The sequence below is a fragment of the Physella acuta genome, unplaced genomic scaffold (genome assembly GCF_028476545.2).
Source record: "Physella acuta isolate Inbredline_101_S28 unplaced genomic scaffold, ASM2847654v3 ptg001195l, whole genome shotgun sequence".
In the NCBI taxonomy this organism is placed as follows: domain Eukaryota; kingdom Metazoa; phylum Mollusca; class Gastropoda; family Physidae; genus Physella; species Physella acuta.
This window is the reverse complement of record NW_026732712.1, coordinates 1-137500: the sequence shown is the minus strand read 5'-3', so window position 1 is coordinate 137500 and position 137500 is coordinate 1. Positions and strand designations below refer to the sequence as shown.

The following is a 137500-nucleotide window of genomic DNA, read 5'->3' as shown; positions in this document are numbered from 1 at the left end:
TGTGACTTCAACAAAAAAGTTTTTTTTTTCGAAACAATCAACTTTTTCAAGCAAGTTTTACATTTAGCTCTTTTAGTTTCTTTGTAATATCCACCATGAAGTTGAATATTTCGATGTGGGATGGACAATTTAATAGGACGTACATTGAAATAGGAAGTAACTAAATATTCTAACAGAATGGCGAGTGTTTATTGTTTATATTTATTATTATATCGTTCATCGCCGAATGTTGCAGAACAATATTTTTAAGAGTATTTGTGCATGGAGCAGAAGAGCCGCATCCTGACATCAAAAGAGCCGCATGCGGCTCGCGAGCCGCAGGTTGCCGACCCCTGGTTTAGGTTATTAGTATTTGTTCAAGGAGCTGGAGAGCCGCATCTTGATATCAAAAGAGCCGCATGCGGCTCGCGAGCCGCAGGTTGCCGACCCCTGGTCTGTGTGTTTGTGAGAGAGAGAAAAATAAAATTAACGTAATTTTTGGAACCTATCAAACAATCTAAACTTTAGATCATTATTTTTATGACATAAACGTTGTTACTTTTTAATATGGAAATAAACAGAATATAATACCCTCATTATTTAAAAAAAAACTTAAATACAATTTTGATTTCATGTAAATATTTGTATTACTTTTCTTCAGTATTCTACAATGTAATTAGATACATTTTGTTTTGTCTATAGCCTCCTCCTTGGGTAATATTAAATTTTAATTAATTAACCCTAGATTATTTCCCTTGTTAAAAAAAAATGTAGCTGATATCTAAGCCGGAATGAGAAACGAATACTATAAACAATAGCATACCACTCACAACCTACATATGGAGTACCTCATGGTGAATAGATCGATGTTCAAGTTGTTTTTTTTACTACTCTTTCCATCGCAAATATCGAAGAAATGCCACCACCATCACCCCTACCCACACACCCTCACACTTCCAACATTTATTATTTACCAACACCCCACACCCCAAACTCTCACGTTATTTATTATTTACCCCCCCCCCCTCATTGCTACACCATAGAACACCACTGATTTAATGAAACAGAAAACGATTACTGTAAGTCCTGCTCTACTCTCTACATTGTGTAGCCCAAAGCGTGAAACTTCACCGAATGATTCCACTTTAGTGTTAGTGTAGAACTTGGAGTGAGCAGTGTCCAATACATTCCCAAGCCGAGCCTAAAATTAATGTATTGGAGACAGAGGCGTAGCGAGGAGGGGAGCGGGGGTGCGGACCGCACCGGGTGACACCATTCAGGGGGGGGGAGGGGTGACACCAAGGCAAAAAATAGCAAAATATATAGAGAAAAATTTGAGGGGGGTGCAAATTGGAAGTTTGAGGGGGGGGGGTGCAAATCGAAAATTTGAAAGTTTGTCCCCGGGAAGGGTCGCTACGCCTCTGGGGGGTGGGGTGACACCATTAAGTGCCGCACCGGGTGCCACCCGACCTCGCTACGCCACTGATTGGAGATTAACCCAGGTCCCATGTTGCTAGAACGGCGTTTGGCTTCCATTTAATTGATATTTATTACGTCAAGACGGAAGGTTTTTTTAATGATGTAAAAACGTCAACATATTTTTTTTGACATTTTAATATTACCAATATCTCAGTTTGGAACGGCGTGGCCAAGCGATAGAGTGCTAGACTGTTAAACCGAAAGTCTTGAGTTCGAATCCGAGCTCAAGTCAATCCCTGAGTCCACCCAGTTCTGATGGTTACTTAACTCACGTTAGGGAAAGTAAAGACTGCCTGGACATAGTGCTGACCACACTATCCGTTCAAATGCCGAGGTCACATAAACAGCTGACCTCTACTTCACTTGCAACGTGGACCTTCAGGTCCGAAAAGATAACTTTACTTTTTTTTTATCTCTCAGTTCTTGTTAAAGACGTTTCTCTAATTGAAATGATATTACATGGTTCAGTGGAATAGCATAACATTGTTAAACGAAAAATCTGAAGATCGATTCCCAGGTTCAAGTCTAATTTGGGTCCCTGAGCACACCTAGCCTAAGTGGGTACCTGGCTTGTATCTGGCATGGCTAATTGCTGTCCAGACAATCGTTTCATTTAATATGCTAAGAAAAAAGACACCGATAAACAAAACTTGAGTTTTCTCTTTACTGTAGCCTTATAGAGTATCTAACCACATTAAACAAAAAAAATGTATTGTTGAATATAAGTTACAGTGAAACAGACGACTCTATTATAGATCTAGCTTTTATCGAACCACTGAGTTAAAAACTAAGAACGACAACACCACCCCAAACACCACAGCACGTCTAGACTGAAAAGGGGACAGTACTCTGACCACATAAGTCAGAGTTATTTTTAGACAGCTCTATCCGCGTTGTTTGTCAAGCAATTCAATGCTACACTACACAACAGACAACACACTAACTCGTTACAACCAGCGATCATCGATCTAGTTCAATATTGACACCTTTTCTGTACTTACTTTATGCTCTTACAGCGTAAGTAAACAAAACATACATTGCTTTGAAATTCAAAGTATTTACCATTAACTTTGTTAGATGTTATTAATATCATTACCTCTTGGGGGAAAAAAGGTGTTTTTTTTTCGACCAAAGTTCTTAAATAGTTCTAAAAGCAAAACAACAACAGCTAAAACTGGAAAACAATAGCTTTAAGTCTAAAAAGATGTTTTATTTGCTCTTTCATTCCAGGGATTCACAGAAATTTCTCTTGCAGCGATTCTCAACTTTTAATTTCTGAAGTTGAGTCAGTTAGTAGCAGATAACAATCTTTTCGATTCAATGTTTAATTCACCTTTTTTGAAATAGGATTTTTTTTTATCATCCACAAAGCTGCAACTTAATTAAGATAATATTTCTGAAATAGGTTTATCTTGTTAACTTATGCCCAATTTGTTATTTAGTTTTATCATCAAAACAAAGTTGCAACTTAATTAGAATATAATTTCTGAAATAGGTTTAGGTTGTTAACTTTGTTCCTAATTTGTTAATTAGTTTTATAAGTCTTCATGTGCGTTAATTGGATAAGTTTATGATAAGGGTTAACCTTAGGTTAGCAACGTTGGGTAAGGAATATGGTTGGTATAGGTTGTTAGACTGGTTGGGTTAAATAATTAGAAATGAATAATTTAAGGTTATGTGTTCATAAAGTGATCAAAATAAATAACAGCAAGGCAAATCAACTACTTTAAATAGTCTATCTTAATCCAAAACACCGATATTTAATAAACCCAATTATGTGGTTAAAAGTCAAGTTACCTTTTCGGCTCTAACGGTCCACGGTGTAAGTGAAGTAGAGTTCACCTGTTTATGTGACCCTGGCATATGAAAAAATAGTGTGATCAGCACCATGCCCAACCGCCTTTACTTCCCTAACTTGAGTTAGGTACCCTTTAGAGCTGGGTGGACTCAGGGTTAAACCTAAGAAAAAAAAAAAAAAAAAAAGTTAAAAATAAAATCGACAAAGAAAAGCATTGCTCCATCTCTACAAAACTAAGGGGTCGCGAACCCACACCAGTAGCAGAACCCTCGCTGTAAGCCATCTGTTGTCGCCACTGAGCCGCCGACGACTACAAAGGACTCAGCAAATCCCCGTCCCTTTACCTTTTGTCTCCTGACAAAGCTCGCGAGACAACAATCACCTGGATGACCTTGACCCCGAGTGACGCTGCACTCGCGTTTAACTAGCAGAAAGTGCGGAGGTAGATCAATAATGCGTCAGCTTTTTCAGCATCAAAGTCTATCAGATGATGTTCAATTTCTAGATGTGAGCGTAATACGTATGTGCAAAAAAAGTACACTAAACAAAAACCATAAGGGGTCATCCTTAAATGACGTCACGATTTTTTGGGAAGATTTTTACCTCCCCCCTCCACTCCGTCACACATCGCCACAACCCCCCAAACCCTCGCCCCCATCCAAAAATGACGCCACACGTCAGCCTACAAAGCCCCTCAAAACTGCAGTTGAATTTTTCTTAAATTACGATAATTTTTTTCCAAAATCTTGTCTGAACTCTGTCAACATAGAGTACTTTAATCAATTCCTATTACAATTTATTAAAACAGTTTTCTAAAATGCGAAAAAATTCGTTTTCTAACATTTTATAATGCAAAAGTGTGACGTCACAACATCTGAACACCTCCTCCACCCACCCCCCTTTCATCACACTCCGTCACAAACTTACGGATCCCCCACTCCCCCCCCCCCTACGAGTGTGACGTCACTTATGGACGCTTACAAAATTTAAGAAAATTATGTATACATACTGTTGTGGCCCACGCTTTTTTTTTGTTATTAAAATAGTAGTTAATTATAATAAAAAATGTTTTTTTTTAATTCTAAAACGTTTTATATTTATTTTTTCGTCAATAGCTTTTAATTTTACTAGATAGTGGATTATATCCGGGTTCTTTTTCCAAGGTGAACGAAAAAAATAATATAAAAATAGTATGAAAAAACACAACACTGCTACTGGATGTTTTTATTTTTACTCAACGTTTCAACACATAATGTACAGACTAAAATACAACGATCACTGGATTCCAAAACCATGAAGATTCTTTCGTTATTAACTTTGTGACTTTTAATAACAAGAAGGAAATATCAATTTGTATGTGTTACATTATTTAAATAGACACTGTTCTTTGCATTATCCTTATTACTTTATTCTTATATAAACGAGCTCAGACAACACCTTTCTCTACCTTTTGTTAAATGACTAACATGTACACATCAACTCAGTGGCGTAGGCGGGGGGGGGGGGGGGGTTATGGGGGGTCATAGACCCCTTGGTATATATAAAGTATGAGGGGGGGTTGCAAATTGAAAGTTTGAGGGGGGGGGTGCAAATCGAAAGTTTGAGGGGGGGGGTGCAAATCGAAAGTTTGAGGGGGGAGGGTGCAAATCGCGGATGACACAGTGAACACTCAAGGGACGCAACCATAATATAAATAATACAAGGGACGTAGCAATCATTAACAAGACATAATGTATCACTGTGGATCAGTTTCATATCGATAAGCGAACTTTTAATTTGATTTTGCGCTTCCATTTCGTGTTTGCATTTTTTTTTTGCCTCAGACACGTAATTTATAGCGTCAGTTGTGTGTTCGCTTTAGTATTACAGTTTTCATCATCGGCTTGTGAGGACTGATACAGATTTACAATAGTAATATTTCTTTCTTACTTGTAGCCTGCTTTCATTCATTTAACATGGTTTCTTATACATAGATCTAATACAAAACGTCTAAATATAAAGAAAAAATTTTTTTTAAATTAAAAAAAAAAAACAACCTGAAACTGAAAATGCAAATGTGTAATTAAATGATGATTCAAGGGATTCTTTTTTCTCGGCGTGGTGGGCTGAGAGGACGAAGGGGGGGGGGGGGGGGGGAATTTCAGTTGAGCTGAAAAAAATTGGGATTACCGAGATTTAAAATGATACAAATTTTAGGCAATCGGAAAAGTTATGTTATTACAATGAGACACATCAAAGCAAACACCTATATCTATACAGTCCTTAGTTTTTTTTTTGTTTTTTTTTTAATTAATACAATTGTATTAAACATTTAAATCAGTAATAATAATATATTTGATAGATTTAACACAGCATCAAAGACATTCTCAAACAACGCTAATTTTCAAGGCTTTCAACTGTTTTATAAATAAAATATTTTATAACGCTATTGCTTCGAGAATCATAATAGACTATAATGACAATATTTGAATTTCAAAAATATGACAATAAGACAAAGATTTTACAATACTTTATACTATTGTTTTATAAACTAATAATTGTTGGAAAGTATTCTTATTAATTTTATTACTAATTGATTTTTACTGTGTTTTAATAGTGTTTTGGAAAAAGGCTTTAAGTTGTTTCCCTTACTAAATAAAACATAACGAGAAGTCGCTCGGAGAAATTAATTTGGTGTAAAATAATATTTTTCAGCACGAAATTTCTGATTGTTAACTAAACTCATTTTATTAATTGTTATTCGGTAACTGGTTTTTTTTTTGGGGGGGGGGGGGTCTTGTAGCATGTGTGCTAAAGTCCATTCGAGTATTGTCCTATTATAAAAAAAGTCCATTTTGGAATTTGTCCTTTTATGACAAACGTCCGTTTGGGCGATTGTCCCATATTGACAAATGTCCATTCGGGAATTTGTCCAGTTCGCGCACATATCAATTCTGTATAACTGTCATCGGACAAACGGCTTTGTGTCTTTCCGGCTACCTGCCGACAACCGCCCGGCTACCTGCCGACAACCACTTGACAACCTCCCGACAACCACCCGGCTACCTCCCTACAACCGCCCGGCTACCTGCCGACAAACACCCGACAACTTACCGGCAACCACCCGGCTACCTGCCGACAACCGCCCGGCTACCTGCCGACAACCTCCCGACAACCACCCGGCTACCTCCCTACAACCGCCCGGCTACCTGCCGACAACCACCCGACAACTTACCGGCAACCACCCGGCTACCTCCCTACAACCGCCCGGCTACCTGCCGACAACCTCCCGACAACCACCCGGCTACCTCCCTACAACCGCCCGGCTACCTGCCGACAACCTCCCGACAACCACCCGGCTACCTCCCTACAACCGCCCGGCTACCTGCCGACAACCTCCCGACAACCACCCGGCTACCTCCCTACAACTGCCCGGCTACCTGCCGACAACCACCCGACAACTTACCGGCAACCACCCGGCAGCCGGCAACCACCCAGGCATTGCTGTCAGTGTTTTAACGAAAAGCCATGTGAAACCATAACAACAATAACAAGTCAATGAAATAATAAGCAAGCTATCGAAATTAAAGGCATAATTATGAAATACATTTATGTTAATTAAAGCTGCATGCCTGAAATATAGATGCTCGTGGCACAATGCATATTTAAAATATCAAATAGTAATTAGCTGTGATTACCATGACAATGTTGGAGAATATGTGTTTTTTTTTCACATTAAATATTAATTTCACCAGGTTACATACCATTATAGGATTTTATGAAAAAGGGAAGCAACTAATACATATTTTACTACAACAATTATTAAATTGAGATAAAACAAAATAAAAATAAACTAATATAAAACTTACTAAATATTAAATTATAACTATTTTATTAATTTATAATTCTTTGTCTTATTATTATGTTTTATAGATTTTAGAATTACCAATGTAGTTAAATCTACACAGCGAACCATCAACAATAAAAAAAAAAATACTTTATTTCTATAAATAAAATTTTTTTACCTTAGTTTCGTTAATAAGAAGGCGTGTTTAGCTTAGGAATGATAAATCCCTTGAATCATCATTTAATAACACATTTGCATTTTCAGTTTCAGGTTGGTTTTTAATTTTAATTTTTATTTGTATTTAGACGTTTTGTATTAGATCTATGTATAAGTAAACCATCTTAAATGAATGCAAGTAGGCTACAAGTAAGAAAGAAATATTACTTTTGTAAATCTGTATCAGTCCTTACAAGCCGATGATGAAAACTGTAATACTAAAGCGAACACACAACTGACGCTATAAATTACGTGTCTAATGCGAAAAAAAAAAGATACAAAAAAAAATTTAAATGTAAAAAGAAATATATTTATAAACAGATAGATACGCATATGTACATATACTTGTCATATACACATAAGAGGTAGTACCCATATATATATATATATATATATATATATATATATATATATATATATATATATATATATATATATATATATATATATGTATATATATATATACATATATGAGTTATTCTTTTAATTTTTGAGTGATTATGAATATTCTACTTTTATAGTGATTCTGGGATATTTTTTAAAAATTAATATAGTCCCTACTTAGTCAAATAATATTAATGTTTAAGAAACAATGATTTTTTTCTGATTTCAACAGTTTTAATGAAGTCGATATCAGCTGACAACAATATATCTGGGTGATCAAATGGTCGCTAGTATTTATCTTGTTTTCTCTCGTTCTGTTATTCATTATATAAATTTCTTACTTAATTTGTAATGTATAATTTGATATCTAGTATAATTAAAATCAGATATTTTTGCAATGTCATCGGATAAGAACTAATCTGAAAATTTAAATCGGTACCACTGCACTAAAAGTTGATAAAAAAAATTATGTTTTAATGTATGCCACAAACAGACATTCACTGTGGCCTAACAGCGTTTAATAAAACAGCAATTATGTTCAACATGATGCTTTCTAACATGACCTTTTTAAGCTGTCGTGCGCATACATGGGAAACTCTCCAAGCTAATACATCATGTGCGTGTCATCATTTCAGCGTCATTGTTTTGTCCACCGGCATGAATTATGTGCGTCAGGTTGGTGAAACTTAAACGCAGGACAAACGCATGTCGCACGACAAACGCATGTCGCACGACAAACGCATGTCGGACGACAAACATATATCGCTGTCTCGATACTAGGTCAGTGAACTGAGATGTGCTTTTGGTACAGGACTAGACAGCAGGGGGTGGGGTGGGGATGGGAGGAGGGGGATATTTGAGAATGAGGGTCGGGGTAAAGTGGGATTATGAATCGTGTGTCTAGAGTAGTTGATGTGTCAACTGTCCACGACTTAATTTTAGAAATGTGAAGGGTTCGTGTGTAAATGATGTGCGCACGCCAGGAGTCTGTGTGTGTGTGTGTGGGGGGGGGGTGGGTAATGTTGACCGTCACGATGAACCTACGTGGGGGGGGGGGGGCTTAAAATAAGCCACTCTGTGGCTAACATCACCACTATGTTTCTAACATAACCACTGTGGCTAACATCAACTATGTGGATTACATCACCAATGTGGCTAACATCATCACTTATTGGCTAACATCCCCACTATGTGGTTAACATCCCCACTATGTGGTTAACATCCCCACTGTGGCTAACATCACCACTCTGTGGCTAACATCCCCACTCTTTGGCTAACATTACTCTGTGGCTATCATCCCCTTTCTGTGGCTAACATCACCAATGTGGCTAACATCACCACTGGCTAACATCACCACTGTGCGGCTAACATTACCACTGGCTAACATCACCACTATGTGGCTAACATCACCAACCTGTGGCTAACCTAACCACGTTGGAAGATCTAGCTATATGCAACTACCTAGATACCCAAACGTATATTTTAATTTTAATATGCCGAATTCACATACGCTAATTTCTTAAATTTGTGTGAATTTCATTCCATGTGCAAAAAATAAACACTGCATCTTTAAAAAAAAAAATAATCATTTGGTAACTTAAGAACGTGTCTTGTCTGTACTGATACCATACGTAAAGTGTTCTCTGGAACTCGCCTGGAACTCTGGCACTTGACACCCAGCTCGGCAAGTGCCGCAGATAAGCGACGCTGAGAACAAAGACGAGCTCGCTGCACGCCCGTGATGATTCACTCACGCCTCACGTACATCAGAGGGGAGAGTATCTGAGACTATTTCACAGGTCTGGCCGTCTATAGAGTGATTCGCACCATGTGGCCGTCCATGACGATACTTACATTACATGGCCGTCCATTGCGAGATTTGCATCAAGTGGCCGTCCTTAGCTAGACTTTCATCATATGGCCGTGATATATCATTTCGTTTAAGTACTCGCATGAAACATGATTAATGGAATATAACAATTCACAGCAACAATGTGACAGAAAAAAAACACAAAGAAAATAAGTCACACTATAAAAATAAAGAAGTCGCTAAAATAAAACTTATAGCTAACTTTTAATCTAATTAAACATTAAATTAGTCATTAAAAATTCATTTAAAAGCTAATGTAGTCAGTTTAAAAAAAAAGTAAAATGCTAAGATTAATTAGTAGCGACATTCGATAAGTCGGGTGAGCGATACTCACGGAATGTTTACAGTCATTTAGTCCAATCAATATTCAACTAACGGGTAGGAGAAATGTGATCGCGTCATTTACACCTAGACCGTCTGACCATTTACACCTATAGGGTCTTACCATTCATACCTAGAGGGTCTCACCATTCATACCTAGAGGGTCTCACCATTCACACCTGGGCGGTCTCACAATTCACACATGTGCCGTGAGTACTTCACACCTGAGGTGAGCCATTAACACCATCGGTCGGTCAATAACGGACACGAACACTTTGTCCATCAAGGAACTTAGTCTGCCTATCGTGCTTTTCGTTGTAGGATTGAGTTGGTGATTAGGTTTGTATTGATAGATCAGTGTAGTTCCTGAATTTAGTTTATTTCTCAATTTTTTAAATTTTATTTACGTTGTCTATTGATTGTAGACTACTTAGTAGTAAGTTAAGTTTTGTAAGTTAAGTTTTATTAATTCGGTTACTAAAATAAAATATATGAGATATTCTGTTTTTTTTTAATATTTGATTTTTTTTTTAATTTTTAAGCTTTTCATCAAACTATGTAGAATCTACTAATTCTAATTTATGAACACCATGCTCATATCATGATTTTCAGTTAAATAGAGCATGCCTTAACTTAAATTGCCGTTCTTTATTATTTATTTTGTGTTGCTTTTTTCTATTATTCAACATAAAATGTTAGTTATTTTTAAGTATCCCCCCCCACCCATACACACTCACGTACACAATAAATGAAATTATATTTTGTATAGTTTTGCCTTTTCTTCTTCATTAAAAATCCCTTGAAAGACTGAGTATTAAAACTACATCTAGATCTAGTATCATTTCAAAATTATGTTACAAATTGAAATTTCCCTTTCAGTTGAATGTCTGTGCGTGAGAACGTGTCGCCGACATGATGGATGATATATCCACTGGAAAAGATGTCGTATCCAGTAGTAGGGATGTCGTATCCACTGGAAAAGATGTCGTATCCATCAGTAGGGATGTCGTATCCAGACTAAGGGAAGAGAGTCGTAGGAACCCTTTGATCGAGGCCATAGTGTCGTACGACGAGGACATGGTCAGGACGGCCATTACACTAGAGGAGCTCTGCACTATGAGTGCAAGGTCAGGGTTGTAGGACAGTAGGGCAGTAGGACATGATAGGACATACGTTTATTTGGATATACAGTAGGACATGATAGGACATATGTTTATTTGGTTATACAGCAGGAGATGATAGGACATATGTTTATTTAGATATACAGTAGGACATGATATGACATTTGTTTATTTGGATATACCGTAGGACATAATAGGACACATGTTTCGGATATACAGTAGGACAGAATAGGAGATTTATTTTTTCAATACATATTAGAGCACAATAGGACCCATGTTTTAGGGGTCAAAATATCAGAATAGGACATATGTTTTTTTTGGTTATACAGTAGGGCAGAATAGGACAAATCTTTTGGAAAAACATGGGTCACAATTTTTGTGGAAGTGGGAGGGGGGGGGGGGGGGGTAAAAACAGTTACTTTTTCCGAATCCAACGAACCATTAAGAATATGCAATAAAGTTCACGTGTTTTTGTGACTTCTGCTTTTACTTTACCTTGAATCAGGTACCCATAAGAACTGAATCGACTCTGGCACGTCCTAGGGACGCGACACTTTAGAGAAGTCCTGTGTTCTAACGTTAGATTATGCCGTCCCTCTATAAGTTGGGGTTAAGAGATTTCATTTTGTACGATATATAAGATATCATTTCCAATACAACATGCGGATTCCTACATTACTTCATCTTTTCCCTTTTGTGCCCAAGACACATAGGGCCGTACGTTACTTGCTACTCATCAATGTTACCCAAACGTTTTCAAACAATCGGATCGAAAGCTCTAGACGAACAATGGCACTAAAGAAAAAAAACACGCACCCCGCCTACCAACCACACTCCCTAGAATCTCATTCAACAACAGCCCACCGCCCACCACTCATCCTCCCCCTCCTCTCCTGTATCCGCCATTGTGGGCAACATTATTTCCCCCCAGCTGATCATCGACTGCCCGCGTGTGGTCCTTCGCTGGTCAAGCAACTGCATAGCTATAGGGCAGTAAACAAACCACTTCAAGACTTTACACTTTCAGACTAGGCGGCCTTGACACAGGGTTTTAGCGATAGGCAGAGGCGTAGCGACCCTTCCCGGCGCCCGGGAACAAACTTTTCGATTTGCACCCCCCCCCTCAAACTATCGATTTGCACCCCCTCTCTCAAATTTCGATTTGCACCCCCCCCCCCCGTCAAGATTTCTATTTGCACCCCCCTCAACCTTTCAATTTACTTTTCCAACCCATTTTGGCGCCCCCTAAGTTCGGCGCCCGGGACCATATGTCTCCCCCACCCACCCCCCTCGCTACGCTACCGCCGTTAGGGGGGCGAGAGGAAAATGGTGGGTGGTAGGACACCTCTATAGCCCCCCCCCCCCCCCGCCTTACCCCCAAATTAATGTTGGCTCTAGTTAAGTCATAGATATATGGGAGTCATTATGACGTTTTGAAATGCTATCATTTACTAAATAATGTGTCATGAACCATTTTTTTTTACTTAAATGGTTGCATTGTTATGAAATACATGTAGGGGCCTATATTTGAATTGTTTTACACACACCCAAATAACAAAAAATGCGGTATTAGCCAGCACACACACACACACACACACGCACGCACGCACACACACACACACGCACGCACGCACGCACACACACACATACACACAAACACACACAAACACGTGTATATATATATATATATATATATATATATATATATATATATATATATATATATATATATATATATATATTAAAGATATGTGTAATATTTATTGAAAACATTGCTATAACATAAATTTGCCCAGGCAGCCATTTTGTTTTTACTAACTCTTGCCCGAGGTACTGTAAAAGCTACGGCTGCCTCTAGTCGATAGCCACTGGTCAGTAAACAAACCACTTCAAGTCTTTTCAATTTTAGACTGCTGGCGCTACCCAGTAGCTCATTGTTTATAATAGCTCTAGCTTAACGTTATACTGCCATTGTAAGTGTAAATGGAGGGGGGGGGGGTGGTCAAACCTTTGACTCTCCACTCCCCCCTTGGCTACGCCACTGTAGTCGTGTGATGACCTAAAGACGTAGACTCCCTGTTGCAGGTTTGCCTACGTGTTGAAACAGGAGGGCGTCCTACCCGGCGACTACGTGGCGTCCACCCTGCCCGTATCACCGGAGGCGGCCGTCGTCACCTTCGGCATCATGTTCGCTGGCGCCGCCCCCGTCAACCTTGACCTTTCTTTTAAAAACGGAAGTGGCTTCACTCACGTCATGGCCAGGTATGTGTATTTGTTGAACATTAACACTCAACATTAAAGGTAAACCCTAACACAAAACATTAATCCTATATTACTTTTTTGCCGAAGTTAACTTAAAAAAAATTATTAACGTACTTTCATATCTGCCTTCAGAGGTGAACACTGTACACTGAAAGTGAACTCACTTAAATAAAATTTCCCTATCTGTTATTAATTGTCGAAGGATCAAATTGTGACAATGTGTCCTAGTCTTTGAACCTCTTTAACTATCCATTTTAACACGGCAGATAAAAAAGTCCTATAACATACAATTAAATAATATTATGGTCCAGAACGAACAACCACACTGACCCCCATCCACTTTATTAGTGTTGTTAATTATAAGCTACACTGTTTTATAAATACTTGCTTTACTTTAATTTACAAATTAATAAAGGAAATAATAACTTTCTTCAATAGTTATTTCCCTTGACAGAACCAAAGCTCGCCTGGTGGTTGTCAGGGACGCCGCGTGGGACAATGTCCTCAACTTCCTGTCTCCCTATACCACAATCCCCAGCGACGAAACAACTCCGTGGGCTGACCTTGATCTGAAAGTGCTGCCCCATTTAAAGCGGATGTTGTTGGTTCGTCGGTCAGGTATATTAGCGTCCCTCGGTTGTTGCTTCTTCCTCATCACCTTTTCAACTCCCAATTGAGAATAGGCTATTTACATTTTTCCATGCGTTTCTGTCCTTTAATTTTTCCCATTTCTTTCAACTCTTTACTCTAATATTTACGCTTCGTTCTATATCTCTGCGCCATATGTTTTCGAGTCTCGCTCTTTTTCTCAATTCATTGTCTCTGGTAATATTATTTTCTGATTTTCTTAACCCATATTATCCCAAGGTCTCAAATTTTTTAAATTTTTTGATATGGTTAAGCTTTTGGGCACTGAATGAAGGAATGACTATGGATTTTTTTTAAAAATCAATACTTTTTTAAATATCGATTTTTAAAAAAACGTCCCATAAATGGGACGCTAGCAACGAACGGCCCCATGTACATTTATTGAAACATAAAATCATTTATCACGAAATATGGCTAATCACGCGAAAATTAAGCTGTATACTGATTTTGTATTGTTAGACCAATGATTACATTGTTTAGGACAGCAAATAATACTGATAATGATCAATTGGGTTAGCCATACCATGGTCTAAAATGGAGAAATTATGTTCAAAAGTCTAGTTTTCTTTCAATCTAGCATCCATCAAAGTGAACAACACTTGGAAATAAGTAAAGCTGTGACTAGTACATCTAATTATACACACATGATCAAAAATATTGTTATTATTCATCGAAACTGTAATATAATTAAATATAAATAATTGATTTTTTTGGGGGGAGTACTTGATATTTTCAGGGGTGGGGAATTAAATTTCAGGGGAAGGGTGGACATTGGTAAAAGTATGTTTTGTATATAAATTCTATTTTGTTCTGGGGGCAGAGCCCCCCCCCCCTCCTCCGAAATGATGCCTGAAAGAAACTCTGCCCTCAGTGAATTTGCAAAAGATGATCCGGTCGTTCCAGATGTCATCCAGCCATCTTCTCTTTTGTTACCCTCGCTATTCCCCCCCCCCTCACAGGCGTACATTAGGAAGTCTGAGGGGTGGGGGTGTGCAAATCGAAAGTCTAAGGGGGGGATGCAAATCGAAAGTCTGGGGGAGGGGGTGTGCAAATCGAAAGTTTGTCCCCGGTCGCCGGGAAGGGTCGCTACGCCTCTGAGGGGCCCACTAACACTTTTTGCATAGGGGCCCAAAAATCCTAGCTACGCCACTGCATCAGACATCTTATTTCTAGGGCACAGATCCGTCTCTGGGGGCTTGTATTGAGTGTTCATGGCTCTCATCCATGTATGCACCTCACTATGCGAACAGCTCCCAATCTAACACCAGGAATCTCCTTAAAAAGTTAACAAAGTAAAACTGGTATCGGGAACCTTTGGAGGGAAATATTATTGGGGCATGACAACCGTACACAGCTAATTCACATTTCTGCTATATGTAGCTTAAGCTCTCTTATATGAAGAGAGTTAACCAACCCCCATGACTGAATCATTTCACCTAAATCGTGGCCATTGTTATTATTCTGTTTTGTTATAATTTTAATATCACGCGCTAGTAAATTTACAGCAATACTAAATTAGTTTGTATTCAATGGTATTAAATACTTCAATAAGTGTTATTCTGAAAACTTAAAAATAAAATGTAAGTTTTTCAATATTTGCAATTTTTTAAATACAATAATATATAAGAAAATATAGCTCAAGGTCATAATTAAATATCTATAAATACTACTTAACACCCCAAAGTCAGCAGTTAACAAAGTCAACAATTGTTTCACCATAAATAACCATTTAACATGAATATTTGCATCTGTGTTTCTCGCTAGTGTCCAATAAATGTGACGTTTGTGTAACAATCTACATGGGGCCTTTCGTTGCTAGCGTCCCACTTATGGGACGCTTGTTGTACACTTGATATAACCAAGTAGTAAAAAAAAATTGTTATTCTTAAATTTTTATCAGATAGAAATATGGTACTGCTACAAGTTTCAAATGTATTTTGCACTTAAAATGTTAATATTTTAGAAGATATGCATTTTCCTGTGCGCATGTTTTCTTTTTTCCGCCATTTTGACAAGTCCTGCAAATCCGGCTCTATAACATTTTTCTAAATTATTTTTTTTCACAAAACACACACAAATTCAATAGTCTAGCCATTTTTAAATACAATGAAACATAATTTGTGTTTTAACTAGTTTTTAATAAATTTTAGCAATTTTTTTTGCAAGCGTCCCATAAGTGGGACGCTAGCAGAATATGGGTTAATGTATGCATTTATTCTGTCCTTTATTATACTGTTATGTTATGTACTTTATCAAATCATTTATTATGAATTGTTATAAATTATATAAATTGTATTTCCCCTAGGCAGATATTTAAAGATATAAAAGATTGTAGTTTGATCATGTCCCATGTCTCTATCGCCTGCTTACAGTAGAAAATATTAAATCGTAATTTCAAAAAATACCTTCAAAAATAATATACCCTTATATTTGAAACCTACATGTATACTCCATGTTGTACCCATCTCTGTTTCCTTAACGTTGTAGTCAGGTAAATTCGTTAAATACATGTTTACATTCATCCATAACTTTTAACTTATTACTTATACCCAACATCTAACACAACCTTTCTGGTAGACCTAAGGCAGCTGTCGTTTGTTGAGTTGCTGAGGGCGTCGCCTGATGAATATGTGTACGACGGCATCAACTCGGAGATGGTAGCGTTCGTTCACATGACCACTGGGTCGCCCAGCGAGTTTCTCAAACTAACGGAGATAACTCATGGAAATGCGCTCAGTCAGATGGAGATATGTGAGTTATCTACCTTTAAGTATTGTATCTTGGCCCAGCGAGTTTCTCAAAGTAATGGAGATAACTCATGGAAATGCGCTCAATCGGATAGAGATTTATGAGCTATCTACCTTTAATTATTGTATCATTTCCAAATCATAGTATTAAAAGGACATATTTCGCTCCATGCTCTAATACTAAAAATAACATCTAGCAAAAATATAGGCCCTATATATATATATATATATATATATATATATATATATATATATATATATATATATATATATATATGTATGAATATGTTGTACCTATTTCTTGCAGTGAACAGTATTACCCAGGTCCCACACACAAAGTTTATGTACATCAACCCGTGGTTCTGGTTGACTAGTCTACCACGTGACTTCCTGTACGGAGTGACGAGGGTAATACCGGACCTGTGGCGTACCGTTCACGGTAAGTGGTTACTATAGGGCAAAGTACCATACGGGTAGAGCAACCTGCAGGTTGAGTTTCCCCGTGTTATGAAAATCTCTATGGAAAATCTTACCCTAAAATAAGTTTACTTAATATTAAAATTAACTAAGGTTTAGTTAATCTTAAATTAGAATCCATTCTATATTAATATGCCACATTAAACTATATTTAAAACTACTTGTAACGGTATTCAAGTTATCGTGTTCACAGACACACATACACACACAGACTCATGGACAAAATTGCAAAACTATGTTTTTTCCGAATCAGGGAGGTGTAAAACTTCGAGATTTTTTTAAATCTCGATTTTTTTGCACGATTACCATACTTGCTCTATATTTCGTATACGAGAAAAAATTTAAATTTACAATCACAGTTTTAAACTTCGAATCTTGTGAATATTTTTTTTCATTGAGTTACTTCCCCTACATGTAGATTATCCGCGAATGCTGTGCAGTATCATAGCAACAGAGGACGTAAAACACGCGGACATACAGCCCGTCTACGTGGTGGAGATGCTGAGGTATATGGACCCGGGGGTACAGGAGCCACCCCTCGATCACCTGTTCATAGGTCAGAGGATTCTTCTGGAATTATTTCCTCTTTTAGGTGAAATACATCAAGTTAACGTTAAAACCTACTAAACCCTAAGTTCGACTATTGGCATTCTTACAGAAATTAGCTTTAAAATTTAGAATACCTGACGCAGAATCCACAGTTACATCCATAAATACACTAAATCAAGCCACAGACTTTACCCCCGCTCATCCCTGTGTCATCTTTTATGACATTATAAAAAAAAAATAAATCCGAAAACTAGATAAACTCTGATTATAAATCTAATTAAAAATCAAACGATTGAAATGGATTATACCATGTGCGAGCAAAGAAGACTAAACTCAAATCTAACCAAACAGTTATCAATCATCCTTAGCAATATTTATAGTGTAGCCTACGACTAACAGAAAGGTGACCTGTGTCTCATCTCTCCATGACCAGCCGGTATGCCAGTGACTAGGGCAATGTTGAACTCTGTCAGGAAATTCGCCAGGTCCTTCAGTGTCGGCTACGGGAGTCACGAGACCGGCATGATCAGTGCCTTGAACTTATCGGCTGATCAGATCGATCAGTACCAGGACTTCGATAATGGCTTGGTTCTACCAGGTGGGTGTGGTATGTGGGTGTGTTCTACCAGGTGGGTGTGGTCTGTGTGTGGGTCTTAACACTGGGGCCAGATCTATGTGTAGGTTTTACCAGGTGGGTGTGGTCTGTGTGTAGGTTCTATCAGGTAGGTGTGGTCTGTGTGTGTGTTCTACCAGGTGGGTGTGGTCTATGGGGCGGTTCTATCAGGTGGGTGTGGTCTGTGTGTGGATTCTACCAGGTGGGTGTGGTATGTGGGTGGGTTCTACCAGGTGGGTGTGGCCTGTGGGGCGGTTCTACAAGGTGTTCGTGGTCTGTATGGTGGTTCAACCGGGTGGGTGTGGCCTGTGTGTAGGTTCTACCAGGTGGGTGTAGCCTGTGTGTGGGTTCTACCAGGTGGGTGTGGTCTGTGTGTGGGTTCTACCAGGTGGGTGTGGTCTATGGGGCGGTTCTATCAGGTGGGTGTGGTCTGTGTGTGGATTCTACCAGGTGGGTGTGGTATGTGGGTGGGTTCTACCAGGTGGGTGTGGCCTGTGGGGCGGTTCTACAAGGTGTTCGTGGTCTGTATGGTGGTTCAACCGGGTGGGTGTGGCCTGTGTGTAGGTTCTACCAGGTGGGTGTAGCCTGTGTGTGGGTTCTACCAGGTGGGTGTGGTCTGTGTGTGGGTTCTACCAGGTGGGTGTGGTCTGTGTGTGGGTCTTAACACTGGGGCCAGATCTATGTGTAGGTTTTACCAGGTGGGTGTGGTCTGTGTGTAGGTTCTATCAGGTAGGTGTGGTCTGTGTGTGTGTTCTACCAGGTGGGTGTGATCTGTGTGTGGGTTATACCAGGTGGGCGTGGCCTGTGGGTGGGTTCTACCAGGTGGGTGTGGTCTGTGTGTAGGTTCTACCAGGTGGGTGTGGTCTGTGTGTAGTTATACCATGTGAGTTTTGTGGATGGCGTGACCTATCGGTTGAGAACTACACTGCTAAACTTTAAAGTCTCAAGTTCAAATCCGGGCTCAAATCAGTAAATGTGCTTGTGTCCACTTAACTCTGATGGGTACCTAACTTTCGTTAGGAAAACAAAGGCGGCTTGGCAAAGTGCTGCCCAATTTATCTTCTTGTATGCCGAGGTCATTGAAATAGATTAACTCTACTTCATCTGCCTCACTTGTCTTAACATTGTTCACAATGCGTCTTATTTTCCAATAACTCGGAAGTGAGAGTAATTCATAATAAGGATTGCGTCCCTTTATTAACAATCGTAGGTGTGCAGATGAGACTTGTGGACGAGAACTGGCGAGACGTCAAGATGGGGGAGAAGGGGAGAGTACTGGTGAAAAGCCGCGGTATGTTCCGGGGTTATCCTTGTGATCCGGAAAGGACGGCGGAAAAATTTGATAAAGATTTGTGGTATATGACGAATGATGTTGGTTATGTTGATAAAAGGTGAGTGGGGTGGGGGACCGTAGGGTTGGGGTGGCGGACGGGGTGTGGAAGGTCGGTTGCGGGGGACGGTAGGTGTTTGAGGTTGGGGACGGTAGTTGAGAGGGGTGGGGATGGTAGGGGGTGGTGGAAGGTTCGATGAATTGGGTGGGGAACGTTAAGAGGGGGGGGGGTGATGGAAACGGTAGGTGATCAGGGTAAAAAAAAGGTAGGGTGCGGGACGTTAGGTGTGTGGGGTGGGGAATAGCATAGGATGGGGGACGGTAGGTATGTGGGGTGGGAAATAGCATAGGATGGGGGACGGTAGGTATGTGGGGTGGGGAATAGCATAGGGTGGGGGACGATAGGTGTGTGGGGTGGGGAATAGGATAGGGTGGGGGACGGTAGGTGTGTGGAATAGTATAGGGTGGGGGACGGTAGGTGTGTGGGGTGGGGAATAGGATAGGGTGGGGGACGGTAGGTATGTGGGGTGGGGAATAGGATAGGGTGGGGGACGGTAGGTATGTGGGGTGGGGAATAGGATAGGGTGGGGGACGATAGGTGTGGGGGGTGGGGAATAGAATAGGGTGGGGGACGATAGGTGTGTGGAATAGTATAGGGTGGGGGACGGTAGGTAATTGGTGTCAGTTATGGTAGGTCAGGGGTGGGGGGCGGTAGGTGAGTGGGGTGGGGGCGGTAGGGGTATGGTGGGGACGGTATGGGTGGGCCACGGTAAGGGGGTGGCGGATGGTAGATGAGTGGGGTTTCAGGACGGTTAGTGAAAGGGGTGGGGATGCGAGGTAGTTGGGGTAGGGGCTGTTGGTAACTGGTGGTGAGGGCGGTAGGTGAGTGTGGTGGTGGTGGTAGGTAAGTGGGGTGGGGGCCTTGATATGATATCATTGAACAAGCCTTGGGCCGAAGCAAAATATCTTTAACAGTAGTCCTGTTCTTCCTATTGTATGTCCCAGCACTGGTCACCTGTTTGTTGGAGGTAGAATCGATTCCATCATCCTACACGGCGAGTACATGCTGTATCCGGCATGGCTGGAAGAGATGATCGCAGCCCATCCGGCAGTCCAGCAAGTCGTGGTGGTGCCCGTGTTGGATGACGTCTTGTTTCATGCTGTGGGGGCGTGTGTCGTACGGTAAACACGTTGTTACACTACATCGTCTTTGTGCGGTGTACTGTAAACACTTTGTTACACTACATCGTCTTTGTGTGCTGTTAATATTTGTCACCCCATATCATCTTTGTGTAATGTAAACATTTCGTTACACTGCATCGTCTTTGTGTGATGTAATGTAAACCACTGGCGTTGCGAGGCCGGTATCACCCGGTGCAGCACTTAATGGTGTCACCCCCCAGAGGCGTAGCGACCCTTCGCGGGGACAAACTTTCAATTTTCGATTTGCACCCCCCCCCCCTCAAACTTTCGATTTGCACCTCTTAAAAGACTATTTAACACTCGAATTAATCACTTAATTTAGTTGAATTATCATTTTTCTCTATAATATATTTTGCAACTTTTTGCCTTGGTGTCACCTCCCTAAATGGTGTCACCCGGTGCGGTCCGCACACCCCGCCCCCCCCCCCCCCCCCCTCGATACGCCTTGGCTGTAAACACTTTGTTACATCTCATAGTCTTTGTCTGGTGTACTGTAAACACTTTGTTACACCACATTGTCTTTGTGTGGTATACTGCACATCTATATATTTACTTATTGTACAAAGTCCACCATCGTTACATACCGCTGAATTGAACATACATGTAACTCAAGTTGAAGTAAAGTCCATACAATTGCATACTAGATTTTAAAATTTCATCTCCACTTTATTGCATGTTTTGTTAATGAGAATTTATAACATATATACCACGTATAACTCCCTGATCTTTACTTATTTATTTATACAAGTTTATTTAGTTATTATATAAACAAGTATAAGCTCTATGATCATGAGATTTACTTCGCTTATTTTTAGCTTGAATAAAAATAATGAAGCTCGGTACCCCTCTCGAACCAGAAGCTGATTTGTTTATCAATTCTCGTCATATAAAGGGATTTTGTGATATGCAATATGTTTAGCCACTTTTACATTACCCAATACAAATCAGGTATACCCATCAGAGCTGGGTGGTCTCATGGAATTTATAAGAAGTTTAGTCCCTGAACCGAACTCGAGACTTTCGGATTAGTAACTGTTTTGTTCTACCGTTTGACCACTCGGTCCTCCTTTTACTCACCCAAATCTCTCACGTTTTCTCTGTGATACAAATGTTCAAAGAACGTTAACTCACCAACAGGAAAGACAACTCCCACGTCACTAAAGACCAGATCAACCAAACGATCGCACAGTTTGTTTTTGCTGACCGTGAGTCGGTGTTCCACGTCACGCACGTGTGGTTCGCAGACGACATCCCCAGACTAGCAGACGGCACAGTGGACAGGATGCGTGTGGCTGATTTACTGCAGGATATCGCGAACCGCGAAATGTGCTAAATAAAAGTTAGGCGTCATCACACATGACTTGTATCCCCTTCCGACACGTTGTACACATGACATTGATTATTGATTTTTTTCTAAATAAAAACACAAACACATTTTAATATTGCTACATTTTCTTTGTCGTCTTTTTACGGAACATTTTATATCATCTACCTATCATAGCGACAGTGAGATATTTAATTCTTTTCTGTTTTTGGAACTTACAGTGTCGGAATGCCTTGGCTTATTAATGGCTTTAATACCACCCATGGTAGTGAACGTGACGTTGGTGCAGGTGTTTATTATTTAAACCAGACAAAAGTAATATTAGAAGAACGAGAATTTCTTGGCCTATTCTATTACTACCAATCGTTATAGATTAAACTTTCAATTATTTATAAATTTTGTGTTTACCATAGTTTAAAGTTTTCTATTTTAACATTTAAAAACAAATCTACTAAACTAAAAGTTATAAAACACACATCTATACATATTATTATATAATTATACATATCTATTAAGCTTTTAAAAAAATTAACGGCCAGTATTTTATTTATGTGACAATTAAATACCATTATATTTGAGAGCCTTTTCAAAGAAATTAATTTTAGGTTATTTCCCTTAACAATATTTGACTTTATAAATGGGAAGTAGGCATTTGTAATTTCTTTTTTCTGGTATAGGAGGAGGTATTGTAATCGTAGAAAAAAATTGAAATCGACTTCTTGGCGCTTTACATCCTACTAATTTGGAAAAACTCATTTTTGCAAACGTGTCTGTATGTATGTCTGCATGTGCGTTTTTATGTGTATATGTGAACACAAGAACTGAAATACCGCTTTATTTAGGTTGACGAAATTTCACACATCATTATATGCAATGAAGTTTTAAGAGATTTCTGTTAACTGGAAGTGGTACTTACTCCACTTCTCAAAAACCGACAACTTAACTACCGTTTTAGTTAGGTCGACAAAATTTCATACATACGTATACAATTGTATAATTATGTTGCTTTTAATTTTTTAGAAAACCTCCGATATTCGGAAAGTGTACTTTACCTTAGTTCCAGTTTCTAAATTCAGGTATAATTATTAAGTGTACTTTATCCTAGTTCCGGTTTCTAAATTAATTTATAAGTATTAAGATCCTGTAAGTAGATTTCTTTCAACTTTTGATCGATTGCAGGTAACTGGACGGGATACTTTTATTCTTTAATTTTTTACTAGTATATTATATTCTCATAAAGCAACATAATCTAAGAACTTTCTCGACAAAAAAATATTTTCTCGAAAAACGAGTGGTTTCCTCGCAAATGTGTATATTTCTATAGCCCGATTCCACAGCAGGTACCACCTCCAACACTTACTCTTATGTAAGGATATGCTTGAAAGTTAAGGGGAGCTCACTCTTGCTTTAATATTGCAATTCGTTTACATGTATTAAACAATCACACAAATGGCGTTACATTTATTCAAGTAGATTACCATCAAATGCTTGTATTTTACTACTTATATATTTTTATACAGCACCATTCTCTGAAGCTTTTCAGCGGCTTCCCAGAAGGTAAGTAATTAGCAGTCCATAAATGTTTAATGACATTATACCAGGGGTCGGCAACCTTTTGAGACGAAAGAGCAAAAAGTTACAATTTACAACATTACCCGGTTTTTAAAGAGCCACTAACATTTTTATGTCAATAGTATATTTGTTTAGTATATATATATATATATATATATATATATATATATATATATATATATATATATATATATATATATATATATATATATATATATACAGGGGCGTAGCGAGGGGGGGGGGGGGGGCGGGGTGTGCGGACCGCACCGGGTGAAACCATTTAGGGGGGTGACACCAAGGCAAAAAATAGCAAAATATATAGAGAAAAACTTGAGGGGGAAGGGGGGTGCAAATCGAAATTTTGAGGGGGGGGGGTGCAAATCGAAAACTTGAAAGTTTGTCCCCGGGAAGGGTCGCACCGTTTCTGGGGGGGGTGACACCATTAAGTGCCGCACCGGGTGACACCCGACCTCGCTACGCCACTGTATATATATATATATATATATATATATATAATCCAAAACAAATATCATACTATATATAAAATTTAAAATAAATAGCTTTGAATACATGAAATGATCTCATTTGAATTTGTGTTGAGAGGATCTACTATGTAAGTCAGAGTAGGGCCTACTTGCATTTGTTTTGAATAGCTCAAATCTCTCAGTGAAAACATCCTTCATTTTGTTTATATTAATGCTGAAGTGATTGAATAGTAGCATTGGTTTCATAACGATATTTTTTTCAGATTTTTCGTAATTAAATAATTTACCGCTCCCCATGTATTTAACAAAAAAAATTTTTTTTTCGAAACAAACCACTTCTTCAAGCAAGAAATATGCTGGGTTTCTTTCAGTTTTTCACTTAGCTGGTTTAGTTTTTTTGTGATGTTGAATGTTTTAATTAGGAATGGACAATGTAATAAGAAGTACACTGAGATGGGGAGTAACTAAATATTCTAATAAAATAGTGAATGTTTATTGTTTACATCTATTGTTATATCGTTTATTACCGAGTGCTGCAGACTAATATTTAAATGAGTTTTGGAAAAAAAAAATATTATTAACATTTGTGCATGGAGCTGAAGAGCCGCAACTGGACAGCAAAAGAGCCGCATGCGGCTCGCGAGCCGCAGGTTGTCGACCCCTGCATTATACTATATTGTAACACGTTTGTACACATGTCATAATTTGTATAATACTTGAACGATGCAGATGAAATTAGTTATACCATGTCAGGACACCCACTACATCATTTTCTATACATGGAATATTTTTTTTTACAAAAAACCTGAGATTGTGTTAGGAAGGGGTATTAAGGTTTTGGTGTTAATGCTTCTGATTTTTTTTAAAAACTTCTCTAATTTGTATGTATCTTTAATAAATGAGTTTGTCGATCTGAAAAACATTGTTGGACTGGTGTGTGTGTGTGTTACTATTGCAGCTTTATCAACGAAAGTTTGAGTTGCCTTAGTGTTATTTGCTGAGGTTGTTTTTTATTGTAATGTTCAGTATTGTCTAATTTTCTTTGTCGTCTTTTGTCGACTCGCTGGTATAACTTATAGGTTGTCCCATAAATTCTGGGTTTGTTATTATGATGTGTTGTAATTATATTTTCCCTGCCATTTACATATCCCCATAATTTTTAAAATTTTTATCTCTACTTCATTTCCCGAAGTTGTTGAATTTTGCCGTCAAAGTCTTGTTTGGAATATACATACCTTCAATCGATATGTCATCTCATATATTTTTAAGTAGGGGTTTTATTAGGGGTACAATTGAAATTCTTGTCTTACTGATTTCTGTATGTGAAAAGCGTTGGCTATGCTGTTGATTATTAGTAAAGGACGATTGTATTGTTGTATATTTTATCCACGCTGCTTTTTATTGTTGTTTTTTTTTCAGGAACTCCTGCAGAACGTTTTATGTCAGAATATCTGGCACCGTGGTCTGCCATTAATAGCAGAAGAGTGTTGTTCAGATTTCCGCCGGTTTCTAAATTTTTCTAGAAAGTTAGGCGTCATCACACATGACTTATATTCCCTTCCTACACTTTGCACAAAGATGTACACATGACTTTTGATTTTTTTTTTTTCTAAATAAAACACGAATGAATTTTAATATTGTTTTGTATTATTATTTGTATTCCTGCACACTTTTTCAACAATTTAAGAATGAAGTTTCGTTTTTTTAATTGCTTTACATTTTCAACATTCAAATTTAAGTTTAAGCTACCAAAATTTAAAACCAAATAATTGATTATAGTGTAAATGGCTAATACTAAGTAATTAGCAGTCCAGAAATGCATGCTTTATACAAGGTTTTACTGACATTATACTCTATTGTGACACGTTGTCCATTTGTGTACACATGTCATAATTTGAATAATACATGAACGATGGAGATGAAACTGGGTATACAATGTCCCGACACCCACTACATCATTTCCTAGACATGGAATAATTTTTTTGAGGTTGTGTTGGGAGGGGGTATTAGGGTTTTGTGGCAAATGATCTTATTTTTTAAATGATTTCTCTAATTAGGTAGTTTATATCTTAAATAAATGAGTGTGTCGATCTGAAAATTATTTTTGGAATGATGTGTCTGTTTTACTATTGCAGCTTTATCATGGAAGGTTTGAGTTGCCGTAGTGTTATTTGTTGAGGTTGTGTTTTATTGTAATGTTCAGTATTGTCTAATTTTCTTTGTCGTCTTTTGTCGACTCGCTGGTATAACTTATAGGTTGTCCCATAAACTCTGGGTTTGTTATTGTGATGTTTATGTTGTAATTATATTTTCCATGCCATTTACATATCCCCATAATTTAAAAAAAAATTCTGCGTTTATATTACCTCTACTTCATTTACCGGAGTTGTTGAATTTTTCTATTACCGTCTCTATTACTTTTTCTGTTTGTACTAAGAAAGTTGTCTCGTCCTCGTATGCAAGTATTTTCTTGCCTCTAGCGTTTGGAATATACATCCCTTTAATCGATTTGTCATCACATTTATTTTTAAATAGGGGTTTTATTAGGGGTACTATTGAAATTTGTGTCTTACTGATTTCTGTATGTGAAAAGTGTTGGCTATGCTGTTGGTTATTAGTAAATGACGATTGTTTGTATTGTTGTATATTTTATCCACGCTGTGTTTTATTGTTGTTTTTTTTCTGGAATTCCTGCAGAACGTTTTATATCATCCACCTATCATAGCGACATTGCGTTTGAGATATTTAATTCTCTTCTGTTTTTGTACTCGAACATGAAACTTACAGCGTCGGTTTGTCCTTGCTCTTTGGTGGCTTTGATGCCACACACATTAGTGAAAGGGAAGTTACTGCGGTTGTTTCTTTTTAAACAGGGCAGAAACAGTATTGGAAAAAACGAAAACTGCCAACTTAAATGGAGTTGGTATCCATGATCGCGTAATAATGAAATTCCACTTATTTATAAACTTATTATTTTACAAATTTTAATGTTTTCTATTTAAACGTTTACAAATAAATGTATTATAATAAAGCTTATAAAATACAAATTCATACCTATTATTACACAAACATACATATCTATTTAATTTAAAAGAAAGTTTATGATAAGCATTTGATTTATTTGACAATTAATTACCATTGTATTTGATAGCTTTTCTAAATAGATTAATTTTAGGTTATGTCCCTTAATTATATTGACTTTATAAATGGGAAGTAGCTACCACAATATATTCCCTAGGTAAATTTTATAATTTCTTCTTTCTCGTATACGAAGTATAGAAGAGGTATTGTAATTGTGGAGAAAAATTGAAATGACTTCTTGACGCTTTAAATCCTACTTATTGGAGAAAACTCATTTCTGCAATCTTGTCTATATGTGTGTCTGTATGTGCGTATTTATGTATTGTAAATTATAAAATACATTTATAAATACTGTTTTAGTTAGGTTGACAACACTTCAATTATCATTACATGCAATGTAGTTTTGAGAGAATTCTGTTAACCGAAAGTGGTACTTACTTTACTTCTCAAAAACCGACAACTTAAGTACCGTTTCAGTTAGGTGGACAAAATTCCATACATAAGCAGTGGCGGAACTAGAAAAAAAAGGGCCACCCCGCAAAATGTTTTTAGGCCCCCTATATATATATATATATATATATATATATATATATATATATATATATATATATATATAATACTCATTTCGGGCCTAATCTAGTTTTTAAAAAACATATTGTTTTAAAAATTACATAATACTTTTATTTTCAATTCTAACAAATTACAACATGTCATGTGTTTAAGTGCAATAGTCTGTTTTGCAAATCTGTGTGTCACTTTTGATGTGGCCGTATAGCTTCCCATGCGCAAGTCGGTCAAAAGTATATGAAACATGAAAGCTTTGTATGTGTAATGGTTTCTCGTGTTATGTTTATTTTTATGTTTTTTTTTTTTAATTTATATTAATTTTTTTTAATTCCTTTTTATGCTATGTCATTCTTTTAGTATGTATTTTATAAAAAATAATAATTAAGAGAAATAATTGCTTTTCAATTTGCGTAGTACAAAACTATTAAAAGGAGTTTATGGGCACTTAAAATTTGACTATTTAAAAAAAGGGAAATAAGTCATGGAAGTTGTTTGAATGTTTGTTTATCTTGCACACTAAAGCTTATGTAGATTAATTTTTTCTTTTACGCAACAGCGTGTGTTAGCTACTGTAGAACATCACTACAGTAGTAGTTTTTTTTTTACAAAACCATAATTAAGGTGCGCGAAAACGTAATTTTGGAATACAAAGTCATTGCTTTTTGATCGGATTTTGGGCCCCTGAACGGCCTGGGCCCCCCGCATTGCGGGTCTGGCGGTATAGTTGTTCCGCCCCTGTACATAAGTATACAATTGTACGTTTCTTTTCATTTTTGAATGACTTCCGATATTAGGAAAGTGTACTGTATCCTAGTTCCGGTTTCTAAATTCATTTATAAGTATTAAGATCCTGTAAGTAAATTTCTTTCAACGTTTGAACGATTGCTAGTAACTGACCTTCATACTTTTATTCTATTTTCAATTTCTTATTAATATATTGTATTCTCATAAAACAACATAATCTAAGAACGATTCGACGCTAAATATTTTCTATAAAAAAAAAGAGTGGTTTCCTCTCAAATTTTTATATTTCTCTAGCCCGATTCCACAGCAGGTACCACCTCCAACACTTACTCTTTTGTAAGGATATGCTTGAAAGTTTAGGGGAGCTCACTCCTGCTTTATATTGCAATTCGTTTACATGTATTAAACAATCACACAAAATGGCGTTCCATTTATTCAAGTAGATTACCATCAAATGCATGTATTTTGTACTTATATATTTTTATACAGCACCATTCTCTGAAGCTTTTCAGCGGCTTCCCAGAAAGTAAGTAATTAGCAGTCCATAAATATTTAATGACATTATACTATATTGTGACACGTTGTACACGTTTGTACACATGTCATAATTTGTATAATACTTGAACGATGCAGATGAAAATAGTTATACCATATCAGGACACCCACTACATCATTTTGTATACATGGAATAATTTTTTTGACAAAAAAACTGAGATTGTGTTAGGAAGGGGTATTAAGGTTTTGTTGTTAATGCTTCTGATTTTTTTTTAAAAACTTCTCTAATTTGTATGCATCTTTAATAAATGAGTGTGTCGATCTGAAATTTTTTTTAATGATGTGTCTGTTTTACTATTGCAGCTTTATCATGGAAAGTTTGAGTTGCCGTAGTGTTATTTGTCGAAGTTGTGTTTTATTGTAATGTTCAATATTGTCTAATTTTCTTTGTCGTCTTTTGTCGACTCGCTGGTATAGGTTATAGGTTGTCCCATAAACTCTGGGTTCGTTATTGTGATGTGTTGTAATTATATTTTCCCTGCCATTTACATATCCCCATAATTTTTTTAAAATTTCATCTCTACTTCATTTCCTGAAGTTGTTGAATTTTGCCGTCAAAGTCTTGTTTGGAATATACATACCTTCAATCGATATGTCATCTCATATATTTTTAAGTAGGGATTTTATTAGGGGTACAATTGAAATTATTGTCTAACTGATTTCTGTATGTGAAAAGCGTTGTGTATGCTGTTGATTATTAGTAAAGGACGATTGTATTGTTGTGTATTTTATCCACGCTGCTTTTTATTGTTTTATTTTTCTTCTGGAATTCCTGCAGAACGTTTTATGTCATCCACCTATCATAGCGACATTGCGTTTGAGATATTTAATTCTCTTCTGTTTTTGTACTCGAACATGAAACTTACAGTGTCGGTTTGCCTTGAGTCCTTGGTGGCTTTGATACCACACACGTTAGTGAACCGGAAGTTACTGCGGTTGTTTCTCTTTTAAATAGGGCACAAATAGTATTGGAATAAACAAAAATTGCTATACTGCCACCAAATCATTAATTCAATTTGTAATTTTACTTTTTTCAAAAATTTATTATTTAACAAAGTTTAAAGTTTTTTATTTAAAAATTTAAAAATAATAAATTATATTAAAAGATAAAAAATACAATTTAAAACAAATTATATATATATATATATACAAAATTATTTTATTAAACAGAAAATTATTGATCAGTTTTTGTATTTTATGACAAGTAAATACCATTGTATTTTTAGCATTTTAAAAGAGATTAAGTTTAGGTTATTTCCCTTAAAACTATTGACCTTTTAAAGGGAAGTAGCCACCAAAATATATTCTCTAGGTAAATTTAATTTCTTCTTTCTTGTATACGAAATATAGAGGAGGTATAGGGCTGATTAGTAGGTCATCAACCATTAGTAGTATATTAGGTCCCTTTTGGGTCGCATTGCTTTTTCTGTTTGTTCTAAGAAAGTTCTCTCGTCTTCGTACGCAAGTATTTTCTTGCCTCTCGCGTTTGGAATATACATCCATTTAATTGATTTGTCATAACATCTGTTTTTAAATAGGGGTTTTAGTAGGGTACAATTGAAATTCTTGTCTTACTGATTTCTGTATGTCAACGTTGGCTAAGCTGTTGATCATTAGTAAATGACAAGTGCATTGTTTTATATTTTATCCACGCTGCTTTTTATTGGGTTTGTTTCTGGAATTCCTACAGAACGCTTTATATCATCCACCTATCATAGCGACATTGCGTTTAAGATATTTAATTATTTTCTGTTTTTGTAATCGAACTTGAAACTTACAGTTTCGATTTGCCTTGGCTCCTTGGTGGCTTTAATACTATCAATGTTAGTAAACCGGACGTTATTGCTGTTGTTTCTTTTTAAACAGGGCAAAAATAGTATTGGAATAATTTTTTTTTTCAAGTTATAAACAATTTATTTTGACAAATAAATGTGACTTTAAATCTAGCTAATATCTTGAACTTTATTCCTTTCACATAGTCCATTAACAACATACTGGAGTCTACTAGGGTTTGTGTGAAATAAGATGAATAGCTCCCTTTCTTTGCTGAGCAAAACATTATTTTTCAGGGCCTGAAATAAAATATTTTCAAATTTTCAAAACCTTCATTTGAAAAGTGCTTGTGCTTAGGAGCTGAATAACAAAAAAAAATAAACAATCATATTTAGAAAAAAAAAGTCTTACTGCTTTTTTGGTATTGACATCAGCAATGACGCCTGTGATATCAGTTTCAAGTGAGCTAAGTTTAGACATGAGGGTGGCCATAGCTGACTGGACGTCAACGGGGGAGAGGCAGGGCAAGCCACTGGATGTGCTGGAGCCATCATACAAAGCTGACTCACAGTCTTTAACACATTTCTCTAGCTGACTGACTTTTGAAATATACTTCTCAAAATCTGTCTGGTCTATGGACTGAGCATTCTTGTATTTGCTGTACAAGTTTTGAGCCCTTTCAACTATTTTTTGCTTAGGGAGGTAGAGCATTTTACTGTCGTCAGTTGAATCTCCCAGCAAGTGGTAGAGACGTGATGATGAGGTGTCCCTGGAGTCCACAACACTGCGCTCAAACTTCTTTACACCCAAGTCTGGGTCGTCCATGTCTTTCATCCTTTGCTGCCACTCTGTGAGATGTTTTTCCAACATTTGTCGAATTGATGACAAAAGCGCATGGGTCTCCCTGTGGATTTTGGTCTCTAGGTCATACAGCATTGTTAGAAATTCTTTCCGTGCTCTCTGACTTAAGAGATACTCGATGCTCTTCTCTTGATTTTTGGTAAAATATTCTTGACGTTTCAATTTCAGATCATAGTCTCATGTGAGTATTTCAGTTCCCTGTAAACTTCCCAACTCATGTAACAAATCAGGCAGTGATGCTACCAAGGCAGAGGCCTCTGCTTTTGCTGCTTCTATGCTCTGTTATGTGCTATGGTGGAGGCGGCTGATTTCTGATGGTGATGTGGGAAACTGGCCAGATTTCAGTTGGTGGAGTATGGACCTTGCCTTGTGAACAGCATTCAATGCTTTCTTAGCCCTAACTAATGCATTTATGCGGTCACATTCACTTTTTGGAAATATTTGTTGCAGACGACTAAATTCCTCGCAGTCTTCAAGGAAACTTGCATTTTCTTCACCATCAACTGCAAGTTTTTCTGGTGAACTAACATCCAGAAGACCATACTGTGTACCATCTTTTTCCCCTGCCAGATCTGCAATCCCCTCAAAAAACTGTTTTTTAGTAAATGCTGTTAGCTCTCGTGAATATTTTTCTTCTGCTTCACTATATGCCTTTAAATCCAAATGTGATAAAAATGGAGAAGACTCTGCATTCTCTCCCTTTGGAAGCTGGTAGAGGGTAATCAGAGCCTGGACACTCTGCATCAATTTTTGAAGTGATTCATTAATTTTAATATTTTCTAATCCACATTGGTCAATAACTTGATGGCATGCTTTGATGCTTTGTTCCTCAACTTCCCCCATCTTTGTTACTTTGTTGATCAATGCCATGTGATGAACATTTAACTTGTTACAGCGACTTTTCAAAGTCTCCTTTTGCAGTTTGGTTCTTGCTAAAGTTTCTTTCAAGTGGTCAATATCTTCATCTATATTTTTTTATTTTCTGGCTATCGTCTGTGCCCAATGCTTTTAAAGCCTCCTCCAAGTAAGAGCCACTCAGTACCATGCCTGATTCTTCAATTTCTTTATACTCTTCCAACTCTTCTTTTGTCAAAACATTGTCTTCACTGATATTATTACAAAACCACTCTAAAAAAAGGTAAAGTCGATGGGTTTTCAAAAGCCCATTCAAGTGCAAGGGGATCAAACGCATCGGAGCCTGGATAACCAATTCGTTTCAGAGTTTCAATAAATTGATGTGAGGACATATTGTGATTTAACAAGGATCCGGTACTTTAAGTTTCAAACTCTCTTGTAGAATCTTAATAAAATTTCATCTTTAAATTAACACAGACTAAGACTATGAATGTATGAAGAAATTCGTGTTTTGTATATGCCAGTATATGGATTTGTAGATGGCTTTATTTTTATTTTGATTCTTGGAATAAAAGAAAAATGACAAACAACAAATACTGCCCTTGCCAAAATAAATCAAATTGAAATTTCACTTATTTATAAATTTATTATTTAACAAATTTTAAAGTGTTCTCTTAATAAAATATAAAACTAAATGTACTATACAAAAAGTTATAAAAAACAAATTCATACACATTATTATATAAACATATATAGATATTTTATATAAAAGAAAATTATTGATTAATATTTGATTTATTTTGCAATTAAATACCTTTGTATTTGATAGCTTTTTCAAAGAGAGTAATTTTTGGTTATGTCCCTTAATTATATTGACTTTTTAAATGGGAAGTAGCTACCACAATATATTCCCTAGGTACATTTTATAATATCTTCTTTCTCGTATACGAAGTATAGAAGAGGCATTGTAAATGTAATTGTGGAGAAAAATTGAAATGACTTCTTGACGCTTTAAATCCTACTTATTCCATTTCTGCAATCTTGTCTATATGTATGTCTGTATGTGCGTATTTATGTATTGTAAATTATAAAATGCATTTATAAATACCGTTTTAGTTAGGTTGACAACATTTCAATTAACATTACATGCAGTGTAGTTTTGAGAGAATTCTGTTAACCGAAAGTGGTACTTACTTTACTTCTCAAAAACCGACAACTTAAGTACCGTTTCAGTTAGGTGGACAAAATTCCATACATAAGTTGTATGATTCTTTTCATTTTTGAATGACTTCCGATATTCGGAAAGTCTACTGTATCCTAGTTCCGGTTTCTAAATTCATTTATAAGTATTAAGATCCTGTAAGTAGATTTCTTTCAACTTTTGATCGATTGCTGGTAACTGTCCTTCATACTTTTATTCTATTTTCAATTTCTAACTAGTATATTATATTTTCTCATAAAGCAACATAATCTAAGAACGTTTCGACGCTAAATATTTTCTCGAAAAACGAGTGGTTTCCTCACAAATTTTTTAATTTCTATAGCCCGATTCCACAGCAGGTACAACACTTACTCTTATGGAAGGATATGGTTGAAAGCTTAGGGGTGCCCACTCCTGCTTTCATATTACAATTCGTTTACATGTATTAAAAAATCACACAAAATGGAGTTACATTTATTCAAGTAGATTACCATCAAATGCTTGTATTTTGTACTTATATATTTTTATACAGCACCATTCTCTGATGCTTTTCAGCGGCTTCAGAGAAAGTGCACCCCCCCCCCTCATTAAAAGTTTGCTGAACTTCAATTTTTAAAAATATTTTAATCCTACGTAACTTCACTTCTAGTACGAAAGTTGATAACGATATCGTTGTTGTCAGTACACTCTCTCCAATTCCAGCCTATCTCGCTGTTTCTTCAGTCGTCTATCATGGACTCGGATCAGTCACTGACCTTTACTATAGTAAATCAGAATTGTTATTGAACTTTCTGATCATCATCTTTTCCCTCCAGCCTATAGACCACCACATAGAACACCATACACTTTATACCACACATACACCATCACACATGCACACCACCAAGCATAGACAACCGCTCTTAGATCACCACACAGACCACTACACAGACAACCACACAGACCACCACAACACACAGACTACCACAACACACAGACCACCACACAGACCACCACACAGACCACCACAACACACAGACCACCACACAGACCACCACACAGACCACCACAACACACAGACCACCACAACACACAGACCACCACAACACAGACCACCACACAGACCACCACACAGATCACCACATAGACCACCACACAGATCACCACACAGACCACTACAACACACAGACTACCACACAGACCACCACAACATACAGACCACCACAACATACAGACCACCACACAGACCACCACAACACACAGACCACCACACAGACCACCACAACATACAGACCACCACAACATACAGACCACCACACAGACCACCACAACACACAGACCACCACACAGACCACCCTACAGACCACCACACAGACAAATACACAGACCACCACACAGACCACCACACAGACCACCACAACATACAGACCACCACAACACACAGACAACCCTACAGACCACCACACAGACCACCACACAGACCACACAGACCACCACAACATACAGACCACCACAACACACAGACCACCCTACAGACCACCACAACACACAGACCACCCTACAGACCACCACAACACACAGACCACCACAACATACAGACCACCACACAGACCACCACAACACACAGACCACCACACAGGCCACCCTAGTGACCACCACACAGACCACCACACATACCACCACACAAACCACCACACAGACCACCACACAGACCACCACACAGACCACCACAACATACAGACCACCACAACACACAGACCACCACACAGGCCACCCTACAGACCACCACACAGACCACCACACATACCACCACACAAACCACCACACAGACCACCACACAGACCACCACACAGACCACCACAACATACAAACCACCACACAGACCACCACACAGAACACCACACAGACGACCACAACACACATATCATCACACAGACCACCACAACATACAGACCACCACAACACACAGACCACCACACAGACCCCCACAACACACCACCACACAGACCACACAGACCACCACAACACACAGACCACCACACAGGCCACCCTACAGACCACCACACAGACCACCACACATACCACCACACAAACCACCACACAGACCACCACACAGACCACCACACAGACCACCACAACATACAGACCACCACAACACACAGACCACCACACAGACCACCACACAGAACACCACACAGACGACCACAACACACATATCATCACACAGACCACCACAACATACAGGCCACCACAACACACAGACCACCACACAGACCCCCACAACACACCACCACACAGACCACCACACAGACCACCACACACACGCAACCAAAAACCACCACGACACGCATGACTACACATGCCACAAATTACATATTGCTTGAATGATGGAGATGAAATTAGGTATACCACGTCATTTTCTATACATAGAATTGTTTTTGTGCATAAACCCAGAAGTCGTGTAAGAAGAGGGTATTAAGGTTTTGTGGTTAATGATTTGATTTTTTTTTTTAAATAAGTTCTATAATTAGCTAGTTTGTAGTTTGTATTTTTAATAACTGAGTGTGTCGATCTGAAAATTATTAATGGTATGATGTGTCTGTTTTACTATTGCAGCTTTATCAACGAAAGTTTGAGTTGCAGTAGTGTTATTTGTTGAGGTTGTGTTTTATTGTATTGTTCAGTATTGTCTAATTTTCTTTGTCGTCTTTTGTCGACTCGCTGGTATAGGTTATAGGTTATCCCATAAACTCTGGGTTCGTTATTGTGATGTGTTGTAATTATATTTTTCATGCCATTTACATGTCCCCATAATTTTTTTTATCCCTTCTTCATTTCCCGAAGTTGTTGAATTTTGTTGTCAAAGTCTGTATTGCTTTTTCTGTTTGTACTAACAAAGTTGTGTTGTCCGCGTACTCAAGTATTTTCTTATCTCTCGTGTTTGGAATCTCATATATTTTTTAAGTAGGGGTTTAGTAAGGGTACAATTGAAATTCTTGTCTTACTGATTTCTGAATGTCAGCGTTGGCTATGGGTCTACGACAAATTCCCGAAAGACACTTGCCCGAATGCCGTTTGCCCGAAGGCAGATTTCCCGAATGGACACTTGCCCGAATGCGACAGATGCCCGAATGGACACTTGCCCGAATGCGACAAACGCCCGAATGGACACTTGCCCGAATGCGACAAATGCCCGAATGGACACTTGCCTGAATGCGACAAACGCCCGAATGGACACTTGCCCGAATTCGACAAATGCCCGAATGGACACTTGCCCGAATGCGACAAATGCCCGAATGGACACTTGCCCGAATGCGACAAATGCCCGAATGCCACTTGCCCGGAAAACGTCCGGCTCCCGTTGGCTATGCTGCTGATTATTAGTAAAGGACGATTGTATTGTTGTATATTTTATCCACGCTGCTTTTTATTGTTTTATTTTTTTCTTCCTGCAGAACGTTTTATAGCATCCACTTATCATAGCGACATTGCGTTTAACATATTTAATTATGTTCAGTTTTTGTACTCAAACATGAAACAGTTTCGGTTTGCCTTGGCTCCTTGGTGGCTTTAATACCAACCATGTTGGTTACTGGAGTTTGTTTTTTTTTAAGCAGGGCAAAAACAGTATTGGACAAACGAAAATTACCATCTGACTGGTGAACATTAGGTATAACTTAAATTTCACTAATATATATAAATTTATTTTTTAACAAATTTTAAAGTTTCTTAATTAAAAATTTAAAAATAAATGTACTACAATAAAAGATATAAAATACAAATTCATACAAATTATTATATATACAGATGTAAATATTTTATTTAACAGAAAACAATTGATCAGTATTTGATTTATATGACAATTAAATACCTTTTTATTTGATAGCAGTTTAAAGGAGATTAATTTTAGGTTATTTCCCTTAACACTATTGACTTTTTATAAGGGAAGTAGCCATCACAATATATTCTCTAGGTAAATTTTATTTCTGTTTCTTGTATACGAAATATAGAGGAGGTATAGGGCTGGTAAGAAGGTCACCAACTAGTTCTATGGCTTATGCAGGTTATATTGAGCCGTAGAACTGGTTGATGACCTACTTTCCAGCCCTATTGTAATCGTGGAAAAAAAATGGAAAGGACTCCTTGGCGCTTTATATCCTACTGACTCGGAAAAACGCACTTCTGCAACCTTGTCTGTATTTATGTCTGTGTGTGCGTATTTATGTGTATAAGTGAACACAAGAACTTAAATGCCGTCTTAGTTAGATTGATGACATTTCACATATCATTATATGCAATGTAGTTTTAAGAGATTTCTGTTAACTGGAAGTGGTGCTTACTCCATTTCCAACTTAACTACCGTTTCAGTTAGGTAAACAAAATTACATACATACGTATACAATTGTATAATTATGTTGCTTTTAATTTTTTAGAAAAAATCCGATATTCGGAAAGTGTACTTTACCTTTTATAAGTATTAGATCCTGTAAGTGGATTTTTAGCAACTTTTGATCGATTGCAGGTAACTGGACGAAATACTTTTATTCTATTTTGAATTGCTAACTAGTATATTAAATTCTCATAAAGCAACATAATCTAAGAAATTTTTTCTCGAAAAACGCGTGGTTTCCTCACATATTTTTATTTTTCTATAGCCCGATTCCACAGCAGGTGTCACCTCCAACACTTACTTTTATGTAAGGATATGCTTGAAAGTCTAGGAGAGCTCACTTTTGCTTTAATTGCAATTCGTTTACATGTATAAAACAATCACACAAAAGACGTTACAATTATTCAAATAGATTACCATATAATGCTTGTATTGGTACTTATATATTTTTAATACAGCACCATTCTCTGAAACTTTTCGCGCCCACCTTATCAGCGGCTTCCCAGAAGGTACGTCCCCCAGTTTAGAACTCACCCCAACCCCCCCCCCCTCCCCACCCCCACCATCATTAAAAGTTTGCTTAACTGCAATAGAAAAGAATGATTTATTCCATCGTAAATTCACTTCTAGTACAAAAGTTGATAACGATATCGTTGTTTTCAAAACACTCTAACTCCAGCCTATAGACCACTACATAGACCACCATACACTTTCTACAACACATACACCATCACACAAATACACCACCAAGCATAGACAACCACTCATAGATCACCACACAGACCACCACACACACGCAACCAAAAACCACCACGACACGCATGACTACACACTCCATAAATTACATATTGCTTGAACGATGGAGATGAAATGAGGTATACCATGTCAGAACACCTACTACGTCATTTTCTATACATAGAATAGTTTATGTGCATAAACCCAGAAGTCGTGTAAGAAGAGGGTATTAAGGTTTTGTGATTAATGATTTGATTTTTTTTTTAAAAAAGTTCTCTAATTACCTTGTTTGTATCTTAAATAAATGAGTTTGTCGATGTGAAAATTACTTTTGGAATGATGTGTCTGTTTTACTATTGCAGCTTTATCATGAAAGTTGAGGTTGTGTTTTATTGGATTGTTCAGTGTTGTCTAATTTTCTTTGTCGTCTTTTGTCGACTCGCTGGTATAGGTTATAGGTTATTCCATAAACTCTGGGTTTGTTATTGTGATGTGCTGTAATTATATTTTCCATGCCATTCATATATTCCCATAATTTTTTTCATTTTTCAGCGTTTTTTCTGCGTTACCTCTACTTCATTTCCAGAAGTTGTTAAATTTTCCTATTACCGTCTCCATTACTTTTTCTGTTTGTACTGAGAAAGTTGTCTCGTCCTCGTAATCAAGTATTTTCTTGCCTCTAGCGTTTGGAATATACATCCCTTTAATCGATTTGTCATCACATTTATTTTTAAATAGGGGTTTTATTAGGGGTACAATTGAAATTCATGTCTTACTGATTTCTGTATGTGAAACGCGTTGGCATTGCTGTTGATTATTAGTATTGTTGTATATTTTATCCACGCTGCTTGTTATTGGGGTTTTTTCTGGATTTACTGCAGAACGTTTTATATCATCCACTTATCATAGCGACATTGCGTTTAACATATTTAATTATGTTCAGTTTTATGAAACAGTTTCGGTTTGCATTGGCTCCTTGATTTGTTACTGCAGTTTTTTTTTTTAAACAGGGCAAAAACAGTATTGGACAAACGAAAATTACCATCTGACGGGTGGACATTAATTATAACTGTAATTTCACAAATATATATAAATTTATTATTTTACAAATTTTAAAGTTTCTTATTTAAAAATTTAAAAATAAATTTACTATAATAAAAGATATAAAATACAAACTCATACTAATTATTATATTTACAGATATAAATATTTTATATAACAGAAAACAATTGATCAGTATTTGATTTATATGTCAATTAAATACCTTTTTATTTGATAGCATTTTAAAAGAGATTAATTTTAGGTTATTTCCCTTAACACTATTGACTTTTTATAAGGGAAGTAGCCACCACAATATATTCTCTAAGTAAATTTTATTTCTGTTTCTTGTATACGAAATATAGAGGAGGTATAGGGCTGGTAAGAAGGTCACCAACCAGTTCTATGGCTTATGCAGGTTTTATTGAGCCGTAGAACTGGTTGATGGCCTACTTACCAGCCCTATTGTAATCGTGGAAAAAAAAATGGAAAGGACTTCTTGGCGCTTTACATCCTACTGACTCGGAAAAACGCATTTCTGCAACCTTGTCTGTATTTATGTCTGTGTGTGCGTAGTTATGTGTATATGAGAACACAAGAACTTAAATACCGTCTTAGTTAGATTGATGACATTTCACATATCATTATATGCAATGTAGTTTTAAGAGATTTCAGTTAACTGGAAGTGGTACTTACTCCATTTCTCAAAAACCGTCTGAGTTAGGTGGACAAATTTTATACTTACGTATACAATTGTATAATTAGGTTTCTTTTCATTTTGAGAAAACCTCCGATATTCCGAAAGTGTACTTTACCTTAGTTCCAGTTTCTAAATTCATTGATAAGTAGTAAGTGTACTTTATCCTAGTTCCGGTTTCTAAATTCATTTATGAGTATTAATGTCCTGTAAGTGGATTTTTAGCAACTTTTGATCGATTGCAGGATGGGATACTTTTATTTTATTTTCATTTTTTTACTAGTAAATTTTTATATTTCTATAGCCCGATTCCACAGCAGGTACCACCTCCAACACTTACTCTTATGTAAGGATATGCTTGAAAGTTTAGGGGAGCTCACTCCTGCTTTAATATTACAATCACACAAAATGGCGTTACATTTATTTAAGTAGATTACCATCAAATGCTTGTATTTTGTACTTATTTTTATACAGCACCATTCTCTGAAGCTTTTCAGCGACTTCCCAGAAGGTGCACCCCCAGTTTAAAAAACCGCCACGCCACCCCCCCCCCCCTTCCCCCTCATTTAAAGTTTGCTTAACTGCAATTTTTTAAAATGTTTTAATCCTACGTAGCTTCACTTCTAGTATGAAAGTTGATAACGATATCATTGTTTTCAATACACTCTCTCTAACTCCAGCCTATAGACCACCACATAGACCACCATACACTTTCTAACACACATATACCTCACACACACACACCGCCAAGCATAGACAACCACTCATAGACCACCCAACAGACCACCACACAGAACACCACAACACTCAGACCACCACACAGACCACCACACAGACCACCACACACACGCAACCAAAAACCAGCACTACACGCATGACTACACATGCCATAAATTACATATTGCTTGAACGATGGAGATGACATTAGGTATACAATGTCATTACACCTACCACGTCATTTTCTATACATAAAATAGTTTTTATCATAAACCCAGAAGTCCTGTAAGAAGAGGGTTTTAAGGTTTTGTGATTAACGAGCCGATCCGCGTCGTATCATACGCCGCTATTTAGTTGTTGTTTTTTCTTCTTTTCAGTAATTCATAATTTGTTAATTCGACAGTACTAATGCTGCCACTGAAAATATATTTGCTTTAAAACACTAAAACCCTCCTCCCCCCCCCCACCCAACCCCACCCACGTGAAAGCAGCCTCCACTTAGTTACCTCCCCTAAGTATAAAATAGTTTTAAACTAAATTATCTGCCCCTAATAGCCGTCACTAAACCCGGTTCTACGATGTAAACATTTAGCGTGAACTACAGCTCACCAGACCATGTGGGAGTGGGGGAAGTTGCGATATGCCTATAGAGGAAGGGAGTGGACTGCTAGGCGCGCTTAGAGCTTGTTTTCTAGCGTCTCCCAGAAGAGAATTATATATACGAGCTGACCCGCGGCGTATCATACGCCGCTATTTAGTTGTTTTATTTTCTACTTTTCAGTAATTCATAATTTGTGAATTCGACAGTACCACTACTGTCACTGAAAATATATTTGCTTTAAAACACTATCAGTAAGTCGTTAAGGACGATAACCGCCCCCCCCCCTTTCCCCCAACTCCAACACCCCTTCCCCCCCCCCCCCCCCCGTTAAAGCAGCCTCCTCTTAGCTACCTCCCCTAAGTTTAAAATCGTTTCAAAACTAAATTATCTGCCCTTAATAGCCGTCACTAAACCCGGCTCTACGATTGTAAACACTTAGCGTGAACCACAGCTCACCTGACTTTCTAGAGAGGAAGAGAGGGGACTGCAGGGCGCGCTTACAGCTTGTTTTCTAACGTGTCCAAGAAGAGAATTATATATATAGATAGAAGATTTGATTTTTTTTTTAAAGTTCTCTAATTAGCTAGTTTGTATCTTTAATAAATGAGTGTGTCGATCTGAAAATTATATTTTGGAATGATGTGTCTGTGTTACTATTGCAGCTTTATCATGAAAGGTTTGATTTGCAGTAGTGTTATTTGTCGAGGTTGTGTTTTATTGTAATGTTCAGTATTGTCTAATTTTATTTGTCGTCTTTTGTCGACTCGCTGGTATAGGTTATAGGTTGTCCCATAATTTCTGGTTTCGTTATTGTTTCTTTTTATTGTTTTATTTTTTTCTTCCTGCAGAACGTTTTATATCATCCACTTTTCATAGCGACATTGCGTTTGACATATTTAATTATGTTCTGTTTTTGTACTCGAACATGAAACTTACGGTCTCGGTTTGCCTTGGCTCCTTGGTGGCTTTAATACCAACCATTTAGTGAACCGGACGTTATTGTAGTTGTTTTTTTTAGACAGGGTAAAATTATTATTGGAATAAACAAAAATTGCCGAATTTCTAATCAACCATTGAATTATTTTGAAATTTCACATATATATAAGATTGTTATTTAATAACAAATTTTAAAGTTTCTATTTTTAAAATAATACATTGTATTAAAAAATAAAAAATACAAATTAATACAAATTATTATATATTCTTATAGAATTATTTTATGTAACAAAAAATTGTTGATCGGTTTTTGTATTTTATCACAAGTAAATATCATTGTATTTTATAGCATTTTAAAAGAGATTAGCTTTAAGTTATTTCCCTTAATACAGGGGTCGGCAACCTGCGGCTCGCGAGCCGCATGCGGCTCTTTTGATATCAAGATGCGGCTCTCCAGCTCCTTGCACAAATACTAATAATGTTAATAAAAAAATAAAATATTTAAAATAAAAAAATGTTAGTGGCTCTTTAAAACCAGGGAAATTTTGAAAATTGTAACTTTTGGCTCTTCCGCTTCAAAAGGTTGCCGACCCCTGCCTTAATACTATTGACTTTTTAAAAGGGAAGTAGCCACCAAAATATATTCTCTAGGTAAATTTTATTTCTGCTTCTAGTATAAGAAATATAAAGGAGGTATAGGGCTGGTAAGTAGGTCACCAACTAGTTCTATGGCTTATGCAGGTTATATTGAGCCGTAGAACTGGTTGATGACCTACTTACCAGCCCTATTGTAATCGTGGAAAAAATTGAAATGACTTCTTGGCGCTTTACTGATTCGGAAAAACCCATTTCTGCAATCTTGTCTGTATGTATGTCTGTTTGTGCGTAATTATGTGTATATGTGAACGCAAGAACTTAAATACCGTTTTAGTTAGATTGATGACATTTCACATATCATTATATGCAATGTAGTTTTAAGAGATTTCTGTTAACCGAAAGTGGTACTTACTTTACTTCTCAAAAAGCGACAACTTAAGAACCGTTTCAGTCAGGTGAACAAAATTTCATACATAAGTGTACAATTGTATGATTATGTTTCTTTTAATTTTTTAATGATTCCCGATATTCGGAAAGTGTACTTTACCCTAGTTCCGGTTCCTAATTTCATTTATAAGTGTTAAGATCCTGTAAGTGGATTTCTTGCAACTTTTGATCGATTGCAGGTAACTGGACGGTATACTTTTATTCTATTTTCAATTTCTTATTAGTATACTATATTCTCATAAAGCAACATAATCTAAGAACGTCTCGACGCTAAATATTTTCACGAAAATATGGCCCGATTCCACAGCAGGTACCACCTCCAACACTTACTCTTATGTACGGATATGCTTGAAAGTTTAGGGGAGCTCATTCCTGCTTTAATATTGCAATTCGTTTACATGTAAACTCTAAAAACTTTTCGCGCCCCCCTTATCCTTTCCAGAAGGCGCGTCCCCCAGTTTAGAACCCCCCCCCCCCTTTCCACCTCATTAAAAGTTTGCTTAACTGCAATAGAAATTTTTTTTTTAATCCAACATAACTTAACTTCTAGTACGAAAGTTGTTAACGATATCGATCTTTTCAATACACTCTCTCCATCTCCAGCCTATCTCGCTGTTTCTTCAGTCGTCTATCATGGATTCGGATCACTCATTGACCTTTACTACAGTAAAGCAGAAATGTTATCGACCATTCCGATCATCATCTTTTCCTTTCTGTGCCCAAGACACATGGGGCCGCTACAGAAAGCTCTATCCACTTTGGCGGGTTTCTAGCATTTTTCTTGGTAGTCCTCAAGATAATCCTGCTTTTGTCAGTTGCTTTTCTGATGTGCACTGGTAAATTATATCGCATTTCCAATGATAAATCACAACTTCTATTGCAGTTAATGTTATCTCTTGTAGATAACACAATGAAATACATTGTGGAAACTTTGACGCTAGTTAAGATTACTTGTACAATAGCAGAATTGACGTATTTCTTTGTTCTTGTCTAGTATACAACCGGCATCATTACCGTACTTGTTAATCATGCTAATCGCCTTAGGATTAACGACCATGTCGTCCGCATACAGCAGGTGCTCCAGTGTGAGTTCGAATCCCACGTGGCCGGGCTCGGTGTGAAACGTCAACTGATAGAGCTTCCTCTCGTGTTTCATCACGTGATTAGACATAACAGGGTCAAGGTCAAGGTTAGCCCGGTTGACCTTCAGGACGTCCTCGCTGACCACAAGTTTGCTGACCATCGTGACGTTGCTGATGGTCAAGCTGGCGCAGAGTGTCCTGTAACCCCGGGTTAGATTGTTGATAGCGTCAATCGCCGTTGTTAGAGCACGCCGTGCGTCCGGCTCTGACGCGCTGACTCTCTGCCACGCCAAACATGCGCACCAATGCGGCGCAATGCCTGCATGCTCGCAAGTCCTAGTCCTCGGAATCTCCTTAAATAAACTAATCCCCCTGTTTATGACGTCACCCAAACCTGCGCCGTCGTACCTAAGCACGTCTTTAAACGTCTCGTGAAGGTCAAAGGGCGAGGTCAGCCTGTGGACGTTGGTTCTCAAATTCTTGACGGCACTCGGATATTTTTTCTCAAACCAAGGCGGCAATCTGAGACTGACGTAAGGTAGACGTTCTTCCAGTTTGCCAGGAAGGGTTTTTCTCGCTGGAGAATATCTGGCACCGTGGTCTGCCATTACAAATAGAAGAGTGTTGTTCAGGAACCCACCGTTTTCTAAATTTTCTAGAAAATTCTTCAAATCGTCATCAGCCTAAGGTGAAAACAAAAACAAAAATATTTGTTGATATTAATCTGCGATGTAATAATTATCATTAAATGTCTATTAAAAATTATGTACCCAATTTAAAAAAAAATATCAATTTATTGTACAAGTTATCTGAAATTTTTCAACAACTGAAATAAGTATGCTGATTTATGTAATCCATACTCTTTTGTCTTTCTGAAATCGTGCAAGAGAGAGTATTTGTGGGACTAAAGGCAAATTAAAAAGTATGTATGTTGAAACATTCAAAAGCGAAAATGTAGATGATGTTTTTATAACACATGGGACGGCGTTGACGGACTGTCTAGCGCACAATTTCTAATCTCGAGTGGGTTTTTTTTATTCAAGTATTTAGGACGCACTCAGCTATTGTGAGTACCTGACTTGTGATGGGAAAGGTAACGGCGGCTAGACATAGAAATTATTACCACACTATGCCCTTATATGTCGTTGTCAAATTAACACACGAATTCTACTTATCTGTCCTATTGAAATGATAACTACTTTTTTTTTTACACTTCTTGTATCAAATATTACTGGCAAAGCGAGATATCTTCTAAAATATGAAGTAAAAAAAAACTTTAATAAGAGCATCAGAATAGGATATTTTAAATTATGAAATCAGGAATCAGATTGACAAAAAAAATTACGATACCATTGTTAACATGTTGTTGTCGTCGTGACTCAGTGGTGAGTAGAAGTGGACCAGAAATTTCGGGTGGTGCTGGTGCATGTGGAAGATGTCCCTCAACCATTTCAACCAGATCACGTGACGTGGTTCCGAACCGTGGCAGAAACGGTTGTAGTTTTTGTACGTTGGCGTGGCGGCGAGGTAGAACGGTCTCATGAAGTAGTCAGTCGGCTGGTGTTCGAACCCCAGCAGGCGCAAGTTAAAAGGTGCAATGTCAACATCGGCATCCGCCCAGGAAGTGACGTAACCACGGTTTTGGAATTCTTTCCAAATCCAAGGGAAATCATCTACTGGTTTGGATCCTGGGAAGTGTCTTCTGGCTTCGGGGAGTTCTGCTTCATGTTTCCCTGTTAGTATGGGAATCAGGGCGGCAGTGGTTGCGTCCCCTACTATGTTGTAACCTTTCAACTCTACTGCGCGTAGTTTGTTGACCATGAAGCTTCTAGTTCGAGGCATGCGCCGCAGCCAAGACATTCTCGACATGGAATCAAACACCAAGACTGCCACAGACATTCCGAGACCATCCAACGGAGGTTTGAGAACCTTCAGCCTGTCGAAAATTGTCTTGTTCTCGAAAATTCCAGCGTGTATATTCTCGTATTTGGAATTCTGAGATCTTGATTGGCATTTAATTTTAAAGAAATTTGAGATCAAGGGGAAAGAACTCCGGTCTATTCTTACAGGATCGCCGTATGATATGTTATAGTCTCCTGGTCCACGGAGCAAAGGGAAATAATCGCATGTGAACGCGCCGTGTTTGTTAATAGCAGAGTTGTCGAACCTTAAAGTACCGTTGTTTACGAAAACCCAATTGGGCTGAAAGTCGTCACAAGAAACTCGTTCATGCTTGTGGACGAACTTCATCATAACCGGGTCACCTTTATCCATCTTCAGATGGATATAAGCTTGGGAACCATCCACGATTGGGATCATTTTATGGATATTATGTTTAGGGGCTGACTGCATATGTCGATCAACCATCTGGTGTCGGTCTTGATAGAAGTAGATGAAGTCATCAGAACGAGGTTCTATGTTGTTTTGGTTTGGTCCAGGCATGACATCAAAAAGAAAGTAAACGACCAATATCAACAGCAACACGCATACAGTCTCAGTCAGGAAGTATTTCCGGTAGCATCGATACCGGTGTATTCGTAACAGCATTTTAGCAGGATCGAATCCACGAACACAAAGCTTAATACAGAGAAATCGTTATTGTATCCGATAAGATATATCTATCTATATATATAATTCTCCTCTTCGAGCCGTTAGAAAACAAGCTGCAAACGCTCTCCCTACCTCCCCACCCCTACATGGTTTTAGTGAGCTGTGTTCACTCTAAATGTTTACAAGCAGAGCCAACGATTTTAAACGTAAGGGGGGGGGGAGGAAGGGGGGGGGGGTTATGGTCCTTAACGAGCTACTTATAGTGTTTTAAAGAAATATTTTCAGTGTCAGCGTTGGTACTGTCGAATTCACAAATTATGAATTATTGAAAATTAGAAACAACTAAATAGCGGCGTATGTTATGCCGCGGGCCGGCTCGTATATATATAATTCTCTTCTGGGAGACATTAGAAAACAAGCTGCAAGTGCCCCTTACAGTCCCCTCTCTTTCTCTCTATCACTATCACTACCAACCTCACCCCACCCACACATTGTCTGGTGAGCAGTGTTCACTCTAAATGTTTACAAATCGTAGAGCTGGGTTTAGTTACGGCTATTAGGGGGAGATAATTTAGTTTGATACGATTTTAAAGTTAGAGGAGGTAACTAAGAGGAGGCTGCTTTCACGGGGGGGGGGGGGGTGTAGGGTCGGGGTTAGGGGAAAGGGGGGGGGGGTAGTGTTTTAAAGCAAATATTTTCAGTGGCAACATTGGTACTGTCGAATTCACAAATTAGGAATTACTGAAAAGCAGAAAATAAAACAACTAAATAGCGGCGTATGATACGCCGCGGGTCGGCTCGTGAAATATAATCGCATATGTTTTCATTGCTTGATCAAAGTGTGTATGAATTGGTGTTTAGTAAATGTAAAACCACATAAACTTGGATACTCATTATGCTGAATCACATATAAAAAGCGGTAATAGGGTTACTACACGTAGTGCTAAATCACAGAAGAAGAATCCAAAGCTAACATGAAACACAGATAAACTCTAGCAGTCGCTTGCTACTGTGATCGTCCTTTCCTACACATGGTGCTGGGTTTTAACGAAATGCTTCGAGGTCACCACGCATCACTGGGTTCAAACAGGTGAGGAGAGGGTGGGGGCGGTGGGGGAGGGACCTGAAACTGTGAGACATATCTCTCAGAGCGTAACGGTGTTTTTTTCTGTTTTTAAAGCAGGTCGCCGTAGCTTTACCAGGTCATGTGTATGTGTTGTTGTTGTGATATCTATTTTAGGACCAAAAGATATAAAAGTAGGCTCTAAGGTGGTCTCTATATTATAGGACATACATGTGGTCTCTTCAACTAGCACTCAAACACTCACGCAAAGACATATATCTGAATATATATATATATATATATATATATATATATATATATATATATATATATATATATATATATATATATATATATATATATAGGCCCTATATATACATATTATGGTGGATCAAAAGTGCGTCTCTATTATGTAGGTGCGGAAATTTATTGAATCATATTCATAATTTATCAAACGAACGCCGTCAGTCCGTGTTGACCAATCTTTCTACAGGTGTGTAAGCATACCTTTAAATCGCTCTTGGTACCTATCGATTTCAGACAGGTGCCAAAAAATAGAGACGTCATACTGTTTCTGTTCGAAAAGAAAAGTGTCACTAATTTCTTTAAACTCTTTAAATTTTTATTATTTAAATATTTTTCTTTGAAACGTTGAGGTTAATTAAAAATTTCTCGAAAATTAGTTCGACACTTGCAAGGCTATGCTGCCTTTTAAAAAAAAAACCAGTTAAATTAACCAAAGATATAGCTAATGTGTTCAATAGTTTCTGTTTTTTTTCTACATAAGCTGACGCCAACAATCAACTTAGGAACACAAAGGTTGAATGAAATCGACACAGTATCCGTGGTGTATGTTCATTATCATCAATTCGTTTATTTCAGAGTGTCGGCACTTCGGTACGTCTAATTATAGTAGCTATTTAATACAATCTGATATTTATACTGATCTACACTACCAGTTAAAATACGTAAAGACTTTCACTTTTGTATTCACTGTCCTTTTCTTTCAATTTCAATTTATTTATTTATTTCAATTTATTCAATAACGGTAACAATAGTAGAAAACAATCTTTCTATATAAGATACCGATATAAAGTTAAATGAATACTTGTACATAAGCATAATTATGTAACTACAGATGTTTATATATGTAAAACTATTTACTTATAAATGTACTAGCTGCATCCCGTGCTCCGCCACGGTAAATCTTTTTTAAATGTACCAACTTGGGAACAGAACAAAACTAAACACAACACAAACGAACGCAAAAAAAAAAAAAACAAAAAAAAAAACGAAAAAACAAACACAACACTCATAACATAAACACAATTTAAATGCAATCATAAAGGCATATTGCTCACAGTCTAGCCCGTAGCGCCAAATCGCGCCCTTTCCGGTGATTTGCACCCCCCTCAAACTTTCGATTTACACCCCTGTCCCCCCCCCCCCCGCCCTAAAACTTTCGATTTCCACCCCCCCCCCCCCTCGCAAATTTTTTCCAACCCAATTTGGCGCCCCCTAAGGTCGTCACCCGGGGACATATGCCCTCCCCTCGCTACGCCTCTCCTATAAAACCCCTAGCTTGTCCTCAAACCGAAAGATAGAATAATAATTAGTAAACAGTATAAATAATAAGCAGTATTTAAAATATCCGTGTTTTACCTACAAATTTCACTTTATCCATTCACGCATTTTTTTTCCAGTACTTTAAATTTTAAAAATTTACAATAGAGTTTCATAACTAAAACCATTGCGCACCTAATGAACGTGATGACGCGTCTATAATAGTGCTGAATAGTTGATTAAAAATTATAAGTAATAAACAGAAGGGCCTACATTCAGTGAATAAAATAAATAAAAGATTGCCTTTTATCAATCCATGCTAATTATAATTTTCTAACAATAATTTCCTCTTACACATCCACATAATTTGCATTCACATTTTGCTAATTATATTATTGCAACACTATTTCCTTCTATGACGAACGTATATTTGCTTTCACATTTTTTATTAGCGTGAGTTTAATGTATTTTTAAATTACCTCCTTTGTCAAAATTAGAAAAGAGTTAAATTCATTTGATTTTTCTAACCTACAGTTATTATGTTATTAAAATGTATCCACTTTTTCTAGGAATATTAACGAAATCTATATTTGACATTGATCCTTTTAATATGTTTTAGCAATGTGCGTGTATTTAATATTCTCTTTACGTTATGCAAAATTGTACAAACAGTGGAAATTATAAAATAGCTCTATGCCGCTATATAAACAAACCCTACTCTAATACTTATAATAAGACACTGCGGTGCACTGAAAAGCACAGCATGGTGCGTAGTTTACTTTTATAGTCCCAAAATCTATAGCGATGACGGAAGGAAGGAAGGAAGGAAGGAAGGAAGGAAGGAAGGACTGACACACTACCAGCAGCGTTATATTATAGATTTGTATATACATGTGAGACATACACTTATATACAGGCCTACTTGACCTATACAACTATGCATGTATACTTTTTTTTTTTGCCCTTTATAGCTTTTGTTTAAAAGGGCTTACGATTGATCTATACAACTATGCATGTATACATTTTTTGACCTTTATAATTATATCTTTTGTTTTGAAGTGCTAATGAAAGAACGCGTAACAGAAACGGGTTATATTTACTTGATAGCAAATACTATACTGCTTTTGACTGATTTCAACACTTTATCCTATACCAGCTACTTCCGCGTATCACACCAGTCCTGCAGTGAATAAAACGAATTTTGCCTGGACCTTTAAGGACGGTGATCCACTACAGCAGGGGCGTCTTGTGATAGGTCCTGCCACCATGACCTACACAGGTTCAGGTCATCATTGCTATCAAGGTCGATTCTCCTGCGAAGGTAAGATTTGTCTGGTAACTACAGCTAGTACAATACAGGCGGCTGTAGTATCAAGGGTATGGTCGGATTAAGTATGGCTTATGGGCGTTTATTGGGCTTTTTCCTTTATGGGCGTTTCTTGGGCTTGATTGCTTATGGGCGTTTATTGGGCTTCTTTACTTATGGACGTTTGTTGGGCTTCTTTACCTATTATACTGTGTGTATTATTTAGTGTCGGTATAGGTTACCAATTTTAGGTTCTTAATTATCTAAGAACCCCTGGTACCAATGCAAGCATTCTCAAAGATTGGTTACGTATTCGTTTTGTCCTGTCCCTTAGGTCTATCAGCTATGTGGAGAGAGGTTAGGCTTTACACATGGACAACATCTGGCTGTTCTCGACTTAGGGCCCTGGTTTTGTGCTGAGTTTCTCCCCCCCCCCCCCCACCCCCGAAAATTTCAAGTCCTCTCCACCCCCCCCCCCCCCCCCCCCCCGGGAAAAAAACAAGTCTGGAAGAAACACTGATTTCCATTGCGCAATCATCCAATGGTTTATCAGACTATGGAGCCATATAAATAGTAGTGAAAGCAATAAGCCTAGACTTGTACACTGGAGAATCATTTAACTTTTTAAAGCAAGCCAACAAATATCAGAAAAGCCTCCCTTAGTGGTCATTCATGCCACGACTTGACTGGAATCATATTATTCTTGTCATCAAGGTTGAGACGCTTTGACGCTTGATGGTGGGTAACCACACAATCTATGAGAGAAAGGATACAGATGAGTCACCCTTGTATACTGGTATATACCACTGCTCATCTCTGCATCCACCAGTCACAAATGGATCTCTTGCAGGTAACACAAATCACAGGCATCCACCCGGTGGCGCCACTAGGTCGGGTGTCACCCGCTGTGGTAGCTGATGGTGTTACTCCAACAACACTTGCATTTTTCGTTCTATTGTTCTCTCTCGCCTAATATTTTAAACTTTTCAAATTTAAACATTGTTTTAAGAGTAAATTATACGATTCGAATAGAGTCAACACATGAACGGTGTCATCCCCCTAAATGGTGTCACACCTTAAATGGTGTCACCCCCATTAATGGTGTCACGCCCTAAATGGTGTCACCCCCCTAAATGTGTCACTCCCCTAAATGATGTCACCACCTGAACTGTTTCATCCTTTAAAGGTGTCCCCCCAAAAAAAGTGTTACCCCTTAAAAGGTGTCTACCCCTAAATGGTTTCACGCCCTAAATAGTGTCACCCCTTAAAGAGTGTCACCCCTAAATAGTGTCACCCCCTAAATAGTGTCACCCCCTAAATAGTGTCACCCCCTAAATAGTGTCAACCCCTAAATAGTGTCACCCCCCCCTAAAAGGTGTCTCCCCAAGTATAGATCGCAACCACGTCTCCCGCCTTGTGACGCTACTGGCTCCACCTTTGGAATGTACCGGCTATATTTGTGCTAGAATTTTGAATTTGTTTAGTTTTATTGGTTTGTGCTTAAGCAATGTGAGGGTAAAGAAAATAATGAGATAACGACAGGTTAAGTCATATTAGTTGATTTAAAACTCTAAGACTTTAAGGATTTAAAAAGGTGATTTTGTAGATTACCCGCAACAAAAACAACTTACCTAATGATATATATATATATATATATATATATATATATATATATATATATATATATATATATATATATATATATATATATATATATATATATATATATATATAACGATCCTAAACTTTAATCTTTTGTTAAGTTGAATTTATTGTATGTGGTGATTGCTTTATTTATCATTGTTTTCAAACATGTTTCTGTATCATCCTATAGATCACGGGTTCCCAACCTGGGGGTCGCGACCCCCCTGGGGGTCGCCAAGGTCTTTCTGGGGGGTCGCCAACTGGTATACTAAACCTTAGTAGTTTGAAACGAAACATAAATATTTAGAAGAATTTTTGAAATTCGGCTTCATTAACATCACTGGAAATGTAATAGGAGAAGAAACAAAGCGCACTGTACAAAGTTTTTCTCAGTCACGAATCTATGAAATCTTCAAAACTAAAACGTCATTTGAGACGAGTCATTCGGAACACACCAAAACATATATGGAGTTCTTTCTTCGATAAGAAGCTAGTTGCAAACGCCAGAGACTTGATCGAACAGGAAGTTTTCACCAGCATTAGTGCAAGCGTCAAATGAAGTCGCGAAAGAAATGCCAAGCAAAAAAAAAAACAATAGGAGAAAATCTCATCAAACGCTGCATGTACGTAAATGTTAAATAACACATTTTTTATTGAAATTAAGCTTTCACCATTGTCTGCTTTTCAAGTTGATATATCAACAGACGTGAGTTCGTGTTCGCAGTTGCTGGTCTGTGTCTATATTCATGCGGATGATAGCAAAGATAAAAGAGTTGCTCTTTCGTGAAGATAGCATGTAGAAAATAAATATCTTTTTTGAAACTGGATGATTAAAATGGGTTAGAACGGCTGTGGGGGTTTGTACGGATGGTGCGCCATCTATGCTTTGATTAAAATCGGGCTTTCAGAAAACAGAAAAGATTTCGCTCCCTAACCACTGCCCTAATCAATCGACATCAAGAGTCCATTGCTAGTATAAGTCGTAAATTATATAAAATCTGGAGCCTTCAAAGAACTGAGCAAAAACATGAATATAGATCACGAGGTTTTGCTCTTCTACACTACAGTACGCTGGCTGTCAAATGAAATGTTGTAAATTGTGTTTTTGAATTGAAATCTGAAATCAAATTGTTCTTGTGAGTGCAAAGGAAACAAGACTTTTTGGTATACTTAAAACGACATAGAGTGGTTGGAGAGAGTATCATACCTAGCAGATATGTTCGAACATCAAGATAAGCTTAACCTGAAGCTTCAGGGAAAATGAACGAATATTATAACTTTCCATGATAATCTCGGGGCATTTTTATCAAAGCTGCAAAATCGGTAAAGAAAACAAATCTTTGGAATATTGTAAATTTGAGAAACTCTGTGGTGTGGTAGATGAATCTGATTGTGAGATAATTAAAATTTTAAAAGAAGCGATTTCTGGGCATCTTGAATCTCTTGAAAACGAACTGCGTCGCTATTTCTCTGAGCTGAAAAAAGAAGAATCTGCATTTACTCATTACCCATTCTCTTCTTCCCTTGATGTTACCAGCATTCCCGATGATTTACAAGATAAATTCTATGATTTGCAGAATGATTCCGTGTAAGATGAAAAACTGCAGACACAATTTTGGTGTAGTATTCACCATTCATACCCAAATGTAAAATTGATTGACTTTTCGATAATATATTTTCAACACTATTCTTCGACTAAAAACAAAATTAAGATAATTATAATCACATAGGTTGGCGTTAACAAATTTTTTTTTAAAAATTAAAAAATTAACCACGAAGGTTTAGTAATAGTATGCAATTTTACTCATGCTATTAAAACAGTTATCAAGAGTAGTTCATATTGAAAGTCTACTAGAAAATCTTATTTTAGTGCTTAATAATTTCCATACTAATTTCAGCTTTTTAATTCTATGGGGGTCGCGGGTCACTTACTTTTTATAAAAGGGGGTCGCCACTCGAAAAAGGTTGGGAACCACTGCTATAGATGATTATGAGGTGATCGTATTGTTTACCATCTGGTTCATCGTGATTCTCATACTGAGCTAAAGGTGAAGGCTATTTTTTTTTAATTCACCTTTAGTATTTGTTTTTATTCTAGTTGATTTTTTTTCATAAGTTCTAATAAATCAAAGAAGTGTAACTCAGTTACACTACCCACATGCATATTTAAGAGTTATTCCCCTTGGATGGTTTTTTTTTTAATGTTTTAAAGTTAAACTCACAGGCTTTTCACCACACAAAACAGGTGCACGTCTAACAAATTTGGTACGGCGTGGCGTAGAGGTAGAGTGCTAGATTGTTGACCAAAAAGTCTCGAGTTCGAATCCGGGTTCAAGTCAGTAGAACGTTCCTGCTCTGATGGGTAACTAACCCAAGGAAAGTAAACGAAGCTGGGCATAGTGCTAACCACACTATCCCTTCACATGCCAAGGTCACAGAAACAGTTGAGCTCTACTTCACTTGCTCCATGGACCGTCAGGTTTGAAAAAGGAACATTTTCACAAATTTTCTTCGATGGTGCTTGCGGATTGCATCCTTGAACGTATCACTTTTCATTTCAATATTCATTTTTTTCTAGATAGCGATCGACCTTGATCAAGTCACTCATCAAAACATAACAAATATATTTGACCCTATCCATTAACCAAATGTCCGAGGCCCTATACGACAGTTTTATAAAAACATGAACCAGAACCACTTACTGGACCGGCTGGACGTCATGATGGGCGTGTCTATCGAGACCGGCACTTAACGAATGGCATGAGAATGATCGCATACCGGAAGTCGTTGGACCCAAGTGCTGTGGTGATTCTACTTCAGATGCGGTCGTCTTGTGAAGTGTTTGGTCTGGAGTCTTACAACTGTACCAAAACATTGAGTGAGTAATGTTCACACAGAGTAAAATACACGTAGATAACTTTGAAGAAAAGATCAATGGATCTGATATTTGAAATGTTTATTTTTCTCCTAACAACCATGAGATCTATGATATGTACAAAATCATACAATACGGACATATACCTTCATACATAGACTACCGACACATAGACCACCATAAGTAGACCATTACACATAAACTACCACATATACCACAACACATAGATCACTAAGTATAGACAACCACATATTGAATACCAAACATAAACTACTACACATAAACCCCCGCACATAGACCATCACACATACACCACCACATGCATCACCACATATACACCACCACACATAGATCTCATACCTAGACCACCACATAAAACATAGACCCCCACACATCAGCCACGACACATCTACCACCACACATAGACCACCACACACTTTCTACCACACATACACCACCACACACACTTCCAAGCATTGACAACCACACGTAGACCACCAAACATAAACCACCATACACACACAACCCAAAAACTACCACGACACGCATGACTACATATGACAATCACACTTCTTTCAGCCCCACCCCTTACAACCCAATCCCACCCCCACCTTTTACAACCCAATCCCCCACCCCCACCCTTTACAGCCCAATCCCCCACCCCCACTTCCTTATCTCACCTACAGTGAAACTCTTCAAAGGTTAAACAACCTCATGACGTCAAACCCCACAGTTGGTAAAGTCAATATTGAACTTGACATCCAAAACTGCTTGAACTATCCGACCTTTCACCCCCTCCCCCCTTACCTTAAGCTATTAACTATAGTTATCTTATTCTGAAATGCATTACGAAATCAGCACGGAAATTACATGCTTGGTACTATTTCAGCACAAAAATCTGTGTCGTTTTCTATAGAGCTTTTAAGACGTGAAGCAACACATCAGAAAGATATCGGCAAAGTCTTTATACGGGTTATTAGTGTAGAGTATCACACAATGTGTGTTTAGTAGACGTGATATATACACTGCTTCGAATGTAATTTTGATAAGTGGTATTGATTGATGGTACTTCATTTGCTCTTTGGGTAAAAAGGAATTGGGAAAATTCATGTGAAAAGGGGTTCTTTTATTGAAGGGTTGAATGCCTTCAGGATTGATTCGTTAAACGCCTTTAGTAGGAGAGATACGGACATGTGGCGTCGCAAACAGCAGTGTAGTTAGGGCGTTGTAGATGAAAGTGGGGGAGGGGGGGAGTAATCTCAACTGAGTTCAAGTGTGGATATTACAAAGCTAGTTCAAGGTCAATCAGTATTCGCCTTCAAGAAGGATTTACCCAGCTCTTGATCCTAACACCGGAATGTAGATGGAGAAGAGTTTTTCTGCTTTTCATACCTTAGCCGGTCAATGAAGTGTGTGTGTGTGTGTGTTTGTGTGTGTGTGTTTGTTTGAATGCGTGTGTCTGTGTGGGTTCGGTGTCAAACATGCCATCTTTACTTAGGCAAGGTACCCATTACAGCTGAGTAAACGCGCAAGTGAATAACAGACTCGAGTATGGAATACTTCTGGGCTTGTAAACTCTTTACTCCTCCTTATAAGACTACTGAAATTGCTAACAAACGTCCATTAAGTAAAACAATTTATTATTTATGATTGTCGAAAAGGCTTTATGATTAAATCTACGCAAGCCCTAGAATTTCACTGACATTGGCCCACTGATTAGTTAAATTTAAGCCTTATGCTTACGTCAGTATAAGCCCCATCATGAATTTAATATAAGCTCCATGATTTATTTTTGATTAAGTCAATGTATGCCCATGATTGCGTCGGCACAGGCTCCGTGATTTAGTCGATACAGGCATCAAGATTACCTCTATATAAGCTGAATGATTGAGTCCACTTAAGTCCATGATTAAATCCATAAAGACCCTATGATTTAATCGATATGGGCACCAATAATGCTTCTGTGTAGGCTGAATGAATACATCGACATGTCCATGATTAAGTCCATATGATTTAGTTGCTAAAGGTCCGTAGATCAAGTCAATATATTCCCCAGTATTATGGCGACATACGCTCAATGATTAAGTGGACATATGCCCCAAGTAAAAGTCTATGCATCCCCTATGATTATGCCACCACGTGCAGCTAAAAATAGAACGGATGTATTTGTATTTGTTCTTCGTAGATACGTACAACTAACCGATGACGCACTGAATCACATTATCAGTTCATTGTTGTTGACATTCATCTCCTGGCGATCACGTGACGCTGTATCTAAAAATAAACTGCTGCTGTCATCCCATGATTTACACAACCCCGCGTGAATTTCGCTGCCAGAAACATGGCGCCGGTGCCGAATGATTCTATTTTTAGCTCAGACAATAACACTAGCCATGATAACATTATTTCTAAGTAGATTTTTTTTTAGCGATTTCACAATGTGAACGCTACAAATGTATAAGACAGTGACGTCATGCTTGTCATTCTTTGGCCTTAATTTACAGGTGTTTTTTTTTTTTTTTTTTTTTTTTGTCCACGCAAAACGCTGAAAATCTGCGTTGTTATGGGCAATAAAACTATTTTTAAAAAAAGAATAAAAAATACGTGTTTGTTATATACATAAGGTATGAATCACAAACTCCAATATCATATGAGGCTGTAAAAAAACAGGAAAAATCTGCGCAATTGACCGCTAGGTTTACGGGGCTTACTCAAACTATTCTTTTACATATATGAAAAATAAATAAACTGTAGTATATTTGTTGCGTTTTAAATTAAATTAGAGTTTTTAAAACTACGTCTACACAAATTCTACTTATAACTAGTAGTGAGTTGATTCAAAATCACTCATACCTCTACTAAAATATTTTTCTATGAGAAAAATGTTAGGCCTTGTTTTGCTTTATTATGTATTGTGAACTAAGCTGCACTTCTTGATTTTTTTTAAATGTGGTTATACAGTAAACAACAGGGAAAAGGAATGCTAATTTGGGTTTAACTGAATATCTTTAACTAAATTATTGCTGCATTATTTGTGTTATTTAGCAGTAGAACAATAAAAGCCCATACAATAAGCCGCTGTACAGAAGACACACTATAGACCATTGAATTCAGGGATTTCGGTACGTGATTCCTGATTACACCTTCCATAGTCTGATGGGACAGTCGTTTGTTTCAAAAGCTTGGTGGGTTTCCTTAAGATCGGGGCACCTGACTAGCTGCCTGGTCAACCCTGCAATTAGTCCGCCCCTCAATGGAGTGTTTGGTTCATACCACCATGTGTTTGGCGCGCTCAAGGGGACAGACTAAAATACAAGTACTCTACATGAGATTGTATTTTAATTGATTGATTTTCAGGAGAGATAGAAATACGAGTATTTTACATGAGATCGTATTTTACTTAATTGATTTACCAGGAAGATGGAAATACAAGTATCCTAATATATAAAAGCCCATGTGCGCACTTTCTACGTAAGATGGTATTTCACCCCCATTAACATACAGGGAGGATGGGTGATGAAATACTAGTATTCTACATAAGATGGCATTTGATTTCATCGATTTACAGGGGAGATAGAAATACTAGTATTCTATATAAGATGCCATTTGACTTCATTGGTTTACATGAAAGATAGAAATACGAGTATTCTACATAAGATGGCATTTTATTTGGTCGATTTACCGTTGGGTTGGGTCAGAGCGACCTGACCTTCAGCGTGATTACGTCACGGCACTCACGATCAATAAAAGAGAAAAAAAAGACGTATACAATTGTCTGGCTGCCTCAGGTTAAACGTAAGTTTTGTTTTATCCCCCCCTCCCCCCCCCCCCCCACACACACAACGTCCACTTCAGGAATGAAAGGTGAATGCTTTAAAAAAATGCCGCATACTCACAATGTTGCTAGCAAAACTATGCAGAGTTGGATTCCTCTGATATTTTAGTAGAGGTGAAGATGGCGTGGAACTATCCCACTCCTTCAAAATGTGTCATTCGGTTAAAATCTAATAATTTTTAAAAAAAGCGTGTTTCTAAAATAAACAAACGTAAAGGAATTTGAATAATACAACACAGTTAAGTATTATTTTGATGAAAAAGCAGCGAGATTCACGTAAATCATGGGACCCTTAGAGAACTATCCACCTCCGCCCCTAACGACCTTTCTAGATCTAAACGAACGAGGTAGGTACCCTGTGGCATGTATTGACTTACCAACGACCTCCGTATTAATGATGTAAACAGTTCGAACGGGATCGGCTTGATGATGTTATTTGCTATACTAGAGACAACCTTAGGCGAGTTACTGCCCCTGAGCGTGACATACCAAATTTATTGTCAACCGCATTTATCAGAATCACATGGTGCATGGATGTTGCTGATTTCTGTTTTGAGAGCAATCGTACATCCATCATTGCATTGCGTCAGTTAGTATGCCGGGAGCATAATAATTTAAAACGGTATCGTATTCGGGTTTTTTCTCTACCCGTATTGCTGTTAAAGCTAGGATTAAAGATACGGTCAGGTATGGGTTACGGCAGGCTATATGTTATCATGGTAAAGGAATAGTAAGGTGTAAGACTACGGCTACGGCTATCGTTTAAATATGATTGCAACTATTTGCGCACCTTGTTTATGATCGTGATTATAGCAAAACAATCACAACAAATCAAAACAACCAATCGTTTAGAACCAAACGTACACGTGATCAGTGTTTGTTTTTTTGGTGCGGCTTCGGGGATGGCCGCTGTGCTTGTAGTATAAGCTCGTGTGGGTGGACGAACCAGAAAGAAAAGAAACAGAAACTAATTAATGCAAGGACATCGGAAATTCCCAGCCGCCTCTCCCAATCTTGTTCGGGCATTTCCGTTTAGATTGGAATCAGTGGCGTTCAATAAACTGGTGCAGCGCAGAATACGACGATAACAACAAACACAGTCGGCTACGGAGCAATTTGTGGGTGGGTGGGAAGGTTTTCCCACACGCGGGGCGAGTATGATTTATGTCTAAATTTATATAGGGTATTTCCGTTTTAACTAAAAACCAATGGCGTTCTGCAAATTGGCCCAACTAGGAATACCATAAAAACAACAATACGTTACGGAACGATTTGTGTGTGTGTGGGTGGGTGGGGAAGTTTTCCCATACGCGCGGCAAGTATGGTTTATGTTTAAACGTGTACAGGGCACGCATATACCTACACACCATAGCACTAAACAACCCCATCTATGTATGTGCTGTCAGTGTACTAGAGGTATAGGCTAGTCCCTTAATAAAACATAATACTAAATTGTAACCAATAGGTATGTGACGTCTTTGTCGAGTGAAGAATGAAATATATCCCGTTTGTTGCGGGTTCGGAACCGTATGTCGACATTATAAATGTTCTTTTTTTTTAATGAAAGCTGGTTCAGACCCCCCCCCCCCCCCAGCTGGTACCAGGGGGAATCCCACGCCACTGTCCAATCCATTTAAATATATATTCAGCAATGTCATAAAATCGATCCTCTACTACTAATACAGATCCATAAAGTTTAAATGTAATAAATTCGAGTCAGAAAGACTATATCTATATCTATTACAAAATATACCCTAGAAATATACAAATAACTAGTTCTGGTAAAGAAGTCTTTAAAAACTTTATTGAACATCACCCATCTCTCTTAATTAATATAAAGATTCCGGAATGTACCCCTCCCCCCTCCCTCGCATTAACCATGGGCAGGAATCCATCGGGACAAGTAAGGGCGGCAGGGCATAATTTTGACCTCACTATCCCATTTTATATGATAAGGTCAGAGAAACAGATGAGCTCTACTTCATCTGCCCCATTGCTCATCTTGTCAACTCGCGTACTTTGCATATTTTTAACTCCTCCACGGAAATTCTAACTCCTATATTTACACACCGTTAAATATTCAGACACGCTGTCTTTGATTTTAATCGGCAGGTTTCGCTCGTCAAATATGTGGAGTTTACATATGGATTAGCTAAGTCATACGTCGTGACGTATTACCTGTCGCGTCATCTTGGTTAGGGGTGGGCTGGGTGGACGATTTGTTTTTATCTCGAGGGAATCCCCGCTGATAAGCAAATTCAAAACTCGGAACAACACGCTAAATAAACATTAATACTAATAGTTTCGCTGTCTGTCTATCTATCTATCTATCTATCTATCTATCTATCTATCTATCTATCTATCTATCTATCTGTCTGACAAGAACGCTCTAGAGAAAAGACAAGCAATTTAAAAACATGCATAGTAATTCGAAAAACGAAGTATGACGTCGACACATTTAGCGCACAGAGTAGAAAATAATCTCAAACCCAGAGAGTGCACACAGTTATATGACGTCATTGATTATCGAGTAAACATTCAATACAAAGGCAATTTGGTCTAATCTAAGTGGTTTGCGTGAAGAGTTTCTTGCATACAATTCTTCGGGTAGGGGCGAAGCCCCACCCCCCGCGTAAGAACGTCTGAGCCCCTCCCCCTCCCCAACTCAAAAGAAATTTCCTCATCGATACTCTATAATAAAATTAATGTGTCTAATCTAAAAAGTGGTTTTCTTGCAATGGGACGGTAGACATGTTGTTTTTTTTTTGGGGGGGGGGGGGGGGGGGGGGTGGAGGGGTGGGGGGGGGGGGGGGGGGTGGTGTGTGTGGGGGGGGGGGGGGTGTGGGGGGTGGTGTGTGGGGGGTGGGGGTGGTGTGTGGGGGGTGGGTTGGTTTCAGTGTTTCTTTCAGACTTTTTCCTCCCCGGAGAGGGGTGGGGGTACTTGAAATTTTCGGGGGCGGGGGTAGAATTTTCTGGGAGGGGGCGGACACTGGAAAAAGTATATAATTATATTTCGTTGAATGGGACGGAAGACATGGTTTTTTTTTTGGGGGGGGGGGCGGTGGAGGGGGGGGGTTGGAGGGGTGGGGGGGGGTGGGGGTGGGGGTGGGGGGGCGGTGTGTGGAGGGGGTGGTGTGTGTGGGGGGTGGGGGGTGGGGGGTGGGGATGGTGTGTGGGGGTGGGGGTGGTGTGTGGGGGGTGGGTTGGTTTCAGTGTTTCTTTCAGACTTTTTCCTCCCCGGAGAGGGGTGGGGGGTACTTGAAATTTTCGGGGGGCGGGGGTAGAATTTTCTGGGAGGGGGCGGACACTGGAAAAAGTATATAATTATATTTCGTTGAATGGGACGGTAGACATGGTTTTTTTTTTGGGGGGGGGGCGGTGGAGGGGTGGGGGGTTGGAGGGGTGGGGGGGGTGGGGGTGGGGGGGCGGTGTGTGGAGGGGGTGGTGTGTGTGGGGGGTGGGGGTGGGGGGTGGGGATGGTGTGTGGGGGTGGGGGTGGTGTGTGGTGGGGGGGTGGGGGTGGTGTCTGGGGGTCGGGGGGGGGGGGTGGGGGTGGTGTGGTGTGTGGGGGGGTGGGTTGGTTTTAGTTTAGAGAAAAGAGACAGCACTATCAGCCTAGCGCCCGTTGTACCCTTCCTCAACGGGCCATTTATCTAGTTAATACTAATAGTTTCGCTGTCTGTCTATCTATCTATCTGACAAGAACGCTCTAGAGAAAACACAAAGAAAATAAAAACATGCATAGTATTTCGAAAAACGAAGTATGACGTCGACACATTTAGCGCACAGAGTAGAAAATAATCTCAAACCCAGAGAGTGCTCAAAGTTATATGACGTCATTGATTTTCGCGTTAACATTGAATAAAAAGGAAATGTTGTCTAATCTTAATGGTTTGCGTGAAGAGTTTCTTGCATACAATTCTTCGGGTAGGGGCGAAGCCCCACCCCCCGCGTAAGAACGTCTGAGCCCCCCCCCCCTCGGGGAGGGGGCGGACACTGGAAAAAGTATATAATTATATTTCGTTGAATGGGACGGTAGACATGTTTTTTTTTGGGGGGGGGGGGGGGTGGGGGGGGTGGGGGGGTGGTGTGTGTGGGGGGTGGGGTGGTTTTAGTTTAGACTTTTTCCTCCCCAGAGAGGGGTGGGGGGTACTTGAAATTTTCGGGGGCGGGGGTAGAATTTTCGGGGAAGGGGCGGACACTGGAAAAAGTATATAATTATATTTCGTTGAATGGGACGGTAGGCATGTTTTTTTTTGGGGGGGGGGGGGGGTGGAGGGGTGGGGGGGGGGGGTGGTGTGTGTGGGGGGGGCGGTGTGTGGAGGGGGTGGTGTGTGTGGGGGGTGGGGGGTGGGGGTGGGGGGTGGTGTGTGGGGGTGGGGTGGGGTGGGGGTGGTGTGTGGGGGGGGGGGTGGGTTGGTTTTAGTTTAGAGAAAAGAGACAGCACTATCAAGCTAGCGCCCGGTGTATCCTTCCTCAACGGGCCATTTTTCTCGTCTATAATAATAGTTTCGCTGTCTGTCAAGAACGCTCTGTCTGACAAGAACGCTCTAGAGAAAACACAAGCAAAATAAAAACATGCACAGTAATTCGAAAAACGAAATATGACGTCGACACATTTAGCGTAGAGTAGAACATAATCTCAAACCAGAGAGTGCACACAGTAATATGACGTCATTGATTATCGCGTAAACATTGAAAAAAAGGAAATGTTGTCTAATCTAAATGGTTTGCGTGAAGAGTTTCTTGCATACAATTCTTCGGGTAGGGGCGAAGCCCCACCCCCCGCGTAAGAACGTCTGAGCCCCCCCCCCCCCCTCCCCAACTCAAAAGAAATTTCCTCATCGATACTCTATAATAAAATTACAGCCTAATTAATGTGTCTAATCTAAAAAGTGGTTTTCTTGCAATGGGAAGGTAGACATGTTTTTTTTGGGGGGGGGGGGGTTGGGGGGGGAGGGGTGGAGGGGTGGGGGGGGGGGGTGGTGTGTAGGGGTGGGGGGTGGTGTGTGGGGGGGTGGGTTGGTTTCAGTGTTTCTTTCAGACTTTTTCCTCCCCGGAGAGGGGTGGGGGTACTTGAAATTTTCGGGGGCGGGGGTAGAATATTCTGGGAGGGGGCGGACACTGGAAAAAGTATATAATTATATTTCGTTGAATGGGACGGTAGACATGTTTTTTTTGGGGGGGGTGGGGGGTGGGGGGGCGGTGTGTGGAGGGGGTGGTGTGTGGGGGTGAGGGGTTGGGGTGGGGGTGGTGTGTGGTGGGGGGTGGGGGTGGTGTGTGGGGGTGGGGGGTGGGGTGGGGGTGGTGTGTGGGGGGTGGGTTGGTTTTAGTTTAGAGAAAAGAGACAGCACTATCAGCCTAGCGCCCGTTGTACCCTTCCTCAACGGGCCATTTATCTAGTGTTTGTTTATTTATAGTCTTGAAGTTCGTCATCTATCAGATGACTCAAGCAATCACACGTCTATGGTTTAATGGTCCTCAAATACAGATTTAAAGATTACTTAGAAATAATCACTTGACGTCATGATTATAAGTGGATTTATGATTTGGTTTTACCCTACACTTTTGTTTTCACCCACACAGAGCTAAGTGTTTAATAAATGAGAGGTTTATTTAAAATAAATAATAGTAATTTATGTGAGATAATGTATGAGGACCGACGGGTACTGTTAAACATTTACTAGGCTTTAGATGTAAACACTTGTAGAATATATTAAAACATTAACTTTATATATATATATATATATATATATATATATATATATATATATATATATATATATATATATATATATATATATATATATATATATATATAATAAACAAGATTTCTATCTAAAAACATGGCCATCATTCTTACTTTTTTTTTAGTTCCGCTAGTTTTAATCTCTAAATACATAAAACTAATCCTAAAAGATGAAAAAGATTCAAGTTATTTTTGAAGATCAAAGAGAAAACGGACACGGAAATGTGTAGCAAAAGTGCAACATGCAAGTACTCTAACGTGTGTCCCCGGGGGAAGAAACCTTGAAAACATTCGACACGGATTAACGTTGTTTGCGGCTGGTGAAGGTCGTGTTTGATGTGATATGATGGTGTGGTGTTGGTCGTGGTTGATGTGATGTTGTGGTGTTGGTCGTGGTTGATGTGATGTTGTGGTGTTGGTCGTGTTTGATGTAATTTGATGTTTTGGTGTTGGTCGTGTTTGATGTAATTTGATGTTGTGGTGTTGGTCGTGTTTGATGTGATATAATGGTTTGGTGTTGGTCGTGTTTGATGTGATTTGATGTTGTTGTGATGGTCGTGGTTGATGTAATCTGATGGTGTGGTGTTGGTGGGGTTTGAAGTGATCTGATGTTTTGTTTGATACCATCTGATGTTTTTAGTTTGATGTCATCTGATGTTGTGGTGGTGGACGGGGTAATCTGATGGTGTGTAATTGGTCGTTGTTTATGTAATCTGATGTTGTGGTGTTGGTCGTGTTTGATGTAATCTGATGGTGTGGTGTTGGTCGTGTTTGATGTAATCTGATGTTGTGGTGTTGGTTGTGTTTGATGTAATCTGATGTTGTGGTGTTGGTTGTGTTTGATGTAATCTGTTGTTGTGGTGTTGGTTGTGTTTGATGTCATCTGATGTTGTGGTATTGGTCGTGTTTAATGTAATCTGATGTTGTGGTGTTGGTTGTGTTTGATGTCATCTGATGTTGTGGTATTGGTCGTGTTTAATGTAATCTGATGTTGTGGTGTTGGTTGTGTTTGATGTAATCTGATGTTGTGGTATTGGTCGTGTTTAATGTAATCTGATGTTTTGGTGTTGGTCGTGTTTGATGTCATCTGATGTTGTGGTATTGGTCGTGTTTAATGTAATCTGATGTTGTGGAGTTGGTCGTGTTTGATGTCATCTGATGTTGTGGTATTGGTCGTGTTTAATGTAATCTGATGTTGTGGTGTTGGTTGTGTTTGATGTCATCTGATGTTGTGGTATTGGTCGTGTTTAATGTAATCTGATGTTGTGGTGTTGGTTGTGTTTGATGTCATCTGATGTTGTGGTATTGGTCGTGTTTAATGTAATCTGATGTTGTGGTGTTGGTTGTGTTTGATGTCATCTGATGTTGTGGTATTGGTCGTGTTTAATGTAATCTGATGTTGTGGTGTTGGTTGTGTTTGATGTCATCTGATGTTGTGGTATTGGTCGTGTTTAATGTAATCTGATGTTGTGGTGTTGGTTGTGTTTGATGTCATCTGATGTTGTGGTATTGGTCGTGTTTAATGTAATCTGATGTTGTGGTGTTGGTTGTGTTTGATGTCATCTGATGTTGTGGTATTGGTCGTGTTTAATGTAATCTGATGTTGTGGTGTTGGTTGTGTTTGATGTCATCTGATGTTGTGGTATTGGTCGTGTTTAATGTAATCTGATGTTGTGGTGTTGGTTGTGTTTGATGTCATCTGATGTTGTGGTATTGGTCGTGTTTAATGTAATCTGATGTTGTGGTGTTGGTCGTGGTTGATGTCATCTGATGTTGTGGTATTGGTCGTGTTTGATGTAACCTGATGTTTTGTTTGATACCATCTGATGTTTTGGCGAGGGTCGTTTTTATGTAATCTGATGGTGAGTTTGATGCCATCTGATGTTGTGGTGGTGAACGTGGTAACCTGATTTAGTGGAATTGGTCGTTTTTTATGTAGTTTGATGGAGTGGTGATGGTCGTTTTTATGTAATCTGATGTGATGGTGTTGCTAGTGTTTGGTGTAATGTGATGTTGTTGTGATGGTCGTTGTTGATGTAATCTGATGTTGTGGTGTGGCTCGTGTTTGATGTCATCTGATGTTGTGGCAATGATCGTAGTTGTTTTAATCTGATGTTGTGATAATAATGTGATTGATGTCATTTGATGTTGTTGTACAGGGACTACACTCGCTCACTTAAAAGTACATCAATAATGTGATCTGGTTAAGAAGGTCACCTGGATTAAGAAGGTCATCTGGATTAAAACACAAAACAACATTTTTTCGAAAAAGGGAATTAGCGTGAAATACTAAACAAGGAAGTTGAGATCCCTTTCCCCTTCTTGATTTCGTGGCATTTTCAACACATAGATATACTCAAGGCGTAAGACTTTCTGAAAAATCCATTGAAGACCAATATCATAGAAATGGTACCCGTTTTCTTCAAAACGATCAAAGACACTGCACTGTAATATCGCCACATCCTGTATAGGTGGGGCATGTCTCTAGCAGGCGATGTTTTCCAGCGAACACGATGGAAAGTGTCACCCTCTTTACATGCGCATACATGTACAGAAGTATGTACACACGCAGTCTTGAGTATTCAAGGAAGTCTTCCTTTGTTTGGACAGTTGGGGAATTTTGGGTTGATAGTACGATTAGTTTTCGGTTAACGAGGAACTAAAATAACTTTTTTTTTAATATAGGACACATACACACATACACATTTATAAATTATATATATATATATATATATATATATATATATATATATATATATATATATATGTCTTGGTGTCGGTCCTTATCAGCACTCGTGTTCGTGTGCGGTCACAAGCGTGTGTGTGTGTGTGTGTGTGTGTGTGTGTGTGTTTACGATTGTGTGCAAGTGTGTGACTATCGTGTGTCTGTGAGAATGTGTGTCTGACTGTGTGTATTAATATGTGTTTGTATGTGTGTGTATGTGTGTGTGTGTGTGCGATAAAATAACGCTTGTGTTAGTGCACGTTCGGTCGGTGTGTGTGTGAGAGAGAGAGAGAGAGAGTGTGTGTGTCTATGTGTGTGTGTTTTTGTGTGTGATTAGACGATGTGTTTGTGTATGTGTGTCGTTGTGTAGGGTCTGCGTGTGTGTGATTATTTACAGCATTTAAAGTTTACCATAAAAAACATTACATTATTACGTTATAAAATACCTAAACCTACAACAAAACGACCTCCAAGTTTTTGTTCTGTCCTGGTGTTGTTAAAATAATGAATCTCGCTAGCCACTTCTACTCCTGCAGTAGACCCTCTCCTAGCAGATTAATGCTAATGTGTTCTTTTCTAAATGGATTGAGGCGGCCATAATTTAAAGCCTACGTCAACACTCCTATAAAATAAATGTAAATTATGTGAAGGCTTTACAAAAAAAAAACCTAGAGCTGTACTGCGACAATTTGAGCCATAGATTTTATGTTATATTTTTTTTTATTCTATTATAGGTTATTGGTGTTCGCGATTGGTTAAAATAAATCAATTCAAGGACCAGAAGTTGTTCTATCTTCCAGAATTAATTTTTCTCAAATTTATTTTCATTCAAACATTCAAAACTATCAGTGTATATGTGTAATACTAATGCTTAAAAATACGACAGACACACGCAAAAATTGAATATATGTATTTTTTTACAAAAATACTTCGTTTTAAATTTAAGAAAGAAACTCCAAAAGTACTAATTTAATCAAGCAGTGTTTCTACCAGACTTTTTTCTCCGGGGGGGGGGGCATTTGAAATTTGGGGGGGGGGGGGTGCGGACACTGTTAAAAGTATATATTTGCTATATAAATTCCATTAGACCTTCTTCGGGGATGGGGGGGGGGGCGGAAGAGATGGCTGAAAGAAGGTCTGTAATCAAGGCAAGAAATTTTTAATGCTTTTTAAATACAATTAATATTCCAACAACTTGAGTTTATTGAATTAATATATTGGCAAGCAACTTTGGACACAGATCTTAATTGAACTGAAAAAAGAAGCTAAAAATCAGAAGCTCAAAATTATAATTCACTTTTTAAAGTTGTCTCCGTTTTTGTTTGATTGACTTGTGAATATTCCCGTCGAGATTTTTAAACTTTATAGCCCATTTATTATCATCATTTAATGGCGTCTTCCGTCGTTAAGCAGACGTGCCTTCATGTCTGATCACGTTTAACAATGTTAAACAGGGATGTTAACCTGACGTGACGGAAAGTTTAACAGCGAACGACAAGCGGAGTTAACCCATCTAATTAGCCTGAGTTAAGTCGTAAATGTGTCTAATAAATTCTCTTGTTGTAAAAACTTTTTTTTTAATCTGTAACCCAGTTTTCAACTGCTTACCTTAATTGACGTCATGTTTATTTGTTCTATTTTTAGGTTGTATATTTTTATCACTGTCATCCGGGTCTTATTTTGTAATGTCATTGTCTGAACAGATTAAGAGACTGATGTACATTTTCAGACCTAAAAGTAAATAGACCAGATGAAGTAGAGTCCATCTGTTAGTTACATTTCTGAATGTAACTGTACTGTTTTACTTTTTCTAAGTTAGTGCAGATGGAGTAGATCTCACCTGTTTAATTGTTTGGGAATATAGAGATTTTAATGTAGCTTCCATGATATCAGGCAGCCTTAATATCTCATTGACGTACAAAAGGTACCGAATCAGGTTGGTAGACCTAGAGACGTTCTACAGACTCATGTGGGTACTAGCCTTTACATCTCTACCCAGTGGTTCTATTACAATGGTTCTTATCCTCTTTGGAGGTACCGAACCCCACCAGTTCCATATGTGCATTCGCCGAACCCTTCATATTGGTCCTATCGTACTCACTGTGTCTCGAGATCCGCCTAACCCAAGAGGCAGTGTCACCACTATTCTAAAGACTGTGTCACCACTATTCTAAAGACTGTGTCACCACTATTCTATAGAATGTGTCCCCACTATTCTAGAGGTGTCACCACTATTCTATAGACTGTGTCCCCACTATTCTAGAGGTGTCACCACTATTCTATAGACAGTGTCACCACTGTTCAAAGGACCCGTGTATTGTGTCTGTCGAATTTTTAAACTCTAATAGTTTAGTTCACATAATGAAATACCAAGAATGAAACCGTCACAAGACGTGCAATGTGTCTGATGTTTAATTTATTTGTCCTCAATATCTTTAAATAAGTTTTAAAGGAAACTAAAACTTGTAGATTCTTATCAGATGCATGTCAGCCATATTTGTTTGTTTTTTGTTTGTTTTTATTTACTTGATTATCTGCCCGTTTTATTTCAGCTACTCTGCATTTTGCAATGTTTTATTATTTAGGCGTTATTTGAAGAGTATCAAAACCTGTGTCTCATACTACACATATAATACTGATGTGCTTAGTATATACGGAAAATTGTAAGTTTTACTGTATCAAGTACAACGGGGACATCATAAATTTGCCAAACCTGGGACCGGCAATCAACACGGAGCCAGGACTAAACTACATCTACATCGATTGTTATAATGCTGTCAACGTTGATTTATATAATTTAGGCTGGATCACTTTCGCGGAATAAAGAAAATAAAAGGCTGATTATATAACACGACGGCATGGGTTTGGATAAATGATGCTAAACAAGTAGTAATGTCTGCAGGTTATTGTTGTTTTGTTTTTTTTTTTAATTCAGGCCGCATAAAGACAATACATGGCAATACAGATATAAACAGCTGCGGATATTGGACTTAAGTCAGGTTTCCAAAGTAAAAGGAAAAAATAATATTTGTTTAGAGACTTATATACTGGCGAGATAAAATGTGCAGCTATTTCAATGTTGGGACTTCCCTATACAGTAAAGTTTCTATTTAGTAGTAGCTATCCATTAGGCAGATGAAGTGGAGTTCATTATGTTTCTTGACCTCGGCATATGAAGGGATAATGTGGTCAGCACTATGACCAGCCGCCTTTACTTTCATTCACGAAATCCAAGAACCGATCAAAGCTGGGTGGATTCGGGGACGTTCTATATTCACAAGTCCGAACTGAGATCCGAACTCGAGACCTTTACGCTAGCAGTCGAACGCTCAACAATTCCACCACACCGTCCCGTCTACCCTATATGCCGATTGTAAAAAAAAAAGTCCTCTTAATTAACCTCACGAGATTTTTTAAAAAAAGAATACTCTAAAGATTATGTGGTACTGTTGCTGTCTATGGATACGTTTTCATTAAAAGACTTTTTAAACCAACAACTTGTGAGACAAAGCTTTCGGTCCTTGCACTCCTTCAGTGTCAGCTCACACAGCTACAGTTGGGGTTGGGTCAAACAACAGCAACATTCCTCGTACCACGACACGTGACCACACCAAATAAACCACACCATCACACACGGTCCTGTTAACGTTGTGCTCAGGTATGCTAGAGCCTGCATGGTTTGTGCAAGTCATGCAGGTCACGTGGTATTGTGCTACGTGCCCGGTTGTTTAATGGCTGTTGTCATGGTGACATGACGGGTACACATGTAGCGGCAGCCAGAGGCGACACAACTACGGCGTCAGAGAGAACACGTGTTGGTGGGCTTACTATATATATACATATATATATATATATATATATATATATATATATATATATATATATATATATATATATGTGTATATATATATATATATATATATATATATATATATATATATATATATATATATATATATATATATGTATATATATATATATAACTATTATGTTCACATTTGTGAAACAAGGACACGCATGAAAACAACTCAGAAATCAGCTAAGAAATATCTCAGAAAACAGTTAAAAAACAGCTGGGAAAAACAGCAAAGATAAACAGCTCATATTTAAGTCGGAGTCGTGTAGTCGGCGCTATACAGTGAAACCGGCGTCGAAGTTCTTCTGACGTCATCAACTGTTTTAACCAACCGGAAGTCAGTGTCTTCAGAAGGTTTGATGTCTGACTAATTATGCACACTTCTATCTGACCCCCTGACATGCCTACTCACTGCCAGATCTAAAATAGACGCCAGGAAATAATAGACGATTTCCTTCCTAATTATAGCAATGGTTATATTCTCTGATCCACAATTAGAGAAAACTACAAACGTAGCCTACATACTTTTTTTCTGAAGGTCATCTTTTATTGTATTTCCTTTTCTAGCTCTCCCGTTACAATTGTACCACTGAAATGCATACCATCTCACTTAAGATACAATATAGTTATATGTTTAGTTGTGTTAAGCACTATTAAAAATATATATGTTTGTAAGTGTGAATGAGGGACAGGATATGAAAATTGATTTATAAAGCTTTATAATGTAGCCTATATATATATATATATATATATATATATATATATATATATATATATATATATATATATATATATATTGAGTTAGAATTGGGATTCGACTATCTGGAGGTTCTATAGAGATCTTAGAATTGCTTAATTTGAACGGCCCTGGAAATTACGAAAGCATGTGGCCTTCAACACGCACCTCAGTGCAACACGATGCCTTCACTTACCTGTCTTAGACCGACCATCATTACACCTGCGCATGTGTCGTTAAACGGCGCATGTGTCGTTAAACCGCCTTTAACGTCGCATGTTAAAAACTTTAACGTCGTTTCGCAGGCTCACATTACCAAGCGACTTAAATAAAGACGTCGAGATGGCTTAATGTGGATGCTTTGTTCACCGTCGGCGCCACAGGTTGGTTTTAGAAGTTTTATACGCTGCGTCCTGTTCGTTTGGGAGACGTAACTATGCACGTCACATGTGAGAAGTGGGGCGGGGGGTATCAAAGGTTAAAGGTTAATCAATGTCTAGACACTCTTGACAGGGTGTATTTTAAATTTAGGTTTGCAACGTCATGTTTTTCTTTTCTTTAAGCAGTATGCAAAACTACATTAATCTGAATTATATGAGTTTAAAAAAGAAGCAAAATAAAATTTAAGATGCAAAATGTAAAAATTTTAAAATTGTATGTCGAAATGAAATCTGGTAATTAAAAGCCTATTTTCATTATAAGAAGATGAAATTTTTGTTTTGTAAGTAAGGATAAAAAAGAGTTTACATTAAGTAATGTATTTTAATTTATTTTTACAACGATGAAGCTAAAGCTAGAACAACACTTTCTACGTTCTTTTTTTTTTATTTAAGGGAGATGAATCTGTGCAGATTTGAACTAGTATCATTGATCTCTTAAAGATGGCCTGCTTGTCTACACCAGATCTATAGTCATTGATCTATATTGATGTACATTGTTCTGTCTACACAAGATCTATAGTTATTGACCTTGTAAAGATCTATATAAGATTTGTAGTCATACATAACCGGAAGTGGTACTTTTTCTACTTTGAATTTTTCAAAAGCCTATAACTTGAGTACTATTTCAGATAGATAAATGCAATTTCACAAGTAAGTAAAAGATTTAATTCCCTACCATCTGTCAAATTTTGAGTAATTTCCGTTGACCGGAAGTACTAATTTACGCTATTTCTGATTTCTCAAAAAAAGCTTGTAAATTTATAAAGTACTAATAATATTGCGCACTATTATGAACATCTTTATTTGGCGTTCACTTGGTGTGCAATTCCATTTTCTAATAGATTTTTATTCTATTTATAAAAGGTTAAGTATTTAAAATGGATTAAAAGTCATGTCTATATCCCGAGTTGCCATTCCCTGTTGTTTCATATAAAAATATTCGAGAAAGTTTAGGAGAGATCACTCCCGGTTTATTAGTTTTTACATTGATGTCTAAAAAACAAACACCCTTTCTAACAAAGCGCTCAACACAGAAGATGCAACAAAGTCCATATGTTTCTTTAACTGTGGTATGTGAAGAAATAAACATTTAAAAACAACTGAATTATTGATATTGGATATGTCAATTTCCGGTAAATCATCCTGCGCTTGTGCTAGCTTACAGATTCAGGACGCATTAGATTGAAGGGAGGGCGTGGTCGAACAGTAGAGGTCACGAATGTAACCTACAAGTGTCAAGTTCGGATCCTCGGCTCGAGTCTATAGGTAGTTGCTGAGTCTACTGCCCTCCACTGTTTCTTCCCATCATCCCTTCGGGATGGGGGGTTGGTACCGCACCCCCCCCCCGAACGAAATGGAATTTATAAAGAAAATATATACTTTTAATCCTGTCCGCACCCATCCCCCCTCCCCCCGATTAAGTGCTCCACTCCCCCCGGAGAAAAAAAGTCTGGAAGAAACACTGCTGCCCTCTAATGTGTACCCGAGTCACTTAAGAGATAATAAAGGCGGCTGTGCATAGTGCTGGTCACACTATCCCATTGGACATAAAGAAAGATTGTGAAGTTTTCGGCTTTGGGAGGTATATAAAAAGGGGGCGTATAATAGGTTGAAAAATGAGCATATTGTTGCGTTCGTGGGTTTGTAAAGTGGTACAAAAGATGTGTGTTGGATGACGTGTAAAAAGGTGAGTAAAAGAGATCGTATTTAGGGATGTATTAAATTAAGGTGTGTGAAAATGGGATAGAAAATGAGCATATTTTGACCTGAGGAGTTGTATAAAAGGCGCAAAAAGGTGCACGAAAAAGTGGCGTAAAATGAACGTGAAAAAGGGGGCGTGGAAAGAGGCGTGTCACCAATCTAGAGAAAGCTTTTTATTGGTGTGAATTTGTTTTTTCACAACAAATGATGGAATGAATCCTTGTCAAATCGGATTGTATATGATTGAGTGGAGCGGATTGTATATGATTGAGCTGAGCTAAGAGACGACTTATCGTTCTATTGTCTGTGGTTGGACTAAGCCTGTAATTGCATATTGTGTTCACAGCCTCGCTTCCAACTACACTGAGTGGAAATCTCCCACTTGAAGAGATCAGAGAAAATTGGATGCCTCGAGAAATTTGATTCTTTATAAACAAGATGGCGAATTTTATGTAAAAAATACGTTCGACATTTTTATTTAAAAAATGTCTAAACTTCGAGTAGTTTGTAAAGCGTTCAATCTTGACAAGTGTTTATTTTAAGTTTTTGAAAACTAAATGGGATTTAAAGGTTTTTCCTGTGAATTTTGTTAAGAAGAATGAGTAATCCGATTGTTAATGAAAAGTAAAGAAATAATTAAATATAAGGATTAGAATTTTGGTAATTGGCTTGCACGGCGCTCTTGGGTTCTAACACGTGTAGTGTGAAGAGAGGGGAAGAATTTAAAATTTAGATTTGTGGTCTCGAACTTCTTAATTTGAATGGATTTACATACATACATACATACATACATACACACAGACATACGCAGTATACACACACAGACACACACAGTTTTCTTGTTAAGTAAAGAGAAAGTAACGTTTGTTTGACTGGTAAGGGCCTTAAGTTGTGCGGCCCATTAAGCAGTTGCAGTAGAGTTAATCTGCTGTGATGACTTAGAAATAGAATGCGTAGCAGGGACGTTTCTCAACAAAATGTAAATACAACTTGGTTAATGTAACATTACGGGTGGGCTTGGCTCAGCGGTAGAGCACTAAACTAGAGCCTAGTGTTTGAATCTTGAATTCAAGAAGTAAAACGTCTATAAATTCACCCAACTCTGATGGGTACCTGACTCATGTTAGGGAATGTAAAGGTGGCTGGGCATAGTGCTAGGCATATCCCTTCATATGTCGAAGTCACAGAAATATGTAACTCTACTTCACTTTTAAAGAAGAACTTTATGTTACTTTACAAGGTTGTGGTAGGACCTAGGTATAACATCGTCGAATAGTAGCGCGCTTGACTGTTAACCGAAAGTCTCCCCCCATTGATCCAGGGTTCGTTTCCGTACAATGCCCCTGAGTCCACCCAGCTTTGATGAGTATCTGGCTCACATTTGGCGGTGGGCATAGTGACCTATGCGTCTTGTGCACCAACAAGAAAAAGCTGATGATGGTGATAGTACCCTAAGACTGCGTTAGCTTTTAGAAAGTATTTGTTATTGGTGCTGTTACTGATTGAATATACGGATTATACTGATTACATATGTTTGCGATTGAGTTAAGGTGTATACTACAGTTTCCTTTTCGAACGTGACTGTCTATAGGGCAAGTAGAGTTCACGTGTTGCTGTGATCTTAGCAGTGTGGTCAGCGCTATGCCCAGCCGCTTTTACTTTCCCAAACGTGAGTTAGGTACCCATTAGGCCTGGGTAGGCACAGGGACGTTGTATCGACATGAACCCGGATTCGAACTCGAGACATTCGGTCTTGCAGTCTAGCACTCTACCGCTGAATCACACCGTTCCCTGACTACATGTCCAAGAAAATTATCGGAAACTGCGTCATAAAAAAATGAAACGTTAAAGATCATTTCCGGTTTCCGGCGGTGAGATAAAGATAATTATTCTCATCAAAAGACTTCTTAATGAGCACCATGGTGTGGGTGTAGCAGAGGGAGGCAGTGTGTTTTGTTCTGATAGCGCCTCATGGACGGCGCCGAGCATACAGCGGATATTGCTGTTGCTATTTTTAGATCATACCGAGCGGAAGCCGCCAGATAGAGGCTGCTCACTTGAGCACGCGACAAAATTAGAAACGTTGTTTGTTGCGTCATGCCGTCTGCTTAAAATGATTTTGGGGGTTTATATTTCTAGTGTCACATTATAAACCCATACACGATTTTTTTATTTTAAGTTGAAACTTCGAGATTTTTGTTTTGTTAATTATATTTCAATTTATCAGCCTATTCCTAATTACATTTCATCTATATGGCGTTAAAGAACTAAGTGGCAGCTAAAATTGAGATCTGTCACGCTAGAGAAATGTTAGCTCCAGCGAATGAGAGCTGGAGGAAAAGCTCTTCACAGTAATGGAGCTAGAGTTATGTTAGCTCCGGCTATTGCGAATTAGACAAATGTTAGCTGCGATAAATGACATCAATGTTTCTTGAAGGCGTCTTAGGCAAAGCAAATTTACCGCCAACACCCCCCCCCCCTCTCTCTCTCTCTCTCTCTCTCTCTCTCTCTCTCACTCTCTCTCTCTCTCTCTCCACTCACCTGGACGAAATTGAACAGTTGAAGAAAATTTTAAAATGCGAGATTTAGATCAATGTTAGGTCTCTAAATAAGATTTAGATCAATGTTAGGTCTCTAAATAAGATTTAGATCAATGTTAGGTCTCTAAATAAGATTTAGATCAATGTTAGGTCTCTAAATAAGATTTAGATCAATGTTAGGTCTCTAAATAAGATTTAGATCAATGTTAGGTCTCTAAATAAGATTTAGATCAATGTTAGGTCTCTAAATAAGATTTAGATCAATGTTAGGTCTCTAAATAAGATTTAGATCAATGTTAGGTCTCTAAATAAGATTTAGATCAATGTTAGGTCTCTAAATAAGATTTAGATCAATGTTAGGTCTCTAAATAAGATTTAGATCAATGTTAGGTCTCTAAATAAGATTTAGATCAATGTTAGGTTTCTAAATAAGATTTAGATCAATGTTAGGTTTCTAAATAAGATTTAGATCAATGTTAGGTCTCTAAATAAGATTTAGATCAATGTTAGGTCTCTAAATAAGATTTAGATCAATGTTAGGTCTCTAAATAAGATTTAGATCAATGTTAGGTCTCTAAATAAGATTTAGATCAATGTTAGGTCTCTAAATAAGATTTAGATCAATGTTAGGTCTCTAAATAAGATTTAGATCAATGTTAGGTCTCTAAATAAGATTTAGATCAATGTTAGGTCTCTAAATAAGATTTAGATCAATGTTAGGTCTCTAAATAAGATTTAGATCAATGTTAGGTCTCTAAATAAGATTTAGATCAATGTTAGGTCTCTAAATAAGATTTAGATCAATGTTAGGTCTCTAAATAAGATTTAGATCAATGTTAGGTCTCTAAATGAGAGTTGGAGAAAACGCAGCCTCTAGCTGATGAGAACCTTAGTGCATGTGAACTCAAACGTTAACTTCCAAATTGTTTTTAACGACTTTGGCACTGTTAGAGGGATCATGAACTAATTAATCTTTCATTTCCGGTGCGGTTTGAGGAAATGTTCCGTTAAATCAACATTAAAGTCACGGAGAGAAGTGTCTTATGAAAACATATCAGCAAGAAAATAATATAAACAAGGAAGTCTGGAAATTCGAAACGTCATTTATTGTGGGTTACTTGAGAAAAATGAAAAGCTAAATTTAACAAAATATGAAATGCACAGGCTACTTTTTCGGGTATTTTTATTTGTTTCTTTCTAAATTTGTACGGTAAAGTTAAGTAAAAATACCTCTTCAAACCTGATGGTCTATGGGGCAAATGAGGTAGAGTTCACCTGTTTCTGTGATATGGCTTATGAAGGGATAGTGTGGTCAGCACTTTGCTTAGCTGCTTTTACTTTCTCTAACATGTTAGGTACCCATCAGAGATGGGTGGATTCAAAGACGGTCTACTCACTTGAACCCGGATTCTTTCACTGTGTAACGCCGTTTTAAAATTGGACACATCTTTTCTCCCACCATTCCCAGTTTTGTATTTCGGTTGAGTACCTTCATTAGGTTTTAATGATAAAAAAAATATAACATACGATAGCATGGCGGATTATTTAAGTTTTTTGAAGATTTTAGGGGATTAAGAAAGACCTTAAGAGTGGTGGATTATTCAAGAAATTCCTGAAAAGAATGAGCTGGTGGATTAGTTAAGAAATGTTGAGAAAACATGCTCAAATCTAGGCAGCACAGCACGGCAATGCAGGCTTGCAACCAACAACCATCGATGTCAAGGTGTGTTTGTAGAACTTGAGATCTTGCTCTAGATCCAGAATAGCAGTGTCAATTATTAGTTCTGTACATAACCCGTCGTCTGCCCGATGGAATGTTTGGTATGCGATGGGGGAGGGAAGGGAGATGGAGGGTGAGATTGTATATTTAGAGGACACCATTCTTACACGTACACACACACATACACACACACAAACATATATATATATATATATATATATATATATATATATATATATATATATATATATGTGTGTGTGTGTGTGTGTGTGTGTGTGTGCGTGCGTGCGTGCGTGTGTGTGTGTGTGTGTGTGTTCACAGCGATAACGTAATGATGGGTATATGTTTTGCTTATTTTGCATTTATATAATTTTTATTATCAAGAGTGTTCGTTTTTTTGTCCGTGTTTCTACATTTTTGTGCGTGTTTGTCAGTGTGTCTGTGTGTCGTTTTGTGTGTTTTGTGTGTTTTCTTGGTCTGTGTGTGTATGTGTTACTTTCTCTGCCCTCCCCCCCCCCCCCCCCCACACCTCCCCTACTTCCCTCCAGCTGGGCCCCTCAATGAAAGAGTATGTGTAAGTAAACGTCCCTCTGCCTGTCACTGCCGACTGACATGTTACGGCAATCACGTGACCGGCATTCCGCGCGTGGGAGACACCGCTGGGCCAAAAACAACAATGCGCATGGATGGGGGGCGGGGGCACCAGGTACTTCACATGCATTCTGACAATACGGGAGTCACGTGTCTCTGATCGTTCTACCACGTCGAGTGTAACATGCAGACATTCATATACGAGTGAGAGTATCGGAGTGACTTTGTTCTGCTAGCTCCTCCGTGAGTGCTGACTACGGCCACGCCCAATCAACAGACCAGGAATGTTCTAGAGGAATTAGAAGATACGAGCAGGTAAGGGAAACAGCGTTATATAAGCGACGAGTTGTGGGTGATTAGTGATGCTATCTCTTGCAAACAAAATGGTAGGGCCCACACGTAACTGGGTGTTACTTTACATCAATATTCTGTAACTAAACGTATATATATATATATATATATATATATATATATATATATATATATATATATATATATATATATATATATATTTATATAGGCCTATATATATATATATATATATATATATATATATATATATATATATATATATATATATATATATATATATATACCTTAGGGCGTATTGTAATCTTTAAGACAATGATTGCAACAAGGTTCAGATTTGTTATTTCCATAAGCTATTGCAGACTCAAGTATCACGTAGATGACATAATTATATCACCGACATTGCCGCTGCGTTGTAATATGCCATAGAGGGCTCCAAGAAATTCGGAGCAAAATATGTCCAATGGAAAATTCGTTTTGTTCTGTTAATGTTATTATCCGGTAATACACACACCGCAGTTTTTTGTTAATTTTTTTTTTTTTTTTTTTTTTTTTGAGGTAACTGGAAATTGGTGCACCTCAAAATAAAGCTAGTTGGGTTTTTTGTTGTATTCGGAAGTAATTTGAAACAATTGTATGTATTGACGGCAGTTGTTGTATTGTATTTTAACTAACGCTTTGTTTAAGATCGTCGTGTTTCACCAATTAAATTTTTTTTTTTACTTTTTTTTTTGCACATCTAAGAAATAAACCGGGAGTGATCTCCCCTAAACTTTCTCGAATATTCTTATATAAAACAACAAAGGATGGGAACTCGGGCTATAGACATGATTTTTAATCCATTTTAAATACTTAAAGTTTTAAAAATAGAATAAAGTCTCGTAGACAAAAGAGTTGCACTCCAAGTGAACGCTAAATAAAAAAAGTGCATAATAGTGCGCAATATTATTAGTACTTTAAAATTTACATTAGTTTTTTGAGAAATCGGAAGTAGCGTAAATTACTACTTCCGGTCATCGGAAATTACTCAAAATTTAACAGAAGGTAGAAAATTAGATCTTTTACTCACATGTGAAATTTTATTTATCTATCTGAAATAGTACTCAAGTTATAGGCTTTTAAAAAATTCAAAGTAGAAAAAGTACCACTTCCGGTTATCGGAAATCGCTCAAAAGTTGATACGGATCTACGATTTTGATAAAATACTTATATATGAAATTTCATCAACCTAGCTGTAACGGTACTCAAGTTATCGTGTTTACACACGGACGGACAGACAGACAGACACACAGACAGACACACAGACATACGGACAGGATTGCAAAGCCCAGTTTTTTCAGAATGGATTACGCATAAAACCTCTTAATTTTGATAAATCTGGATTGATAATTTTTGCCCGATTAAAATAAGTCCTCTATACTTCGGATGTAATGAAGGACTGAGGTGTAATACGGTGAAAATTCTTAAAATTTCAAGAGATTTTTTTTGCACGATTACCATACTTTCTCTATACTTCGTATATACGAGAAAGTAAAAATGTTACGTCTCTATTAAGTCTATACTACTGGAAAAAAAAGTAAATATATAGAAAACTTTTATAATAACAATGTTTTTCAATGCATTAAATTACTAAAAACAAATAATGTTTTACTAAAAATTGAAATACTGAAAATACGTTTTTAAAATTTAAATATGATCACCAAAAAAAGTACGATAGAAGAGAAAATAATTGGTGTATCACTACGATATTCAGGGAGATCAACTTAAGTAACTACGTCCCTGGTTACGCTCCTTGGTACGCCCCTTGTTACGTCCCTTTTTACGCCCCTGATTACGTCCCTGTCTAAGCATTATGTAAACACTAAACCGCTTGTTGTTTTGTTTCAAGGTATGGATGATGGGGAGGGGAGGTTAACTGTTTAAACGACAGCTTTAAAAAAAATTTCACGAACCCGTCATGAACATTCTTCAATCGTTAGTAAACAGCTGGAGGGGTAACCACGTCCCCAGGTGTCATGAGGTAAAGTTAGCTTTGACACACCCTTCCCCCCCCCCTCCTTACACGGTATCAATCATTCAATCAGATCAGTTGAATGAAGAATTATCTCCCTGTGTGTTTTAAAGTTAAGCTAGAGAGAGAAACCATCTAAAAAACTTGTATTTAAATTCTTCGCAAAGAAAATAAAACTTAAGGAATTTAACAACCACCGGTTTGGGAGTGAAACATTTTTAATTACTTTTGGACAACACCCAAATTTAATGACCTCGATGGCTAGTTAATTTAAACTTAAGATTGGGAAAGATAACCAGATGACTCTGATTAGACCGAGTGTGATATGTGCAAGCTGGTCACCTTGTATAAGTGTCTGGGCCGGTGGCGTCACCACTATCTTGGGGGGGGGGGGGGGGTATCACATGACATGATAACTACCAATGGAATTTCTCGTTTCTAAATGTATGTTAAGAAAATAGGCCTAATATCAAATAAATAAAGTTAAAAGTAATTTGGTTTCGTTTTTTTTTTACCCCATGTATTACACTTGAATAATTTGTTAAGCAAACCCCATTCATTATCGAAATAAGCAGAGAGTAGCTGAATTGCCTCCCTTGCTGAAATTAAATTTAGCCAGCGCTTATTGACAGGACGAGTCATTGCGCTGAAGTGTCAAGTCAATTCGTTGTCGCGTCATATTTTTTTTTAATTTAGCGTAGCTGACAAGCCAGTGTCATATGCTATAATTTCAAGTGGATTTTTTTTCGCATTTTCATTTTTTATTTTTGGCGTGGCTTCCTGTGCAAGTGACGACCGTGTATTGAAGTGACACGATTGGATAAGAGTTAGCGCGAACTTTAGCGACCAGTTCCCATTAGGGCGTGACAGCATGTCAATCCAATTATTCTGGATCTGGATTCCTGAGGTGTAAAATGGAGGTTAGTTCAAAGGTCAAGGCTCCGAGATAGTGTATTTAAACCAACCGATAGGACATAGCTTTTTTTGAAATTTCGAAATACCTCAACAGTCTAGCTATTACGTTGTAGTGTGTGTGTTAATGTGTGTGGAGGAATATTGCGCATTCGAAGGTGCATCAAACAGGTAAGACAAGATTTTTAAAAAAAGGATTTTAGCCTTTATTTACACATTAAATATTTTAGCAGTCTAAGCTAATATACTATTTCAAAGGCTTGCCTTAGAATATAAAAGGCGGATTTATTATGAATTTAAATTGTACGACAAGACGTGAATTGGCTCAGTTTTGTAATGTAATCATTGCGTGCGGTCTATTAGAGTCTATTTTTTTTTTTTTACAAAAGAACAATTAGGTAAATTATATCTGCTAAAACAATATTCCTCGTTGGCACGCCCTGCAGTTATCGTTTCAGTAATGTAACTTTATATCTTGTAAACATAACATCAAACAATGTTATTTTAAACATGGTCGTGTATATATATATATATATATATATATATATATATATATATATATATATATATATATATATATATATATATATATATACGTATATATATATATATATATAAGTTTAAGTTTAAGTTAAGAGATGTGCACGGAGTACAGTGGAGATTACCCGACAATGTTCTCATAAGCTAAGTTACGTTAGTGGGTCTCCGCTATCATCTTTCGAGACACAACCTTCATCTTCTTTACCTGAATAAGACTAAAGATCATAACTAATTTGTGTTCGCTTCTTCTCACCGTCTATCCTGAATGCGAGAAATGTAAATTATCAACATCTACGGTGCGGCAAAAATAGCTAATTTACTTATTTTATGTTTCGTTTTTGGAACTTCAATAATAGCAAGTGATGTCTCATTTTAGGTTCCAATTTTGGAACTTCGCTAATAGCAGATGATATCTGATTTTATGTTCCGTTTTTGGAACAGCCAAAGCCGTACATCGTATCGATCGGGACTATATGAGGAGATCAATAGAACTATTTGAACCTTGTCGTTATAGAAACGGCACGAATATATAACAGTATTTTAACACGGTGCTGTTACTCTTGGTCGTTCTTGATTGAAAATTACTTAGCGCTGCTGATATTAGTAAAGAGACGGCGTGGTCGAGTGGTAGAGCCTCCAGTTCGGATCTCAGTTTCGACGTATGGCTGTAGATTGGTACATGACTTACGTTCTCCGAAAGAAAAGGCGACTGGGAGTAGTGCTGACCCTACTATCCCTTCATAATCCGAGATTACTGAAACATATGAACACTACTTCATCTGCGTATTACATCATTAGTTTTATATAGAAACTTTTACACTTTTACTATCGTTTATAGGCAGCAAAAAAATAAATATGTGCCAGTTTAGATTAATTTCATCCCCAACAACACTGACTACTTAATCACACCCATATATATATATATATATATATATATATATATATATATATATATATATATATATATATATATATATATATATATATACATATATATATAATTATCTTACAGAGGGAGCAATAACAAGTTTTTTAAAGTTTATTTACATTAATTATTTTATGAATTAAAACATGTCAGTGTCGCATATTGTAACCTAAATAAACAGGTTAAAAATGTAATCACTGCAGTTAATAAAGTAAACTGGCACATAGCCGCTGGGGGTTAGCTGCTCTTTACCCTGACCTGTGCCCCGCAACAGCTGCATAAACAGTTGACGTTTGCCAATGATAACTTTAATAACCCCTAACATAACCAATCACCACAACGTGTCAATACGTAAAGCACAGATGTTTTACACTATACACAACGTCAGCTTGTAGACACGTCCATTCACGTGAAGCCTGGACTTAGGTCAATGCTAACACTTGAATTGAAGTGGTCATCGCTGGCATACATCGTTAGTACATGGTGAGCACTTGGAGGGTCACTCCTCGGTCTGTAGACATGATCATTAACACGTGCGTACGAATTTTAATAAAAAAAAATAAGTAGGTCTACTCTGAGTTAAAAACTACTGAATGACAAAATAGCGAACAAGTATGTTATGTATTGATTCTGACTTGACCGCTGATGTGCAGTATTTTTTACATTGTAGCTTTCTCTATTTTATTTTTTTTTAAATAATTTTTGACCTTCCTTATTTTTGTAGGTTTATTTTTTCTCGGAAACAATTTCACTTTTGACCATTTAAGTGGACGTTTCCGTATTGTTTTTCCGGTTTATATTTACTAAATTAAAAGCATAGTTTATGTTACTTCATGTAATACATCATTCCATAGGTTCGTGTAGATTCCCCAGTATTTTAAAAATCGCTTTTGCATTCCCTTGACTCGTATACAATCCCCATAATCCCTAAACATAAACATTCCAAAATCAGGAATATGTTCCCTTTAAAATACACTTCCCATTACAAAACAAATCGAACATACCATTAATTATGCTATTTTTTTATCGCTATACACAACGTGTGACGTTTTAGATGGAGTATATCTAGGATCATTATGACTCTTATATCACAAAGCCTATTTATATCTTGTTTTTAGAAAACCAAAGGATAACGATCAAATTTGCGTCATCAGTATCTCCCTCCCCAGTCATTCTAACCCCCACCCCACCCCCACCCCAGCCCCCCACTTTCCCTGCCCTTGACTACAAATCTAAATGCATACCTACTCCAGTTGAAGGCAGACCATCCTCTACAAGAATGCGCTAATCTCATTACAAATTCCATTCATCCCTGTACCGAGGGCCTGAAGTTCTCCACCGACATTGAAGACGTGACGTGTCTGGAATAGTAATGACAACAAACAAAAAAATTAGTGTCATCCAGAGTTTGGTTTAGTCAACATATAACAGATTCACAATGCATTGATAGAAGAAAGTTATTTCACAGAGAAGATGGGAGATATACGTTTGATGTTAGTGGAGCATGGATAGCGTAAATGTATGGGTGTAAGTTTTAGTTTAATTACTTTTTAAAAATTGGTATATGTTGCAGTAAATGCATTCTACTAAACTATTACTACATGTTGCAGTAAATAAGTTCCACTAAACATTGGAACATACAGCACATTACGATTTTTACTGTAACATTGGTACATGTTGTACTAAACAAGTTCTGCTAAAACATTGGGACATGTAGCTCTAGACAAGTTCTACAAAAACATAGTCACTTGTTAAGTAAAGAGTTAAAAACAAAGGCATGGGTACTTGTATGTGATATTAATCGCGTTAATGTTAGCAATAGAGTTTGAGGCAGGCTAACACCAAAGCAAGTAACTAAAAAAAAAAGATATTTCTAAAATGTACGTAGCTTAACATTGTTAGTATATGTAACGGAAATACAAGTCATCAGAATCACATTGCATTCTTGTTAACTTCAGTCAACATGACAAAACTAAACAAGTGACTTCACTGAGTCCTTAAAACGACTACACTGACAGCCATTATGACGTGTTTACAATCTGTCAACACATCTATTCTTCCCTTCTGTTTCAACGACCTAGGATATCCTGCTACACGTCAACTACAACCACAATCTCATTTCCAAGAAGAATAAAAATAAATTAAAACAAAAAAATCACTTCCTTCTTCAACCATAACACATTTATTTCTCTATCTCAACCTCCATCACTTCCGTTCTCTATCTTTCCATCACCTTCTTTCTTTAACTCTCGCTTTATCACTTCCCTCCCCATCTATTCCCCTATCCCTTCCCTCCCCATCTATTCCCCTATCACTTCCTTCCCCCCATCTATTCCCCTATCCCTTCCCTCCCCATCTATTCCCCTATCACTTCCCTTAACCATCTATTCCCTTATCACTCCCCTTCTTTATCTATTCCCCTATCACTTCCCTCCTTTATCTATTCCCCTATCATTTCCCTTCTCCATCTATTCCCCTATCACTTTCCTTCCCATCTATTCCCCTATCACTTCCCTTCCCCATCTATTCCCCTATCACTTCCTTTCCCCCATCTATTCCCCTATCACTTCCCTCCCCATCTATTCCCCTATCACTTCCCTTCTTTATCTATTCCCCTATCATTTCCCTTCTCCATCTATTCCCCTATCACTTTCCTTCCCCATCTATTCCCCTATCACTTCCTTTCCCCCATCTATTCCCCTATCACTTCCCTTCCCCATCTATTCCCCTATCACTTCCTTTCCCCCATCTATTCCCCTATCACTTCCCTTCCCCATCTATTCCCCATATCAATCCCCTTCTCCGTCTTTCCCTTTATCACTTCCCTTCTTCGTCCCCATCTATTCCTCCATCACTTTCCTTATCCATCTATCCCTCTCTTACTTCCCTCCCCCATCTATTCCTCTATCACTTTCCTTCTCTATCTAACCCTCCATCACTTCCTGTCTACCCCCTCCCCCCTCCCCACATAACACCCCCTAATATTTCCTTCCTGCCAAATTATTTCCCCTGCCCCTAACCCCCCCCCCCCCATTTCCGTAGCGTGTCATACGCCTGTCACATTCATGTCAGATTCCTCCGCCCTGGGGGGTACGGTTAACCGTTTCGAAAGATCTCCCTAACAGCTTGTATGCAAGTAGTGCATTAACCCATCGTCTGCGGTGTAGCATCCTTAACCCTGATCTTAACCCTAGATTAGCAAAAACTGGGCTTAAGTTTAAGATAGACCACAGTGGTTGTAAAATCTAATCTACGAGTGCATCTTTTTTTTAAAAAAAAAAACGAGGGACCACTTACGTAAGTCAGGCTATTGTAAAATGCAAATTTGTATCATTTTGTGTTACGAAACAATTAATTTTCACTGCTTATCTATACGTTAAATGTAACAAAGATTAAAGTTAAATTTACACTGTTTACTGATAGGGTATCAAATAATACTGTCTAGGATTTGATCGTATTTAAAAATGATTTTTTGACTTTCGAGCTTTTTAGCATACATCCTCCAAATAAAACGTATTCATTTATTATTTTTTAATTTATTTTTGTAATTAGCTGATCATAAGTTAAAACTATAATTAAAATGTATGTTTTCCTAATCACTCTTATTAAGGTAATTTGACCTATACACTTTTAGATTACGTATATATTTAACTGTCCGGCTTTATTCTGTTGATGTAAATGTTCAATACGTTGTTCGTCGTTACACACCAACAACGGATGCCAATCTACACACAATCGTTGTCTAAGATATACAACAACACAGAACGTTATTTGTTGTAACTAAATGCAATCATGCTCAAGCGTTGACTATAAACGTATGTCACTACCTTAAGTAAAAGATAGCATTATTCATTAACACGACGCAAATAGTAACCAGACTTTAATTAAAATACGCTGAGATATACGGTAATTTTGGCATAGGCGGTGGTTTAAAAATAAATGTAATTAAACTATTTGGGGGAAAGAAAATTAAAGCGACCCGCCCTTTGCAACGGAGAAATAGAAAAAAAAAACGAGTCGGGTTTTCGAGATTGTCCCAGTTTACGAGCGCTCCCGTGACACGTGCGTTTGTAGACTAAATAGCAGAGAGTGAGTGTACAATGTGGGGTCTCGCTTGGTCTCGTGCTAGGGACGAGACGAGAACAGACCCCAGGGCGGGGTGGAGGTGGTTTTGTTTGTGGTGTACATCAACACGCTGAGGACGTCACTCAAACAACAACAACATGCACGTGGTGTGTACGTCTGCATGTCGAGCTGCGACATAAACATGTGGAGGGGGGAGGGGAGATTGACTGGAGGGGGTGGAGGAGGGGGGAATCGACTGCTAGGCTCAATTGTGTTTATATGCCATCCAGTTTGATTTGATTGAACTAGCAGGTTTAATTGATAAAATCAAATATGTACATTGAAAATAAAATCAGAGGGTATGTGTAGGCCTTCTTCTTCTTCGTTCTTAATTTTAGTGTTGGAGGGGAACCCCTCCAAAACACTATTAAGTATATGTGTCAACTGGTTATGCGCCATTGAGGCCATTGACTCCGATTTCAGCCTGCTTTTCTTTTTGGATTTGCTTCCATAGCCTTTGTTCAACCAAGAACAAACTACAAGGTACGAGTCTTTTCCATGAGCTTTACCGACTCGACCACGCCGACCCCATTTGTAGGCCAATCAGGGACACGTGACAAGCTTATATATATATATATATATATATATATATATATATATATATATATATATATATATATATATATATATATATATATATATATATAATCATTATGAAATCTACTACAGCAATTTATTTAATTATTTTATAAGCTGCTAATACTTGCATTAATTAGGTTTAAAAAACCATTAGCTTATTATGTTTTATTCCTTAATCCATTCTTTATCCTGAAGTGTTTTATTCCTGTAACTCTATACAACAGTCACTTCCTAGTCGCGTATCTCCCACGTTAATCTACCACACAAAAGGCGTCCTCCGAGCAGTGGGCGGATCTTGGAGACATCGGCCGTGCTAGTCGGAGGTCGTTAAATGGAGCCGATGACACGAAAATTGTACGGGGCCTCCTGGAGTTCTTACGTCTGTGTTTTGGTTGGGTGGGTTGTTGTGATTTGGTAGACCGTGGCCGCGTAGGGTCGTTAATGCGTGGTTGTATTCACTGGATTGGGGGGGGGGGGGATGTGACACTGGCGCTTCCACAATTATTAGTCGTCTTGAAAAGTTTCTGATTTAAATGTGTAAGTATGCTCATGAAGCGTGTAGAGAATTTGTATTTTGATGTACTTTATAATCTACCACCCAGGGTGTATATAGAAAAAAATATTTAAAAATTAAAAATGTATACTGTCACGCCCTTAATAAAACAACCCCCTCCCCTCTCTTCATACTCAAACAATCTCCGCCACCACAAGTACATCCGCACGTTGAATTCGCCACCTTCTATTCACTACTACCTACGAAGTGTATTCGGCTATTTCCGTGTCGAGACAGCTAGTCTATCTTATCCTCTATTTAAGGAAAGTTATAGTCCCAACAAGAGAAGCCTCTAAACTCGGTCTAAACTGGTATTTTCAGCTAAGTTAAGCTGTATATGAAAATACACACACACACACACACATACATATATATATATATATATATATATATATATATATATATATATATATATATATATATATATATATATATATATATATATATATATATATATATGCCTATATATATATATATATGCCTATATATATATATATATATATATATATATATATATATATATATATATATATATATATATATATATAGATATAGATATAGATATATAGATATATATATATATAGCCATCACTGTGTTGATGAGCTATGTGTTGATGAAGCTACATAGATTATTTGGGTCATGTTTGTATTTAACAGTTGTCATAGATTGCCACAACACTTCAGGAACATGCGACAAATTCGAAAACAACGTGTCCTCTTGTTTTTATTTTATCATCACAACCATCAAGAAACATGCGACATGTTCTGAAACAACGTATTCCTCTGTTATCACTTTATCAGCTGTTAGTGAACAAGCTGTGTTCATGTTTGCTCCTGGTGTGTTATAAGTTTTCAATTTCTTTGACCACAGCTGATAACTATTACTTTGTTATTACTTTGTTATTACTTTGTTATTACTTTGTTTCTACTTTGCTATTACTTTGTTATTACTTTGTTATTACTTTGTTATTACTTTGTTATTACTTTGTTATTACTTTGTTATTACTTTGTTATTACTTTGTTATTACTTTGTTATTACTTTGTTATTACTTTGTTATTACTTTGTTATTACTTTGTTATTACTGTGTTTCTACTTTGTTATTACTTTGTTATTACTTTGTTATTACTTTGTTATTACTTTGTTATTACTTTGTTATTACTTTGTTATTACTTTGTTATTACTTTGTTATTACTTTGTTATTACTGTTATGGTACGACCGTATACAACTTTCAAAACGATCCGAATACTGTAATGAAAATTATAGACATGCCTTCTAAGAAGAGTTACTTTTTTTTTTCTTTTAATAACTCGACTGTAGCTGGTCTTTTAAAAATCAACACCCACGCGAGTGACGTAACTTAGGTTCAAGACCACTAAAAAAAACTCGTTCTTTATTTTAAAACATATTTATCTCAACATTTCCGCCCCCTCTGACAAACATGCAAGTTTTAAGTCCCTACAAAATAGTGTCTGCCAATATAAAATATTTTAAAAAATATATTACGGGGGGACTGCCGCCCCTTGCCTCCCCTCCTAGCTACGCCACTACAGTTCATCCACTCTAAGCCTTGTACCATCTTCAGAATACTCAAGTGACACACGCTTCACAACACACCCTTCTCATCATACGCAATGCCAGTTATTGTTAACAACATTCGTGGGCGGTTATTTTCCAGCTAGTTGATGACAAATAGCTCAACCCTTTTTAACTTCACAAGTACCCCCCATTTAAATAAAAAAAACACTACAGTAGTTTATACGAATCCGGACTGACTCTCTAATGACAGAATTCTCGTCCTATTGTTAAAATACTAAAGTGTATTTTGACGCAACTTCTACGCGGTTTCGACAGGTCAAAGTGCACCATAGCTGTGTACCACCGATTTGACGCCTGCGCATTAACCCTAATAAACAAAACCGTTAACACCATGAAATAATAGGGGTAGATCTTTATGGGTGTGTAAGGCCAAACTGTTTGGTAGTTCTTTTCCCTGCTGGGGTCACGTGGTCGTTTGCGTCATTTAAAAATAAAAAGGTCACTTGGTATTTAACACCTCTATAAAACGGAGTCACCGAGAATTTTACGGACGTCTCTCACCTTGACATTGCTACTTTGGTCTCTTAAAAAAATTTCTTTTCTATTAGTGTTGCCTTATGATCGGCTTCAGGTATGGGGAAAGCATACTAATGTTAGGGTTAGTTTGGGTTAGTTTAAGTTTAACCAGTTAACAATGTTAGCTCTAGGTTCTAGTATGACGAATAGTTTAGAGTGTAACCATTCAACCCAGTTCAGGTTAGAGTTTGTTTAAGGATAGTCCACTAACACACTGGCGGATAACACATTTAAGTCTAGGGTTAGGTTCTAGTATTAGGGTTAGTTTAAGGCAGAGTTTCTTCCAGGCATCTCTTCGGGGGAGCGAACGAAATGAAATTTATATAGAAAATATATACTTTTGACAGTGTCCGCCGTCCGCCCCCCCCCCCCCCCCCCCCCCGAAGAAAGTCTACCGCCCCTCCCCCCGAAGAAAGTCTACCGCCCCCCCCCCCCTTCTCCTGAGAAAAAAAGTCTGGAACAAACACTGGTTTAAGGACAGCCAGTTAATACCATTAAGGTTGCCCGATCTTCTTCCATAATTATGGACCGTATGATCATTTAGTCCCACTGATGTTAAACTGTATGGCCCGTATATTTGAGAAAGTGAACACTAGATCTACACCCGAAAAACTGAAATTACACATTTATTTCTAATGGTTACTCCCCATTTCATAATGGAAAGAATTCAAGGGAAATAACCAACAGCTATGTTCCTTAATAAAGGCTAGTAGAAATGAGAACAGCAAAAGTAACAAAACACTAAACTGTAGTTTCAGCTCGCTTTTGATTTCAACATGAGTAATAAAAATCTTGAGGAAAAGTTGACTACTTTTTATATTGTTTACATATAACAATTATTATTCGATTCTAGTTCGAGATAAATAATATTGGCTATTATAAGTACTTAATTTGATAATATACACTTTCAATTTGATCAAAAAATAATGGCTCTGTGTATCGCACAGGATATTAAACAACTTTTAGGTGATTTTATAGTGCTTAATATAATTTTGTACTAGACGGCCCCTGTTATCCAATGGATTACAGCCTGACCAGAGGCGTATCCAGGTTTTCGTTGTAGGGGGAGCGAAAAGAGCAAAAAAAGGCGCCGAATTTTTTACACGTTCTATATACGTGTATTATATATATATATATATATATATATATATATATATATATATATATATATATATATATATATATATATATATATAATTACTAGCTGTATGTCATTACTTCGCTATGATGTAAAATAAATTGAAAGTAGCACTCTGAAGAAATAAGAAAAAACACATAATGTAGGCCGAAAAAAACAAAAATTGTATCAATCTAAACAAAAACAAAAAAAAATGTACGTACACTTCAACCAAAACAATGAACGTAACACAATCTGTTTTGTAGTTCTTGTGAAAAAAACATTCTTACATAATAAGTCCTGGGAAATTATTTAAGACAGGTGAAATAGGGGAAATAATCACTCCATTCACCACTGCCCGGTCACTTTAGGTCAATTATCCAACCCAGTGTATACTTTGGTGTGACATTAATGTCGCTCTACACAATTGTGGTGGTGAGGTGTGTGTGTGGGGGGGGGGGGGGGGGGGAAAGGAGGGGAGATAACCAACTCAGAGTGAACATAGCGTCAGTTTTTAGATGACTGTTCTAAACATACATATCTATTACACAAATATATATTACACACATATATATTACAGACAGATTTAAATAAGTAGCAGTGGTATTATGACAATATTTTTTTTTACAGAGGGGTCCATGGGGAGGGTGGTTGTAACTGTTTCATATAATTTGTAATCGTAATCGTAATCACTATCGCCCAAACTGTAAGAATACTACTACTTCATCGTGATGACCTTGTCAAAATTTCCCCACCGCTACGCAGTTTGCTCATAAGAAAATTTAAATAGAGGTGCCACATCAGTTGGATTTATTTCTGTATTGTAATTTTTTTTAATTAATCACACGATTCAAATATATAAAGTAATTATGTGTGAAGTTTTATGTATAACATTTTCTAATTCAATTATTCGTAAGCAAATACATTATACAGTTGCCTTAAACTTAACACGCCTCTTGCCAAGTGTTACTACCCGTAGAGGTTTTTGCAATGCATCGTAATGGTTATTTTTAGAATGGCAAACTGATGCAGCTGTTAATATGTGTTGTAAACGTAGACATTACTAGACTAGTACAATAATGCTTAATTGCTGCATGAAAAGAAATCTTGTAATTTACATAGATGTGCCGACCAAAAATATTTTTTAACAAACATCATTGTTTAAAACTTTGAGTTTAAAAACTTTCCAAAAAGGCGCCACTTTGCTGAAAATGGCCAGAGGGGGAGCGGCCGCTCCCCCTGCTCCCCCCTGCGTACGCTACTGAGCCTGACGCTAAAAAGCACATCGCCCAGCACCCCACACCCACTCACCTGCACAACTAAAGCGTATTGTGTGTAAGCATTTAGCTTTTTGTCTATTCTACTTTTTGTATTGCTTTTTTATATAAGGTGCCTAACATATGGGCTTCAAACTTAGCACACACAAGATGGAGAGGATATATATATATATATATATATATATATATATATATATATATATATATATATATATATATATATATATATATATATATATATATATATATATATATATATATATATATATATATATATATATATATATATATATATTATAACACCAAAAAATTTAGTTCCTGTATTTGCAAAATTTTACTGTTACTATTCTTATTACTCAACGACTGATTGCGTCTATTACGGTTAAGATAGGTCAAGATTGATTTATTTTTCGTCCATGTGACGTAACTGTCTAAAGCTGGTGACGTCCCCTTTCGCCGAGTTTCTTCCCCTTTCAACCTCTTGATGTTGGTGAGGTCAACTTATCAAGATTACCTCATCCACTTGACTAGCGCTTAACGAAGCGCGCTGACCTCGGCAACTTAAATGGGGCGAGATTTCTCGCCGCTCTCAGTCGGGAGTGTTGATTTAGCTCGGAGCTGACGTTAAGCTCAGAGTTGACACAAACTTAACTTAAAAAAAAAAATCTGGGCAAAGTTTTAATTCCCGTTCAGCCTCGTTAGATTGGATATATCGTTCGTGTGAGTCGATGTGTTTTTCTGTAAACGTCAGGTAAAATAAAGTTATTAGTAAAAATTTCATACTTATAATAAATTAAAACACTTTTTTTTTCAAAAGAGTGTTTTCAATAATAAAATACCTCTTAGGCAATAGTCTATTTAATAGTAAAACTTTGATTTAGAATAGAATCGTTGCTGATGTTTTAAAATAAGGATTTTTATTAAAGCGATTCAGAAAATCTGTTTTGTCTTAGTGAAATAGTCTATGTGAAATTAACTTTCAAACTTTGTTTTTTTTAACTTTAGTAAATAAATCTCACAGCTAACCACTTTTGTTTGACAAAATCAGTGACTATATAATTGTGAATATAATTGACCCTAAATTTGAAACTTTGTTGTTTTTATGTTTATGGATATTTCAACTTTAAAATTCTAAAGTCAAAACTAATTAAATTACCAATGTAATTACATAGTATGTTGCTAAGTTGTAAAAACTAAATTAAAACATAAAAGTTTATTTAACTAATTAAGAAAAAAAATTCCAGTGACAATTTCGATTAATTAGTGTACATTGCTGATCTTTCCTTGAAATTTTAATTACATTTTCCTCTTCAATTACTTACGACAGGCTCCGCCTTCGTTACTCACCACGCGATTAATCAATCACAGTTAATTAGCCGAACTAATTACACTTCTGATCCCTTTACTACCGTAGCAATCAAACCAATTGACTCTTGAACTTTGAACTTTAGCATCGAAAAGTTAATTATAAATTCCTGTCGCCTGAATGCATGGTTTGTTTTAGACGTTCGCTTGTTATGATTGTGTTTGTCATTCATTTATTCCGTTTTGGTTAAAATAAATCATATATTTTGTGATTTGTTCCTTTACTTGTTTTCTTTTTTAAGTTGCTAATTCTTTCATTGGTAATTGATCTATTCAAAACTTTATATTTTACTCGTTTTTTAAGTAATTTGTTTTTTATGGAGATAATCCATTGTTATTTCTTAATTTTCTGGTTATTTATTTGGTATGTTGTGATCACAGATGTGTTATTAAACTTCCACAGACGTTTTTTTCCCTTCATTACCGAGCGTTTGTTTTAATTATCCTTTTCCCTTGTGTTTTAAATCAATTACATCGCTTTATTGTTCTACTGAGTTCAAACTGGTTTCTTAACTGCCTTCCCTTCACTCATATTTTTCAAGTTTAATTATTTATTCTGTTTGTGTATGTTAGTCATGTTCATCTTGTGGTATTCTGAATAAAGTTCTCTTTCGAACCTGTCGGCTCAAGGGCAAATGAAGTAGAGTTCACCAGTTTCTATCAAACTCGGCATATGCGGGAATACTATGGTCAGCACTATGCCCAGCCGCCTATATTTTCCCTAACTTAACTAAGGTGCTTAGCAGAGTTTGGGGTAATGAAGAACCTGCTACGACTTTAGCCAGGGATACGAACTTTAATTTTCGGGTTTGCAGTCGAACGGTCTACCATTCGACCACGTCGTCCTATATATAGCATTCTGTGATGACGTCTCATCCACCTTCACCTTTACTCAAGTTACAAATACTTGTTGTATGTATATGTTGTTGTTTTCGAATTTCTGAAACATATGAACAAATTACTTTGAGAAGCTCGTGAATGTGAGACAAGACAAATATAATTTACTGTATTGACCATTAACTGTTTACAAACGCGGTCAGTTTGAAAATACCAGTCTTATATTTTAACGTGTAGGCCGTTTTAATCTTCGTGAGACGAAATTGAAATAGATTATATTATCCAGCATGGGGAATTGGCATACAGTGATGACTATCAGAGAAAACTTTGGGGCTTGTAAAAAAAAATTGAACTGTCTCCGAATACACCCTGATCCCCCTTTCTCAACCCCCCCCCCAGTAGCGTAGCGGGGGGGGGGGGACATATGTCCCAGGGCGCCGACCTTGGGGGGGCGCCAAAATGGGTTGGAAAAATAAATTGAAAGGTTGAAGGGGGAGCAAATCGAAAGTTTGAGGGGGGGTGTAAATCGAAATCTCGAGGGGGGGGGGGGGGGTGCAAATCGAAAGTTTGAGGGGGGGGGGTGCAAATGGAAATCTGGAGGGGGGATGCAAATCGAAAGTTAGACGGGGGAGGGGTGCAAATCGAAATCTCGAGGGGGGTGCAAATCGAAAAGTTTGTCCCCGGGTGCCGGGAAGGGTTGCTACGCCTCTGCCCCCCCCCCCCTTCCTCTCTGCACCCCATCACGTCACTTCTTACTACTTATTTTTCTCTGAATTAACCCAGTCCCACACAATACACGGACTGTCGGTTTTTGTTGATTGGCAAAGCGTTGTTCATACAGGAACATTTATTTTGTCCTACCCCCCCCCCCCTCCCCCCACTCAAAATGTATCCGACATTACTACGAACGACATATAAGTGAAATTTTTTATTGACAACAACAATTTCTCGTGTTTACTTTGATAAACTGAATGTTGACGTTCAACACACGATGTATCTGGCGAATCAAGTGATTTGTTTAACGTGTTATCTCCTTCTTAATGTACGGCTAATCTAATCACATTCACTTCCCGTCCTTAAGCATGGACTTCTTTCAGAGGCGTAGCGACCCTTCCCGGCGCCCGGGGACAAACTTTCGATTTCCACCCCCCACCCTCAAACTTTCGATTTGCACCCCCCTAAAACTTTCATTTTTTTTCCAACCCATTTTGGCGCCCCCTAAGGTCGGCGCCCGGGGACATAGCCCCCCCCCCCCCCCTCGCTACGCCTCTGACTTCTTTTAATAAACTGGACGGTCACCTGACCAAAATCTATCTTCTCATTCGTCGGTTATCTCCCTTTAAACAATGACCTAGCGTTGACCTGTGACCTAACAGATACACACCTACAGCAGTTTATTCATTTCAACCTGTCCTTAGATATAAATCCACTTTCAATCTTTTCATAGGTTTTTTTATTTTATTTTTTTCCAACCCGTTCTTCGGCCTAGATCACACTTACCCTCCCCCCACACCCCCACCCCCAAAATGACATAACGCGACGAAGGAGAGAGAGAGAAAAAAAGCCAGCCCACATTTAAAGTCCCCCCGTTTGACTAAATGGTTCTTTAAAGTGCCCCCGCGGCGTTTTGAATGTAGTCGTCTGCTAGACTTTCAACACCGTGGGATAACTGACTGGATTAGAGATTATAGCTGGATTATCGCTGGCTGGCTTTAATAAAATCGGACGCTAGCCTCAAAGCGCTTAAAACAAGTCAACTAGTCATATATTTATTGTTTCATTTCATTTGTAAGTAATTTTATTTGTAAATGTTTAATTCTACTGGACGATTAAGATTGAGATATCAATATTGGATTTTAATTTCTAACCTAATTATTTTTAAGAGTTAGACATTAAACTCTGCCTGGCTTGAAAAACTGACGGTGTTATTAAAAGTTTAAACCTTAACTAATTAACGATTCATTTTAATAACTAATTAAGCTTGTCATTTAATTTGTTAGTAATATTTTGTGTGTGTGTTTAATTAAACATATTGATAAAAATAGAAATATTTATTTAAAACATGTAATTAATTTCTAACGTATTTTTTGTTTTACTTTTTTTCCAGTTTTAACTTTATACTTCATCCAGGATAACTCTCAAAGAAAGTCTGTGTATTGTTCCCTGTCATTACTGCACGCGTGGCCTGATAGTATCGATACCAGTAATCGCTGATACACACGTAGTTGCGAATACATCTCACGTAGATTATAAAAACAATAGCCCAGGATATCTTTATTCACACGTGGCTCTTTCTGACGTAATTCTTACTGGGACGTAATAAATACTTGATAACACTTTTTTCTAAAAATAGTTTTATTTTGATCACTTGATCAACAGTGAATATATCGTACGTATTTATTTATTTTAATATAATATTATTCCTTATAAAACTAGTCGTGGTTGTATTGACAGTGCTTTATGTTAAAGTGAACACATTTGCTAGGAAAACAAATCTTGTTATTTTTATTACGGGTACACGGGAGTGCTATTTACGCAGGAAATATTAGTAATCAATTCAAGGGAAGCGACTCGACCACATATATTTCTCTTTATGATTGAGCCGGTGAATGGATTAACTTCTGAAAGAGGACTACGATTCAGCTTCCCTTTTTTAAAGCCGGGTTCTATATTTGTTGAAGGAAGAAATAATCAATCTGAACACGTTACCATGACAACGCTACCAGTATCCAAACAAGCCCTCTGTGATATATTCATATTCTTTGCAAGTGAGTACACAATATTTTTTTTTATTCACTTACTATTTATTTGTAACACACCTACTGTGGTTAAGGTTCTACTAGGCTCAGTAACAGTTAACCCTAACTAATGTCCTTAATATAACGTTATGACAGGGGTCGGCAACCTGCGGCTCGCGAGCCGCATGCGGCTCTTTTGATATCAAGATGCGGCTCTCCAGCTCTTTGAACAAATACTAATAATCTTAATAAAAAAATAAAATATTTTAAATTAAAAAAATTTTAGTGGCTCTTTAAAACCAGGGAAATTTTGAAAATTATAACTTTTGGCTCTTCCACTTCAAAAGGTTGCCGACCCCTGCGTTATGATAATGGGTCCTTCTCGGGTAAAGGTATAATGTGAGTTACAGATGGGAGACTAGTCAAATCTTCTATACCCTAAAGCAGTAAAGTTAAAAATCCTCGTTTCCCTGTTAAAGTAAAGTAAATTACCCTTTCGAACCTTACGGTCTATTCGCACCTTACGGGGTAAATAAAGTAGAGTTCACCTTTTATTCACATTCTGTAAATAAAAACTAGATAAGTTATTTTCTTCTAAGGTTTGAGATACAGGTTACTCTTGGCGACATGGTTTCCAATTTCATTCTGTCATCCTATCAGAAGACTCTTGTTACAAAATAGATCTTTTGTCTTTTGATTTCATTTTGCTACGAACTATATGTTAGTCTCCCGCTAATTATTTAATCTCTTGCAAACAAACTTAGTCACCCAAAACTGCCCGAGTAAAAATGCTATCTTAAATACTAGTTACACCTGGCTCCTACCCGGTTGTGGTCGAATGGTAGCGCGTTCGACTGGTAACCCAAAAGATTCGAGTTCAAACCCGGGGCTTGAGTCCGTACAGTGACCCTGAATCCACCCACCTATGTTGGGTAATTATTTCACGTTAAGTAAAGTAAAGGCGGCTGGACATAGTGCTGACTACACTATCCCTTCACCATCAAATTGATCATAGGGTTTGAAATGGTACTTTCTCTTTATTTTGTCCTGTAACTAAATATTTGCAAGAAATTATATCAAAGATTTATGGCTGAGAGTTTCGTCTTACAAGAGTGTCTGTCTGCAAAACTACTTCACTGCTAGGACTGTGAACAACCTCTAAGATAAGAAACAGCTAACCTCAGCGTTAAACTAAGCCAGACACACAACTCGGACAAATATCGTGACGACCTCTGCTAATCTGTTACGTCACGTTTTTTTTTCTTTAAATGTTCATTTTCCCACGCGACATGGCAATCTCTAAAACAAAACAAAAAATTTGTATTTTAATCTTGAACTTTAAAAAGGTGATCTGAGCTTAAAAAAATTTTTTTTTTTTTTTAAAATTGACTCTTAATACTTTTGCTTCTGCTTATAAAACTAAAATACCACAATTTAAGATTAAACTATAAGTATAATCTAGACAAAAAAAAACGTGTATTGCTATTCTGTGGCAAGCGACGTTGTCTGACAGTAAAGCGCACGACTGCTAACCCGATTGGTCTCGATTGGTACCTGACTCACGTTAAGGAAAGTGCTGAGCACACTAAACCTTCATTTGCCTTGGTCACAGTAACGGGTGAACTCTACTACCTCTGCCGCATGGGTCGCCAGGCTTTACTTACGTGTATTTACGTATCATTACAACTGTGAAGAAATGCCTTCTATAAGAGGTGAAACACGGCGGAAATGTGTCCAACACATTTTTGTACCGTTAAGTGAACATGTAAATGTGCTAAACAAATGAAGTTAATGCAGGTGGGTCAAACCTGTACAGTGAAGTAATTTAGGGAAAACATTTTTCTTTTATGACAATGACAATCACAACTTATTAAAAATTAATTAGGGGTCATCCATAAATGACGTCACACTCGTAGGGGGGAGGGGGGGTCCGTAATTTTGTGACGATGTGTGATGAGGGGGAGGGGGGGGGGTCAGATGTTGCGACATAACATTTTTGCATTATAAAAAAGCAATGTTAGAAAACGAATTTTAGACGTTATTTCGCGTTTTAGATAACTGTTTTAATAAATTGTAATAGTTTAGACAAGATTTTGGAAAAATATCGATGTTTTTAAAAAATTCAACTGCAAATTTGAGGGGGGTTGTAGGTTGAAGTGTGACGTCATTTTAGGGGGGGGTCTGGCTTTTTGTGACAACGTGTGACGGAGGGGAGGGGGGGGGAGGTAAAAATCGTAAAAAAAAAGCGTGACGTCATTTATGGATGACCCCTTAATAACATAAATCACGACCAACAAAAAAAAAATTAAAGTTTAGACATTGAACGGTTTTTTTGTTTGTGTTGACAACCAAATAGGATTTATTTAGCAACACCGTTTTTTAAATTTAATCTGACGAAGATTAATGGCCGAAACGACACGTTATTTTTGTTATTTATTTATCTTTAGATCAGCGTTGATAAAACTGATTGGAAATTTCGGTTTTATTCAAATTAGAATTTTTTTTTCTAGAAAGTAATCAGTATCAAAGATAATTTTTTTTTAAAAAATCCAATTCCGTCAACGTGGATGGTTAGGAAAAAATTCTATTTTTAGACCGCGTGATCTGGAAGTTGTTCAGTTTCTGTTATGACGTCACGGTTTTATCTACCACATACACTCGTCGTCTGCTACAGTTTTGCAGACACAATGATTCACCTTCTCTCCGGTACTAATTGCTCATAAATATACGGACGTAATATTCATGACTGAGGCTATACAGACCTATCTAACACATTACTTAGTCAACAACTAATGAGCTAATTGGCACGTGCCGATGTGAGGGCCCTCACTAGAGATGAAAAATTAATACACTGTTAATTAGTAGAGAAAAAAAATACATTAAACAACAAAATTATCATCATTAATTTTCAATAATTTCCCTAGGTTTTTTTTTTCTTTTCGTTCTGATGTCGGTTCTCCGGTATTCAAATACAATCATAGTTGATTTTGTGAATACCGTGACTTAGGTTTGTTAAAATTTACGGTGGTGTTCATTGATAGGCTAGGGGTTCGGTGAGTCAGTCTTAGGGGTTCGGTGAGTCAGTCTTAGGGGTTCGGTGAGTCAGTCTCAGGGGCTCGGTGAGTCAGTCTCAGGGGCTCGGTGAGGCAGTCTCAGGGGTTCGATGGAGGACAAGACACATACCTACTCATAAGATAGACAATGGGATTTTGTCAGTGTTGACGACAGAACTAGTAAGAAGGGTTCGGTCAATGCGCATATGAAAGTGAGGGGGTTCAGTATATCCAAAAATGTTAAGTACCACTACCAGTGGCGGAACTAGAAAAAAATGGCCACCCCGCAAAAAAAATTTTTAGGCCCCCCCCCCCCCATATATATATATATATATATATATATATATATATATATATATATATATATATATATATATATATATATATATATATATATATAAACAAACACAAAATACGAACAGAGCATAGGATACTCATTGATGGCCTGTTGGGATTTTGAAAAAAAAAAAAAAAAAAATTTCAATTAAAACAAATTATTACATCATGTCATGTGTGTAAGTGCATTAGGGTGTTTTGAGAAAATCAGTTTCATTTTATTTGCTGTGGATTCTACTATCAACTATTTGGCCAAAAGAATATAAAACATGAAATCTTTGTAGCAGTAATGGTGTCTCGTGTTATGATTATTTTTATGTTTTTTTGTATTTATATTATTATTTTAAATACATTTCCTTTTTATACAAGGTCATTCTTTAGTAAGTACTTTATGAAAAAATATTTAGTAAGAGAAGTAATTGCTTTTTAACTTGTTTAGTACAAATCTATTAAAAGGAGCTTATGAGCACCTCAATTTGACTATTCAAAAAAGGGAAATAAGTCATGGAAGTGGTTTGAACGCTTGCTTATCTTTGTTACGTTTAATTGTAGAAGAGAGAGGACTTGGCTTTCACAGTGGTTTAAAAAGAAAGGGAAAAAGAATATACAAGAGCGTGGGTATGGTGTCTATAGAATAAAGATATTCAAACCGCAGCTATGGTAATCGTTTTACAAAACAAACATCAAGTAAAAAATTGCAAGAAAATTAGATTTTTTTTTAACTATAATAAAAACTATTAGGGTCGGCCGTGGGCCCTAAATGGCGTGGGCCCCCCCGCATTGCGGGGTCTGGCGGCACTGTAGTTCCGCCCCTGACCACTACTCTAGAACAATATTTGACATTGCGAAGCTGGTATTCTTAAAGTACATTTTAAAAATGAATCTACTCCTAATTTTAAGTTAGGCTTTCATTTCTCTGTCCAGTAATGTATTTGTACCAAAGATCAAATATGGCACCATTTTTAAAAAGTGGGATTGAGACGTGAATCAACAACACGACCCTGTTTAGTCACCCAGTTTATTGCACGCCATAAACGAACGCAAATCTAAAAAAAACAGTGCGTATGTGAACGTCGGTGCGCTACGCAGATGCCTATTTTTAACGCAATGACGCAACACAGAAGCCTTCACCCAAACCGGTTATGCAATAAATATGGAATCTGTTTTCTGTTTTTAATTTTCCAATATTTTCCGAACTTTCTCGTGTGCCACCGACAGATCTTCCTCTGGCATCAATGGGAGAAAATCTTTCCGTAACGTCATTTCCGGTGCAGACATTTCTACCAAAACGAAAACCAAATCTCTCGCGAAACAAAACAAACCGGGTTTCACATGTGTCTTAGAAAACACACCGCGAACTACAGTAGAACACATTTCACAAGAGGAGGGGTTTGCTGGGCTGGAGAGAGAGAGAGAAGAAACAAACACAGTCAAGCAAACATGAAACTAGTTTCTGCCCGGCGAAGTACGGGCCGGCAATAACATAAATCGGTCGATACTTTTTAAAGTACGGCTGTCTTCAATTTTTACTGCGTTTTACGTCACACCTCTGGCGTTACCGGTTTTCTAAATTCTTGGTCTATAGTGAACTTGATTTAACTCTAGAATATCATGTTGTTGTTGTTTTTGAACTCTTTTAATTCGTGTTCTTCTGGTTCTGTTTATAGATTTCGGTCAAATGACACGTTCATTTTTCACTGTTAAGTGTTTTTACTTACAACCTAATTAAAGCCGTGGTCTAACCATAATTCTAGGTCTTTTACATCAAAATATTTTAAAAACATCAAAATTAATTTTGTATTAAAATGTTTCTTACATAACTTTATTAAAATACGTTCATAAATCGAACGAAGATAGCCAACTTTTGCCGATTCAAAGAACCGATGCAATTAAGCAGCCGTCACTTATTGTCTGATCCTAACCCGAATATAACCTCCCATTCCATTTCACAACACGATCGCATCTGTGTACTCGTCAGCAAGCAATAATAATCTTCGGGTATTTCCGCTAGGTACCCAATGACTCCAAAATCAATATGTTTTACCACACAACACTATAGCCTCAAACCAAAATCAACATGTTTTACCACACATTACAATAGCCTCAAACCAAAATCGACATGTTTTACCACACAATACAATAGCCTCAAACCAAAATCGACATGTTTTACCACACAACACTATAGCATCAAACCAAAATCAACTTGTTTTTCCACACAATACAATAGCCACAAAGTCTCTAGGCGTACCAGGTATAATGACAATATGACTGGAGTAAGGGAAAGTAAATAGGGTTGGGAATACGGCTATCACCCCCTCCCCATACACAATCCGTTTATATTTTAGCCGAGGTCGAAAACCTAACGTAAACCATGCTCAACTTATCCCCATAACAAGTTCGATCCGAAAGGGGACTTCACTCTTACGCCGCTTTACCGATCCCAATACTTCAATAAAAAAAACCACGTACAATGATCTTGAATCTTGCTCAAACAAAGTAACAAGCCTGGGCACTCAATCCCTCCTACCCTACAACAAGTAGAACGACTCTATTGTTCGCTGTTAATCGAACCCCTTCACATCAAAGAGTTAGCCTAGTCAGCTAATCTCTGCAACAAACCCCATCGCTATCCCCCCCCCCCTATTAGACTTGTGCACTTGACATCCACCTTCCAGATGCAAACATTCCGTTTGATGTGTGACTAATACTTGTTACACCTGTAATACACATAGTCTTCACACCTGTAACACCAAGGGACGTAACTTTACACCTGTAACACCAAGGGATGTAACTTTACACTTGTAACACGAAGGGACGTAACTTTACACCTGTTATACCAAGGGACGTAACATTACACCTGTAACACGAAGGGACGTAACTTCACAGCTGTAACACTAAGGGACGTAACAATACACCTGTAACACGATGGAACGTAACTTTACACCTGTAACACGAAGGGACTAACATTACATCTGTAACACCAAGAGACGTAACTTTACACCTGTAACACCAAGAGACGTAACATTACACCTGTAACACAAAGGGACTAACATTGCACCTATTATAACCAGGGACCTAATTTTACACCTGCATCACCCAGGGACTTCACACCGGACGTCTAGAATTTTGTCCCACCTGTTAAGGATGTGTTCTGATGACACAACCGGTTCAGGTGCGATGCTTCAGTCAAAGGGGTCGGGATGGCTGTGGGGAGCTGACGGGAATGTCACTAGTTTTACCCCCGGGGAGGGGCGGAGCAAGTGTTATTTTATGAAGGGGAGAGAATGATAATAATCAGTGCTGGGAGCTATTGAATTAGCATATCAGTACTTGATAAAAATGTTAACACTTCTGTCTTATATTTGATGTCAGAATGTCTCAAATGCGACATGAGTGTGTCTGTTTGTCATAAGGCCGTATGTCTTTTATGTAAATCAGCATGTTAGTCTGCCATACGGTATTTGCACATTTGTGTGTAATGTGACATTAGTATATCTGTATGTCATGTCATATGAGCATAATTGTCAGTCTGCCATATGGTTTTTGCATATTTGTGCGTAATGTGACATTAGCATATGAGCATAATATCTGTTTTAAGATACTGCCTGACATTAAACCGAAAACCACAAACACTTTGTCATTATGTCTATCTGTCATACAATACGAACATACATCTACATCCAACATATAAGAACATTTATATCTGACACACGATATCAATGTATTCTATTAAACAACATCACTACATGCACTGGAATTTAACACGTAGGTTTATTTCCTACACACCACCAAACAAACTCAAGTTTACTTACATTTTTCGAGTTCGACAAGTACATGGCAGACGATGATTATTTACCAGCTAAAAGCAATCGATCCGGGAATTGATGACCTAATGTCACGAGAATGATCGTCTGGTCGAATTATTTTTATCGGCTGAGGGATTTCCCCTAAATATTGCCGTATTGCCCCCCCCCCCCTTGCCCTGTTTAACTTCCGTCTCGTATAGTATGACGTGGCACTCTCCTCCGTCGACTGTAAAGAGAAAAAAAATGTCCTCTTGTATTGCCGATTGCCTACCTGAATATCTAATTCGTTCATTGAGTCAACTCAGCCCTAATGTGTACCTGACTTTGTATGACATCCTTGAGACCACCCAGATAAAATGGGTATCAGACCATTACATCTAAAATAGTTTCTGATTACCATAATTATCTTCTTATCATAAAATATTGTTTTATTCGTTAATATTTTACTGGTGTATTTATTTTATTTTATTTTATATATGTGCACTAACTTTTTACTTCTATACGTTTCTTCTTCTTTTCTTTCTTAATTTTTATTGTTGGTAGGGATTCCCTCCAACACAATTAAGTATTACGTTTCAACTTGTTTTGTGACATTAAAGCCGTTGACCCCAATACCAGCCTGCTTTTCTTCTTGGTTTACTTGATTTCATAGTCTTTGTTTAACCAAAGCAGTAGTTGTTTGATTTAGGAGATGTGTCCCCAGCTATCGAGTCACATCGAACTCGAGGCTTCTCGGTTTAGCAGCTATGAGCTTTACCGACTCGACCACGCCCAGTTCTTCTATACATTTTATTTTACTATATTTAAAATAAACATGAATGCATTTAATCGAATACGTCTATCTATGAGGTAATTCTATTTTGCTTTGTTGTATTACGCTGTATGGAATTAAATCAGAACGAAAATCCATTTTCGCAAAACACGGGTCATTTACCTAATCTGTGAAATTATCTAAGGTCAGTTTCAGTAGTTCACACCTCCCCAAGGTGAAACCTTTCTGTAGTGCACAAGGTGCGCCAACACCATCATAGCATGTTGCATATGCACCAACATCCAAACCGGACCTTTTCCCGTAGTCCAGGTTGTACGTGAACAATTCCACGCTTGACCGAATTTCTCACAGTTCACTGAACTCGGCTCTAAGAACGGTTCATCCGATTGGCCATTTCGCCGCGAGATCTGAATGTGTTGTGTATCCGTCTCGCCTAGGTGGGAGGGGTTGACCGTGTCCTTCTCAGAAATCCGATACTCAAGTGTCAGTTGCCGGATTAAAGTTGATGAAGTATTCGCCGCGGACCTTAAGGCAACATTAAGGCGGAAGTGAACAAGGTAAACATTGTAAAAACAGATTTGGGGCTTTTCTTGTATGAAAACAAGGATACATGGGGTTTTCTTGCCCGTAGAAAGATGTAAGGGGTTGGATATATTCTTATATCATTTTTTCTACTAGTGTATAGTCGTATGTCCCATTTCTACTTTGCCAGAACTAAGCAGGAATCGATGATATATGAAATACTTTATGACGTTTGTAGGAGCATAATATACGCGCTATGGAGAGGCAAATATTTCGCTATGGTTAAGTTGATTTCCCCCCTCCCCCCTTCCCTCATAAGAACGCCGATAGGGCATGTTAAAGTTAATATGTCGACTTTTCCTACCTTTATCTTTAAACCCTGACCATGCTCATAATCCTAGCCCGAGTCTAACACATCAAGCCTTGACCCTAGTCCTATCCTCAGCAGCGATGACGGAAGAAAATACACCTGAATATATTATTTTCTCTGCCATAATGTAAACAAGAATCCAAGTTCTATAAGTCTCATTGTTACATCTAATCGAAACTATTTGTATGAAGCAATGTGGTCGGGAAAGGCTGCATATAACAAACAAAAACCTGAAGGTCTAGGGTTCACGTCTCACAGATAAATTGACTTAGTGTGATACCCCTAAAGTCGAAAAGAGAAAGGTTCTGGTAGAAGTAAATATGGCACTGGTCTGATCACAATTCTTATTTTGTCTTTATGACCCCCGGGGAGCAAAAGGCTGAAACCACACCTATCCACGGGACTTGATTTTGAGCGGATCTCTTTATTTGCACCCATGTAAGCCCGGCAGTCCTTGCATATTCTTCTACTGTCCATCTCCATGTCCGGTCTACTTTCCTCTGTCCCTGGGGGTTCCAGTCTAGTGATATCTTCGCGATATTACCATTTTCCCTTTTCTGGGTATGCCCAATCCATCCCTATTAGCGGATATTAATATTCCTGTCTATTCGCTATTGTTTTTGTCTAAAGAGGAGCCTATTCGATCAAGCTGACCTTTGGGTTGGTGGTTTTACAATTTCTCTAGTGTTTCTGATCACGCTATTTCCCTTCAAGTCTTGTTAGCAGAAAAAAATGAATTTAGCACAAACGTTTGTTTTCCTCAAACCATCAACAATTACATTTGATTTCACATACCTGTGTGGACATACAGAAGACATACGCTTCCTATTATTATTTGTACAAGTTTTTACGTTTCATTAAAGTCTTAAACAAGTTTATTTGTTTAATGAACGTTTAATTTAGTAACAAAAAATTGTCCCCAAAGTAGGATGTTTGTTAAAATCGAATATGCAAAAAAAAAAAAGATGTAGTTCAAAAACGGATTTTTTAAGACGCGGATGTGGTGATAAATACGTCAAAAGAGTTAAGATTTTCTGTCGAGATTATGTTTAGAAAGTGGAACAGAAGATCAAAATCAACCAGAAGTTTAAGGATGTGAATTAAATATTAGCATTGAGCGACGCTGTCTTGACAAAAATGTTTTGTTATGTCCGGGGAATGAGGATATGATGGGTAAGGGGAGATTACTCTAGTTAATTTGTCTACGTGATAAAACTAATCTTGTTGTTATATTTGTTGTTCTACGTTTCTCTTGTTAAAAGTTATATGTTAAATAATACGTATTATTTTAATGCGTGCCGCAAAAAAGTTGGGTTACTAAAATTTTAGTAAAGATATTTGTAATATTTTTTGCTTATATTGTAATCTAATACCATGGATCTTTTTTAAAAAGTGTTTTCTTGATAATGTAAGTTGTTAGAGTAATTGTAATGACGTAATCGAATAAACCCTGCAGGCAAATATACAATAGTAATTTTATGTACGCTGTTGGGATTACATTTACGAAATAATATATAGTCAAGGGATAGAGTTAGGATTACAAGACCAGTTTAAGGGATAGTTAGGCTCGCTATTAGGATCATGGTGTTAGGGTTATGGTTATATTAACTGTGGCAGTTTTCATTTAAATTGTATTTAAAACATCATACCGACGTTATAAAAAGCATGGTGGTTGTTAATTTAGTGATACACTGTCCGTTTTTTTAAATTCCAATGCCGGTTCACAATTTTACAAGCGCTTTGTATCAACCGCACCATAAGGAAGTGAAATTGTATTGAAAGTTATATCTAGCTAATTAAACTTAGCTAGACTAACACATTGTATCTCAGTGAGGAAATCCCCCATACCGAAATCACATTCGCTGTCAATAGCATTTTTTTTAACTTTTTTTTTTAACTACTGGAAAGAGAAAATATAAATTGGAATAATTTTTTTTTCAAGGAATAGAGTACTCAATGACCCGTTGTGACTGTTTTGATACATATATCACGTGTTGGAAACGTGTTTTGCTTCTTTTGAATTCGGAGATATCAGCGTCATGGTTGACTGATCACAACAACCCCCTCCCCCCTTATATATTGGATCCCTACTGGCACCTCGTTACGCTTGACTGACACCTACCCCCCAGGGTTTTCTTTGCAAGCCCGTGAATTAACTTCTATAGAGTGATACCATAGGTAAACCAACTTTTTTTACAAGGGTCGATCGGTACAGGCAAGAAAAAAAAATTTTATGAATGAATCTTGAATAAAAATCGTTTCATATGACTATCAACATAAACGAAAACATGTTTTTGTAAACAACCAATATTAATGGATTGGCTGTATGACGTTATAAACATTAGTTGTAACTTTGAATCTGGTTGTATTGGCGAGGTAATAGGTTAACTGGACCTCGTCCAATGGACATTTTCATTTATTTTTAAAACTGTTTAGTTACCTCATATATATATATATATATATATATATATATATATATATATATATATATATATATATATATATATATATATATATATAATAATATAATATAATATAAAGGAAAGACCACCTGATTCCATTCTCTTACATTATAACGTACGCTAAATGTGCTAAAAGAATTAGGACTCCGCTGCCCCCCCCCCCTCCCTTTCCCTCCCCCCCCCCCCCCCACTCCCCTTCACCAAACAACTTGAAACAAAAGCTTTTAAGCCTACGAAGATTATGGGAAAAAAATTCTTTTGTTTCAAGGCGTGTTCCATGTAGAAATGTAATTTGTCAGGCCGCCATATGGAAACATGATGCGTAAGACTTTAACCCCCCCCCCCCCCACACACACACACACACAGGGTGGGTATCGGGTGTGTTATGATGAAACACAGCCCCCGAGTTACACTGTCTGGGTAATCCTATATGGTTGATGAGCTGGGGGTGGGGGGAGGGGAACACATACATGTACTAGTCTAAACTCATTGTATTATATTTCCCGCTTTTGTGAACACCCACGCGCCCGTGTAAATATGTGCATGTTGTGTCTGTGAATGTTTATTTTTTATTTTTTTTATTTATTTATCGAGTTGAATAAGTTTAACATCTACTATATACATCCACAACAAAGCCGTTACCTTAATTTATTCTGATAAATTAAGTCTTGTAACTCGAACCACATCATTATGGGTAAAGAATAATAACTGACCTTCCCTAATACTGATTGACTAGTTACCTCCCTTGATATCGATGATTGACTTCCCCTTTGGTGAATATACAGTGACCTCCCCTAAACACCTACCTTAGTAAAGTACCCTTTCGAACTTTAAGGTAAATGGTGCAGGTTAAGTTGTGTTCACCTGTTGCAATTACGTCGGCATATGAAGGGATAGTGTGATCAGCATTATACCCATCCACTTTTACTTTCTCTAACTCAAGTACGGTACCCATCAGAGCTGGGTGGACTCAGGGACATATTACGGACTTGAACCCAGGATCCGAACTCTAGGCTTTGGAGTTAGCAGTTAAAACGCGTGTACACGGTAGCAGAGGCATAGCGACCCTTCCCGGCGCCCGGGGACAAACTTTCAATTTGGCGCCCCCCCCCCCCCCCCCCCTCGGGAGCAAATTTTCAATTTGCACCCCCCCCCCCTCAACTTTTCGATTTGCACACCCCCCCCCCCCCCTCAAACAGCACAAATGCAGCTAAATTGACATTTTAATTTGTTTTTACAACCCATTTTGGCGTCCCCTAAGGTCAGCGCCCGGGGACGTATGTCCCCCCCCCCTGCCGCCCCCACCCCCATCGCTACGCCACTGCACGGTAGTGGATTTTCAAACGTACAACCCCACTGCTGGGGTTAAAAGCTTTAACCGAGGCACCTCACATTCTGTTTGATGTCTATGTTCTGCCTGCTGATGTGGAAAATGTGTTGGAGATCGATAAGTGGGAGTAACACGGAAGTGTGTCCTGATTGAGATCGATACGGGGAATATCAATTTATTCCTACCGGTCGAACCCAATACCTGTTTACTGTAATGATTATACGGCATGTTTTTAAAGGTCGTGGTAAATTGAGTTCGGAATTTTACTGATAAAATTTTAGAAAGGTGAATTTCTTTTAATATAAGACGTATTTACAAACTAAATTATCCTATATAGAGAATAATGTTATTAGTCATGGTAAAATTTCACATTTCGTGTAAAGCTGTGTATTAATGTGAAAGTGGGTGTGAAATTGAATTTAGGTGTGGTCAACTACTAAGGAATTGCGTGGTCGAGCGTTAGATTTCTTACTTAATACCTGAATGTCTCGAGTTAGAGAACAGGGGGGGGGGGGATTAAGTAAAAGTCAACTGAATGTACTTTCCTTATGCCGATCTCAAAGACAGAGATGAACTCTACTTCACCTGCCTTATTCAGAGGTATATCCCAAACAGTATGTGTGTGGTCGAAACATTACCGTCAGTGTCTTAAGTAGCCCGGACAGTGATTGCAAAAATGTGTTTCCCACGTGACATATGAAAACATTTCTCACACAACAGCACCCGTCTAACACAACGCGCATCAACAATGCTAATGGTGTTTACATTGATGTAATTTATTACCCGGCTATATGTCGTCTGCTGGCTTTTAAATGGGTCTGGGCGGGACACAGAAAGGGTTAATGACATTAAGGGGGGGGGGGGGGGGGGGAGGGGAGGTGTCATTCTGTGCCGTTATTATTTTTTTAAAACAAGTTGTGAAAAAAAAAATTAACACTCACGGTTTACATTAGTAAAATTGTGTATATAAAACAACGTAATATCTGTCTGAGCTTTTGTTTAGATCTATTTTTTTGAGCAACGCATTTAGCTCTTGCTGTGCTCTGTTTTTTTTTCTGGGCAATATGTTTAGCTCCTATCCATTGTGCGTATTTAAAAATGTATGCAGATTTGACATTTTTCTGTTATTCATAAAACTCCTTCATAAATCACGCTTTTACAGCCGTAAATTTTCACGTTTTGGTCTTACGTTTTAATCCGTCTTCTTTAGATTTTTTTTTCCTTGCTTTAAAACTAAATAGGTTACTTATGTAGGGCAACTTTACGAATTGTTTTTTAAGAATTATTCATTACTTTCTTTTAAAGTTGGTCTTTTCTATAATTTTTCTACCCTCCCTCCCCCCCCCCCCCCCCCCCCCCACTCACACACGCACACTTATCTTACCACAAGTGTACCACCACACTGAATTGGAATTTAAATATCTCGAATATTTCACTTTTAGTGCTACATAATAATATTATGGTTTATATCTAAAGGAAAAAGTTATTCGAAAAGGGGAGACAACCCATGTTTTTATATTATATTCATTCGTTGTATGCAGTTATCTACCCTGCATTAGTTGAACATACGTACTAATCTATACACGTTTACAAATTACTATTATCAATGAAACTATTAAATTACCTTTCATTTTTTATTAACTTAATTTTAAATCAATGCAATATTTAAATAAATGTTTGTATTTCTTCTCCCTCAGTATGTGCGCCATTGCTAGTCGTTCACCTGCTAGGGGAGCCAGTGACCCTCGGGTTTTTCTGTGATGACCCCTCCATCAGCTTACCCTACAGACCCGACACTGTCTCCCAGGCATGGCTGATGGTGGGCTGCTTCGGAGGTCCGCTGCTTGTGGTAAGTTGGTTGTTTTTTGGGTTTTTTTTTTCTTTTTTTTTTTTTTTTTTTTTTTTTTTTGTGGTCCTACGTTTGCAGTGATACCCAGTTACTGGTGTTTTGATTGTTGACTGTTGTATGGCTTGTGGTGTGTTTTATTGGTCTTTAATTCTCGTGTCTAGTGGGCTGTACTTCGCTTGTTGTTGTGTTTACGGTGCATTGTTTCTCTTGGCAACTATCTATTACTGGTGTCTTTGCCGGTGGTGCCTTGTTCGTGAAGTCCTTGTATTGTCAATGTCTTTGTAGTGCTCGATTACTAGTGGGCTTGTTTGGTAGTAGCAGTGGCGTAGCGAGGGGGTGGGGCAGGGGGTGCGGACCGCATCGGGTGACACCATTTCGAATTTTAATGACTTTTGTTCGCATAAGTGTAGTCTTATAGGCCTATGCTTCAAGCAAAAAAATATTATTTTAAATCTTACTTTCTACCTTCCGACCCGTCCCTAAACCCATGTTCATCTATATCACATCTTCGTATTCCAGTTCTCCATAACAGAAACTATCCGGGCCGCTTTGATGGCAAGGCAAAGCCAGCGCATGCGCACAGAGATTTTCAGCTGTGTCAAGTCGTACGCCATCTTTCTTTTCGGCTTCGCTGTGACCTGCATCTTCACAGACACCATCAAGTACTCCGTGGGCAGGCTGCGGCCACACTTCCTTGACCTCTGCAAGCCGGACTTTGGCAAGTTCAATTGTACCTCGGAGCATGGCACCCCCAGGTAGGAAGAAACTTCTGGAATTATTTTTTTTTTGGCGTGGAAGTTTTTAAAAGATTAGTAAAAGAAACTATAAATGTTGTGAGTGATAAGTGTTTTAAGTTGTATCCATGGCAATACATTTTATAACGGTAAAGATTAACTGTTCAGTTTTATCTATTAAACGATCAAAGGTATTAAAAATATTGATATACCAATCAAATCGTCAAAAAAAAGTTAAAATTTGCAAAGTGTTATACCTCGCGCAAAATATGAAAGAATTAACACTATTTTACCCATAAACATATAATTTACCCTCTGACAATTTTAGTCATTTTTTCCACCTAAATAACCGTTAAAATATAAATTTGTTTCTAGTAAATGATCCAAATATCCAGATTTACAACTGGAAATGAAACTCATACAGTTTTCCGAAACATAACCTAAGTTAAATATAAAACTATCGAATGAGCGATCGTTAAAATACAAAAAAAACACTCAAACTTTATAAAATGAAGACTGTTGTAGCGAGCTACGCACCAAAATTTCTTAACTGCACACCAAATTAAAATATAGCTTTAAAAGTTTTCGTAAGCCGCAGCGCCGCACCGTTTTGAACATCATATTGTAACCAACACAGCAGACCGAAAACAAATATCCTCAACATCTAAACCTCCGCTATGTTGAGGCACGTTCGCTGGTTTGTACGAAGACAGTGCCATTGTCTTTCGATCCTGCAAGTTCTGGTATGGCTCATGTCCTTTCTGATGCTGAAGCTGACTTTTATCGCTTTCAATGATTTGTTTACACTAAAGACGGGGATCATGAGGAACCTCTTCCCCCAACACTTGTGGTGAGTGGTTTTAGAATTGTTTTTAGTTTCTCTGTCATATAAATCTAGGGATGGCGTGAGGTGGAGATCTAGGGATGGCGTGGGGTGAAGATCTAGGGATGGTGTGGGGTGGAGATCTAGGGGGGATCTATGGATGGCGTGGGGTGGAGATCTAGGGATGGTGTGGGGTGGAGATCTAGGGATGGCGTGGGGTGGAGATCTAGGGATGGTGTGGGGTGGAGATCTAGGGGAGGGGGGATCTAGGGATGGTGTGGGGTGGAGATCTAGGGATGGCGTGGGGTGGAGATCTAGGGATGTCGTGGGGTGGAGATCTAGGGATGGCGTGGGGTGGAGATCTAGGGATGTCGTGGGGTGGAGATCTAGGGATGGCGTGGGGTGGAGATCTAGGGATTGTGTGGGGTGGAGATCTAGGGGAGGGGGGATCTAGGGATGGTGTGGGGTGGAGATCTAGGGATGGCGTGGGGTGGAGATCTAGGGATGGCGTGGGGTGGAGATCTAGGGATGGCGTGGGGTGGAGATCTAGGGATGGCGTGGGGTGGAGATCTAGGGATGGTGTGGTAGGGTTGAGATCTAGGGATGGCGTGGGGTGGAGATCTAGGGATGGCGTGGGGTGGAGATCTAGGGATGGTGTGGTAGGGTGGAGATCTTGGGATGGCGTGGTCGGGTGGAGATCTAGGGATGGCGTGGGGTGGAGATCTAGGGATGGCGTGGTCGGGTGGAGATCTAGGGATGGTGTGGGGTGGAGATCTAGGGATGGCGTGGGGTGGAGATCTAGGGATGGTGTGGTAGGGTGGAGATCTTGGGATGGCGTGGTCGGGTGGAGATCTAGGGATGGCGTGGGGTGGAGATCTAGGGATGGCGTGGTCGGGTGGAGATCTAGGGATGGTGTGGTAGGGTGGAGATCTTGGGATGGCGTGGTCGGGTGGAGATCTAGGGATGGCGTGGGGTGGAGATCTAGGGATGGTGTGGGGTGGAGATCTAGGGATGGCGTGGGGTGGAGATCTAGGGATGGCGTGGGGTGGAGATCTAGGGATGGTGTGGTAGGGTGGAGATCTTGGGATGGCGTGGTCGGGTGGAGATCTAGGGATGGCGTGGGGTGGAGATCTAGGGATGGCGTGGTCGGGTGGAGATCTAGGGATGGTGTGGTAGGGTGGAGATCTAGGGATGGCGTGGTCGGGTGGAGATCTAGGGATGGCGTGGTCGGGTGGAGATCTAGGGATGGTGTGGTAGGGTGGAGATCTTGGGATGGCGTGGGGTGGAGATCTAGGGATGGCGTGGTCGGGTGGAGATCTAGGGATGGTGTGGTAGGGTGGAGATCTAGGGATGGCGTGGTCGGGTGGAGATCTAGGGATGGCGTGGGGTGGAGATCTAGGGATGGCGTGGTCGGGTGGAGATCTAGGGATGGTGTGGTAGGGTGGAGATCTAGGGATGGCGTGGTCGGGTGGAGATCTAGGGATGGCGTGGTCGGGTGGAGATCTAGGGATGGTGTGGTAGGGTGGAGATCTAGGGATGGCGTGGTCGGGTGGAGATCTAGGGATGGCGTGGTCGGGTGGAGATCGAGGGATGGTGTGGTAGGGTGGAGATCTAGGGATGGCGTGGTCGGGTGGAGATCTAGGGATGGCGTGGTAGGGCGCTAACACGAAAGTCTTGAGTTTAGTTCTCGGTTCGGACTTGAGTTTTCCGAGTCAACTCAGCTCTGATGGGTACCTGATTCACCTCAAGGATGGTAACGGTTACATTAGGCCTGAAAGAGGGACTTATCATAAAGACCTAGTATCGAAGAAATATTTTCTAAATGTAGTGTATTATAGAAACATACACATACTTATCATGAACAGTGAATATCGAAGAAAGCTGATATTAGTATTGCTACAACTTTAGATATAGCCTTAACCTTAACCCTTGGACGGCTTGGCCTTGCGGTAGAGCGTTAGACTACTTACCCGAGTTCGAATCCGAGTTCAAGTCAGTAGCACGTCCTTGAGTCCACCCAGCTCTAATGGGTACCTAACTCACATTAGGGAAAGTAAAGGTGGCTGGGCATAGTGTAGACCACATTATCCCTTCACATGCCGAGGTCAAGATACATATGAACTCTACTTTATCTGCCCAATGGATCGCTAAGTCTAAAAAGAATCTTTACTTTTTTTTTTTTTACTTTACTAGGCTTAGCTATATCCCTCACTATAACCCAACTCAAACGTAAATAGTAATACCAGGATATACTATGGACCATTTTAGTGGAATTAGTAACGTCTGTTTTAATACTGCTACACATATTAGTGACACACCTCACTAAATGACCCCACCCCACGACTCCCCCCCCCCCCACCCAGGTACATCCCCAGTATTCTGAAAGCGCCACCCGTCAGGTACCCGGAGGACAGCCTGACCCAGGTGGTGATAGACACGGCAGACGTGTGCGGTGACCTTGGCCGGTACGACGCCCTCATGATGGTTCACACGGCCAACGCCCACTTTGAACACCGCCAGAGTTACCGCGACACGTATGGGAACGAGGCCTTCACGAGCCCGTACAGGATTAAGGTAGGTGTGGCCAATGGCGGATGAGGGGTACTGGAGGGAGAGGAACGGGGGGGGGGGGATTTAGAGGCTCTTTTTTAGAGTGAGTGGTTTCGTTTTCAACTTGTGTGATGTGTGCCCGTCTTAAAGCATTGAATTTTGGAATCAGTTTTGCTATATTGTTTGACTCAAACCAGAGGCGTAGCGAGGGGATTGGGGGGGGGGTGGACCGCACCGGGTGACACCATTTAGGGGGTTGACACCAAGGCAAAAAATAGCAAAATATAGAGAGAAAAACTTGAGCGGGGGTGCAAATCGAAAGTTTGAGGGGGGGGGGGGCAAATTGAAACTTTGAGGGGGGATGCAAATCGGAAATTTGAAAGTTTATCCCCGGGAAGGGTCGCTACGCCTCTGGGGGGGGGGGGGGGTGACACCATTAAGTGCTGAACCGGGTGACACCCGACCTCGCTACGCCATGATAAAAATTCCCAGTTTTACTACACGAATACAGCTGTTTGTACTCTCCCCCCCCCCTCCATCTCCTTGACAACATCAGATGGTGTTTTTCATGGGACTGCCAGAGGACCAGACCTTAAGTCCCCGGCTGGTTGAGGAGAACTCCCTTCATGGCGACACGGTACAGGGCAACTTCGTGGACACGTACCAGAACCTGACATACAAGGCTGTCATGGCATTCCGGTACTGTTGCCTTTTGTCCATCCGGTAGTGATGGCGATTGTCATTTCGTTACTGTTGTCTGCTGTCATTTTGGTACTATTGTATTGCCATTTCGACACTGTTGTCTATTGTAGTTGCGGCAGTTTTGTCTCTTGGCATTCGGGCATTTTTATCGCTTGTCATTTTGTTAGTGTTGTTTCTGGTTTACAGTTACACGTGGTTCAATTATGTTGTTCATTGATGTAGCGGTAAAATTGTTCAGAGCCTGTGTTGGCTAAACTTCCTACCTTAGCCTTAACCCTACTTTCAACTTAAGCCTAAAACTCATTATTTACATTTTCAACAAACTTTACCTATGTTGTCCTACCGGCATGTGTATAAGGACCCTTTTAGTAGATATTTAGTACATGTAGACAACGTCTTCTTTTCGTATGTGTTCCTTTAAATAATAGACTTGTGATAGTTATGGGTGTCCTTAAATCCCTCAATGTGTGTTACACAGATGGGTGTCCAAAAATTGCAAGAACGTCAAGCTTGTTTTGAAGATGGACGATGACGTCATATTGGATGTGCATCGATTTTTCGAGGTCACTCGTTCGCTGTCTTTAATTAATTTACTATAAGTAATTGCATATACTTTTATAGTAATTTGTTAACTAAGAAAACGTTGCCTTCGGTAAAAGTCAGTTTATAATTTGAACTCTCACCGTGTCGCGGTACAGACAATACAATCAATCCACAGTGAGCTTCAAATTTTTTGTTGAGGAATTTTAACTCCCCCTCTCAAACCAACAAGACATCATCTACTGCACCTACAATACTGAGCTTATTTGACCTGTCCAGGAGTTTAAGCCCCCACCCCCTTACCAACAAGACATCATCTACTGACCTTCAATTCTGAGCTTATTCCCCCTGTCCAGGAGTTTAAACTCCCGGCCCCCTACCAACAAGAGATCTACTGCACCTACAATGCTGAGCTTATTTCCCCGTCCAGGAGTTTAAGCCCACGCCCCCTTACCAACAAGACACCATCTTCTGCCACCTACAATCATAAGCTTATTCCCCCTGTCCAGGAGTTTAAGCTCCCGTCCCCCTACCAACAATACATCATTTACTGCACCGAAATTCTGAGCTTATTTCCCATGTCCAGGAGTTTAAGCTCCCACCCCCCTACCAACAAGACATCATCTACTGCACCTACAATGCTGAGCTTATTTCTCCTGTGCAGGAGTTTAAGCTCCCGTCCCCCTACCCACAAGACATCATCTACTACACCTACAATGCTGAGCTTATTTCTCCGTCCAGGAGTTTAAGCTCCCGTCCCCCTACCCACAAGACATCATCTACTGCACCTACAATGCTGAGCTTATTTCTCCTGTGCAGGAGTTTAAGCTCCCGTCCCCCTACCCACAAGACATCATCTACTGCACCTACAATGCTGAGCTTATTTCTCCTGTGCAGGAGTTTAAGCTCCCGCCCCCCTACCAACAAGACACCATCTTCTGCCACCTATGGAAGAACGCGGAGGTCGAGAGAAAGGGCAAGTGGGGTATCTCTTACGACGAGTACGCCAGCGACTGGTACCCAGCCTACTGCAGCGGCTTCTTCGTCGTCATCATGCCAACTCTCATGGACGACGTGTACCAGGTAGCAGAGGGGTTGTCACTGGCACTACGGTGTCGAGATTCTATGTTAGGCTGAAAAATATCCGCACCGTGTCGGGATTCTATGTTAGCCTGAAAAATACATCCGCATCGTGTCGATATTCTTTCAATGTTAGGCTGAAAAACCTCAGCATGGTATCGGATTCCTATACTACAACACTAAGTCGTGTTTGTTAGTTGTTTTTTTTCCCCTGCACAGTGGTAATGTCTATTGTGGTGTAACGTCTGTTGTCCAATGCGTGTTTTTGTTCGGGTTTTTCTTGGGTAATCGACATGCCTCTATTGGGGTATTCTCAGGACTGATAGTCCACACATGCAAAGTAGTAGAGATTTTGTATGACCTCAACTTAAAAACGGATTGTGGGGTCAACACTATGCCCGTCGTACATTGATTTGTCCGATTTGGCCTTAAGAATTTTACCAAAATAGCTGAGGTGATTTGAAAAAAAAAAAAATAAGCGGAGTTATTGTATTTAGTTTATTTGTCAGTGTCTCTAATAGTATCCTAACCGTAGGCGTCGTTCATCTAATCCTAATTCTGTTTTTTTTTTAACTTATTCCCTAGCCTTAATTAATTGAATTCTGCCCCAAATGGCGATAGCTGTATTACTATTACTCTCTATGTCTTACCTCGGTTTTTAGAGGATCAATTTACAGTAGTCAAAGATCATTCTAACACTAGAGACAAGTCGGACTTTCATCACAGTGTAGTAGTCTCGATATGTTCTTTGTAATCTTCATCACAGTGTAGTAGTTTCGATCTGATCTTTGTAATCTTCATCACAGTGTAGTTTCGATCTGTTCATTGTAACCTTCATAACAGTGTAGTAGTTTCGATCTGTTCTTTGTAATCTTGCATGGCTACACATATCCCCCCCCCCCAAAATACATCTAAGGCGTCACAAAATTGTCCCCCACCGTACATCGCCGCACCCTCCGTTCCCCAGGCGGCCAAGACCACGCCCTTCCTGTGGCTGGATGACGTGTACATCTACGGCGTGGTCAGGCAGGAGCTGCACTACATCCAGATCATCAACCTGGACCAGGTGGCCTTCAGGGAGCGGTACTACCACAGCTGCAACAAGGACTACGGCTACAGGTGCTAGCGTGGTGTTGGTAAACTGATGACAGACTAGCTACATGAGTTAGTAAAGTGAGCAGAGTTTCTTCCAGACATCTCTTCGGGGGGGGGGGGGGGGGGGGGCGACACAACCCCCCCCCCCCCCCCAGGGAGAAAGTCTACCGCCCCCCTCCCCCCCCCCCTCCCGAACGAAATGGAATTTATGTAAAAAACATATACTTTTACCATTGCCGCCCCCAGGAAAATGTTGACCGCCCCCCCCCCCCCCCCACCCCAAAAATATCAAGTGCCCCCCCCCCCCACCCTTTAGAAAAAAGTCTGGAAGAAACACTGAAATTGAGGTCAATAAAACATGCTTGTTTGTGCTCTGTTCAAAGAAAAACTAGACAAATGTGCGTGATACGGAAAAAAGGTCGCCATAAACGGAATGCCGATTTCGACAAAAGGCCGATATGGGCAAAAGGCCGACAGGAAATAAGGTCGACAAATGTAGGTCTTTTGAATGTCGTGCCTTTTGTCCTACTCCCCCAAATAAGTTTTCGATATGGTGGTCAGTTTGATGAAAGACTAAACACTTGAGGTGTATGCGATGTGGTCGTCAATATAAGACGGATTCGGATATTTTGGTAAATTAGATTTGGGTTGTTGGGGTCACTTAGTTGAAGGGAGAATCGTGGTGTTGTGGGTCAAGTAGAAGGTATACGTCTTGTGATGTTGGGGTCAACTAGAAGTTATACATCTTGTGATATTGGAGTCAATTAAACTAGTGACGCTTTTTGGATGCCAGGATCAATGAGATTCTTACAATACGCATGGCAATTTGTTGCATATTTTAAATTCATATTTCCCCAGATGTAAGTACTGGGCCACGGTGGTCGGAGACTCCACGCCGTTTGTTCCCACCATGCTAAAGCTGCGGGCAGACAGGGTTCGAGTCCTGGAACTCAACGCCACTGGCACCGTGCCTAGCCGCGTGTACACCCCGCCCAACATGATCGGTGACCTTGGCCTTCAGATGTCAGAGGTCAACCTCAGCTCGACGCAAGCCGTGTGAGTCAGGGGAGACACGTCAGACGGTTCGCTGTGTATCTGGCAGATGACGGAAATAATTATTGTGTAGATGATTTAATTAAATGAAATAGTTTTCTGAAAGTATAACATCAAACCTTACTATAATGATTGTTTATACTTTTGTATAATAAAAGTTTTATATTTCTGCAATAAAAAATATAAGTTTATTATATAGAAAATATTATATAGAAATGTGTTCAGATTTCAATTAAATGTGTCTTGCTATTTTAAAAATTAATATTCGTTGAAGTAATTATTAGGGGGTCATCGAGATAATTCAGATTTAATATCAAGATTAATAATTACAATTGTACTACTATTGTAAAAAAATAGATCTATTTTTTTTTAATCTAAGACGAATTGTAATTTTTTTATGAATCGATTGTGACAATTAAACATGTTTCATAATGTGTACAACATCTAAATAAACTGAAGCCATACATTCCTGTGAATTATCATTTGTTTCGTTCATTATTCAGACTTCAATTATAAGTTTTAATCTTTACAAGTTTAAAATGTATTGCCAGCGTCAAAGCATTTACTTTCAGTTAAATATTGCATGTCAAGATTAAATTTAAGTTCTTGTTCAAATGATATATATATATATATATATATATATATATATATATATATATATATATATATATATACATAGTTGTTTCTAAGCTAGTAAATTGATGTGGGTAAACAATCAGGAAGTAAAGCCACAAAGTTACCTGTGTCATATTACCTCCCCAGGTACGTGCTGGACTACGAGTGTACCAATACAGGGGTCAGTGACAAGCTAATGACTGACAGCCGTATGTCATTCCCCTCTGGCCACGCCTCCACCTCAGTCTACAGTGCGATTTTTGTCGTGGTGAGTACCTCGTATGCAATGAACTTTTTGTAACACTAGTTTATGTTTGAGTTTTTAATATCAATTCCCATTTGTGCACAAGACACATGGAGCAGATGAAGTAGAGTTCTTTTCATTCGGAGACCTCGGCATATGAAGTGATAGACTGACCAGAACCATTCCCAACAGCCTTTACTTTTCCTAAGGTGTACACAAGGACGTTCTATTGATTTAAAACCAGATTCGAACTAGGGATTAGCGCTCAACCACTAGGCCACGCACCCCTTATATATATATATATATATATATATATATATATATATATATATATATATATATATATATTCTTATTTATTTATTTATATCGCAATTCAGTTGTTTTGAATGATGGCGTTTTAAGTTGTATAATCAATTGGATTTACAATAAGTAACTTTACTTTTTTTAAATGACACCAAAATGATAATTTGTATTCTGTCTTGCCCAGCTCTACCTACAGATGAGGATGCAGCTGAAGATCTCCCACCTGCTGCGGCCGGTGCTCCAGATGGGGATCCTGATTCCAGCCACGCTCTGCTGCGTCTCTAGGGTGACTGACCACAAACATTTCGCCACGGACGTTCTGGCCGGCGCCTGTCTGGGATCGGTTCTAGCCTGGCTGGTGGTGAGTTGGGTTTGAGATTTGGGACAGACAGACGTGAAGACAGACTTAGATACAGACAGACGTGAAGACAGACCTAGGTACTGACAGACGTGACGACAGACCTAGGTACTGACAGACGTGACGACAGACCTAGGTACAGACAGACGTGACGACAGACCTAGGTACAGACAGACGTGGTGACAGGCTTAGATACAGACTTAGATACAGACCTAGATATAGATTTAGATATATTCTTAGATTTAGACTTAGATACTGTCTTAGATACAAACTTAGATAAAGATTTAAAAGCAAACATAGATGCAGATTGTGATGCATACTTAGATAGACTTGGATACAGACTTGAACGCAGACAGATACAGCCATAGACGCAGAGTTAGATAGATTTAGATACAGAATTGAGACTTACTCAAACAGAGACATGGGTACAGACTTAGACATATACTTAAAGTCATACTTAGACAATATGTAGACATACTTAAACACATCTTTAAACACATCTTTAAACACAGACTTTACGGCTTAGGTAGCGGCATATTTAGAAGCAAACTTCGAGAGACTTAACGACAGATATACTTAGTCCTCTTTGCTCCTTATGTAACATAGGGCCTCCACCATTTCTTTCCATTTTGTCCGATTCCCGGCTATTAATTTTTGGCGAAGGATTAGATATACAATTAATATTTACCTATAAATCACCATCATTTTTTTTTAATATACACATTTTCTAAATCAATTTCTGTGTTACAAAAGTGAGAAGTGAAACCTCAACATATCTTGTGAAAAAAAAAATACATTACACCTAACCTCACCCAAATTAACATTTTTCTATTTTGTTCCCCTTTTCCAGTTCACCAAATTAGGTCAAAGGTTAATCCCAAGCTCGCCTTCAGAAAAACCCCGCCTGCCTAGGGCGACCTCCATAGAATCCGAACCCCAGACGCCGACGCCCCTGCTCCGTCCAGAGCGCCTCATCATCCAGAACTCCTACAGAAACTCTACTGTACCATGCTCGAAGGAGGATTTCATGAACAAAGTCTAAACATCGGAATCGCTCCAAAGTTGTAGTTCGTTGAACTCGCGAAGCGGGAACACGCTAGACTGAATGAAAGACTTAGTGCTTAAAACTACGCTGGCTGACCGTTAAACTGACCAGTGGATTGACCTTATGTTGTAACGGTTGACCTGTAATTTTTAAAAAACTGGTTATGAAGAGGTCACGTAATGGCCGCTGACATCCATCCGTGGATATTTTTAGCTAACTAGGTCATCGACCAAAGAAGGGGAAATAACTGTGTTAATTTGTTTAGGTTGCTAAAAAAATTGTAAATAATTAATTATACTTGTAACAGTAGGTAATAAAAATGTGTATTCGTTATGTAAATTGCATGATTTCCATATGTAATTTAACACGCTAAGTTATAACTTCATGTTTAGACGATAAAATATACACCGTACAATGCAAAACACTCCTTGTATAAGATTTTGTTGTGTTCTTTTTGTGATGCGCTTCACATTCCATCTACACGATAGCATAATAAATCGCCTTCCTTAGTCGTAGGCTAAGTATTACCTGTTAATGGATTCATAGGGTGACCGGAAAGATGCGCAACGGAAAAATGCGCACAAAAAAGTGCGCCAATGTATTTTTGTTATCTTAAATCGAGCATTTATAGACATTAACAAAGAACGACCATATGTACATTGTAGCAAAATAAAACATTTTTTCCACGAAATAGGTCAAAATTAAAATGTAGTATTATAATTAATTTGTATCTGAATAATTTTCTGTTGGCGCATTTTTCCGTATCGCAGTTTTCCGTTGCGCGGTTTACCGATTGCCCATATTTCTGGGATCCGAATCATAGTTACCTGGTATAATGCCAAGAGCTACCTTTTAATTGACTCTTAGCAACCTGCCAAGAATTACCTTCTAATGGGTTCATAATTACTTGAATGCTAAGATTTACTTGCTGTTGAAGTCATAGTTAACTAGTTACATGCTAATAGTTACTTAGAGTTACTAACTTCTTTGTGAATACTTTCAGTAAAAGGCAAGTCTTGTTTGTAGAAATTGTAATCACAAACGATTTCAAATGTTAAAATTTTGAACAACAAATGGGAAACCTGTAGATTTAAGGTACAACAAATTGTCATGGTAGCATTCATATCAACCATTTTTATTTTTATTTTATTTTAAATAGACTTTGATAAAGATCTCAATACATTTTAGTTCTATTAAATATTTTTTGTAGCTTTTCTTTTTTGTAAGGACATTTTTTTAAATAACTAATTAGCCTAATTTAAAGACAAATTTATTTCTACTATAACAAAAGACTAATTTTTTCTTTGATAATTAAAATAGCAAAATAATGTAGTTTTTGTAAGGGTAATAATTTTACTTATAAACTTACAGCTATTTCTTTTACCAAAGGCCCAAAGGTTGTACCCCAAAGAATCTTTCAATTAACAGTTTGAAAAAATCTATTAGTCGCAGATAATAGCTACAATTTAAGATAATGACATTTGATTGATGTTTTTAAATTTTTCATTAGACTGGTTATCAATTTTAGAAAACACAAACTCGTTAAATAAATGCATTCCTTCTGTAAATACTGTATATTTATTGTATGTCCACTGCTTATGTGCAGTCTGTAAGTTAATACTTGCAACAGATGTAGTGGATCTAGATTGATTTGTAACTTAATTAAATAAAAAAGAAATTGAAAGCAATGTTTTGAGTTTTCTTACTGAGTTCTTAAACCTGGTTTTTTTAAGTCGTCGCAAAGGTGTGTACCTGAAGGGGGATGAACAGGGTTTCTTTCAAATATTTTTTTCCGGTAGGTAATTAAATCTTCCAAGGGGGTCGAATTTAAAATGCCCGAGGGTGTGATGGGCTGGAGAGGATGCTGGTTAAAGTACATATATATATATATATATATATATATATATATATATATATATATATATATATATATATATATATATATATATATATATATATATTAAAGTATATATTTTCTATATAAATTATATTTATTTTCTATTTCCTTCGAGGTGGGGGGGGGGGGCAGTAATACAATTACATATAATACAATATTTTTTTAGTCTGTAAGTTTAAATATCTATTTAAATAGTGATTCAAAATTATGTGGAAGGTTGAGAGAGGGTGGGGAAAGGTCTTTAAAAGAATATTAGAATTTATCTATTTTTAATTTCAAAACATTTATTTGCCTTTTAAAACAAACACATCAACATATTTTACTTAAATTCAAAACATCAAATGAAAACAAAGGATTTTTGCAAAAGTACATGATGAATATTTAAATGTAAAATAAGGGTGTTGGAATCCCGTGCTGACGGGGGGGGGGGGGGGAGTGGGAGAGAACTCGTTGGAATAAAAAAAAGTTTTGAATAAAAATAGTTTTTTTTTTTTTTTTTTTTTTTTTTTTTTAAAGTTTTCAAGCTTATTCCAGAAGCTTCAATTGAAAGCAAAATATTATCTTTAACATATGATATGGAAGCAGACAAATAATCCTAATCAAAGTTTTCCAAGATCTATTACTAACATAAAATGCTATTTTAATATGTGCTTTAGGGATAAGGCACACAGAACTTGGTATGATGAAAATTTTTGTATCCACGATGAAACTTGTATTGTAATGTACGAAGTGTAAGATGGAATGCATCTTGCTTTACAGCAAGAAATATATTTTGTTCCTAAACTACAGTAAAAAAACCAGTTTTAGCTAAGAAAAATTATTAGAAAACAAAAATACAATTAATAGGGAATGAATATTTTTTCTTTTTGAAAAACTAAAAGTATATAATGATTTTTACATAAAAGTAGTCTAAAATATAAAATTGGATATATGAAGCAATAAAGGAAGGCAAAATTAGAAATGGATCAGTTAACATATTACTATGCTACAAGGATGGCGCCGAGACATCAGAACAGCAACAAGTGATGCTGTTTCTAAGATTATTTTGTTGACTAAGTAATAAATGAAACACCACAGTAAAATTAAGCTGATTCTTGTTTGGGACAAGGAGACATGCCAACTAGGAGAAGGTATGATAGTTGGGCTGGAAGTATAAAGGAATGTAATTGAAACCCACACAGCTTGTTACCTTGCCTATTGGTGCATTTTTTTTTGCACAATAATTTTAAGCATTAAATTTATGACAAGGTATGAGACAAAGCTAGATCTATGTAGTCTTTAATATTTGTATTTACATATTTTAAAAGAAGAAATAATTATGGCAGTCAAAGATGTCTGTTGGCAGGACCAATTAGCTGAACAGGTTGAAGAAAAAAACAGCTGAATCTGACACACAGGTAAACATCCAGAATGCAAGTCTAAATGTCTTTGACAACAATCATTTTACATCCTTTTAAAATATTTGAGTAGACAAGCTCATCCCTAAATGTAAAGTTATAACTAGGCTACTAAAAACTGTCTAATTATGTTGCTCTGACCGTCTCCACATAGTGAATTAGCCTAGATCATCATCTTGGATGTTGCTAATGATACGTTTAGGTGTGCGTGTTCTGGTAATTAGAATAGCCAAGCTGCATTTAATAAAAATAGTTATTATTATTATTATTAACAGTATAATAAAAATAGTTTTTTTTTTTTTTTTTTTTGGCGTTTAATATTGTTCCTTCCACAAGTGGATAGGTTGCATGTTAAAAAATTACAATGTGATACATAGTATAACATTAAAAGATTTACAATGTCTTAATATTCCTTCTGATTTCTCTGTTCCCTGTTTCTTTGTTCCTATTTCTTGGTTCCATTTGTTTCTTTCTTGATTTTGTTTCCGGTTTGCTATGACATAAAGTACAGGACAGTACAAACATGATCGCTTCTCTGTTTTTTGGCCTTTCTTCTTTTGCTTGATACGCACTTGGTTTGATAGTGGTTTATTCTTTGTTGGTAGTTGTACTTGGTGAGAGTGAGTTTGGTGTCTTGTCGTTGATGGTGAAGTTGGTCGAATGGTGTAGAACTTGCGTTGAGGTAAGGCATGATGCGCATGGTGGTAGAGTTGTTCGATGAATTGAAGCTTGGGGAGATGAGGTGGGTTCTTGTGTTGGGAGATCTTTCGAGGTGAGTTGCTTTGAAGTATTGTTCATTGAGGTTTGGAGAGGAGTAGAGTTGTGACGTAGTCGAGTGATTGAGTTGGGCGAGGTGACGTTGAAGAGTGAAGTTTGCTGGTGTTGCTGAGTCGATGGTTTTGAGCTTGGTGAAGTGATGAGGTGGGCGAGGTAGAGCTGTTGGCGAATGTTTATTTTGAGTAGATGATTTTGAGAGATGGTTAGTTGATTTGCTAGTGTTTTGACGGAAGCTTCCCACCTAAGATTTCTCCTAGGTGGGTGTCGTCAGAATGTTAGTGAGTTTGTTGGGAGCGAGGTAGTTGCGTTTGACGTAGTAGATGAGTTCGATTTCTTGAGCGAGGTAGTTGCGTTTGACGTAGTAGATCGCTTCTCGGCCTTTTGGCTAAGATCAAAGTGTAGTATCTGTTATGGATCTACACGGATCTTAGCCATTTGGTTGGTCAGCCCTTTTTAGGGCTGGCTGCCGGGGTCGAGAGGCGGTCAAACCTACTACTCTAACTCACGCAAATCTCGCAAACGACCGCTGTGGGGTTGCTCCCACACATCCCTCGAACGCACACGCTCTCGAGATGAGTCACCCAGTACTTGTATTGGGTGGCTTCAAATGTACGAGTGGCTAACTTTTCAATCTTTTATTTTTCAGCCTGACGACACCCATCTAGGAGAAATCTTAGGTGGGAGGTCCGTCACAATCGCCAAACAATCGAACTCATAATAAAAATAGTTAATTGAATAACTTAATAAAATAAATTAGATATTGAAATTGCTAGCATAAGCAATAGTATTTATATAAATACGAATAAAATACAGTTACGGTGCCTCATTTCCAATTATAGTTTTACATACGACATACAAACGTTTTTATTTATAAAGCTTATATTAATGTTTATTGACTTTGTATGTTTTTAAGTATTTAGAAAACTTTTTCCTTTAGTGCGGTGGTTTACTCTTCTTTTTTTATTTAATTGACTAATTTAACTCTTTTTGCATTTTTTCCCTTTTCTTCTGTTACTTGTTATAAGGGGGACAATCAACGCTTCCGCTAGCTTTTAATTTATCTAAATGTAATTTAATCGTTTAAAAAATTATTTTACATTGTTAAAAACTAGATTAAAACTCAGACTTTAATAACTGGCAAAGATTTCAGATTCACCCCTTTAGACAGAGCTCAGATTAAAAACATGCAGGTCTGCCGTTGTTCAAGCTTGCGTAAAATTAACAATTAAAAAAAAAAAAAAAATTGATTGTGCGCAGGTGCTCATTATAAATTTTTTTTTTTTAAGTGAAAGAAGGAGACAGTTAGATCAAAATATTTTGGGAACATGCTCACTTTATTTATTTTTAAAAAATAGAGAATGAAGGAGACAGATCCATATTTTTGGGTACTCAAGCTAAATAATATTTTAGTGTAGGACTGAAGTCAGCAGGAAACATAACCCGGTAAACATTTTAAACTTTAGTATAACCACGGTTTGTTCCCTTGATAGTATCTAACTATCCTGACGTCTCTCTGGTGATTGACGGCCTAAAGTGGAAGTTAAACTAGGTAGTAGCGTAGCGAGGGGGGCCGGGGGGGACATATGTCCCCGGGCGCCGACCTTAGGGGGCGCCAAAATGGGTTGGAAAGATAAATTGAGAGGTTGTAAATCAAAAGTTTGAGGGCGGGGGGGAGGTGCAAATCGAAATCTCGAGGGGGGGGGTGCAAATCGAAAAGTTTGTCCCCGGGCGCCGGGAAGGGTCCCTACGCCTCTGAAACTAGGGTTTCTTTCCGATATTTTTCTCCGGGGGAGGGTAATTTGAAATTTCTCTAGGTCTAGGGCAGGGGTCGGCAACCTTTTGAAGCGGAAGAGCCAAAAGTTTCAATTTTCAAAATTTCCCTGGTTTTAAAGAGCCACTAACATTTTTTTTATTTCAAATATTTTATTTTTTTATTAAGATTATTAGTGTTGGTTCGAGGAGCTGGAGAGCCGCATCTTGATATCAAAAGAGCCGCATGCGGCTCGCGAGCCGCAGGTTTCCGACCCCTGGTCTAGGGGGCACTGGTAAAAGTATATATTTACTATATAAAGTATGTATTTTGTCTATAACGTCTAGGGATGGGGGGGGGGACGTGTTCCAGGGAGGGGGGGGGTTCTGCCCCGAAATAAACACTGTTGATTGCTGACCTAGCTTTTGCCATACGAATTGTTGCTGATTCTATTCCAGCAAGCTCAGTGGGAATGGGTCTAGTATTTATAGAGGCAATATTGGGAATTATATTTTCATGAGTCTTTTTATCAATATGTTAACACCATAAGAATAAATAAAATATGTAGTAATTGGAGGAATGTTTTAAATGTTCTCACATGTTCTGTGAATGTTATAAATGTTGCGACATATTCTACGAGAGTTTTAAATGTTGCGACATGTTCTGGGAATGTTTTAAATGTTGCGACATATTCTACGAGAGTTTTAAATGTTGCGACATGTTCTGGGAATGTTTTAAATGATGCGACATGTTCTGGGAATGTTTTACATTTGTGACATGTTCTGGAAATGTTTTAAATGATGCGACATGTTCTGAGAATGTTCAAAATGTTGCGACATGTTCTGGGAATATTTTAAATGTTGCGACATGTTCTGGGAATATTTTAAATGTTGCGACATGTTCTGGGAATGTTTTAAATGTTGCGACATGTTCTGGGAATGTTTTACATTTGCGATATGTTCTGGGAATGTTTTACATTTGCGATATGTTCTGGGAATGTTTTACAATTGCGATATGTCCTGGGAATGTTTAACATTTGCGATATGTTCTGGGAATGTTTTACATTTGCGACATGTTCTGTGAATGTTTTAAATGATGCGACATGTTCTGGGAATGATTTACATTTGCGACATGTTCTGGGAATGTTTTAAATGATGCGACTTGTTTTGGGAATGTTTTACATTTGCGATATGTTCTGGGAATGTTTTACATTTGCGATATGTTCTGGGAATGTTTTACATTTGCGATATGTTCTGGGAATGTTTTACATTTGCGATATGTTCTGGGAATGTTTTACATTTGCGACATGTTCTGTGAATGTTTTAAATGATGCGACATGTTCTGGGAATGATTAACATTTGAGACATGTTCTGGGAATGTTTTAAATGATGCGACTTGTTTTGGGAATGTTTTACATTTGCGATATGTTCTGGGAATGTTTTACATTTGCGACATGTTCTGGGAATGTTTTAAATGTTGCGACATGTTCTGATAATGTTCAAAATGTTGCGACATGTTCTGGGAATGTTTTAAATGTTGCGACATGTTCTGGCAATCTTGTCTTATATGTTGCGACATGTTCTGGGAATGTTTTTAATGTTGCGACTTGTTCTGGCAATGTTGTCTTATATGTTGCGACATGTTCTGGGAATGTTTTAAATGATGCGACATGTTCTGGGAATGTTTTACATTTGCGACATGTTCTGGGAATGTTTTAAATGATGCGACATGTTTTGTGAGAGCTTCAAATGTTGCGACATGTTCTATTAGAATTTTGAAAAGCAAATCTTCCATTAAACAAACCATCAAAACCGTGGGCCTGTTTAGATCAGACGATTGAGTTCCTGTGTCAACACAGAACAAACGTGTATACTGAACAAACACATTAAACGTGTGTGCATTACAACACACGGTAGAGATTACTTTAATATTGATCTGATTTCTGTCTTTTTTTCCTTCTTTTTTTTAACGAAGAAAGATTTAGGTGATATGAAAATTATTAAGTACGATTAACATAATTCGAACATAGATCTAGTACGCAAGTTGGAAGTAGTTAAAATACGATTTACCTCGAATGAACAAAGTATCAGAGTAAAAAGGATATCTGCCATGTTTTCAGAGACACGGTAGACAGCAGGATTTCCTCAAACAGAACACAATAAAAACAAGTTCCCTTTCGCATCTGGCGGCCCACGGGGTAGATGAAGTAGAGTTCTCCTGTTTCTGCGCCCTCGACATATGAAGAGATAGTGTTATCATCGCCGTACCTCGTTTTTTCTTTCTCAAAAGTATGTCATGAAGCATGCCTCGACTTTATCCATGGACCCGAACTCGAGACTTCAGGGTTAGCAGTTGTAGGCAGTTGTATTTTTAATATTTTTGGTGATTTAGCTATTTTAGTACTGCATTTACTTTTGCAATCAAAACAAATTATTGTACTTATTACATTGTTTTGTATTCGGCTTACATAGAATTCGATGGCAAGACGATTTTGTGAGCGGTAGCAACAAGTCAACTTGTGAACGGTAGCAACGGGCCAACTTGTGAACGGTAGCCACAGGCCAACTTGTGAACGGTAGCAATGGGCCAACTTTTGAACTGTAGCCACAGGCCAACTTATGAACTGTAGCCACAGGCCAACTTGTGAACGGTAGCAAACATAGCGAACAAATTCTGAAGACATTTCGTCCAATTGGGCTCTACCAGTGAGCGACTCAGCACTATATTATATCTTGTTGACATAAGACCCAGCGGGGCGCCGTACAGCTTTTACTAAAGCTAACAAGCACTAGTTGGAAAGCCAAAAGATCTAGCCCCACCCGTCGCCACCCATACACCATACACCATACACCCATACACCCCCTCCCAGGCTACGATTTCTTAGGAATAGACAACAAAGCAGGAAGACGACCAAATCTTAATCTAGACTAGACTAGTCCTCAAGATATTTGTATATAGTTCACATTCATTTTTGTACATGTGATCTAAAATTATGATTTTCTAAAATAATGTTAGATTTGTTGCGATCATTGAAATTTCGTTTAATCAATATTTCAAGTTTGACCTGTTTATTTTTAATATTTCTTCAATTAAACTTTAAACTTGGTATCATCATCTTCATTCAAGATGAGATAACTCTAACAGTTATTACGGCATAGTCTAATAGACTATTGGGTGATGGTGCATTGGAAAATCAAAGCTCAAAACACGAGTGACAGGAAGAGAAGAGCCAGATGTTGACCATGTATCAGAACCCCCCCCCCCCCCCCCCCCCCGTATTCACACAGTTAATCCCGGCGCCCGGGGACAAACTTTCCGATTTGCATCCCCTCCCCTCGAACTTTTCATTTGCCCCCCCCCCCCCTTACCCTCAAACTTTCGATTTGCACCCCCCCCCCCCCTCGAACTTTTCATTTATACCCCCCTCAAACTTTCAATTTGGCGCCCCCCCCTAAGGTCGGCGCCCGGGGACATGTGTCGTCCCCCCCGCCCCCCTCCCCTCGCTAAGCCTCTGCAGTTAATGGACCCAAGAGACAGGTCGTTACCTGTACAGCTTGGAATCAACAGTGTTGCAGTAGCTGCCGAAAGGAAATCAGAGTTTTTTAATCAGTTTAAAACGACACAATTTTTAACACGTTTTTCTTAACTCAGCTTCGCGTTTGTGGATTTGTGGATTTGTTTGTTTGTTGTTAAAATTGACATCGAAAATTAGCCCACTTCTGATTGCTCTACAGGTCTGAAATTTGGCATGTAGGCTACTTTCGCCTAACAATTTCAGATGCAATCATAAAAACTAGCAATTAGAGACCGTAATTAACTTAATTTAATTACGCCCCAAGGACCATAAAATCGAGGACATGATTTCTAAAGATACCGACAAGACTGGAGGCCTATTGCCACAGTTACTTCGGCCCCAATCGATGTGAGCACGCTGGCCGTGATCGTATAGCGGTTAGTACTTCGCGTTGTGGCCGCGACAACCCAGGTTCGAATCCTGGTCGCTCAAGATTTTTTTTAGTCCGTGTATTTATAAACACTTAGTCAAGTCATACTTAATCAAGTCATTAGATAAAGTAGAAAATAAGCTATATAAAAAACTTTTTTAAAAACCACGTTTTTCATGTGAAGCAACGGACTAAAAAGGAGAAAATAAAATACTTAAAAAAAACTTTTTAAAAAACCACGTTTTTCTTGTGGACTAAAAAGTAGAAAATAAATTTTTCTTTTGTGCTTCCTCGAGCTGTGCAGGTTCTTGTGATGACTGACAAAAAACGTGGGTCGGGCAGATGGGTCGGGAAATTTGATGGTGAACGTACCCACGTTTTTTGTCAGTCATCACAAGAACCTGCACAGCTCGAGGAAGCACAAAAGAAAAATTTATTTTCTACTTTTTAGTCCACAAGAAAAACGTGGTTTTTTAAAAAGTTTTTTTTAAGTATTTTATTAAACCTTAGACATGGGCTTATCTTTGTTTTGCGTGCATAACTATTTAACCAGTTTATTCACATCTTGTGAGAGAAGTAGTGGTCTCTGTGTGAGAATGGCTACTACATCAGTCCAACTCTACTTCATCTGCACTACAGGACACCTAATGAAGAACCACTTATACTACATTTTTTTAACCCTTTCTCTCACCTACATGCCGTTGTACAACATTCTGAGGATTACCACTATACCACGTACATCTATTTATACCATTTCTAGGACGAAATTGGATTAATATGATAGTCACGTGGGTTGGATAATATGATAGTCACATGATTTGGTTAATAGTTACGTGGGTTGGTAAATATGATAGTCACGTGGGGTGGTTAATATGATAGTCAGGTGGGGTGGTTAATATGATAGTCAGGTGGGGTGGTTAATATGATAGTCAGATGATTGGTTAATATGATAGTCACGTAGGTTGGTTAATATGATAGTCACGTGTGTTGGTTAATATGATAGTCACATGGGTTGGTTAATATGATAGTCACGTGGGTTGGTTAATATAATAGTCACGTGGGTTGGTTAATATGATAGTCACGTGGGTTGGTTAATATGATAGTCACGTGATTGGTTAATATGATAGTCACGTGTGTTGGTTAATATGATAGTCACGTTGGTTGGTTAATATGAAAGTCACGTGAGTTGGTTAATATAATTGTCAGGTGAGCTTGTAAACATGAGAGCCACGAAGTTTGAACAAATGAACTACATATTAATGAGATAATTTTTGCATAATTGTCAATCAACATGGACCAAATCACCAGCGCAAATAATGCGCAATTTGTAACCATAGCAACGGGCACAATCTCTGCAAAAAAAAAGAACAGTTAAATTACATTACAGCTAAATGTAATTTTAATAGGATCGTAACAGTTGTTTAACCATCGTTTTTAAACTATGGCTTTTACAAGCTTTTATATTTCACTTGATTCCTTTGTCGTGCTTTTGCCTTCATCCGTCATGGATCAAAACTTGCGAACGAAATTTTAACAACTTTAACCGAACGCATCTCTTTCAAACTTGCCAAATAGGTCTAGACACTATGACAAAGCTATTAGGCATAAAGTGTTGCTCTAATTTGAAGTTTACTTTATTGTTTTCAAAGTAATTAAATATTTATATAAAATACTAATTATAATATAAAATATACGTAAAAGTGCCATATGTAATTTGTCATACGTTTACACATAAACAACTTAGGGTCTCTATATTATGTATTAAGCATCATACCCTTCCCCTCTCCAAATTACACACATTAGCTTTAAAGTATAATTCTAACATAACAGTGTTGTTTTTTTTGCTGTCAATTATTTAATAGTTCCAACACAAGTTGTCAATGGCATTTATGTAACTTCTTACTTTAATTTAGAATTTTAAAAAAAAAGAACTGAAGAGCAGATTTGCAACCCCCCCCCCCCCCCTCAAGATTTCGATTTGCATCCCCCCCCCCCCCCAAACTTTCGATTTACACCCCTCCCCCCTCGAGATTTCTATTTGCACCCCCCCCCCTCAACCTTTCATGTCCCGGGGACATATGCCCCCCCCCCCCCCCGCCCTCGCTACGCTACTGCTGAACAGATCTATTGTAAAAGTGAATGCAGATATGTGCACATACTTAAGTGGATCTGACTTTCAATTCTAATCAATCCTGGACACTGATGGATAGCATAAATAAACATAATAGAAAAACATCTGCTTTTTAAAGCAATTTATTAATTAAAAGACAACTGAATGTCATACAGGTAATAACACAATATTATAGATAAACACAATAATAACACAATATTATAGATAAACAGTTATTTACATGGGCAGACAGAGTTACTAAAGTTGGACCTCAAATACAAGTTTTCATAAATTGGCAATCAACTGTACTCATAAATTTCAAAGCTTGATTTTTTAAATTTTTACCTAAAATATGAAATGACCCTTCCCATTTTCTTGTCCAGGAATTTAAAAAAATAATCACTCAAGGTTCCATTTTAGCCACTGCTGAGCTTCTACACAAGCAGTGTTTCTTCCAGACTTTTTTCCCCGGGGGGGGGGGGCACTTGAAATTTTCGGGGGGCGGTAGACTTTCTTTCGGGGGGGGGGGGGGGGCGGACACTGTTAAAAGTATATATTTTTTGTTCGGGGGGGGGCGGTAGATTTTTTTTCGGGGGGGGGGGGGGGCTTCGCCGAAGAGATGCCTG

At 38.1% G+C, this 137500-nt stretch overlaps 5 protein-coding genes and 2 pseudogenes across 8 annotated transcripts; 5 read left to right on the top strand and 2 right to left on the bottom strand.

Moving 5' to 3' along the window:
- The first annotated feature begins 10785 nt into the window (after nucleotides 1-10785).
- Nucleotides 10786-13933, top strand: LOC131957009 (uncharacterized). Its single transcript, XM_059321701.1, has 3 exons — nucleotides 10786-11000; nucleotides 13080-13256; nucleotides 13711-13933. Exons 1-3 carry the CDS (start codon nucleotides 10786-10788, stop codon nucleotides 13931-13933), a joined length of 615 nt encoding a protein of 204 aa, XP_059177684.1.
- A 3624-nt stretch (nucleotides 13934-17557) lies between these two features.
- Nucleotides 17558-22156, top strand: LOC131957008 (uncharacterized). The gene is made up of 5 exons (XM_059321700.1): nucleotides 17558-17684; nucleotides 18111-18275; nucleotides 19501-19681; nucleotides 20626-20802; nucleotides 21961-22156. The coding sequence occupies exons 1-5, from the start codon at nucleotides 17558-17560 to the stop codon at nucleotides 22154-22156; spliced, it is 846 nt and encodes a 281-aa protein (XP_059177683.1).
- Nucleotides 22157-31094: 8938 nt separating this feature from the next.
- Nucleotides 31095-33032, bottom strand: LOC131957007 (HAUS augmin-like complex subunit 3; annotated as a pseudogene).
- An 11645-nt stretch (nucleotides 33033-44677) lies between these two features.
- On the bottom strand, nucleotides 44678-47502 carry LOC131957003 (uncharacterized). Its single transcript, XM_059321693.1, has 3 exons — nucleotides 46411-47502; nucleotides 44993-45743; nucleotides 44678-44811 (listed from the first exon to the last, which is right to left on the bottom strand). Exons 1-3 carry the CDS (start codon nucleotides 47500-47502, stop codon nucleotides 44678-44680), a joined length of 1977 nt encoding a protein of 658 aa, XP_059177676.1.
- Nucleotides 47503-80162: 32660 nt separating this feature from the next.
- Nucleotides 80163-126665, top strand: LOC131957006 (phospholipid phosphatase 1-like). 4 transcript variants are annotated; one of them, XM_059321697.1, is made up of 7 exons: nucleotides 80163-80269; nucleotides 98726-99386; nucleotides 113705-113856; nucleotides 114376-114611; nucleotides 123196-123316; nucleotides 123781-123957; nucleotides 124805-126665. In XM_059321697.1, the coding sequence occupies exons 2-7, from the start codon at nucleotides 99212-99214 to the stop codon at nucleotides 124994-124996; spliced, it is 1053 nt and encodes a 350-aa protein (XP_059177680.1). In that variant the 5' UTR covers nucleotides 80163-80269; nucleotides 98726-99211; the 3' UTR covers nucleotides 124997-126665. The 4 variants fall into 4 exon arrangements, with proteins under 4 accessions (XP_059177680.1, XP_059177681.1, XP_059177679.1 ...); XM_059321698.1 differs by lacking the exon at nucleotides 80163-80269 and adding an exon at nucleotides 83280-83357; XM_059321696.1 differs by lacking the exon at nucleotides 80163-80269 and adding an exon at nucleotides 95036-95167.
- LOC131957004 (lactosylceramide 1,3-N-acetyl-beta-D-glucosaminyltransferase A-like) lies at nucleotides 115243-122782 on the top strand. The gene is made up of 7 exons (XM_059321694.1): nucleotides 115243-115440; nucleotides 117777-117987; nucleotides 118520-118662; nucleotides 119144-119228; nucleotides 120103-120288; nucleotides 121253-121404; nucleotides 122239-122782. The coding sequence occupies exons 1-7, from the start codon at nucleotides 115268-115270 to the stop codon at nucleotides 122438-122440; spliced, it is 1152 nt and encodes a 383-aa protein (XP_059177677.1). The 5' UTR covers nucleotides 115243-115267; the 3' UTR covers nucleotides 122441-122782.
- A 2770-nt stretch (nucleotides 126666-129435) lies between the features above and the next one.
- LOC131957012 (uncharacterized) lies at nucleotides 129436-129563 on the top strand (annotated as a pseudogene).
- Nucleotides 129564-137500: the final 7937 nt, after the last annotated feature.

What these genes read in the sequence shown, in the direction of transcription:
- LOC131957009 (XM_059321701.1), top strand. Translation starts at nt 10,786, where the DNA reads ATGATGGATGATATATCCACTGGAAAAGATGTCGTATCCAGTAGTAGG. An exon ending in CTCTGCACTATGAGTGCAAG is followed by an intron (nt 11,001 to 13,079) that starts GTCAGGGTTGTA and finishes TCCCTGTTGCAG; the next exon opens with GTTTGCCTACGTGTTGAAAC. An exon ending in TTCACTCACGTCATGGCCAG is followed by an intron (nt 13,257 to 13,710) that starts GTATGTGTATTT and finishes TTCCCTTGACAG; the next exon opens with AACCAAAGCTCGCCTGGTGG.
- LOC131957008 (XM_059321700.1), top strand. Translation starts at nt 17,558, where the DNA reads ATGCTGTGCAGTATCATAGCAACAGAGGACGTAAAACACGCGGACATA. An exon ending in TAATGGCTTGGTTCTACCAG is followed by an intron (nt 18,276 to 19,500) that starts GTGGGTGTGGTA and finishes TAACAATCGTAG; the next exon opens with GTGTGCAGATGAGACTTGTG. An exon ending in GTGGGGGCGTGTGTCGTACG is followed by an intron (nt 20,803 to 21,960) that starts GTAAACACGTTG and finishes ACTCACCAACAG; the next exon opens with GAAAGACAACTCCCACGTCA.
- LOC131957003 (XM_059321693.1), bottom strand. Translation starts at nt 47,502, where the DNA reads ATGCCTGGACCAAACCAAAACAACATAGAACCTCGTTCTGATGACTTC. An exon ending in ACAACAACATGTTAACAATG is followed by an intron (nt 45,744 to 46,410) that starts GTATCGTAATTT and finishes TTTTCACCTTAG; the next exon opens with GCTGATGACGATTTGAAGAA. An exon ending in TAGCATGATTAACAAGTACG is followed by an intron (nt 44,812 to 44,992) that starts GTAATGATGCCG and finishes ATAATTTACCAG; the next exon opens with TGCACATCAGAAAAGCAACT.
- LOC131957006 (XM_059321697.1), top strand. Translation starts at nt 99,212, where the DNA reads ATGATTGAGCCGGTGAATGGATTAACTTCTGAAAGAGGACTACGATTC. An exon ending in TATATTCATATTCTTTGCAA is followed by an intron (nt 99,387 to 113,704) that starts GTGAGTACACAA and finishes CTTCTCCCTCAG; the next exon opens with TATGTGCGCCATTGCTAGTC. An exon ending in TCGGAGGTCCGCTGCTTGTG is followed by an intron (nt 113,857 to 114,375) that starts GTAAGTTGGTTG and finishes TTCGTATTCCAG; the next exon opens with TTCTCCATAACAGAAACTAT.
- LOC131957004 (XM_059321694.1), top strand. Translation starts at nt 115,268, where the DNA reads ATGTTGAGGCACGTTCGCTGGTTTGTACGAAGACAGTGCCATTGTCTT. An exon ending in ATGTGCATCGATTTTTCGAG is followed by an intron (nt 119,229 to 120,102) that starts GTCACTCGTTCG and finishes TCTCCTGTGCAG; the next exon opens with GAGTTTAAGCTCCCGCCCCC. An exon ending in TCATGGACGACGTGTACCAG is followed by an intron (nt 120,289 to 121,252) that starts GTAGCAGAGGGG and finishes TCCGTTCCCCAG; the next exon opens with GCGGCCAAGACCACGCCCTT.